This window comes from Ranitomeya imitator, chromosome 3 (assembly GCF_032444005.1).
Source record: "Ranitomeya imitator isolate aRanImi1 chromosome 3, aRanImi1.pri, whole genome shotgun sequence".
NCBI classification, from domain to species: Eukaryota; Metazoa; Chordata; class Amphibia; order Anura; family Dendrobatidae; genus Ranitomeya; species Ranitomeya imitator.
This window is the reverse complement of record NC_091284.1, coordinates 313893381-314030760: the sequence shown is the minus strand read 5'-3', so window position 1 is coordinate 314030760 and position 137380 is coordinate 313893381.

Sequence of the window (137380 nt, the reverse complement as noted above, 5' to 3'; positions counted from 1 at the left end):
CTAGGCTTAAGGCCTGGGCACAAGTGCGGGCTAGGCTTAAGGCCGGGGCACAAGTGCGGGCTAGGCTTAAGGCCGGGGCACAAGTGCGGGCTAGGCTTTAGGCCTGGGCACAAGTGCGGGCTAGGCTTAAGGCCTGGGCACAAGGGCGGGCTAGGCTAAAAGCCGGGGCACAAGTGCGGGCTAGGCTTAAGGCCTGGGCACAAGTGCGGGTTAGGCTTAAGGCATACAGCTAACTCTTTGCACTCTTTGCATAAAGGGTTAGGCACCCATAGGGGTGAAGAGCTAGCTTTCACCCCTCTACTCTGTACTTGGACATTTAGGACTAGATCCTTTGTTGTACAGTGCGGAGCCTCTCCATAACCCCATGCTCCAAGCGACCAGGCACTTCTTGTCTGTCCTCCGTAAATGGGTAATGCCTTCTTCCCCAATTACAGTCGTGCATGCGCATTCAGACGGGACAAGAGCGAAGAGCGTAAAGCTGGCCCTATGTGCATAACCAACATGAACCTGAAGACAAAAACAAACAAGCTTTCAAGGGGCTCAAAAGTGCAGGCTAGGCTTAAGGCCTGGGCACAGGTGCGGGCTAGGCTTAAGGCCTGGGCACAGGTGCGGGCTAGGCTTAAGGCCTGGGCACAGGTGCGGGCTAGGCTTAAGGCCTGGGCACAGGTGCGGGCTAGGCTTAAGGCCTGGGCACAGGTGCGGGCTAGCCTTAAGGCCTGGGCACAGGTGCGGGCTAGGCTTAAGGCCTGGGCACAGGTGCGGGCTAGGCTTAAGGCCTGGGCACAGGTGCGGGCAGGTTTAAGGCCGGGGCACAGGTGCGGGCCAGGCTTAAGGCCGGGGCACAGGTGCGGGCCAGGCTTAAGGCCGGGGCACAGGTGCGGGCCAGGCTTAAGGCCGGGGCACAGGTGCGGGCCAGGCTTAAGGCCGGGGCACAAGTGCGGGCTAGGCTTGAGGCCGGGGCACAAATGCGGTTAAGGCTTGAGGCCGGGGCACAAGTGCGGGCTAGGCTTAAGGCCTGGGCACAAGTGCGGGCTAGGCTTAAGGCCTGGGCACAAGTGCGGGCTAGGCTTAAGGCCTGGGCACAAATGCGGGCTAGGCTTAAGGCCTGGGCACAAGTGCGGGCTAGGCTGAAGGCCGGGGCACAAGTGCAGGCTAGGCTTAAGGCCGGGGCACAAGTGCGGGCTAGGCTTAAGGCCTGGGCACAAGTGCGGGCTAGGCTTAAGGCCTGGGCACAATTGCAAGCTAGGCTTAAGGCCTGGGCAAAAGTGAGGGCTAGGCTTAAGGCCGGGGCACATGTGCGGGCTAGGCTTAAGGCGGGGGCACAAGTGCGGGCTAGGCTTAAGGCCTGGGCACAAGTGCGGGCTAGGCTTAAGGCCGGGGCACAAGTGCGGGCTAGGCTTAAGGCCGGGGCACAAGTGCGGGCTAGGCTTAAGGCCTGTGCGGAGTAGGCTTAAGGCCGGGGCACATGTGCGGGCTAGGCTTAAGGCCGGGGCACAAGTGCGGGCTAGGCTTAAGGCCTGGGCACAAATGCGGGCTAGGCTTAAGGCCTGGGCACACGTGCAGACTAGGCTTAAGGCCTGGGCACAAGTCCGGGCTAGGCTTGAGGTCTGGGCACAAGTGCGGGCTAGGCTTAAGGCCTTGGCACAAGTGCGGGCTAGGCTTATGGCCTGGGCACAAGTGCGGGCTAGGCTTAAGGCCTGGGCACAAGTGCGGGCTAGGCTTAAGGCCTGGGCACAAGTGCGGGCTAGGCTTGAGGCCTGGGCACAAGTGCGGGCTAGGCTTAAGGCCTGGGCACAAGTGCGGGGTAGGCATAAGGCCTGGGCACAAGTGCGGGCTAGGCTTAAGGCCTGGGCACAAGTGCGGGCTAGTCTTAAGGCCGGGGCACAAGTGCGGGCTAGGCTTAAGGCCGGGGCACAAGTGCGGGCTAGGCTTAAGGCCGGGGCACAAGTGCGGGCTAGGCTTAAGGCCGGGGCACAAGTGCGGGCTTAGCTTAAGGCCGGGGCACAAGTGCGGGCTTAGCTTAAGGCCGGGGCACAAGTTCGGGCTAGGCTTAAGGCAGTGGCACAAGTGCGGGCTAGGCTTAAGGCCGGGGCACAAGTGCGGGCTAGGCTTAAGGCCGGGGCACAAGTGCGGGCTAGGCTTAAGGCCGGGGCACAAGTGCGGGCTAGGCTTAAGGCCAGGGCACAAGTGCGGGCTTGTCTTAAGGCCTGGGCACAAGTGCGGACTAGGCTTAAGGCCTGGGCACAAGTGCGGGCTAGGCTTAAGGCCTGGGCACAAGTGCGGGCTAGGCTTAAGGCCGGGGCACAAGTGCGGGCTAGGCTTAAGGCCGGGGCACAAGTGCGGGCTAGGCTTAAGGCCGGGGCACAAGTGCGGGCTAGGCTTAAGGCCTGGGCACAAGTGCGGGCTAGGCTTAAGGCCGGGGCACAAGTGCGGGCTAGGCTTAAGGCCTGGGCACAAGTGCGGGCTAGGCTTAAGGCCTGGGCACAAATGCGGGCTAGGCTTAAGGCCTGGGCACAAGGGCGGGCTAGGCTTGAGGCCTGGGCACAAGTGCGGGCTAGGCTTAAGGCCGGGGCACAAGTGCGGGCTAGGCTTAAGGCCGGGGCACAAGTGCGGGCTAGGCTTAAGGCCGGGCACAAGTGCGGGCTAGGCTTAAGGCCGGGGCACAAGTGCGGGCTAGGCCTAAGGCCGGGGCACAAGTGCGGGCTAGGCTTAAGGCCGGGGCACATGTGCGGGCTAGGCTTAAGGCCGGGGCACAAGTGCGGGCTAGGCTTAAGGCCTGGGCACAAGTGCGGGCTAGGCTTAAGGCCTGGGCACAAATGCGGGCTAGGCTTAAGGCCTGGGCACAAGGGCGGGCTAGGCTTAAGGCCTGGGAACAAGTGCGGGCTAGGCTTAATGCCTGGGCACAAGTGCGGGCTAGGCTTAAGACCTGGGCACAAGTGCGGGCTAGGCTTAAGGCCTGGGCACAAGTGCGGGCTAGGCTTAAGGCCGGGGCACAAGTGCGGGCTAGGCTTAAGGCCGGGGCACATGTGCGGGCTAGGCTTAAGGCCTGGGCACAAGTGCGGGCTAGGCTTAAGGCCGGGGCACAAGTGCTGGCTAGGCTTAAGGCCGGGGCACAAGTGCGGGCTAGGCTTAAGGCCTGGGCACAAGTGCGGGCTAGGCTGAAGGCCGGGGCACAAGTGCGGGCTAGGCTGAAGGCCGGGGCACAAGTGCGGGCTAGGCTGAAGGCCGGGGCACAAGTGCGGGCTAGGCTGAAGGCCGGGGCACAAGTGCGGGCTAGGCTTAAGGCCGGGGCACAAGTGCGGGCTAGGCTTAAGGCCGGGGCACAAGTGCGGGCTAGGCTTAAGGCCTGGGCACAAGTGCGGGCTAGGCTTAAGGCCTGGGCACAATTGCGAGCTAGGCTTAAGGCCTGGGCAAAAGTGAGGGCTAGGCTTAAGGCCGGGGCACATGTGCGGGCTAGGCTTAAGGCGGGGGCACAAGTGCAGGCTAGGCTTAAGGCCTGGGCACATGTGCGGGCTAGGCTTAAGGCCTGGGCACAAGTGCGGGCTAGGCTTAAGGCCGGGGCACAAGTGCTGGCTAGGCTTAAGGCCGGGGCACAAGTGCGGGCTAGGCTTAAGGCCGGGTCACAAGTGTGGGCTAGGCTTAAGGCCGGGGCACAAGTGCGGGCTAGGCTTAAGGCCAGGGCACAAGTGCGGGCTAGGCTTTAGGCCTGGGCACAAGTGCGGGCTAGGCTTTAGGCCTGGGCACAAGGGCGGGCTAGGCTTAAGGCCTGGGAACAAGTGCGGGCTAGGCTTAATGCCTGGGCACAAGTGCGGGCTAGGCTTAAGACCTGGGCACAAGTGCGGGCTAGGCTTAAGGCCTGGGCACAAGTGCGGGCTAGGCTTAAGGCCGGGGCACAAGTGCGGGCTAGGCTTAAGGCCGGGGCACATGTGCGGGCTAGGCTTAAGGCCTGGGCACAAGTGCGGGCTAGGCTTAAGGCCGGGGCACAAGTGCTGGCTAGGCTTAAGGCCGGGGCACAAGTGCGGGCTAGGCTTAAGGCCTGGGCACAAGTGCGGGCTAGGCTGAAGGCCGGGGCACAAGTGCGGGCTAGGCTGAAGGCCGGGGCACAAGTGCGGGCTAGGCTGAAGGCCGGGGCACAAGTGCGGGCTAGGCTGAAGGCCGGGGCACAAGTGCGGGCTAGGCTTAAGGCCGGGGCACAAGTGCGGGCTAGGCTTAAGGCCGGGGCACAAGTGCGGGCTAGGCTTAAGGCCTGGGCACAAGTGCGGGCTAGGCTTAAGGCCTGGGCACAATTGCGAGCTAGGCTTAAGGCCTGGGCAAAAGTGAGGGCTAGGCTTAAGGCCGGGGCACATGTGCGGGCTAGGCTTAAGGCGGGGGCACAAGTGCAGGCTAGGCTTAAGGCCTGGGCACATGTGCGGGCTAGGCTTAAGGCCTGGGCACAAGTGCGGGCTAGGCTTAAGGCCGGGGCACAAGTGCTGGCTAGGCTTAAGGCCGGGGCACAAGTGCGGGCTAGGCTTAAGGCCGGGTCACAAGTGTGGGCTAGGCTTAAGGCCGGGGCACAAGTGCGGGCTAGGCTTAAGGCCAGGGCACAAGTGCGGGCTAGGCTTTAGGCCTGGGCACAAGTGCGGGCTAGGCTTTAGGCCTGGGCACAAGTGCGGGCTCGGCTTAAGGCCTGGGCACAAGGGCGGGCTAGGCTAAAAGCCGGGGCACAAGTGCGGGCTAGGCTTAAGGCCTGGGCACAAGTGCGGGTTAGGCTTAAGGCATACAGCTAACTCTTTGCACTCTTTGCATAAAGGGTTAGGCACCCATAGGGGTGAAGAGCTAGCTTTCACCCCTCTACTCTGTACTTGGACATTTAGGACTAGATCCTTTGTTGTACAGTGCGGAGCCTCTCCATAACCCCATGCTCCAAGCGACCAGGCACTTCTTGTCTGTCCTCCGTAAATGGGTAATGCCTTCTTCCCCAATTACAGTCGTGCATGCGCATTCAGACGGGACAAGAGCGAAGAGCGTAAAGCTGGCCCTATGTGCATAACCAACATGAACCTGAAGACAAAAACAAACAAGCTTTCAAGGGGCTCAAAAGTGCAGGCTAGGCTTAAGGCCTGGGCACAGGTGCGGGCTAGGCTTAAGGCCTGGGCACAGGTGCGGGCTAGGCTTAAGGCCTGGGCACAGGTGCGGGCTAGGCTTAAGGCCTGGGCACAGGTGCGGGCTAGGCTTAAGGCCTGGGCACAGGTGCGGGCTAGCCTTAAGGCCTGGGCACAGGTGCGGGCTAGGCTTAAGGCCTGGGCACAGGTGCGGGCTAGGCTTAAGGCCTGGGCACAGGTGCGGGCAGGTTTAAGGCCGGGGCACAGGTGCGGGCCAGGCTTAAGGCCGGGGCACAGGTGCGGGCCAGGCTTAAGGCCGGGGCACAGGTGCGGGCCAGGCTTAAGGCCGGGGCACAGGTGCGGGCCAGGCTTAAGGCCGGGGCACAGGTGCGGGCTAGGCTTGAGGCCGGGGCACAAATGCGGTTAAGGCTTGAGGCCGGGGCACAAGTGCGGGCTAGGCTTAAGGCCTGGGCACAAGTGCGGGCTAGGCTTAAGGCCTGGGCACAAGTGCGGGCTAGGCTTAAGGCCTGGGCACAAATGCGGGCTAGGCTTAAGGCCTGGGCACAAGTGCGGGCTAGGCTGAAGGCCGGGGCACAAGTGCGGGCTAGGCTTAAGGCCGGGGCACAAGTGCGGGCTAGGCTTAAGGCCTGGGCACAAGTGCGGGCTAGGCTTAAGGCCTGGGCACAATTGCAAGCTAGGCTTAAGGCCTGGGCAAAAGTGAGGGCTAGGCTTAAGGCCGGGGCACATGTGCAGGCTAGGCTTAAGGCGGGGGCACAAGTGCGGGCTAGGCTTAAGGCCTGGGCACAAGTGCGGGCTAGGCTTAAGGCCGGGGCACAAGTGCGGGCTAGGCTTAAGGCCAGGGCACAAGTGCGGGCTAGGCTTAAGGCCTGTGCGGGGTAGGCTTAAGGCCGGGGCACATGTGCGGGCTAGGCTTAAGGCCGGGGCACAAGTGCGGGCTAGGCTTAAGGCCTGGGCACAAATGCGGGCTAGGCTTAAGGCCTGGGCACAAGTGCAGACTAGGCTTAAGGCCTGGGCACAAGTCCGGGCTAGGCTTGAGGTCTGGGCACAAGTGCGGGCTAGGCTTAAGGCCTTGGCACAAGTGCGGGCTAGGCTTATGGCCTGGGCACAAGTGCGGGCTAGGCTTAAGGCCTGGGCACAAGTGCGGGCTAGGCTTAAGGCCTGGGCACAAGTGCGGGCTAGGCTTGAGGCCTGGGCACAAGTGCGGGCTAGGCTTAAGGCCTGGGCACAAGTGCGGGGTAGGCATAAGGCCTGGGCACAAGTGCGGGCTAGGCTTAAGGCCTGGGCACAAGTGCGGGCTAGGCTTAAGGCCGGGGCACAAGTGCGGGCTAGGCTTAAGGCCGGGGCACAAGTGCGGGCTAGGCTTAAGGCCGGGGCACAAGTGCGGGCTAGGCTTAAGGCCGGGGCACAAGTGCGGGCTTAGCTTAAGGCCGGGGCACAAGTGCGGGCTTAGCTTAAGGCCGGGGCACAAGTGCGGGCTTAGCTTAAGGCCGGGGCACAAGTTCGGGCTAGGCTTAAGGCAGTGGCACAAGTGCGGGCTAGGCTTAAGGCCGGGGCACAAGTGCGGGCTAGGCTTAAGGCCGGGGCACAAGTGCGGGCTAGGCTTAAGGCCGGGGCACAAGTGCGGGCTAGGCTTAAGGCCTGGGCACAAGTGCGGGCTTGTCTTAAGGCCTGGGCACAAGTGCGGACTAGGCTTAAGGCCTGGGCACAAGTGCGGGCTAGGCTTAAGGCCTGGGCACAAGTGCGGGCTAGGCTTAAGGCCGGGGCACAAGTGCGGGCTAGGCTTAAGGCCGGGGCACAAGTGCGGGCTAGGCTTAAGGCCGGGGCACAAGTGCGGGCTAGGCTTAAGGCCTGGGCACAAGTGCGGGCTAGGCTTAAGGCCGGGGCACAAGTGCGGGCTAGGCTTAAGGCCTGGGCACAAGTGCGGGCTAGGCTTAAGGCCTGGGCACAAATGCGGGCTAGGCTTAAGGCCTGGGCACAAGGGCGGGCTAGGCTTGAGGCCTGGGCACAAGTGCGGGCTAGGCTTAAGGCCGGGGCACAAGTGCGGGCTAGGCTTAAGGCCGGGGCACAAGTGCGGGCTAGGCTTAAGGCCGGGCACAAGTGCGGGCTAGGCTTAAGGCCGGGGCACAAGTGCGGGCTAGGCTTAAGGCCTGGGCACAAGTGCGGGCTAGGCTTAAGGCCGGGGCACAAGTGCGGGCTAGGCTTAAGGCCTGGGCACAAGTGCGGGCTAGGCTTAAGGCCTGGGCACAAATGCGGGCTAGGCTTAAGGCCTGGGCACAAGGGCGGGCTAGGCTTGAGGCCTGGGCACAAGTGCGGGCTAGGCTTAAGGCCGGGGCACAAGTGCGGGCTAGGCTTAAGGCCGGGGCACAAGTGCGGGCTAGGCTTAAGGCCGGGCACAAGTGCGGGCTAGGCTTAAGGCCGGGGCACAAGTGCGGGCTAGGCCTAAGGCCGGGGCACAAGTGCGGGCTAGGCTTAAGGCCGGGGCACATGTGCGGGCTAGGCTTAAGGCCGGGGCACAAATGCGGGCTAGGCTTAAGGCCTGGGCACAAGTGCAGACTAGGCTTAAGGCCTGGGCACAAGTCCGGGCTAGGCTTGAGGTCTGGGCACAAGTGCGGGCTAGGCTTAAGGCCTTGGCACAAGTGCGGGCTAGGCTTAAGGCCGGGGCACAAGTGCGGGCTTAGCTTAAGGCCGGGGCACAAGTGCGGGCTTAGCTTAAGGCCGGGGCACAAGTTCGGGCTAGGCTTAAGGCAGTGGCACAAGTGCGGGCTAGGCTTAAGGCCGGGGCACAAGTGCGGGCTAGGCTTAAGGCCGGGGCACAAGTGCGGGCTAGGCTTAAGGCTGGGGCACAAGTGCGGGCTAGGCTTAAGGCCAGGGCACAAGTGCGGGCTTGTCTTAAGGCCTGGGCACAAGTGCGGACTAGGCTTAAGGCCTGGGCACAAGTGCGGGCTAGGCTTAAGGCCTGGGCACAAGTGCGGGCTAGGCTTAAGGCCGGGGCACAAGTGCGGGCTAGGCTTAAGGCCGGGGCACAAGTGCGGGCTAGGCTTAAGGCCGGGGCACAAGTGCGGGCTAGGCTTAAGGCCTGGGCACAAGTGCGGGCTAGGCTTAAGGCCGGGGCACAAGTGCGGGCTAGGCTTAAGGCCTGGGCACAAGTGCGGGCTAGGCTTAAGGCCTGGGCACAAATGCGGGCTAGGCTTAAGGCCTGGGCACAAGGGCGGGCTAGGCTTGAGGCCTGGGCACAAGTGCGGGCTAGGCTTAAGGCCGGGGCACAAGTGCGGGCTAGGCTTAAGGCCGGGGCACAAGTGCGGGCTAGGCTTAAGGCCGGGCACAAGTGCGGGCTAGGCTTAAGGCCGGGGCACAAGTGCGGGCTAGGCTTAAGGCCTGGGCACAAGTGCGGGCTAGGCTTAAGGCCGGGGCACAAGTGCGGGCTAGGCTTAAGGCCTGGGCACAAGTGCGGGCTAGGCTTAAGGCCTGGGCACAAATGCGGGCTAGGCTTAAGGCCTGGGCACAAGGGCGGGCTAGGCTTGAGGCCTGGGCACAAGTGCGGGCTAGGCTTAAGGCCGGGGCACAAGTGCGGGCTAGGCTTAAGGCCGGGGCACAAGTGCGGGCTAGGCTTAAGGCCGGGCACAAGTGCGGGCTAGGCTTAAGGCCGGGGCACAAGTGCGGGCTAGGCTTAAGGCCTGGGCACAAGTGCGGGCTAGGCTTAAGGCCGGGGCACAAGTGCGGGCTAGGCTTAAGGCCTGGGCACAAGTGCGGGCTAGGCTTAAGGCCTGGGCACAAATGCGGGCTAGGCTTAAGGCCTGGGCACAAGGGCGGGCTAGGCTTGAGGCCTGGGCACAAGTGCGGGCTAGGCTTAAGGCCGGGGCACAAGTGCGGGCTAGGCTTAAGGCCGGGGCACAAGTGCGGGCTAGGCTTAAGGCCGGGCACAAGTGCGGGCTAGGCTTAAGGCCGGGGCACAAGTGCGGGCTAGGCCTAAGGCCGGGGCACAAGTGCGGGCTAGGCTTAAGGCCGGGGCACATGTGCGGGCTAGGCTTAAGGCCGGGGCACAAGTGCGGGCTAGGCTTAAGGCCTGGGCACAAGTGCGGGCTAGGCTTAAGGCCTGGGCACAAATGCGGGCTAGGCTTAAGGCCTGGGCACAAGGGCGGGCTAGGCTTAAGGCCTGGGAACAAGTGCGGGCTAGGCTTAATGCCTGGGCACAAGTGCGGGCTAGGCTTAAGACCTGGGCACAAGTGCGGGCTAGGCTTAAGGCCTGGGCACAAGTGCGGGCTAGGCTTAAGGCCGGGGCACAAGTGCGGGCTAGGCTTAAGGCCGGGGCACAAGTGCGGGCTAGGCTGAAGGCCTGGGCACAAGTGCGGGCTAGGCTGAAGGCCGGGGCACAAGTGCGGGCTAGGCTGAAGGCCGGGGCACAAGTGCGGGCTAGGCTGAAGGCCGGGGCACAAGTGCGGGCTAGGCTTAAGGCCTGGGCACAAGTGCGGGGTAGGCATAAGGCCTGGGCACAAGTGCGGGCTAGGCTTAAGGCCTGGGCACAAGTGCGGGCTAGGCTTAAGGCCGGGGCACAAGTGCGGGCTAGGCTTAAGGCCGGGGCACAAGTGCGGGCTTAGCTTAAGGCCGGGGCACAAGTGCGGGCTTAGCTTAAGGCCGGGGCACAAGTTCGGGCTAGGCTTAAGGCAGTGGCACAAGTGCGGGCTAGGCTTAAGGCCGGGGCACAAGTGCGGGCTAGGCTTAAGGCCGGGGCACAAGTGCGGGCTAGGCTTAAGGCCGGGGCACAAGTGCGGGCTAGGCTTAAGGCCGGGGCACAAGTGCGGGCTAGGCTTAAGGCCTGGGCACAAGTGCGGGCTAGGCTTAAGGCCGGGGCACAAGTGCGGGCTAGGCTTAAGGCCTGGGCACAAGTGCGGGCTAGGCTTAAGGCCTGGGCACAAATGCGGGCTAGGCTTAAGGCCTGGGCACAAGGGCGGGCTAGGCTTGAGGCCTGGGCACAAGTGCGGGCTAGGCTTAAGGCCGGGGCACAAGTGCGGGCTAGGCTTAAGGCCGGGGCACAAGTGTGGGCTAGGCTTAAGGCCGGGCACAAGTGCGGGCTAGGCTTAAGGCCGGGGCACAAGTGCGGGCTAGGCTTAAGGCCTGGGCACAAGTGCGGGCTAGGCTTAAGGCCGGGGCACAAGTGCGGGCTAGGCTTAAGGCCTGGGCACAAGTGCGGGCTAGGCTTAAGGCCTGGGCACAAATGCGGGCTAGGCTTAAGGCCTGGGCACAAGGGCGGGCTAGGCTTGAGGCCTGGGCACAAGTGCGGGCTAGGCTTAAGGCCGGGGCACAAGTGCGGGCTAGGCTTAAGGCCGGGGCACAAGTGCGGGCTAGGCTTAAGGCCGGGCACAAGTGCGGGCTAGGCTTAAGGCCGGGGCACAAGTGCGGGCTAGGCCTAAGGCCGGGGCACAAGTGCGGGCTAGGCTTAAGGCCGGGGCACATGTGCGGGCTAGGCTTAAGGCCGGGGCACAAATGCGGGCTAGGCTTAAGGCCTGGGCACAAGTGCAGACTAGGCTTAAGGCCTGGGCACAAGTCCGGGCTAGGCTTGAGGTCTGGGCACAAGTGCGGGCTAGGCTTAAGGCCTTGGCACAAGTGCGGGCTAGGCTTATGGCCTGGGCACAAGTGCGGGCTAGGCTTAAGGCCTGGGCACAAGTGCGGGCTAGGCTTAAGGCCTGGGCACAAGTGCGGGCTAGGCTTGAGGCCTGGGCACAAGTGCGGGCTAGGCTTAAGGCCTGGGCACAAGTGCGGGGTAGGCATAAGGCCTGGGCACAAGTGCGGGCTAGGCTTAAGGCCTGGGCACAAGTGCGGGCTAGGCTTAAGGCCGGGGCACAAGTGCGGGCTAGGCTTAAGGCCGGGGCACAAGTGCGGGCTAGGCTTAAGGCCGGGGCACAAGTGCGGGCTAGGCTTAAGGCCGGGGCACAAGTGCGGGCTTAGCTTAAGGCCGGGGCACAAGTGCGGGCTTAGCTTAAGGCCGGGGCACAAGTTCGGGCTAGGCTTAAGGCAGTGGCACAAGTGCGGGCTAGGCTTAAGGCCGGGGCACAAGTGCGGGCTAGGCTTAAGGCCGGGGCACAAGTGCGGGCTAGGCTTAAGGCTGAGGCACAAGTGCGGGCTAGGCTTAAGGCCAGGGCACAAGTGCGGGCTTGTCTTAAGGCCTGGGCACAAGTGCGGACTAGGCTTAAGGCCTGGGCACAAGTGCGGGCTAGGCTTAAGGCCTGGGCACAAGTGCGGGCTAGGCTTAAGGCCGGGGCACAAGTGCGGGCTAGGCTTAAGGCCGGGGCACAAGTGCGGGCTAGGCTTAAGGCCGGGGCACAAGTGCGGGCTAGGCTTAAGGCCTGGGCACAAGTGCGGGCTAGGCTTAAGGCCGGGGCACAAGTGCGGGCTAGGCTTAAGGCCTGGGCACAAGTGCGGGCTAGGCTTAAGGCCTGGGCACAAATGCGGGCTAGGCTTAAGGCCTGGGCACAAGGGCGGGCTAGGCTTGAGGCCTGGGCACAAGTGCGGGCTAGGCTTAAGGCCGGGGCACAAGTGCGGGCTAGGCTTAAGGCCGGGGCACAAGTGCGGGCTAGGCTTAAGGCCGGGCACAAGTGCGGGCTAGGCTTAAGGCCGGGGCACAAGTGCGGGCTAGGCTTAAGGCCTGGGCACAAGTGCGGGCTAGGCTTAAGGCCGGGGCACAAGTGCGGGCTAGGCTTAAGGCCTGGGCACAAGTGCGGGCTAGGCTTAAGGCCTGGGCACAAATGCGGGCTAGGCTTAAGGCCTGGGCACAAGGGCGGGCTAGGCTTGAGGCCTGGGCACAAGTGCGGGCTAGGCTTAAGGCCGGGGCACAAGTGCGGGCTAGGCTTAAGGCCGGGGCACAAGTGCGGGCTAGGCTTAAGGCCGGGCACAAGTGCGGGCTAGGCTTAAGGCCGGGGCACAAGTGCGGGCTAGGCCTAAGGCCGGGGCACAAGTGCGGGCTAGGCTTAAGGCCGGGGCACAAGTGCGGGCTAGGCTTAAGGCCGGGGCACAAGTGCGGGCTAGGCTTAAGGCCGGGCACAAGTGCGGGCTAGGCTTAAGGCCGGGGCACAAGTGCGGGCTAGGCCTAAGGCCGGGGCACAAGTGCGGGCTAGGCTTAAGGCCGGGGCACATGTGCGGGCTAGGCTTAAGGCCGGGGCACAAATGCGGGCTAGGCTTAAGGCCTGGGCACAAGTGCAGACTAGGCTTAAGGCCTGGGCACAAGTCCGGGCTAGGCTTGAGGTCTGGGCACAAGTGCGGGCTAGGCTTAAGGCCTTGGCACAAGTGCGGGCTAGGCTTATGGCCTGGGCACAAGTGCGGGCTAGGCTTAAGGCCTGGGCACAAGTGCGGGCTAGGCTTAAGGCCTGGGCACAAGTGCGGGCTAGGCTTGAGGCCTGGGCACAAGTGCGGGCTAGGCTTAAGGCCTGGGCACAAGTGCGGGGTAGGCATAAGGCCTGGGCACAAGTGAGGGCTAGGCTTAAGGCCTGGGCACAAGTGCGGGCTAGGCTTAAGGCCGGGGCACAAGTGCGGGCTAGGCTTAAGGCCGGGGCACAAGTGCGGGCTAGGCTTAAGGCCGGGGCACAAGTGCGGGCTAGGCTTAAGGCCGGGGCACAAGTGCGGGCTTAGCTTAAGGCCGGGGCACAAGTGCGGGCTTAGCTTAAGGCCGGGGCACAAGTTCGGGCTAGGCTTAAGGCAGTGGCACAAGTGCGGGCTAGGCTTAAGGCCGGGGCACAAGTGCGGGCTAGGCTTAAGGCCGGGGCACAAGTGCGGGCTAGGCTTAAGGCTGGGGCACAAGTGCGGGCTAGGCTTAAGGCCAGGGCACAAGTGCGGGCTTGTCTTAAGGCCTGGGCACAAGTGCGGACTAGGCTTAAGGCCTGGGCACAAGTGCGGGCTAGGCTTAAGGCCTGGGCACAAGTGCGGGCTAGGCTTAAGGCCGGGGCACAAGTGCGGGCTAGGCTTAAGGCCGGGGCACAAGTGCGGGCTAGGCTTAAGGCCGGGGCACAAGTGCGGGCTAGGCTTAAGGCCGGGGCACAAGTGCGGGCTAGGCTTAAGGCCTGGGCACAAGTGCGGGCTAGGCTTAAGGCCGGGGCACAAGTGCGGGCTAGGCTTAAGGCCTGGGCACAAGTGCGGGCTAGGCTTAAGGCCTGGGCACAAATGCGGGCTAGGCTTAAGGCCTGGGCACAAGGGCGGGCTAGGCTTGAGGCCTGGGCACAAGTGCGGGCTAGGCTTAAGGCCGGGGCACAAGTGCGGGCTAGGCTTAAGGCCGGGGCACAAGTGCGGGCTAGGCTTAAGGCCGGGCACAAGTGCGGGCTAGGCTTAAGGCCGGGGCACAAGTGCGGGCTAGGCTTAAGGCCTGGGCACAAGTGCGGGCTAGGCTTAAGGCCGGGGCACAAGTGCGGGCTAGGCTTAAGGCCTGGGCACAAGTGCGGGCTAGGCTTAAGGCCTGGGCACAAATGCGGGCTAGGCTTAAGGCCTGGGCACAAGGGCGGGCTAGGCTTGAGGCCTGGGCACAAGTGCGGGCTAGGCTTAAGGCCGGGGCACAAGTGCGGGCTAGGCTTAAGGCCGGGGCACAAGTGCGGGCTAGGCTTAAGGCCGGGCACAAGTGCGGGCTAGGCTTAAGGCCGGGGCACAAGTGCGGGCTAGGCCTAAGGCCGGGGCACAAGTGCGGGCTAGGCTTAAGGCCGGGGCACATGTGCGGGCTAGGCTTAAGGCCGGGGCACAAGTGCGGGCTAGGCTTAAGGCCTGGGCACAAGTGCGGGCTAGGCTTAAGGCCTGGGCACAAATGCGGGCTAGGCTTAAGGCCTGGGCACAAGGGCGGGCTAGGCTTAAGGCCTGGGAACAAGTGCGGGCTAGGCTTAATGCCTGGGCACAAGTGCGGGCTAGGCTTAAGACCTGGGCACAAGTGCGGGCTAGGCTTAAGGCCTGGGCACAAGTGCGGGCTAGGCTTAAGGCCGGGGCACAAGTGCGGGCTAGGCTTAAGGCCGGGGCACAAGTGCGGGCTAGGCTGAAGGCCTGGGCACAAGTGCGGGCTAGGCTGAAGGCCGGGGCACAAGTGCGGGCTAGGCTGAAGGCCGGGGCACAAGTGCGGGCTAGGCTGAAGGCCGGGGCACAAGTGCGGGCTAGGCTGAAGGCCGGGGCACAAGTGCGGGCTAGGCTTAAGGCCGGGGCACAAGTGCGGGCTAGGCTTAAGGCCGGGGCACAAGTGCGGGCTAGGCTTAAGGCCTGGGCACAAGTGCGGGCTAGGCTTAAGGCCTGGGCACAATTGCGAGCTAGGCTTAAGGCCTGGGCAAAAGTGAGGGCTAGGCTTAAGGCCGGGGCACATGTGCGGGCTAGGCTTAAGGCGGGGGCACAAGTGCAGGCTAGGCTTAAGGCCTGGGCACAAGTGCGGGCTAGGCTTAAGGCCGGGGCACAAGTGCGGGCTAGGCTTAAGGCCGGGGCACAAGTGCGGGCTAGGCTTAAGGCCTGTGCGGGCTAGGCTTAAGGCCGGGGCACATGTGCGGGCTAGGCTTAAGGCCTGGGCACAAGTGCGGGCTAGGCTTAAGGCCGGGGCACAAGTGCTGGCTAGGCTTAAGGCCGGGGCACAAGTGCGGGCTAGGCTTAAGGCCGGGTCACAAGTGTGGGCTAGGCTTAAGGCCGGGGCACAAGTGCGGGCTAGGCTTAAGGCCAGGGCACAAGTGCGGGCTAGGCTTTAGGCCTGGGCACAAGTGCGGGCTAGGCTTTAGGCCTGGGCACAAGTGCGGGCTAGGCTTAAGGCCTGGGCACAAGGGCGGGCTAGGCTAAAAGCCGGGGCACAAGTGCGGGCTAGGCTTAAGGCCTGGGCACAAGTGCGGGTTAGGCTTAAGGCATACAGCTAACTCTTTGCACTCTTTGCATAAAGGGTTAGGCACCCATAGGGGTGAAGAGCTAGCTTTCACCCCTCTACTCTGTACTTGGACATTTAGGACTAGATCCTTTGTTGTACAGTGCGGAGCCTCTCCATAACCCCATGCTCCAAGCGACCAGGCACTTCTTGTCTGTCCTCCGTAAATGGGTAATGCCTTCTTCCCCAATTACAGTCGTGCATGCGCATTCAGACGGGACAAGAGCGAAGAGCGTAAAGCTGGCCCTATGTGCATAACCAACATGAACCTGAAGACAAAAACAAACAAGCTTTCAAGGGGCTCAAAAGTGCAGGCTAGGCTTAAGGCCTGGGCACAGGTGCGGGCTAGGCTTAAGGCCTGGGCACAGGTGCGGGCTAGGCTTAAGGCCTGGGCACAGGTGCGGGCTAGGCTTAAGGCCTGGGCACAGGTGCGGGCTAGGCTTAAGGCCTGGGCACAGGTGCGGGCTAGCCTTAAGGCCTGGGCACAGGTGCGGGCTAGGCTTAAGGCCTGGGCACAGGTGCGGGCTAGGCTTAAGGCCTGGGCACAGGTGCGGGCAGGTTTAAGGCCGGGGCACAGGTGCGGGCCAGGCTTAAGGCCGGGGCACAGGTGCGGGCCAGGCTTAAGGCCGGGGCACAGGTGCGGGCCAGGCTTAAGGCCGGGGCACAGGTGCGGGCCAGGCTTAAGGCCGGGGCACAAGTGCGGGCTAGGCTTGAGGCCGGGGCACAAATGCGGTTAAGGCTTGAGGCCGGGGCACAAGTGCGGGCTAGGCTTAAGGCCTGGGCACAAGTGCGGGCTAGGCTTAAGGCCTGGGCACAAGTGCGGGCTAGGCTTAAGGCCTGGGCACAAATGCGGGCTAGGCTTAAGGCCTGGGCACAAGTGCGGGCTAGGCTGAAGGCCGGGGCACAAGTGCGGGCTAGGCTTAAGGCCGGGGCACAAGTGCGGGCTAGGCTTAAGGCCTGGGCACAAGTGCGGGCTAGGCTTAAGGCCTGGGCACAATTGCAAGCTAGGCTTAAGGCCTGGGCAAAAGTGAGGGCTAGGCTTAAGGCCGGGGCACATGTGCGGGCTAGGCTTAAGGCGGGGGCACAAGTGCGGGCTAGGCTTAAGGCCTGGGCACAAGTGCGGGCTAGGCTTAAGGCCGGGGCACAAGTGCGGGCTAGGCTTAAGGCCGGGGCACAAGTGCGGGCTAGGCTTAAGGCCTGTGCGGGGTAGGCTTAAGGCCGGGGCACATGTGCGGGCTAGGCTTAAGGCCGGGGCACAAGTGCGGGCTAGGCTTAAGGCCTGGGCACAAATGCGGGCTAGGCTTAAGGCCTGGGCACAAGTGCAGACTAGGCTTAAGGCCTGGGCACAAGTCCGGGCTAGGCTTGAGGTCTGGGCACATGTGCGGGCTAGGCTTAAGGCCTTGGCACAAGTGCGGGCTAGGCTTATGGCCTGGGCACAAGTGCGGGCTAGGCTTAAGGCCTGGGCACAAGTGCGGGCTAGGCTTAAGGCCTGGGCACAAGTGCGGGCTAGGCTTGAGGCCTGGGCACAAGTGCGGGCTAGGCTTAAGGCCTGGGCACAAGTGCGGGGTAGGCATAAGGCCTGGGCACAAGTGCGGGCTAGGCTTAAGGCCTGGGCACAAGTGCGGGCTAGGCTTAAGGCCGGGGCACAAGTGCGGGCTAGGCTTAAGGCCGGGGCACAAGTGCGGGCTAGGCTTAAGGCCGGGGCACAAGTGCGGGCTAGGCTTAAGGCCGGGGCACAAGTGCGGGCTTAGCTTAAGGCCGGGGCACAAGTTCGGGCTAGGCTTAAGGCAGTGGCACAAGTGCGGGCTAGGCTTAAGGCCGGGGCACAAGTGCGGGCTAGGCTTAAGGCCGGGGCACAAGTGCGGGCTAGGCTTAAGGCCGGGGCACAAGTGCGGGCTAGGCTTAAGGCCAGGGCACAAGTGCGGGCTTGTCTTAAGGCCTGGGCACAAGTGCGGACTAGGCTTAAGGCCTGGGCACAAGTGCGGGCTAGGCTTAAGGCCTGGGCACAAGTGCGGGCTAGGCTTAAGGCCGGGGCACAAGTGCGGGCTAGGCTTAAGGCCGGGGCACAAGTGCGGGCTTGTCTTAAGGCCTGGGCACAAGTGCGAACTAGGCTTAAGGCCTGGGCACAAGTGCGGGCAAGGCTTAAGGCCTGGGCACAAGTGCGGGCTAGGCTTAAGGCCGGGGCACAAGTGCGGGCTAGGCTTAAGGCCGGGGCACAAGTGCGGGCTAGGCTTAAGGCATACAGCTAACTCTTTGCATAAAGGGTTAGGCACCCATAGGGGTGAAGAGCTAGCTTTCACCCCTCTACTCTGTACTTGGACATTTAGGACTAGATCCTTTGTTGTACAGTGCAGAGCCTCTCCATAACCCCATGCTCCAAGCGACCATGCACTTCTTGTCTGTCCTCCGTAAATGGGTAATGCCTTCTTCCCCAATTACAGTCGTGCATGCGCATTCAGACGGGACAAGAGCGAAGAGCGTAAAGCTGGCCCTATGTGCATAACCAACATGAGTCTGAATACAAAAACAAACAAGCTTTCAAGGGGCTCAAAAGTGCAGGCTAGGCTTAAGGCCTGGGCACAAGTGCGGGCTAGGCTTAAGGCCAGGGCACAAGTGCGGGCTAGGCTTAAGGCCGGGGCACAAGTGCGGGCTAGGCTTAAGGCCGGGGCACAAGTGCGGGCTAGGCTTAAGGCCGGGGCACAAGTGCGGGCTAGGCTTAATGCCTGGGCACAAGTGCGGGCTAGGATTAAGGCCGGGGCACAAGTGCTGGCTATGATTAAGGCCGGGGCACAAGTGCTGGCTAGGATTAAGGCCGGGGCACAAGTGCTGGCTAGGCTTAAGGCCGGGGCACAGGTGCGGGCTAGGCTTAAGGCCTGGGCACAGGTGCGGGCTAGGCTTAAAGCCGGGGCACAAGTGCGGGCTAGGCTTAAGGCCGGGGCACAAGTGCGGGCTAGGCTTAAGGCCAGGGCACAAGTGCGGGCTAGGCTTAAGGCCGGGGCACAAGTGCGGGCTAGGCTTAAAGCCTGGGCACAAGTGCGGGCTAGGCTTGAGGCCTGGGCACAAGTGCGGGCTAGGCTTAAGGCCGGGGCACAAGTGCGGGCTACGCTTATGGCCGGGGCACAAGTGCGGGCTAGGCTTAAGGCCGGGCACAAGTGCGGGCTAGGCTTAAGGCCGGGGCACAAGTGCGGGCTAGGCTTAAGGCCGGGGCACAAGTGCGGGCTAGGCTTAAGGCCGGGGCACAAGTGCGGGCTAGGCTTAAGGCCGGGGCACAAGTGCGGGCTAGGCTTAAGGCCGGGGCACAAGTGCGGGCTAGGCTTAAGGCCGGGGCACAAGTGCGGGCTAGGCTTAAGGCCTGGGCACAAGTGCGGGCTAGGCTTAAGGCCGGGGCACAAGTGCGGGCTAGGCTTAAGGCCTGGGCACAAGTGCGGGCTAGGCTTAAGGCCTGGGCACAAATGCGGGCTAGGCTTAAGGCCTGGGCACAAGGGCGGGCTAGGCTTGAGGCCTGGGCACAAGTGCGGGCTAGGCTTAAGGCCGGGGCACAAGTGCGGGCTAGGCTTAAGGCCGGGGCACAAGTGCGGGCTAGGCTTAAGGCCGGGCACAAGTGCGGGCTAGGCTTAAGGCCGGGGCACAAGTGCGGGCTAGGCCTAAGGCCGGGGCACAAGTGCGGGCTAGGCTTAAGGCCGGGGCACAAGTGCGGGCTAGGCTTAAGGCCGGGGCACAAGTGCGGGCTAGGCTTAAGGCCTGGGCACAAGTGCGGGCTAGGCTTAAGGCCTGGGCACAAATGCGGGCTAGGCTTAAGGCCTGGGCACAAGGGCGGGCTAGGCTTAAGGCCTGGGAACAAGTGCGGGATAGGCTTAATGCCTGGGCACAAGTGCGGGCTAGGCTTAAGACCTGGGCACAAGTGCGGGCTAGGCTTAAGGCCTGGGCACAAGTGCGGGCTAGGCTTAAGGCCGGGGCACAAGTGCGGGCTAGGCTTAAGGCCGGGGCACAAGTGCGGGCTAGGCTGAAGGCCTGGGCACAAGTGCGGGCTAGGCTGAAGGCCGGGGCACAAGTGCGGGCTAGGCTGAAGGCCGGGGCACAAGTGCGGGCTAGGCTGAAGGCCGGGGCACAAGTGCGGGCTAGGCTGAAGGCCGGGGCACAAGTGCGGGCTAGGCTTAAGGCCGGGGCACAAGTGCGGGCTAGGCTTAAGGCCGGGGCACAAGTGCGGGCTAGGCTTAAGGCCTGGGCACAAGTGCGGGCTAGGCTTAAGGCCTGGGCACAATTGCGAGCTAGGCATAAGGCCTGGGCAAAAGTGAGGGCTAGGCTTAAGGCCGGGGCACATGTGCGGGCTAGGCTTAAGGCGGGGGCACAAGTGCAGGCTAGGCTTAAGGCCTGGGCACAAGTGCGGGCTAGGCTTAAGGCCGGGGCACAAGTGCGGGCTAGGCTTAAGGCCGGGGCACAAGTGCGGGCTAGGCTTAAGGCCTGTGCGGGCTAGGCTTAAGGCCGAGGCACATGTGCGGGCTAGGCTTAAGGCCTGGGCACAAGTGCGGGCTAGGCTTAAGGCCGGGGCACAAGTGCTGGCTAGGCTTAAGGCCGGGGCACAAGTGCGGGCTAGGCTTAAGGCCGGGTCACAAGTGTGGGCTAGGCTTAAGGCCGGGGCACAAGTGCGGGCTAGGCTTAAGGCCAGGGCACAAGTGCGGGCTAGGCTTTAGGCCTGGGCACAAGTGCGGGCTAGGCTTTAGGCCTGGGCACAAGTGCGGGCTAGGCTTAAGGCCTGGGCACAAGGGCGGGCTAGGCTAAAAGCCGGGGCACAAGTGCGGGCTAGGCTTAAGGCCTGGGCACAAGTGCGGGTTAGGCTTAAGGCATACAGCTAACTCTTTGCACTCTTTGCATAAAGGGTTAGGCACCCATAGGGGTGAAGAGCTAGCTTTCACCCCTCTACTCTGTACTTGGACATTTAGGACTAGATCCTTTGTTGTACAGTGCGGAGCCTCTCCATAACCCCATGCTCCAAGCGACCAGGCACTTCTTGTCTGTCCTCCGTAAATGGGTAATGCCTTCTTCCCCAATTACAGTCGTGCATGCGCATTCAGACGGGACAAGAGCGAAGAGCGTAAAGCTGGCCCTATGTGCATAACCAACATGAACCTGAAGACAAAAACAAACAAGCTTTCAAGGGGCTCAAAAGTGCAGGCTAGGCTTAAGGCCTGGGCACAGGTGCGGGCTAGGCTTAAGGCCTGGGCACAGGTGCGGGCTAGGCTTAAGGCCTGGGCACAGGTGCGGGCTAGGCTTAAGGCCTGGGCACAGGTGCGGGCTAGGCTTAAGGCCTGGGCACAGGTGCGGGCTAGCCTTAAGGCCTGGGCACAGGTGCGGGCTAGGCTTAAGGCCTGGGCACAGGTGCGGGCTAGGCTTAAGGCCTGGGCACAGGTGCGGGCAGGTTTAAGGCCGGGGCACAGGTGCGGGCCAGGCTTAAGGCCGGGGCACAGGTGCGGGCCAGGCTTAAGGCCGGGGCACAGGTGCGGGCCAGGCTTAAGGCCGGGGCACAGGTGCGGGCCAGGCTTAAGGCCGGGGCACAGGTGCGGGCCAGGCTTAAGGCCGGGGCACAAGTGCGGGCTAGGCTTGAGGCCGGGGCACAAATGCGGTTAAGGCTTGAGGCCGGGGCACAAGTGCGGGCTAGGCTTAAGGCCTGGGCACAAGTGCGGGCTAGGCTTAAGGCCTGGGCACAAGTGCGGGCTAGGCTTAAGGCCTGGGCACAAATGCGGGCTAGGCTTAAGGCCTGGGCACAAGTGCGGGCTAGGCTGAAGGCCGGGGCACAAGTGCGGGCTAGGCTTAAGGCCGGGGCACAAGTGCGGGCTAGGCTTAAGGCCTGGGCACAAGTGCGGGCTAGGCTTAAGGCCTGGGCACAATTGCAAGCTAGGCTTAAGGCCTGGGCAAAAGTGAGGGCTAGGCTTAAGGCCGGGGCACATGTGCGGGCTAGGCTTAAGGCGGGGGCACAAGTGCGGGCTAGGCTTAAGGCCTGGGCACAAGTGCGGGCTAGGCTTAAGGCCGGGGCACAAGTGCGGGCTAGGCTTAAGGCCGGGGCACAAGTGCGGGCTAGGCTTAAGGCCTGTGCGGGGTAGGCTTAAGGCCGGGGCACATGTGCGGGCTAGGCTTAAGGCCGGGGCACAAGTGCGGGCTAGGCTTAAGGCCTGGGCACAAATGCGGGCTAGGCTTAAGGCCTGGGCACAAGTGCAGACTAGGCTTAAGGCCTGGGCACAAGTCCGGGCTAGGCTTGAGGTCTGGGCACATGTGCGGGCTAGGCTTAAGGCCTTGGCACAAGTGCGGGCTAGGCTTATGGCCTGGGCACAAGTGCGGGCTAGGCTTAAGGCCTGGGCACAAGTGCGGGCTAGGCTTAAGGCCTGGGCACAAGTGCGGGCTAGGCTTGAGGCCTGGGCACAAGTGCGGGCTAGGCTTAAGGCCTGGGCACAAGTGCGGGGTAGGCATAAGGCCTGGGCACAAGTGCGGGCTAGGCTTAAGGCCTGGGCACAAGTGCGGGCTAGGCTTAAGGCCGGGGCACAAGTGCGGGCTAGGCTTAAGGCCGGGGCACAAGTGCGGGCTAGGCTTAAGGCCGGGGCACAAGTGCGGGCTAGGCTTAAGGCCGGGGCACAAGTGCGGGCTTAGCTTAAGGCCGGGGCACAAGTTCGGGCTAGGCTTAAGGCAGTGGCACAAGTGCGGGCTAGGCTTAAGGCCGGGGCACAAGTGCGGGCTAGGCTTAAGGCCGGGGCACAAGTGCGGGCTAGGCTTAAGGCCAGGGCACAAGTGCGGGCTTGTCTTAAGGCCTGGGCACAAGTGCGGACTAGGCTTAAGGCCTGGGCACAAGTGCGGGCTAGGCTTAAGGCCTGGGCACAAGTGCGGGCTAGGCTTAAGGCCGGGGCACAAGTGCGGGCTAGGCTTAAGGCCGGGGCACAAGTGCGGGCTTGTCTTAAGGCCTGGGCACAAGTGCGAACTAGGCTTAAGGCCTGGGCACAAGTGCGGGCAAGGCTTAAGGCCTGGGCACAAGTGCGGGCTAGGCTTAAGGCCGGGGCACAAGTGCGGGCTAGGCTTAAGGCCGGGGCACAAGTGCGGGCTAGGCTTAAGGCATACAGCTAACTCTTTGCATAAAGGGTTAGGCACCCATAGGGGTGAAGAGCTAGCTTTCACCCCTCTACTCTGTACTTGGACATTTAGGACTAGATCCTTTGTTGTACAGTGCAGAGCCTCTCCATAACCCCATGCTCCAAGCGACCATGCACTTCTTGTCTGTCCTCCGTAAATGGGTAATGCCTTCTTCCCCAATTACAGTCGTGCATGCGCATTCAGACGGGACAAGAGCGAAGAGCGTAAAGCTGGCCCTATGTGCATAACCAACATGAGTCTGAATACAAAAACAAACAAGCTTTCAAGGGGCTCAAAAGTGCAGGCTAGGCTTAAGGCCTGGGCACAAGTGCGGGCTAGGCTTAAGGCCAGGGCACAAGTGCGGGCTAGGCTTAAGGCCGGGGCACAAGTGCGGGCTAGGCTTAAGGCCGGGGCACAAGTGCGGGCTAGGCTTAAGGCCGGGGCACAAGTGCGGGCTAGGCTTAATGCCTGGGCACAAGTGCGGGCTAGGATTAAGGCCGGGGCACAAGTGCTGGCTATGATTAAGGCCGGGGCACAAGTGCTGGCTAGGATTAAGGCCGGGGCACAAGTGCTGGCTAGGCTTAAGGCCGGGGCACAGGTGCGGGCTAGGCTTAAGGCCTGGGCACAGGTGCGGGCTAGGCTTAAAGCCGGGGCACAAGTGCGGGCTAGGCTTAAGGCCGGGGCACAAGTGCGGGCTAGGCTTAAGGCCAGGGCACAAGTGCGGGCTAGGCTTAAGGCCGGGGCACAAGTGCGGGCTAGGCTTAAAGCCTGGGCACAAGTGCGGGCTAGGCTTGAGGCCTGGGCACAAGTGCGGGCTAGGCTTAAGGCCGGGGCACAAGTGCGGGCTACGCTTATGGCCGGGGCACAAGTGCGGGCTAGGCTTAAGGCCGGGCACAAGTGCGGGCTAGGCTTAAGGCCGGGGCACAAGTGCGGGCTAGGCTTAAGGCCGGGGCACAAGTGCGGGCTAGGCTTAAGGCCGGGGCACAAGTGCGGGCTAGGCTTAAGGCCGGGGCACAAGTGCGGGCTAGGCTTAAGGCCGGGGCACAAGTGCGGGCTAGGCTTAAGGCCGGGGCACAAGTGCGGGCTAGGCTTAAGGCCTGGGCACAAGTGCGGGCTAGGCTTAAGGCCGGGGCACAAGTGCGGGCTAGGCTTAAGGCCTGGGCACAAGTGCGGGCTAGGCTTAAGGCCTGGGCACAAATGCGGGCTAGGCTTAAGGCCTGGGCACAAGGGCGGGCTAGGCTTGAGGCCTGGGCACAAGTGCGGGCTAGGCTTAAGGCCGGGGCACAAGTGCGGGCTAGGCTTAAGGCCGGGGCACAAGTGCGGGCTAGGCTTAAGGCCGGGCACAAGTGCGGGCTAGGCTTAAGGCCGGGGCACAAGTGCGGGCTAGGCCTAAGGCCGGGGCACAAGTGCGGGCTAGGCTTAAGGCCGGGGCACAAGTGCGGGCTAGGCTTAAGGCCGGGGCACAAGTGCGGGCTAGGCTTAAGGCCTGGGCACAAGTGCGGGCTAGGCTTAAGGCCTGGGCACAAATGCGGGCTAGGCTTAAGGCCTGGGCACAAGGGCGGGCTAGGCTTAAGGCCTGGGAACAAGTGCGGGATAGGCTTAATGCCTGGGCACAAGTGCGGGCTAGGCTTAAGACCTGGGCACAAGTGCGGGCTAGGCTTAAGGCCTGGGCACAAGTGCGGGCTAGGCTTAAGGCCGGGGCACAAGTGCGGGCTAGGCTTAAGGCCGGGGCACAAGTGCGGGCTAGGCTGAAGGCCTGGGCACAAGTGCGGGCTAGGCTGAAGGCCGGGGCACAATTGCGGGCTAGGCTGAAGGCCGGGGCACAAGTGCGGGCTAGGCTGAAGGCCGGGGCACAAGTGCGGGCTAGGCTGAAGGCCGGGGCACAAGTGCGGGCTAGGCTTAAGGCCGGGGCACAAGTGCGGGCTAGGCTTAAGGCCGGGGCACAAGTGCGGGCTAGGCTTAAGGCCTGGGCACAAGTGCGGGCTAGGCTTAAGGCCTGGGCACAATTGCGAGCTAGGCATAAGGCCTGGGCAAAAGTGAGGGCTAGGCTTAAGGCCGGGGCACATGTGCGGGCTAGGCTTAAGGCGGGGGCACAAGTGCAGGCTAGGCTTAAGGCCTGGGCACAAGTGCGGGCTAGGCTTAAGGCCGGGGCACAAGTGCGGGCTAGGCTTAAGGCCGGGGCACAAGTGCGGGCTAGGCTTAAGGCCTGTGCGGGCTAGGCTTAAGGCCGAGGCACATGTGCGGGCTAGGCTTAAGGCCTGGGCACAAGTGCGGGCTAGGCTTAAGGCCGGGGCACAAGTGCTGGCTAGGCTTAAGGCCGGGGCACAAGTGCGGGCTAGGCTTAAGGCCGGGTCACAAGTGTGGGCTAGGCTTAAGGCCGGGGCACAAGTGCGGGCTAGGCTTAAGGCCAGGGCACAAGTGCGGGCTAGGCTTTAGGCCTGGGCACAAGTGCGGGCTAGGCTTTAGGCCTGGGCACAAGTGCGGGCTAGGCTTAAGGCCTGGGCACAAGGGCGGGCTAGGCTAAAAGCCGGGGCACAAGTGCGGGCTAGGCTTAAGGCCTGGGCACAAGTGCGGGTTAGGCTTAAGGCATACAGCTAACTCTTTGCACTCTTTGCATAAAGGGTTAGGCACCCATAGGGGTGAAGAGCTAGCTTTCACCCCTCTACTCTGTACTTGGACATTTAGGACTAGATCCTTTGTTGTACAGTGCGGAGCCTCTCCATAACCCCATGCTCCAAGCGACCAGGCACTTCTTGTCTGTCCTCCGTAAATGGGTAATGCCTTCTTCCCCAATTACAGTCGTGCATGCGCATTCAGACGGGACAAGAGCGAAGAGCGTAAAGCTGGCCCTATGTGCATAACCAACATGAACCTGAAGACAAAAACAAACAAGCTTTCAAGGGGCTCAAAAGTGCAGGCTAGGCTTAAGGCCTGGGCACAGGTGCGGGCTAGGCTTAAGGCCTGGGCACAGGTGCGGGCTAGGCTTAAGGCCTGGGCACAGGTGCGGGCTAGGCTTAAGGCCTGGGCACAGGTGCGGGCTAGGCTTAAGGCCTGGGCACAGGTGCGGGCTAGCCTTAAGGCCTGGGCACAGGTGCGGGCTAGGCTTAAGGCCTGGGCACAGGTGCGGGCTAGGCTTAAGGCCTGGGCACAGGTGCGGGCAGGTTTAAGGCCGGGGCACAGGTGCGGGCCAGGCTTAAGGCCGGGGCACAGGTGCGGGCCAGGCTTAAGGCCGGGGCACAGGTGCGGGCCAGGCTTAAGGCCGGGGCACAGGTGCGGGCCAGGCTTAAGGCCGGGGCACAAGTGCGGGCTAGGCTTGAGGCCGGGGCACAAATGCGGTTAAGGCTTGAGGCCGGGGCACAAGTGCGGGCTAGGCTTAAGGCCTGGGCACAAGTGCGGGCTAGGCATAAGGCCTGGGCACAAGTGCGGGCTAGGCTTAAGGCCTGGGCACAAATGCGGGCTAGGCTTAAGGCCTGGGCACAAGTGCGGGCTAGGCTGAAGGCCGGGGCACAAGTGCGGGCTAGGCTTAAGGCCGGGGCACAAGTGCGGGCTAGGCTTAAGGCCTGGGCACAAGTGCGGGCTAGGCTTAAGGCCTGGGCACAATTGCAAGCTAGGCTTAAGGCCTGGGCAAAAGTGAGGGCTAGGCTTAAGGCCGGGGCACATGTGCGGGCTAGGCTTAAGGCGGGGGCACAAGTGCGGGCTAGGCTTAAGGCCTGGGCACAAGTGCGGGCTAGGCTTAAGGCCGGGGCACAAGTGCGGGCTAGGCTTAAGGCCGGGGCACAAGTGCGGGCTAGGCTTAAGGCCTGTGCGGGGTAGGCTTAAGGCCGGGGCACATGTGCGGGCTAGGCTTAAGGCCGGGGCACAAGTGCGGGCTAGGCTTAAGGCCTGGGCACAAATGCGGGCTAGGCTTAAGGCCTGGGCACAAGTGCAGACTAGGCTTAAGGCCTGGGCACAAGTCCGGGCTAGGCTTGAGGTCTGGGCACATGTGCGGGCTAGGCTTAAGGCCTTGGCACAAGTGCGGGCTAGGCTTATGGCCTGGGCACAAGTGCGGGCTAGGCTTAAGGCCTGGGCACAAGTGCGGGCTAGGCTTAAGGCCTGGGCACAAGTGCGGGCTAGGCTTGAGGCCTGGGCACAAGTGCGGGCTAGGCTTAAGGCCTGGGCACAAGTGCGGGGTAGGCATAAGGCCTGGGCACAAGTGCGGGCTAGGCTTAAGGCCTGGGCACAAGTGCGGGCTAGGCTTAAGGCCGGGGCACAAGTGCGGGCTAGGCTTAAGGCCGGGGCACAAGTGCGGGCTAGGCTTAAGGCCGGGGCACAAGTGCGGGCTAGGCTTAAGGCCGGGGCACAAGTGCGGGCTTAGCTTAAGGCCGGGGCACAAGTGCGGGCTTAGCTTAAGGCCGGGGCACAAGTTCGGGCTAGGCTTAAGGCAGTGGCACAAGTGCGGGCTAGGCTTAAGGCCGGGGCACAAGTGCCGTCTAGGCTTAAGACCGGGGCACAAGTGCGGGCTAGGCTTAAGGCCGGGGCACAAGTGCGGGCTAGGCTTAAGGCCAGGGCACAAGTGCGGGCTTGTCTTAAGGCCTGGGCACAAGTGCGGACTAGGCTTAAGGCCTGGGCACAAGTGCGGGCTAGGCTTAAGGCCTGGGCACAAGTGCGGGCTAGGCTTAAGGCCGGGGCACAAGTGCGGGCTAGGCTTAAGGCCGGGGCACAAGTGCGGGCTTGTCTTAAGGCCTGGGCACAAGTGCGAACTAGGCTTAAGGCCTGGGCACAAGTGCGGGCTAGGCTTAAGGCCTGGGCACAAGTGCGGGCTAGGCTTAAGGCCGGGGCACAAGTGCGGGCTAGGCTTAAGGCCGGGGCACAAGTGCGGGCTAGGCTTAAGGCATACAGCTAACTCTTTGCATAAAGGGTTAGGCACCCATAGGGGTGAAGAGCTAGCTTTCACCCCTCTACTCTGTACTTGGACATTTAGGACTAGATCCTTTGTTGTACAGTGCAGAGCCTCTCCATAACCCCATGCTCCAAGCGACCATGCATTTCTTGTCTGTCCTCCGTAAATGGGTAATGCCTTCTTCCCCAATTACAGTCGTGCATGCGCATTCAGACGGGACAAGAGCGAAGAGCGTAAAGCTGGCCCTATGTGCATAACCAACATGAGTCTGAATACAAAAACAAACAAGCTTTCAAGGGGCTCAAAAGTGCAGGCTAGGCTTAAGGCCTGGGCACAAGTGCGGGCTAGGCTTAAGGCCAGGGCACAAGTGCGGGCTAGGCTTAAGGCCGGGGCACAAGTGCGGGCTAGGCTTAAGGCCGGGGCACAAGTGCGGGCTAGGCTTAAGGCCGGGGCACAAGTGCGGGCTAGGCTTAATGCCTGGGCACAAGTGCGGGCTAGGATTAAGGCCGGGGCACAAGTGCTGGCTAGGATTAAGGCCGGGGCACAAGTGCTGGCTAGGATTAAGGCCGGGGCACAAGTGCTGGCTAGGCTTAAGGCCGGGGCACAGGTGCGGGCTAGGCTTAAGGCCTGGGCACAGGTGCGGGCTAGGCTTAAGGCCGGGGCACAAGTGCGGGCTAGGCTTAAGGCCGGGGCACAAGTGCGGGCTAGGCTTAAGGCCAGGGCACAAGTGCGGGCTAGGCTTAAGGCCGGGGCACAAGTGCGGGCTAGGCTTAAAGCCTGGGCACAAGTGCGGGCTAGGCTTGAGGCCTGGGCACAAGTGCGGGCTAGGCTTAAGGCCGGGGCACAAGTGCTGGCTAGGCTTAAGGCCGGGGCACAGGTGCGGGCTAGGCTTAAGGCCTGGGCACAGGTGCGGGCTAGGCTTAAAGCCGGGGCACAAGTGCGGGCTAGGCTTAAGGCCGGGGCACAAGTGCGGGCTAGGCTTAAGGCCAGGGCACAAGTGCGGGCTAGGCTTAAGGCCGGGGCACAAGTGCGGGCTAGGCTTAAAGCCTGGGCACAAGTGCGGGCTAGGCTTGAGGCCTGGGCACAAGTGCGGGCTAGGCTTAAGGCCGGGGCACAAGTGCGGGCTACGCTTATGGCCGGGGCACAAGTGCGGGCTAGGCTTAAGGCCGGGCACAAGTGCGGGCTAGGCTTAAGGCCGGGGCACAAGTGCGGGCTAGGCTTAAGGCCGGGGCACAAGTGCGGGCTAGGCTTAAGGCCGGGGCACAAGTGCGGGCTAGGCTTAAGGCCGGGGCACAAGTGCGGGCTAGGCTTAAGGCCGGGGCACAAGTGCGGGCTAGGCTTAAGGCCGGGGCACAAGTGCGGGCTAGGCTTAAGGCCTGGGCACAAGTGCGGGCTAGGCTTAAGGCCGGGGCACAAGTGCGGGCTAGGCTTAAGGCCTGGGCACAAGTGCGGGCTAGGCTTAAGGCCTGGGCACAAATGCGGGCTAGGCTTAAGGCCTGGGCACAAGGGCGGGCTAGGCTTGAGGCCTGGGCACAAGTGCGGGCTAGGCTTAAGGCCGGGGCACAAGTGCGGGCTAGGCTTAAGGCCGGGGCACAAGTGCGGGCTAGGCTTAAGGCCGGGCACAAGTGCGGGCTAGGCTTAAGGCCGGGGCACAAGTGCGGGCTAGGCCTAAGGCCGGGGCACAAGTGCGGGCTAGGCTTAAGGCCGGGGCACAAGTGCGGGCTAGGCTTAAGGCCGGGGCACAAGTGCGGGCTAGGCTTAAGGCCTGGGCACAAGTGCGGGCTAGGCTTAAGGCCTGGGCACAAATGCGGGCTAGGCTTAAGGCCTGGGCACAAGGGCGGGCTAGGCTTAAGGCCTGGGAACAAGTGCGGGATAGGCTTAATGCCTGGGCACAAGTGCGGGCTAGGCTTAAGACCTGGGCACAAGTGCGGGCTAGGCTTAAGGCCTGGGCACAAGTGCGGGCTAGGCTTAAGGCCGGGGCACAAGTGCGGGCTAGGCTTAAGGCCGGGGCACAAGTGCGGGCTAGGCTGAAGGCCTGGGCACAAGTGCGGGCTAGGCTGAAGGCCGGGGCACAAGTGCGGGCTAGGCTGAAGGCCGGGGCACAAGTGCGGGCTAGGCTGAAGGCCGGGGCACAAGTGCGGGCTAGGCTGAAGGCCGGGGCACAAGTGCGGGCTAGGCTTAAGGCCGGGGCACAAGTGCGGGCTAGGCTTAAGGCCGGGGCACAAGTGCGGGCTAGGCTTAAGGCCTGGGCAAAGGTGCGGGCTAGGCTTAAGGCCTGGGCACAATTGCGAGCTAGGCATAAGGCCTGGGCAAAAGTGAGGGCTAGGCTTAAGGCCGGGGCACATGTGCGGGCTAGGCTTAAGGCGGGGGCACAAGTGCAGGCTAGGCTTAAGGCCTGGGCACAAGTGCGGGCTAGGCTTAAGGCCGGGGCACAAGTGCGGGCTAGGCTTAAGGCCGGGGCACAAGTGCGGGCTAGGCTTAAGGCCTGTGCGGGCTAGGCTTAAGGCCGAGGCACATGTGCGGGCTAGGCTTAAGGCCTGGGCACAAGTGCGGGCTAGGCTTAAGGCCGGGGCACAAGTGCTGGCTAGGCTTAAGGCCGGGGCACAAGTGCGGGCTAGGCTTAAGGCCGGGTCACAAGTGTGGGCTAGGCTTAAGGCCGGGGCACAAGTGCGGGCTAGGCTTAAGGCCAGGGCACAAGTGCGGGCTAGGCTTTAGGCCTGGGCACAAGTGCGGGCTAGGCTTTAGGCCTGGGCACAAGTGCGGGCTAGGCTTAAGGCCTGGGCACAAGGGCGGGCTAGGCTAAAAGCCGGGGCACAAGTGCGGGCTAGGCTTAAGGCCTGGGCACAAGTGCGGGTTAGGCTTAAGGCATACAGCTAACTCTTTGCACTCTTTGCATAAAGGGTTAGGCACCCATAGGGGTGAAGAGCTAGCTTTCACCCCTCTACTCTGTACTTGGACATTTAGGACTAGATCCTTTGTTGTACAGTGCGGAGCCTCTCCATAACCCCATGCTCCAAGCGACCAGGCACTTCTTGTCTGTCCTCCGTAAATGGGTAATGCCTTCTTCCCCAATTACAGTCGTGCATGCGCATTCAGACGGGACAAGAGCGAAGAGCGTAAAGCTGGCCCTATGTGCATAACCAACATGAACCTGAAGACAAAAACAAACAAGCTTTCAAGGGGCTCAAAAGTGCAGGCTAGGCTTAAGGCCTGGGCACAGGTGCGGGCTAGGCTTAAGGCCTGGGCACAGGTGCGGGCTAGGCTTAAGGCCTGGGCACAGGTGCGGGCTAGCCTTAAGGCCTGGGCACAGGTGCGGGCTAGGCTTAAGGCCTGGGCACAGGTGCGGGCTAGGCTTAAGGCCTGGGCACAGGTGCGGGCAGGTTTAAGGCCGGGGCACAGGTGCGGGCCAGGCTTAAGGCCGGGGCACAGGTGCGGGCCAGGCTTAAGGCCGGGGCACAGGTGCGGGCCAGGCTTAAGGCTGGGGCACAGGTGCGGGCCAGGCTTAAGGCCGGGGCACAAGTGCGGGCTAGGCTTGAGGCCGGGGCACAAATGCGGTTAAGGCTTGAGGCCGGGGCACAAGTGCGGGCTAGGCTTAAGGCCTGGGCACAAGTGCGGGCTAGGCTTAAGGCCTGGGCACAAGTGCGGGCTAGGCTTAAGGCCTGGGCACAAATGCGGGCTAGGCTTAAGGCCTGGGCACAAGTGCGGGCTAGGCTGAAGGCCGGGGCACAAGTGCGGGCTAGGCTTAAGGCCGGGGCACAAGTGCGGGCTAGGCTTAAGGCCTGGGCACAAGTGCGGGCTAGGCTTAAGGCCTGGGCACAATTGCAAGCTAGGCTTAAGGCCTGGGCAAAAGTGAGGGCTAGGCTTAAGGCCGGGGCACATGTGCGGGCTAGGCTTAAGGCGGGGGCACAAGTGCGGGCTAGGCTTAAGGCCTGGGCACAAGTGCGGGCTAGGCTTAAGGCCGGGGCACAAGTGCGGGCTAGGCTTAAGGCCGGGGCACAAGTGTGGGCTAGGCTTAAGGCCTGTGCGGGGTAGGCTTAAGGCCGGGGCACATGTGCGGGCTAGGCTTAAGGCCTGGGCACAAGTGCAGGCTAGGCTTAAGGCCGGGGCACAAGTGCTGGCTAGGCTTAAGGCCGGGGCACAAGTGCGGGCTAGGCTTAAGGCCGGGTCACAAGTGTGGGCTAGGCTTAAGGCCGGGGCACAAGTGCGGGCTAGGCTTAAGGCCAGGGCACAAGTGCGGTCTAGGCTTTAGGCCTGGGCACAAGTGCGGGCTAGGCTTTAGGCCTGGGCACAAGTGCGGGCTAGGCTTAAGGCCTGGGCACAAGGGCGGGCTAGGCTAAAAGCCGGGGCACAAGTGCGGGCTAGGCTTAAGGCCTGGGCACAAGTGCGGGTTAGGCTTAAGGCATACAGCTAACTCTTTGCACTCTTTGCATAAAGGGTTAGGCACCCATAGGGGTGAAGAGCTAGCTTTCACCCCTCTACTCTGTACTTGGACATTTAGGACTAGATCCTTTGTTGTACAGTGCGGAGCCTCTCCATAACCCCATGCTCCAAGCGACCAGGCACTTCTTGTCTGTCCTCCGTAAATGGGTAATGCCTTCTTCCCCAATTACAGTCGTGCATGCGCATTCAGACGGGACAAGAGCGAAGAGCGTAAAGCTGGCCCTATGTGCATAACCAACATGAACCTGAAGACAAAAACAAACAAGCTTTCAAGGGGCTCAAAAGTGCAGGCTAGGCTTAAGGCCTGGGCACAGGTGCGGGCTAGGCTTAAGGCCTGGGCACAGGTGCGGGCTAGGCTTAAGGCCTGGGCACAGGTGCGGGCTAGGCTTAAGGCCTGGGCACAGGTGCGGGCTAGGCTTAAGGCCTGGGCACAGGTGCGGGCTAGCCTTAAGGCCTGGGCACAGGTGCGGGCTAGGCTTAAGGCCTGGGCACAGGTGCGGGCTAGGCTTAAGGCCTGGGCACAGGTGCGGGCAGGTTTAAGGCCGGGGCACAGGTGCGGGCCAGGCTTAAGGCCGGGGCACAGGTGCGGGCCAGGCTTAAGGCCGGGGCACAGGTGCGGGCCAGGCTTAAGGCCGGGGCACAGGTGCGGGCCAGGCTTAAGGCCGGGGCACAAGTGCGGGCTAGGCTTGAGGCCGGGGCACAAATGCGGTTAAGGCTTGAGGCCGGGGCACAAGTGCGGGCTAGGCTTAAGGCCTGGGCACAAGTGCGGGCTAGGCTTAAGGCCTGGGCACAAGTGCGGGCTAGGCTTAAGGCCTGGGCACAAATGCGGGCTAGGCTTAAGGCCTGGGCACAAGTGCGGGCTAGGCTGAAGGCCGGGGCACAAGTGCGGGCTAGGCTTAAGGCCGGGGCACAAGTGCGGGCTTGGCTTAAGGCCTGGGCACAAGTGCGGGCTAGGCTTAAGGCCTGGGCACAATTGCAAGCTAGGCTTAAGGCCTGGGCAAAAGTGAGGGCTAGGCTTAAGGCCGGGGCACATGTGCGGGCTAGGCTTAAGGCGGGGGCACAAGTGCGGGCTAGGCTTAAGGCCTGGGCACAAGTGCGGGCTAGGCTTAAGGCCGGGGCACAAGTGCGGGCTAGGCTTAAGGCCGGGGCACAAGTGCGGGCTAGGCTTAAGGCCGGGGCACAAGTGCGGGCTAGGCTTAAGGCCGGGGCACGAGTGCGGGCTAGGCTTAAGGCCAGGGCACAAGTGCGGGCTTGTCTTAAGGCCTGGGCACAAGTGCGGACTAGGCTTAAGGCCTGGGCACAAGTGCGGGCTAGGCTTAAGGCCTGGGCACAAGTGCGGGCTAGGCTTAAGGCCGGGGCACAAGTGCGGGCTAGGCTTAAGGCCGGGGCACAAGTGCGGGCTTGTCTTAAGGCCTGGGCACAAGTGCGAACTAGGCTTAAGGCCTGGGCACAAGTGCGGGCTAGGCTTAAGGACTGGGCACAAGTGCGGGCTAGGCTTAAGGCCGGGGCACAAGTGCGGGCTAGGCTTAAGGCCGGGGCACAAGTGCGGGCTAGGCTTAAGGCATACAGCTAACTCTTTGCATAAAGGGTTAGGCACCCATAGGGGTGAAGAGCTAGCTTTCACCCCTCTACTCTGTACTTGGACATTTAGGACTAGATCCTTTGTTGTACAGTGCAGAGCCTCTCCATAACCCCATGCTCCAAGCGACCATGCACTTCTTGTCTGTCCTCCGTAAATGGGTAATGCCTTCTTCCCCAATTACAGTCGTGCATGCGCATTCAGACGGGACAAGAGCGAAGAGCGTAAAGCTGGCCCTATGTGCATAACCAACATGAGTCTGAATACAAAAACAAACAAGCTTTCAAGGGGCTCAAAAGTGCAGGCTAGGCTTAAGGCCTGGGCACAAGTGCGGGCTAGGCTTAAGGCCAGGGCACAAGTGCGGGCTAGGCTTAAGGCCGGGGCACAAGTGCGGGCTAGGCTTAAGGCCGGGGCACAAGTGCGGGCTAGGCTTAAGGCCGGGGCACAAGTGCGGGCTAGGCTTAAGGCCGGGGCACAAGTGCGGGCTAGGCTTAATGCCTGGGCACAAGTGCGGGCTAGGATTAAGGCCGGGGCACAAGTGCTGGCTAGGATTAAGGCCGGGGCACAAGTGCTGGCTAGGATTAAGGCCGGGGCACAAGTGCTGGCTAGGCTTAAGGCCGGGGCACAGGTGCGGGCTAGGCTTAAGGCCTGGGCACAGGTGCGGGCTAGGCTTAAAGCCGGGGCACAAGTGCGGGCTAGGCTTAAGGCCGGAGCACAAGTGCGGGCTAGGCTTAAGGCCAGGGCACAAGTGCGGGCTAGGCTTAAGGCCGGGGCACAAGTGCGGGCTAGGCTTAAAGCCTGGGCACAAGTGCGGGCTAGGCTTGAGGCCTGGGCACAAGTGCGGGCTAGGCTTAAGGCCGGGGCACAAGTGCGGGCTACGCTTATGGCCGGGGCACAAGTGCGGGCTAGGCTTAAGGCCGGGCACAAGTGCGGGCTAGGCTTAAGGCCGGGGCACAAGTGCGGGCTAGGCTTAAGGCCGGGGCACAAGTGCGGGCTAGGCTTAAGGCCGGGGCACAAGTGCGGGCTAGGCTTAAGGCCGGGGCACAAGTGCGGGCTAGGCTTAAGGCCGGGGCACAAGTGCGGGCTAGGCTTAAGGCCGGGGCACAAGTGCGGGCTAGGCTTAAGGCCTGTGCGGGCAAGGCTTAAGGCCGAGGCACATGTGCGGGCTAGGCTTAAGGCCTGGGCACAAGTGCAGGCTAGGCTGAAGGCCGGGGCACAAGTGCGGGCTAGGCTTAAGGCCGGGGCACAAGTGCGGGCTTGGCTTAAGGCCGGGGCACAAGTGCGGGCTAGGCTTAAGGCCTGGGCACAAGTGCGGGCTAGGCTTAAGGCCTGGGCACAATTGCGAGCTAGGCATAAGGCCTGGGCAAAAGTGAGGGCTAGGCTTAAGGCCGGGGCACATGTGCGGGCTAGGCTTAAGGCGGGGGCACAAGTGCAGGCTAGGCTTAAGGCCTGGGCACAAGTGCGGGCTAGGCTTAAGGCCGGGGCACAAGTGCGGGCTAGGCTTAAGGCCGGGGCACAAGTGCGGGCTAGGCTTAAGGCCTGTGCGGGCAAGGCTTAAGGCCGAGGCACATGTGCGGGCTAGGCTTAAGGCCTGGGCACAAGTGCAGGCTAGGCTGAAGGCCGGGGCACAAGTGCGGGCTAGGCTTAAGGCCGGGGCACAAGTGCGGGCTAGGCTTAAGGCCGGGGCACAAGTGCGGGCTAGGCTTAAGGCCTGGGCACAAGTGCGGGCTAGGCTTAAGGCCTGGGCACAATTGCGAGCTAGGCATAAGGCCTGGGCAAAAGTGAGGGCTAGGCTTAAGGCCGGGGCACATGTGCGGGCTAGGCTTAAGGCGGGGGCACAAGTGCAGGCTAGGCTTAAGGCCTGGGCACAAGTGCGGGCTAGGCTTAAGGCCGGGGCACAAGTGCGGGCTAGGCTTAAGGCCGGGGCACAAGTGCGGGCTAGGCTTAAGGCCTGTGCGGGCTAGGCTTAAGGCCGAGGCACATGTGCGGGCTAGGCTTAAGGCCTGGGCACAAGTGCGGGCTAGGCTTAAGGCCGGGGCACAAGTGCGGGCTAGGCTTAAGGCCTGGGCACAAGTGCGGGCTAGGCTTAAGGCCTGGGCACAAATGCGGGCTAGGCTTAAGGCCTGGGCACAAGGGCGGGCTAGGCTTGAGGCCTGGGCACAAGTGCGGGCTAGGCTTAAGGCCGGGGCACAAGTGCGGGCTAGGCTTAAGGCCGGGGCACAAGTGCGGGCTAGGCTTAAGGCCGGGCACAAGTGCGGGCTAGGCTTAAGGCCGGGGCACAAGTGCGGGCTAGGCCTAAGGCCGGGGCACAAGTGCGGGCTAGGCTTAAGGCCGGGGCACAAGTGCGGGCTAGGCTTAAGGCCGGGGCACAAGTGCGGGCTAGGCTTAAGGCCTGGGCACAAGTGCGGGCTAGGCTTAAGGCCTGGGCACAAATGCGGGCTAGGCTTAAGGCCTGGGCACAAGGGCGGGCTAGGCTTAAGGCCTGGGAACAAGTGCGGGATAGGCTTAATGCCTGGGCACAAGTGCGGGCTAGGCTTAAGACCTGGGCACAAGTGCGGGCTAGGCTTAAGGCCTGGGCACAAGTGCGGGCTAGGCTTAAGGCCGGGGCACAAGTGCGGGCTAGGCTGAAGGCCTGGGCACAAGTGCGGGCTAGGCTGAAGGCCTGGGCACAAGTGCGGGCTAGGCTGAAGGCCGGGGCACAAGTGCGGGCTAGGCTGAAGGCCGGGGCACAAGTGCGGGCTAGGCTGAAGGCCGGGGCACAAGTGCGGGCTAGGCTGAAGGCCGGGGCACAAGTGCGGGCTAGGCTTAAGGCCGGGGCACAAGTGCGGGCTAGGCTTAAGGCCGGGGCACAAGTGCGGGCTAGGCTTAAGGCCTGGGCACAAGTGCGGGCTAGGCTTAAGGCCTGGGCACAATTGCGAGCTAGGCATAAGGCCTGGGCAAAAGTGAGGGCTAGGCTTAAGGCCGGGGCACATGTGCGGGCTAGGCTTAAGGCGGGGGCACAAGTGCAGGCTAGGCTTAAGGCCTGGGCACAAGTGCGGGCTAGGCTTAAGGCCGGGGCACAAGTGCGGGCTAGGCTTAAGGCCGGGGCACAAGTGCGGGCTAGGCTTAAGGCCTGTGCGGGCTAGGCTTAAGGCCGAGGCACATGTGCGGGCTAGGCTTAAGGCCTGGGCACAAGTGCGGGCTAGGCTTAAGGCCGGGGCACAAGTGCTGGCTAGGCTTAAGGCCGGGGCACAAGTGCGGGCTAGGCTTAAGGCCGGGTCACAAGTGTGGGCTAGGCTTAAGGCCGGGGCACAAGTGCGGGCTAGGCTTAAGGCCAGGGCACAAGTGCGGGCTAGGCTTTAGGCCTGGGCACAAGTGCGGGCTAGGCTTTAGGCCTGGGCACAAGTGCGGGCTAGGCTTAAGGCCTGGGCACAAGGGCGGGCTAGGCTAAAAGCCGGGGCACAAGTGCGGGCTAGGCTTAAGGCCTGGGCACAAGTGCGGGTTAGGCTTAAGGCATACAGCTAACTCTTTGCACTCTTTGCATAAAGGGTTAGGCACCCATAGGGGTGAAGAGCTAGCTTTCACCCCTCTACTCTGTACTTGGACATTTAGGACTAGATCCTTTGTTGTACAGTGCGGAGCCTCTCCATAACCCCATGCTCCAAGCGACCAGGCACTTCTTGTCTGTCCTCCGTAAATGGGTAATGCCTTCTTCCCCAATTACAGTCGTGCATGCGCATTCAGACGGGACAAGAGCGAAGAGCGTAAAGCTGGCCCTATGTGCATAACCAACATGAACCTGAAGACAAAAACAAACAAGCTTTCAAGGGGCTCAAAAGTGCAGGCTAGGCTTAAGGCCTGGGCACAGGTGCGGGCTAGGCTTAAGGCCTGGGCACAGGTGCGGGCTAGGCTTAAGGCCTGGGCACAGGTGCGGGCTAGGCTTAAGGCCTGGGCACAGGTGCGGGCTAGGCTTAAGGCCTGGGCACAGGTGCGGGCTAGCCTTAAGGCCTGGGCACAGGTGCGGGCTAGGCTTAAGGCCTGGGCACAGGTGCGGGCTAGGCTTAAGGCCTGGGCACAGGTGCGGGCAGGTTTAAGGCCGGGGCACAGGTGCGGGCCAGGCTTAAGGCCGGGGCACAGGTGCGGGCCAGGCTTAAGGCCGGGGCACAGGTGCGGGCCAGGCTTAAGGCCGGGGCACAGGTGCGGGCCAGGCTTAAGGCCGGGGCACAAGTGCGGGCTAGGCTTGAGGCCGGGGCACAAATGCGGTTAAGGCTTGAGGCCGGGGCACAAGTGCGGGCTAGGCTTAAGGCCTGGGCACAAGTGCGGGCTAGGCTTAAGGCCTGGGCACAAGTGCGGGCTAGGCTTAAGGCCTGGGCACAAGTGCGGGCTAGGCTTAAGGCCTGGGCACAAATGCGGGCTAGGCTTAAGGCCTGGGCACAAGTGCGGGCTAGGCTGAAGGCCGGGGCACAAGTGCGGGCTAGGCTTAAGGCCGGGGCACAAGTGCGGGCTAGGCTTAAGGCCTGGGCACAAGTGCGGGCTAGGCTTAAGGCCAGGGCACAAGTGCGGGCTAGGCTTTAGGCCTGGGCACAAGTGCGGGCTAGGCTTTAGGCCTGGGCACAAGTGCGGGCTAGGCTTAAGGCCTGGGCACAAGGGCGGGCTAGGCTAAAAGCCGGGGCACAAGTGCGGGCTAGGCTTAAGGCCTGGGCACAAGTGCGGGTTAGGCTTAAGGCATACAGCTAACTCTTTGCACTCTTTGCATAAAGGGTTAGGCACCCATAGGGGTGAAGAGCTAGCTTTCACCCCTCTACTCTGTACTTGGACATTTAGGACTAGATCCTTTGTTGTACAGTGCGGAGCCTCTCCATAACCCCATGCTCCAAGCGACCAGGCACTTCTTGTCTGTCCTCCGTAAATGGGTAATGCCTTCTTCCCCAATTACAGTCGTGCATGCGCATTCAGACGGGACAAGAGCGAAGAGCGTAAAGCTGGCCCTATGTGCATAACCAACATGAACCTGAAGACAAAAACAAACAAGCTTTCAAGGGGCTCAAAAGTGCAGGCTAGGCTTAAGGCCTGGGCACAGGTGCGGGCTAGGCTTAAGGCCTGGGCACAGGTGCGGGCTAGGCTTAAGGCCTGGGCACAGGTGCGGGCTAGGCTTAAGGCCTGGGCACAGGTGCGGGCTAGGCTTAAGGCCTGGGCACAGGTGCGGGCTAGCCTTAAGGCCTGGGCACAGGTGCGGGCTAGGCTTAAGGCCTGGGCACAGGTGCGGGCTAGGCTTAAGGCCTGGGCACAGGTGCGGGCAGGTTTAAGGCCAGGGCACAGGTGCGGGCCAGGCTTAAGGCCGGGGCACAGGTGCGGGCCAGGCTTAAGGCCGGGGCACAGGTGCGGGCCAGGCTTAAGGCCGGGGCACAGGTGCGGGCCAGGCTTAAGGCCGGGGCACAAGTGCGGGCTAGGCTTGAGGCCGGGGCACAAATGCGGTTAAGGCTTGAGGCCGGGGCACAAGTGCGGGCTAGGCTTAAGGCCTGGGCACAAGTGCGGGCTAGGCTTAAGGCCTGGGCACAAGTGCGGGCTAGGCTTAAGGCCTGGGCACAAATGCGGGCTAGGCTTAAGGCCTGGGCACAAGTGCGGGCTAGGCTGAAGGCCGGGGCACAAGTGCGGGCTAGGCTTAAGGCCGGGGCACAAGTGCGGGCTAGGCTTAAGGCCTGGGCACAAGTGCGGGCTAGGCTTAAGGCCTGGGCACAATTGCAAGCTAGGCTTAAGGCCTGGGCAAAAGTGAGGGCTAGGCTTAAGGCCGGGGCACATGTGCGGGCTAGGCTTAAGGCGGGGGCACAAGTGCGGGCTAGGCTTAAGGCCTGGGCACAAGTGCGGGCTAGGCTTAAGGCCGGGGCACAAGTGCGGGCTAGGCTTAAGGCCGGGGCACAAGTGCGGGCTAGGCTTAAGGCCTGTGCGGGGTAGGCTTAAGGCCGGGGCACATGTGCGGGCTAGGCTTAAGGCCGGGGCACAAGTGCGGGCTAGGCTTAAGGCCTGGGCACAAATGCGGGCTAGGCTTAAGCCCTGGGCACAAGTGCAGACTAGGCTTAAGGCCTGGGCACAAGTCCGGGCTAGGCTTGAGGTCTGGGCACATGTGCGGGCTAGGCTTAAGGCCTTGGCACAAGTGCGGGCTAGGCTTATGGCCTGGGCACAAGTGCGGGCTAGGCTTAAGGCCTGGGCACAAGTGCGGGCTAGGCTTAAGGCCTGGGCACAAGTGCGGGCTAGGCTTGAGGCCTGGGCACAAGTGCGGGCTAGGCTTAAGGCCTGGGCACAAGTGCGGGGTAGGCATAAGGCCTGGGCACAAGTGCGGGCTAGGCTTAAGGCCTGGGCACAAGTGCGGGCTAGGCTTAAGGCCGGGGCACAAGTGCGGGCTAGGCTTAAGGCCGGGGCACAAGTGCGGGCTAGGCTTAAGGCCGGGGCACAAGTGCGGGCTAGGCTTAAGGCCGGGGCACAAGTGCGGGCTTAGCTTAAGGCCGGGGCACAAGTGCGGGCTTAGCTTAAGGCCGGGGCACAAGTTCGGGCTAGGCTTAAGGCAGTGGCACAAGTGCGGGCTAGGCTTAAGGCCGGGGCACAAGTGCCGTCTAGGCTTAAGGCCGGGGCACAAGTGCGGGCTAGGCTTAAGGCCGGGGCACAAGTGCGGGCTAGGCTTAAGGCCAGGGCACAAGTGCGGGCTTGTCTTAAGGCCTGGGCACAAGTGCGGACTAGGCTTAAGGCCTGGGCACAAGTGCGGGCTAGGCTTAAGGCCTGGGCACAAGTGCGGGCTAGGCTTAAGGCCGGGGCACAAGTGCGGGCTAGGCTTAAGGCCGGGGCACAAGTGCGGGCTTGTCTTAAGGCCTGGGCACAAGTGCGAACTAGGCTTAAGGCCTGGGCACAAGTGCGGGCTAGGCTTAAGGCCTGGGCACAAGTGCGGGCTAGGCTTAAGGCCGGGGCACAAGTGCGGGCTAGGCTTAAGGCCGGGGCACAAGTGCGGGCTAGGCTTAAGGCATACAGCTAACTCTTTGCATAAAGGGTTAGGCACTAGTGTTGAGCGATACCTTCCGATATCGGAAAGTATCGGTATCGGTTTGGATCGGCCGATATTCAAAAAATATCGGATATCGCCGATACCGATACCCGATCCCAATGCAAGTCAATGGGACCAAAATATCGGAATTAAAATAAACCCTTTCTTTCCTTGTAGGTTCATTCTACATGAAGGAAAACAACTAAGAATAATGCCGGATGTATTTGGGGAGGTGGCGGAGACATTAAAGTCATAGAGGTTTATCCCAATCAAATAGAATAGCATGTTTTTTGTTTTTTTTTAAGACGTTCGGAGTGACAAAGATATTGACTATGTAAATTTTTTTTTTATTTTGTCAGATATTGATGTTTCACTATTCCACGCCCTTCCCCTTCTTTTTTTTCTTTTTTTTTTTCTTTTCCCACACTTTCATCTTCATCATCATCAGCATCTTTGACATCAACTTCTTCACCTTATTCATCTTCTTCTTCATCTTCTACCTATTTTTTTTTTTTTATTACATTCTTCATATTCATTTTATTCAACTATTATTATTCTTCTTATTCTACATATTCTTTTTATTCCACTGTTATTATTCTTCCTATTCTACTTCTTCATCATATTCTCATTTGTGACAGGCATTCCCGTAGTTGTTATCTATAAAAGTTTGAAGATTACACCTTCCGTTCTGCCAGTCACAAAAGTTACATTTGTCCGCGTTCAGTTTGGCCTGCAGCATCAGGCTTTATCCAGGGGCACCACGAGGAGGAACGGACTCACCCCCATACACTGCTTAGTCTTCTTCTGCATATAATTTAGATAATATCTTTTGCTCTGATATTAAGTCTTATGCTTAATGTTCTTCTGCTCTTTGTTCTGCAGCCTCTTGTTCTTCTGCTTCTCGGTCTTCCATGTTGTCGTCTCCAGGGTCGTCGTCTCCAGTGTCGTCATCTCCGCCGTCGTCGTCTCCGCCGTCGTCGTCGTCGTCATCGGGGTGGTCTTCCGTGTCGTCGTCATCGTGGTGGTCTTCCGGGTCGTCGACGTTAGGGTCTTCAACTTGGAAATGTAGCAGAAGGTACAAGAAGGCTGAGAAAATGCCAAGAACCAGCTGATGGAACTGGAACTCGGATGGCTACCCGAAGGTTCAAGAGCCTATGGAACTACCGAGGACCAGCTGACGTTACTGGAACCCGGTTACTAAGCAGGAGGTACCCGTGCTAAAAAGCACTACCAAGGACCGCCTGACGTTGACGGAACTCGGATACCCAGAAGGAGGCACCTAAGCCAAAGGCTCTGCCCGGAACCAGCTGACGTTACTGGAACCAGGATGGGGAGCAGAAGGTACAAGAGCAAAAGACACTGCCGAGAACCAGCTGACGGTACTGGAACCCGGATGGGTAGCCGAAGGTCCAAGAGCCAATGGAACTACCGAGGACCAGCTGACGTTACTGGAACCCGGTTACTAAGCAGGAGGTACCCGTGCCTGAAAGCACTACCAAGGACCACCTGACGTTGGTGGAACTTGGATACCCAGAAGGAGGCACCTAAGCCAAAGGCTCTGCCCGGAACCAGCTGACGGTACTGGAACCAGGATGGGGAGCAGAAGGTACAAGAGCAAAAGACACTGCCGAGAACCAGCTGACGGTGCTGGAACCAGGTGGTGGACCCGAAGGTCCACAGGAGAGGAGAGAACAGCTAGGCCGCGAGGCAGCCGCAGTTACCGAACCCCAACAGTCCTACAGGGGGAGCTGGGCCTACTGGCACTACAGAACCAGCCTTGACTACCAGTTCACGCAGCCCACATAGGAAGCTCCTAAACTGGAGGCACCCTGGAGTTGGCTAACCCGACCGCACCACGACGAGGCAAGCATAGGTGTCTCAGTGAGCTTGACACAACCCGGAAACAGCTGACGGTGCTGAAACCAGGCTTGGCACGAGGGAGTACCTGTGACAAAAACACTGCCGAGAACCAGCTGGCGGTGCTGGAACCCGGATGCGTTGCCCCAGTGTGCAAGAGCCAATGGCACGACCGAGGACCAGCTGACGGTGCTGGAACCCGGTTACTAAGCTGTAGGTGCCCGCGCTTAAAAGCACTACCAAGGACCGCCTGGCGTTGGCGGAACTCGGATACCCAGGAGGAGGCACCTAAGCCAAAGGCTCGGCCCGGAACCAGCTGACGGTGCTGGAACCAGGTGGTGGACCCGAAGGTCCACAGGAGAGGAGAGAACAGCTAGGCCGCGAGGCAGCCGCAGTTACCGAACCCCAACAGTCCTACAGGGGGAGCTGGGCCTACTGGCACTACAGAACCAGCCTTGACTACCAGTTCACGCAGCCCACATAGGAAGCTCCTAAACTGGAGGCACCCTGGAGTTGGCTAACCCGACCGCACCACGACGAGGCAAGCATAGGTGTCTCAGTGAGCTTGACACAACCCGGAAACAGCTGACGGTGCTGAAACCAGGCTTGGCACGAGGGAGTACCTGTGACAAAAACACTGCCGAGAACCAGCTGGCGGTGCTGGAACCCGGATGCGTTGCCCCAGTGTGCAAGAGCCAATGGCACGACCGAGGACCAGCTGACGGTGCTGGAACCCGGTTACTAAGCTGTAGGTGCCCGCGCTTAAAAGCACTACCAAGGACCGCCTGGCGTTGGCGGAACTCGGATACCCAGGAGGAGGCACCTAAGCCAAAGGCTCGGCCCGGAACCAGCTGACGGTGCTGGAACCAGGTGGTGGACCCGAAGGTCCACAGGAGAGGAGAGAACAGCTAGGCCGCGAGGCAGCCGCAGTTACCGAACCCCAACAGTCCTACAGGGGGAGCTGGGCCTACTGGCACTACAGAACCAGCCTTGACTACCAGTTCACGCAGCCCACATAGGAAGCTCCTAAACTGGAGGCACCCTGGAGTTGGCTAACCCGACCGCACCACGACGAGGCAAGCATAGGTGTCTCAGTGAGCTTGACACAACCCGGAAACAGCTGACGGTGCTGAAACCAGGCTTGGCACGAGGGAGTACCTGTGACAAAAACACTGCCGAGAACCAGCTGGCGGTGCTGGAACCCGGATGCGTTGCCCCAGTGTGCAAGAGCCAATGGCACGACCGAGGACCAGCTGACGGTGCTGGAACCCGGTTACTAAGCTGTAGGTGCCCGCGCTTAAAAGCACTACCAAGGACCGCCTGGCGTTGGCGGAACTCGGATACCCAGGAGGAGGCACCTAAGCCAAAGGCTCGGCCCGGAACCAGCTGACGGTGCTGGAACCAGGTGGTGGACCCGAAGGTCCACAGGAGAGGAGAGAACAGCTAGGCCGCGAGGCAGCCGCAGTTACCGAACCCCAACAGTCCTACAGGGGGAGCTGGGCCTACTGGCACTACAGAACCAGCCTTGACTACCAGTTCACGCAGCCCACATAGGAAGCTCCTAAACTGGAGGCACCCTGGAGTTGGCTAACCCGACCGCACCACGACGAGGCAAGCATAGGTGTCTCAGTGAGCTTGACACAACCCGGAAACAGCTGACGGTGCTGAAACCAGGCTTGGCACGAGGGAGTACCTGTGACAAAAACACTGCCGAGAACCAGCTGGCGGTGCTGGAACCCGGATGCGTTGCCCCAGTGTGCAAGAGCCAATGGCACGACCGAGGACCAGCTGACGGTGCTGGAACCCGGTTACTAAGCTGTAGGTGCCCGCGCTTAAAAGCACTACCAAGGACCGCCTGGCGTTGGCGGAACTCGGATACCCAGGAGGAGGCACCTAAGCCAAAGGCTCGGCCCGGAACCAGCTGACGGTGCTGGAACCAGGTGGTGGACCCGAAGGTCCACAGGAGAGGAGAGAACAGCTAGGCCGCGAGGCAGCCGCAGTTACCGAACCCCAACAGTCCTACAGGGGGAGCTGGGCCTACTGGCACTACAGAACCAGCCTTGACTACCAGTTCACGCAGCCCACATAGGAAGCTCCTAAACTGGAGGCACCCTGGAGTTGGCTAACCCGACCGCACCACGACGAGGCAAGCATAGGTGTCTCAGTGAGCTTGACACAACCCGGAAACAGCTGACGGTGCTGAAACCAGGCTTGGCACGAGGGAGTACCTGTGACAAAAACACTGCCGAGAACCAGCTGGCGGTGCTGGAACCCGGATGCGTTGCCCCAGTGTGCAAGAGCCAATGGCACGACCGAGGACCAGCTGACGGTGCTGGAACCCGGTTACTAAGCTGTAGGTGCCCGCGCTTAAAAGCACTACCAAGGACCGCCTGGCGTTGGCGGAACTCGGATACCCAGGAGGAGGCACCTAAGCCAAAGGCTCGGCCCGGAACCAGCTGACGGTGCTGGAACCAGGTGGTGGACCCGAAGGTCCACAGGAGAGGAGAGAACAGCTAGGCCGCGAGGCAGCCGCAGTTACCGAACCCCAACAGTCCTACAGGGGGAGCTGGGCCTACTGGCACTACAGAACCAGCCTTGACTACCAGTTCACGCAGCCCACATAGGAAGCTCCTAAACTGGAGGCACCCTGGAGTTGGCTAACCCGACCGCACCACGACGAGGCAAGCATAGGTGTCTCAGTGAGCTTGACACAACCCGGAAACAGCTGACGGTGCTGAAACCAGGCTTGGCACGAGGGAGTACCTGTGACAAAAACACTGCCGAGAACCAGCTGGCGGTGCTGGAACCCGGATGCGTTGCCCCAGTGTGCAAGAGCCAATGGCACGACCGAGGACCAGCTGACGGTGCTGGAACCCGGTTACTAAGCTGTAGGTGCCCGCGCTTAAAAGCACTACCAAGGACCGCCTGGCGTTGGCGGAACTCGGATACCCAGGAGGAGGCACCTAAGCCAAAGGCTCGGCCCGGAACCAGCTGACGGTGCTGGAACCAGGTGGTGGACCCGAAGGTCCACAGGAGAGGAGAGAACAGCTAGGCCGCGAGGCAGCCGCAGTTACCGAACCCCAACAGTCCTACAGGGGGAGCTGGGCCTACTGGCACTACAGAACCAGCCTTGACTACCAGTTCACGCAGCCCACATAGGAAGCTCCTAAACTGGAGGCACCCTGGAGTTGGCTAACCCGACCGCACCACGACGAGGCAAGCATAGGTGTCTCAGTGAGCTTGACACAACCCGGAAACAGCTGACGGTGCTGAAACCAGGCTTGGCACGAGGGAGTACCTGTGACAAAAACACTGCCGAGAACCAGCTGGCGGTGCTGGAACCCGGATGCGTTGCCCCAGTGTGCAAGAGCCAATGGCACGACCGAGGACCAGCTGACGGTGCTGGAACCCGGTTACTAAGCTGTAGGTGCCCGCGCTTAAAAGCACTACCAAGGACCGCCTGGCGTTGGCGGAACTCGGATACCCAGGAGGAGGCACCTAAGCCAAAGGCTCGGCCCGGAACCAGCTGACGGTGCTGGAACCAGGTGGTGGACCCGAAGGTCCACAGGAGAGGAGAGAACAGCTAGGCCGCGAGGCAGCCGCAGTTACCGAACCCCAACAGTCCTACAGGGGGAGCTGGGCCTACTGGCACTACAGAACCAGCCTTGACTACCAGTTCACGCAGCCCACATAGGAAGCTCCTAAACTGGAGGCACCCTGGAGTTGGCTAACCCGACCGCACCACGACGAGGCAAGCATAGGTGTCTCAGTGAGCTTGACACAACCCGGAAACAGCTGACGGTGCTGAAACCAGGCTTGGCACGAGGGAGTACCTGTGACAAAAACACTGCCGAGAACCAGCTGGCGGTGCTGGAACCCGGATGCGTTGCCCCAGTGTGCAAGAGCCAATGGCACGACCGAGGACCAGCTGACGGTGCTGGAACCCGGTTACTAAGCTGTAGGTGCCCGCGCTTAAAAGCACTACCAAGGACCGCCTGGCGTTGGCGGAACTCGGATACCCAGGAGGAGGCACCTAAGCCAAAGGCTCGGCCCGGAACCAGCTGACGGTGCTGGAACCAGGTGGTGGACCCGAAGGTCCACAGGAGAGGAGAGAACAGCTAGGCCGCGAGGCAGCCGCAGTTACCGAACCCCAACAGTCCTACAGGGGGAGCTGGGCCTACTGGCACTACAGAACCAGCCTTGACTACCAGTTCACGCAGCCCACATAGGAAGCTCCTAAACTGGAGGCACCCTGGAGTTGGCTAACCCGACCGCACCACGACGAGGCAAGCATAGGTGTCTCAGTGAGCTTGACACAACCCGGAAACAGCTGACGGTGCTGAAACCAGGCTTGGCACGAGGGAGTACCTGTGACAAAAACACTGCCGAGAACCAGCTGGCGGTGCTGGAACCCGGATGCGTTGCCCCAGTGTGCAAGAGCCAATGGCACGACCGAGGACCAGCTGACGGTGCTGGAACCCGGTTACTAAGCTGTAGGTGCCCGCGCTTAAAAGCACTACCAAGGACCGCCTGGCGTTGGCGGAACTCGGATACCCAGGAGGAGGCACCTAAGCCAAAGGCTCGGCCCGGAACCAGCTGACGGTGCTGGAACCAGGTGGTGGACCCGAAGGTCCACAGGAGAGGAGAGAACAGCTAGGCCGCGAGGCAGCCGCAGTTACCGAACCCCAACAGTCCTACAGGGGGAGCTGGGCCTACTGGCACTACAGAACCAGCCTTGACTACCAGTTCACGCAGCCCACATAGGAAGCTCCTAAACTGGAGGCACCCTGGAGTTGGCTAACCCGACCGCACCACGACGAGGCAAGCATAGGTGTCTCAGTGAGCTTGACACAACCCGGAAACAGCTGACGGTGCTGAAACCAGGCTTGGCACGAGGGAGTACCTGTGACAAAAACACTGCCGAGAACCAGCTGGCGGTGCTGGAACCCGGATGCGTTGCCCCAGTGTGCAAGAGCCAATGGCACGACCGAGGACCAGCTGACGGTGCTGGAACCCGGTTACTAAGCTGTAGGTGCCCGCGCTTAAAAGCACTACCAAGGACCGCCTGGCGTTGGCGGAACTCGGATACCCAGGAGGAGGCACCTAAGCCAAAGGCTCGGCCCGGAACCAGCTGACGGTGCTGGAACCAGGTGGTGGACCCGAAGGTCCACAGGAGAGGAGAGAACAGCTAGGCCGCGAGGCAGCCGCAGTTACCGAACCCCAACAGTCCTACAGGGGGAGCTGGGCCTACTGGCACTACAGAACCAGCCTTGACTACCAGTTCACGCAGCCCACATAGGAAGCTCCTAAACTGGAGGCACCCTGGAGTTGGCTAACCCGACCGCACCACGACGAGGCAAGCATAGGTGTCTCAGTGAGCTTGACACAACCCGGAAACAGCTGACGGTGCTGAAACCAGGCTTGGCACGAGGGAGTACCTGTGACAAAAACACTGCCGAGAACCAGCTGGCGGTGCTGGAACCCGGATGCGTTGCCCCAGTGTGCAAGAGCCAATGGCACGACCGAGGACCAGCTGACGGTGCTGGAACCCGGTTACTAAGCTGTAGGTGCCCGCGCTTAAAAGCACTACCAAGGACCGCCTGGCGTTGGCGGAACTCGGATACCCAGGAGGAGGCACCTAAGCCAAAGGCTCGGCCCGGAACCAGCTGACGGTGCTGGAACCAGGTGGTGGACCCGAAGGTCCACAGGAGAGGAGAGAACAGCTAGGCCGCGAGGCAGCCGCAGTTACCGAACCCCAACAGTCCTACAGGGGGAGCTGGGCCTACTGGCACTACAGAACCAGCCTTGACTACCAGTTCACGCAGCCCACATAGGAAGCTCCTAAACTGGAGGCACCCTGGAGTTGGCTAACCCGACCGCACCACGACGAGGCAAGCATAGGTGTCTCAGTGAGCTTGACACAACCCGGAAACAGCTGACGGTGCTGAAACCAGGCTTGGCACGAGGGAGTACCTGTGACAAAAACACTGCCGAGAACCAGCTGGCGGTGCTGGAACCCGGATGCGTTGCCCCAGTGTGCAAGAGCCAATGGCACGACCGAGGACCAGCTGACGGTGCTGGAACCCGGTTACTAAGCTGTAGGTGCCCGCGCTTAAAAGCACTACCAAGGACCGCCTGGCGTTGGCGGAACTCGGATACCCAGGAGGAGGCACCTAAGCCAAAGGCTCGGCCCGGAACCAGCTGACGGTGCTGGAACCAGGTGGTGGACCCGAAGGTCCACAGGAGAGGAGAGAACAGCTAGGCCGCGAGGCAGCCGCAGTTACCGAACCCCAACAGTCCTACAGGGGGAGCTGGGCCTACTGGCACTACAGAACCAGCCTTGACTACCAGTTCACGCAGCCCACATAGGAAGCTCCTAAACTGGAGGCACCCTGGAGTTGGCTAACCCGACCGCACCACGACGAGGCAAGCATAGGTGTCTCAGTGAGCTTGACACAACCCGGAAACAGCTGACGGTGCTGAAACCAGGCTTGGCACGAGGGAGTACCTGTGACAAAAACACTGCCGAGAACCAGCTGGCGGTGCTGGAACCCGGATGCGTTGCCCCAGTGTGCAAGAGCCAATGGCACGACCGAGGACCAGCTGACGGTGCTGGAACCCGGTTACTAAGCTGTAGGTGCCCGCGCTTAAAAGCACTACCAAGGACCGCCTGGCGTTGGCGGAACTCGGATACCCAGGAGGAGGCACCTAAGCCAAAGGCTCGGCCCGGAACCAGCTGACGGTGCTGGAACCAGGTGGTGGACCCGAAGGTCCACAGGAGAGGAGAGAACAGCTAGGCCGCGAGGCAGCCGCAGTTACCGAACCCCAACAGTCCTACAGGGGGAGCTGGGCCTACTGGCACTACAGAACCAGCCTTGACTACCAGTTCACGCAGCCCACATAGGAAGCTCCTAAACTGGAGGCACCCTGGAGTTGGCTAACCCGACCGCACCACGACGAGGCAAGCATAGGTGTCTCAGTGAGCTTGACACAACCCGGAAACAGCTGACGGTGCTGAAACCAGGCTTGGCACGAGGGAGTACCTGTGACAAAAACACTGCCGAGAACCAGCTGGCGGTGCTGGAACCCGGATGCGTTGCCCCAGTGTGCAAGAGCCAATGGCACGACCGAGGACCAGCTGACGGTGCTGGAACCCGGTTACTAAGCTGTAGGTGCCCGCGCTTAAAAGCACTACCAAGGACCGCCTGGCGTTGGCGGAACTCGGATACCCAGGAGGAGGCACCTAAGCCAAAGGCTCGGCCCGGAACCAGCTGACGGTGCTGGAACCAGGTGGTGGACCCGAAGGTCCACAGGAGAGGAGAGAACAGCTAGGCCGCGAGGCAGCCGCAGTTACCGAACCCCAACAGTCCTACAGGGGGAGCTGGGCCTACTGGCACTACAGAACCAGCCTTGACTACCAGTTCACGCAGCCCACATAGGAAGCTCCTAAACTGGAGGCACCCTGGAGTTGGCTAACCCGACCGCACCACGACGAGGCAAGCATAGGTGTCTCAGTGAGCTTGACACAACCCGGAAACAGCTGACGGTGCTGAAACCAGGCTTGGCACGAGGGAGTACCTGTGACAAAAACACTGCCGAGAACCAGCTGGCGGTGCTGGAACCCGGATGCGTTGCCCCAGTGTGCAAGAGCCAATGGCACGACCGAGGACCAGCTGACGGTGCTGGAACCCGGTTACTAAGCTGTAGGTGCCCGCGCTTAAAAGCACTACCAAGGACCGCCTGGCGTTGGCGGAACTCGGATACCCAGGAGGAGGCACCTAAGCCAAAGGCTCGGCCCGGAACCAGCTGACGGTGCTGGAACCAGGTGGTGGACCCGAAGGTCCACAGGAGAGGAGAGAACAGCTAGGCCGCGAGGCAGCCGCAGTTACCGAACCCCAACAGTCCTACAGGGGGAGCTGGGCCTACTGGCACTACAGAACCAGCCTTGACTACCAGTTCACGCAGCCCACATAGGAAGCTCCTAAACTGGAGGCACCCTGGAGTTGGCTAACCCGACCGCACCACGACGAGGCAAGCATAGGTGTCTCAGTGAGCTTGACACAACCCGGAAACAGCTGACGGTGCTGAAACCAGGCTTGGCACGAGGGAGTACCTGTGACAAAAACACTGCCGAGAACCAGCTGGCGGTGCTGGAACCCGGATGCGTTGCCCCAGTGTGCAAGAGCCAATGGCACGACCGAGGACCAGCTGACGGTGCTGGAACCCGGTTACTAAGCTGTAGGTGCCCGCGCTTAAAAGCACTACCAAGGACCGCCTGGCGTTGGCGGAACTCGGATACCCAGGAGGAGGCACCTAAGCCAAAGGCTCGGCCCGGAACCAGCTGACGGTGCTGGAACCAGGTGGTGGACCCGAAGGTCCACAGGAGAGGAGAGAACAGCTAGGCCGCGAGGCAGCCGCAGTTACCGAACCCCAACAGTCCTACAGGGGGAGCTGGGCCTACTGGCACTACAGAACCAGCCTTGACTACCAGTTCACGCAGCCCACATAGGAAGCTCCTAAACTGGAGGCACCCTGGAGTTGGCTAACCCGACCGCACCACGACGAGGCAAGCATAGGTGTCTCAGTGAGCTTGACACAACCCGGAAACAGCTGACGGTGCTGAAACCAGGCTTGGCACGAGGGAGTACCTGTGACAAAAACACTGCCGAGAACCAGCTGGCGGTGCTGGAACCCGGATGCGTTGCCCCAGTGTGCAAGAGCCAATGGCACGACCGAGGACCAGCTGACGGTGCTGGAACCCGGTTACTAAGCTGTAGGTGCCCGCGCTTAAAAGCACTACCAAGGACCGCCTGGCGTTGGCGGAACTCGGATACCCAGGAGGAGGCACCTAAGCCAAAGGCTCGGCCCGGAACCAGCTGACGGTGCTGGAACCAGGTGGTGGACCCGAAGGTCCACAGGAGAGGAGAGAACAGCTAGGCCGCGAGGCAGCCGCAGTTACCGAACCCCAACAGTCCTACAGGGGGAGCTGGGCCTACTGGCACTACAGAACCAGCCTTGACTACCAGTTCACGCAGCCCACATAGGAAGCTCCTAAACTGGAGGCACCCTGGAGTTGGCTAACCCGACCGCACCACGACGAGGCAAGCATAGGTGTCTCAGTGAGCTTGACACAACCCGGAAACAGCTGACGGTGCTGAAACCAGGCTTGGCACGAGGGAGTACCTGTGACAAAAACACTGCCGAGAACCAGCTGGCGGTGCTGGAACCCGGATGCGTTGCCCCAGTGTGCAAGAGCCAATGGCACGACCGAGGACCAGCTGACGGTGCTGGAACCCGGTTACTAAGCTGTAGGTGCCCGCGCTTAAAAGCACTACCAAGGACCGCCTGGCGTTGGCGGAACTCGGATACCCAGGAGGAGGCACCTAAGCCAAAGGCTCGGCCCGGAACCAGCTGACGGTGCTGGAACCAGGTGGTGGACCCCAAGGCCCACAGGAGAGGAGAGAACAGCTAGGCCGCGAGGCAGCCGCAGTTACCGAACCCCAACAGTCCTACAGGGGGAGCTGGGCCTACTGGCACTACAGAACCAGCCTTGACTACCAGTTCACGCAGCCCACATAGGAAGCTCCTAAACTGGAGGCACCCTGGAGTTGGCTAACCCGACCGCACCACGACGAGGCAAGCATAGGTGTCTCAGTGAGCTTGACACAACCCGGAAACAGCTGACTGTGCTGAAACCAGGCTTGGCACGAGGGAGTACCTGTGACAAAAACACTGCCGAGAACCAGCTGGCGGTGCTGGAACCCGGATGCGTTGCCCCAGTGTGCAAGAGCCAATGGCACGACCGAGGACCAGCTGACGGTGCTGGAACCCGGTTACTAAGCTGTAGGTGCCCGCGCTTAAAAGCACTACCAAGGACCGCCTGGCGTTGGCGGAACTCGGATACCCAGGAGGAGGCACCTAAGCCAAAGGCTCGGCCCGGAACCAGCTGACGGTGCTGGAACCAGGTGGTGGACCCGAAGGTCCACAGGAGAGGAGAGAACAGCTAGGCCGCGAGGCAGCCGCAGTTACCGAACCCCAACAGTCCTACAGGGGGAGCTGGGCCTACTGGCACTACAGAACCAGCCTTGACTACCAGTTCACGCAGCCCACATAGGAAGCTCCTAAACTGGAGGCACCCTGGAGTTGGCTAACCCGACCGCACCACGACGAGGCAAGCATAGGTGTCTCAGTGAGCTTGACACAACCCGGAAACAGCTGACGGTGCTGAAACCAGGCTTGGCACGAGGGAGTACCTGTGACAAAAACACTGCCGAGAACCAGCTGGCGGTGCTGGAACCCGGATGCGTTGCCCCAGTGTGCAAGAGCCAATGGCACGACCGAGGACCAGCTGACGGTGCTGGAACCCGGTTACTAAGCTGTAGGTGCCCGCGCTTAAAAGCACTACCAAGGACCGCCTGGCGTTGGCGGAACTCGGATACCCAGGAGGAGGCACCTAAGCCAAAGGCTCGGCCCGGAACCAGCTGACGGTGCTGGAACCAGGTGGTGGACCCCAAGGCCCACAGGAGAGGAGAGAACAGCTAGGCCGCGAGGCAGCCGCAGTTACCGAACCCCAACAGTCCTACAGGGGGAGCTGGGCCTACTGGCACTACAGAACCAGCCTTGACTACCAGTTCACGCAGCCCACATAGGAAGCTCCTAAACTGGAGGCACCCTGGAGTTGGCTAACCCGACCGCACCACGACGAGGCAAGCATAGGTGTCTCAGTGAGCTTGACACAACCCGGAAACAGCTGACGGTGCTGAAACCAGGCTTGGCACGAGGGAGTACCTGTGACAAGAACACTGCCGAGAACCAGCTGGCGGTGCTGGAACCCGGATGCGTTGCCTTGCCTATTAAAGATTGTCTTCCTAGAGCCCCAACTAGCGGTGTTGGAGCAAAGGGTAAGCAGGGGGAGATGAGTGTAGGCCGAAGCCTGCACTGGAGGCAGCTTTGTGTCTGCGTTGCGTTTGCAGGACACTTTGCCGGCTACACACTGGGGGAACAGCTGGCGTTGCTGAACCCCACTAACACAATGGCGTGTGTTTTTCTCTGTGCAGCTAGCACTTGCGGGCAAAAACTAGCGATGTTAGAGCCCGTGTTGAAGCAGGAGGAGGAGGAGAGGAGCAGAGTGTAGGCCGAAGCTTAGTTGAACCAATTTCAAAGGAAACCTTTAACCCCCCCCTCAGGTGTTACAAAGTACAAGAGACACACCTTGTGCAGTATTAATGCTGCACAAGTGAAAGGTTGCTCTATTAATTTGTCTACTTGCACACGCTGAATGAAAGACATACACAATTTACCCCATTCTACAGTCAAACTGTAGTGGATGCGTGACTTGGTTTTTTGATGAGACGCAGCACAGGTGTCCAAAATAACGCCTTGGTGCTTGGAGCAGCTTCCTGAGCGTTGTTATTTGCTGTACAGGAGTCTGCGCTCTTGTGTTATCCCTTGGCAATGCCCTGTTAGCGCTGCCCATCTTATGACATCATTTCATGTTGGCCGGTGCGGTTAACGATGGCCATAAATCCCAGACCCACAGTGTCTTTTCATAAAGCCACACTGCGGTGCTGGGATTCGTGGCCTTGAGCAGTAAATATTTTGGCCGCTCACACACGTCCTTACACCTGCTTCAGACTGGGCGGCCTCTGCTGATCCCTTCTCGCATGCCGCGGCCATGAGGCTGCACAGTCTGAAGAAGGCTGAAGGAGATGAGTTAAGACAGGCGAAGATATGCACTGCTCGTGCCCATCAATCACACCCTCGCAGTCAAAATAATTAAGACAACGAGGAGCATTTTATTCAGGCAGGGCGGACGAACAGGCGCAAGTAGCCAACCAATGATGTCAGAAGACGGGAAGCGCTACCAAGGGGGGTGCTGCGTATCATTAGAAAGGAAAGTCACACCTCAGGGACAGTGGAATGGTCTCAAAGAGACACATTTTGTACGTGTTGAGTTCCACGTGGGCAAGGAGAAAACATCAGCCACCTTGTACAAATGCAGCAGTACTGCTGTACAAGGTGGCTGTTATACATAGAAACACCTGGGGGTGGGGGCCAGGCTCCCTTCAATTTCAGTTCATGTGCCTGCGTGGCGTTTGCAGGTCACGTTGCAAGCTGCACAGCAGGGGAACAGCTGGCGGTGCTGAACCCCACTAACACATTGGCTGGTGTTTTTCTCTGTGCAGCTAGCATTTCCGGGCAAAAACTAGCGGTGTTTGAGCCCAGGGTCAGCAGGAGGAGGAGGAGAGGAGCAAAGTGTAGGCCGAAGCCTGCACTGGTGGCAGCTTTTGGTCGGTTGTGCCAGCGTGGCTTGTGCTGGACACGTTGCCGACTACACAGCAGGGGAACAGCTGGCGGTGCTGAACCCCACTAACACATTGGCTGGTGTTTTTCTCTGTGCAGCTAGCATTTCCGGGCAAAAACTAGCGTTGTTAGAGCCCAGGGTCAGCAGGAGGAGGAGAGGAGCAGAGTGTAGGCCGAAGCCTAGTTGAACCAATTTCAAAGGTTACCTTTAACCCCCCCTCAGGTGTTACAAAGAACAAGAGCCACTCCTTCTGCAGCATTAATGCTGCACAAGTAAAAGGTTGCTCTATTAATTTGTCTACTTGCACAAGCTGAATGCAACACGTAGACTATTTAGCCCATTATACTGTTTAACAGTAGTGGAGGCGTGACTTGTCTTTTTAAAGAAAAGCAGCACAGGTGTCGAAAACAACACCTTTTTGCATGGGCGCAGCTTCCTGAGCGTTGTTAGTTGCTGTACAGGAGTCTGCGCTCTTGTGATCCTTTGGCCATGCGCTGTGAGCGCTTCCTGTCTTATGACCTCATTTCATGTTGGCCGTTGCGGTTAGCGATGGACATGAATCCCAGACCCACAGTGTGTTTTTAAAAAATCACACTGCGGTGCTGGGATTCGTGCCCTGGTGCAGTAAATATGTTTGCCGCTCACACATGTCCTTACACCTGCTTCAGACTGGAAGGCCTCATCTGATCCCTTATCGCCTGCCGAGGCCATGAGGACACCCAGTCTGAAGAAGGCGGAAGGAGATGAGTGAACACAGGCAAACATATGCACTGCACATGCCCATCAATCACACCCTCGCTGTCCAAAAAAATAAGACACCGAGGGCCGTTGTTTCGAGCAGGGGAGATGCACAGGCGCAGCCAGCTAACCAATGATGTCAAAAGACGGGCAGCGCTAACAAGGGTGGTGCTGCGTGTCATTACAAAGGAAAGTCACACCTCAGGGACATTGTAATGGTCTCTAATGAGACACATTTTGTACGTGTTGAGTTCCACGTGGGCAAGGAGAAAAAGTCAGCCACCTCGTACAAATGCAGCAGTACTGCTGTACAAGGTGGCTATTATACATAGAAACACCTGTGGGTGGGGGGCAGGCTCCCTTCAATTTCAGTTCATGTGCCTGCGTGGCGTTTGCAGGTCACGTTGCAAGCTACACAGCAGGGGAACAGCTGGCGTTGCTGAACCCCACTGACACATTGACTGGTGTTTTTCTCTGTGCAGATTGCATGTCCGGGCAAAAACTAGCGGTGTTAGAGCCCAGGGTCAGCAGGAGGAGGAGGAGAGGAGCAAAGTGTAGGCCGAAGCCTGCACTGGTGGCAGCTTTTGGTCGGTTGTGCCAGCGTGGCTTGTGCTGGACACGATGCCGGCTACACAGCGGGGGAACAGCTGGCGGTGCTGAACCCCACTAACACATTGGCTGGTGTTTTTCTCTGTGCAGCTAGCATTTCCGGGCAAAAACTAGCGGTGTTTGAGCCCAGGGTCAGCAGGAGGAGTAGAGGAGCAGAGTGTAGGCCGAAGCCTAGTTGAACCAATTTCAAAGGTTACCTTTAACCCCCCCCCTCAGGTGTTGCAAGGTACAAGAGCCACACCTTGAACAGCATTAATGATGCACAAGTCAAAGGTTGCTCTATTTAATTTTGCTCCTTGCACACGCTGAATTAAACACGTACACTATTTAGCCCATTATACTGTCAAACAGTTGTGGAGGCGTGACTTGTCTTTTTAACGAGACGCAGCACAGGTGTCAAAATTTGCACCTAGGTACTGGGCGCAGATTCCTGAGCGTTGTTATTTGCTGTACAGGAGTCTGCGCTATTGTGTTATCCCTTGGCAATACCCTGTTAGTGCAGGCCGTCTCATGACCTCATTTCATGTTGGCCGGTGCGGTTAACGATGGCCATAAATCCCAGACCCATAGTGGCTTTTCCTAAAGTCACACTGCGGTGCTGGGATTCGTGGCCTTGTGCAGTAAATATGTTCGCCGCTCACACATGTCCTTACACCTGCTTCAGACTGGGCGGCCTCAGCTGATCCCTTATCGCATGCCGCGGCCATGAGGCCGCACAGTCAGAAGAAGGCGGAAGGAGGGGAGTGAAAACAGGGGAACATATGCACTGCTCGTGCCCATCAATCACACCCTCGCAGTCAAAATATATGAGACAACGGGGGGCGTTGTGTCGGGCAGGGGGGACGCACAGGCACAGCCAGCCAACCAATGATGTCAGGAGACGGGCAGCGCTAACAATGGGGGTGCTGCGTGTCATTAAAAAGGAAAGTCACACCTCAGGGACATTGTAATGGTCTGTAATGAGACACATTTTGTACTTGTTGAGTTCCACGTGTGCAAGGAGAAAAAGTCAGCCACCTTGTACAAATGCAGCAGTACTGCTGTACAAGGTGGCTGTTATACATAGAAACACCTGTGGGTGGGGGGCAGGCTCCCTTCAATTTCAGTTCATGTGCCTGCGTGGCGTTTGCAGGTCACGTTGCAAGCTACACAGCAGGGGAACAGCTGGCGTTGCTGAACCCCACTGACACATTGACTGGTGTTTTTCTCTGTGCAGATTGCATGTCCGGGCAAAAACTAGCGGTGTTAGAGCCCAGGGTCAGCAGGAGGAGGAGGAGAGGAGCAAAGTGTAGGCCGCAGCCTGCACTGGTGGCAGCTTTTGTTCTGTTGTGCCAGCGTGGCTTGTGCTGGACACGTTGCCGACTACACAGCAGGGGAACAGCTGGCGGTGCTGAACCCCACTAACACATTGGCTGGTGTTTTTCTCTGTGCAGCTAGCATTTCCGGGCAGAAACTGGCGTTGTTTGAGCCCAGGGTCAGCAGGAGGAGTAGAGGAGCAGAGTGTAGGCCGAAGCCTAGTTGAACCAATTTCAAAGGTTACCTTTAACCCCCCCCTCAGGTGTTGCAAGGTACAAGAGCCACACCTTGAACAGCATTAATGATGCACAAGTCAAAGGTTGCTCTATTTAATTTTGCTCCTTGCACACGCTGAATTAAACACGTACACTATTTAGCCCATTATACTGTCAAACAGTTGTGGAGGCGTGACTTGTCTTTTTAACGAGACGCAGCACAGGTGTCAAAATTTGCACCTAGGTACTGGGCGCAGATTCCTGAGCGTTGTTATTTGCTGTACAGGAGTCTGCGCTCTTGTGTTATCCCTTGGCAATACCCTGTTAGTGCAGGCCGTCTCATGACCTCATTTCATGTTGGCCGGTGCGGTTAACGATGGCCATAAATCCCAGACCCACAGTGGCTTTTCCTAAAGTCACACTGCGGTGCTGGGATTCGTGGCCTTGTGCAGTAAATATGATCGCCGCTCACACATGTCCTTACACCTGCTTCAGACTGGGCGGCCTCAGCTGATCCCTTATCGCATGCCGCGGCCATGAGGCCGCACAGTCAGAAGAAGGCGGAAGGAGGGGAGTGAAAACAGGGGAACATATGCACTGCTCGTGCCCATCAATCACACCCTCGCAGTCAAAATATATGAGACAACGGGGGGCGTTGTGTCGGGCAGGGGGGACGCACAGGCACAGCCAGCCAACCAATGATGTCAGGAGACGGGCAGCGCTAACAATGGGGGTGCTGCGTGTCATTACAAAGGAAAGTCACACCTCAGGGACATTGTAATGGTCTCTAATGAGACACATTTTGTACGTGTTGAGTTCCACGTGGGCAAGGAGAAAAAGTCAGCCACCTCGTACAAATGCAGCAGTACTGCTGTACAAGGTGGCTGATATACATAGAAACACCTGTGGGTGGGGGGCAGGCTCCCTTCAATTTCAGTTCATGTGCCTGCGTGGCGTTTGCAGGTCACGTTGCAAGCTACACAGCAGGGGAACAGCTGGCGTTGCTGAACCCCACTAACACATTGGCTGGTGTTTTTCTCTGTGCAGCTAGCATGTCCGGGCAGAAACTGGCGTTGTTTGAGCCCAGGGTCAGCAGGAGGAGGAGAGGAGCAAAGTGTAGGCCGAAGCCTGCACTGGTGGCAGCTTTTGGTCGGTTGTGCCAGCGTGGCTTGTGCTGGACACGTTGCCGACTACACAGCAGGGGAACAGCTGGCGGTGCTGAACCCCACTAACACATTGGCTGGTGTTTTTCTCTGTGCAGCTAGCATTTCCGGGCAAAAACTAGCGGTGTTTGAGCCCAGGGTCAGCAGGAGGAGTAGAGGAGCAGAGTGTAGGCCGAAGCCTAGTTGAACCAATTTCAAAGGTTACCTTTAACCCCCCCCTCAGGTGTTGCAAGGTACAAGAGCCACACCTTGTGCAGCATTAATGCTGCACAAGTAAAAGGTTGCTCTATTTGTTTTGCTCCTTGCACACGCTGACTAAAACACGTACACTATTTAGCCCATTATACTGTCAAACAGTTGTGGAGGCGTGACTTGTCTTTTTAACGAGACGCAGCACAGGTGTCAAAATTTGCACCTAGGTACTGGGCGCAGATTCCTGAGCGTTCTTATTTGCTGTACAGGAGTCTGCGCTATTGTGATCCCTTGGCCATGCGCTGTGAGCGCTTCCTGTCTTCTGACCTCATTTCATGTCGGCCGTTGCGGTTAGCGATGGACATGAATCCCAGACCCACAGTGTGTTTTTAAAAAATCACACTGCGGTGCTGGGATTTGTGCCCTGGTGCACTAAATATGTTTGCCGCTCACACATGTCCTTACACCTGCTTCAGACTGGGCGGCCTCATCTGATCCCTTATCGCCTGCCGCGGCCATGAGGACACCCAGTCTGAAGAAGGCGGAAGGAGATGAGTGAACACAGGCAAACATATGCACTGCACATGCCCATCAATCACACCCTCGCTGTCCAAAAAAATAAGACACCGAGGGCCGTTGTTTCGAGCAGGGGAGATGCACAGGCGCAGCCAGCTAACCAATGATGTCAAAAGACGGGCAGCGCTAACAAGGGTGGTGCTGCGTGTCATTACAAAGGAAAGTCACACCTCAGGGACATTGTAATGGTCTCTAATGAGACACATTTTGTACGTGTTGAGTTCCACGTGGGCAAGGAGAAACAGTCAGCCACCTCGTACAAATGCAGCAGTACTGCTGTACAAGGTGGCTGATATACATAGAAACACCTGTGGGTGGGGGGCAGGCTCCCTTCAATTTCAGTTCATGTGCCTGCGTGGCGTTTGCAGGTCACGTTGCAAGCTACACAGCAGGGGAACAGCTGGCGTTGCTGAACCCCACTGACACATTGACTGGTGTTTTTCTCTGTGCAGATTGCATGTCCGGGCAAAAACTAGCGGTGTTAGAGCCCAGGGTCAGCAGGAGGAGGAGGAGAGGAGCAAAGTGTAGGCCGAAGCCTGCACTGGTGGCAGCTTTTGGTCGGTTGTGCCAGCGTGGCTTGTGCTGGACACGATGCCGGCTACACAGCAGGGGAACAGCTGGCGGTGCTGAACCCCACTAACACATTGGCTGGTGTTTTTCTCTGTGCAGCTAGCATTTCCGGGCAAAAACTAGCGGTGTTTGAGCCCAGGGTCAGCAGGAGGAGTAGAGGAGCAGAGTGTAGGCCGAAGCCTAGTTGAACCAATTTCAAAGGTTACCTTTAACCCCCCCCTCAGGTGTTGCAAGGTACAAGAGCCACACCTTGTGCAGCATTAATGCTGCACAAGTAAAAGGTTGCTCTATTTGTTTTGCTCCTTGCACACGCTGACTAAAACACGTACACTATTTAGCCCATTATACTGTCAAACAGTTGTGGAGGCGTGACTTGTCTTTTTAACGAGACGCAGCACAGGTGTCAAAATTTGCACCTAGGTACTGGGCGCAGATTCCTGAGCGTTCTTATTTGCTGTACAGGAGTCTGCGCTATTGTGATCCCTTGGCCATGCGCTGTGAGCGCTTCCTGTCTTCTGACCTCATTTCATGTCGGCCGTTGCGGTTAGCGATGGACATGAATCCCAGACCCACAGTGTGTTTTTAAAAAATCACACTGCGGTGCTGGGATTCGTGCCCTGGTGCACTAAATATGTTTGCCGCTCACACATGTCCTTACAAATGCTCCAGACTGGGCGGCCTCAGCTGATCCCTTATCGCCTACCACGGCCAGGAGGCCGCACAGTCTGAAGAAGGCGGAAGGAGATGAGTTAAGACAGGCGAACATATGCACTGCTCGTGCCCATAAACCACACCCTCGCTGACAAAATAAATATGACAACGAGGGGCGTTGTTTCTAGCAGGGCGGATGCACAGGCGCAGCCAGCTAACCATGATGACAAAAGACGGGAAACGCTACCAAGGGGGGTGCTGCGTATCATTACAAAGGAAAGTCACACCTCAGGGACAGTGGAATGGTCTCAATGAGACACATTTTGTACGTGTTGAGTTCCACGTGGGCAAGGAGAAAAAGTCAGCCACATTGTACAAATGCAGCAGTACTGCTGTACTAGGTGGCTGTTATACATAGAAACACCTGGGGGGGTGGGGCCAGGTTCCCTTTTAATTTCAGTTCCTGTGCCTGCATGGCGTTTGCAGGTCACGTTGCCGGCTACACAGCAGGGGAACAGCTGGCGTTGCTGAACCCCACTAACACATTGGCTGGTGTTTTTCTCTGTGCAGCTAGCACTTCCGGGCAAAAACTAGCGGTGTTTGAGCCCAGGGTCAGCAGGAGGAGGAGAGGAGCAGAGTGTAGGCCGAAGCCTGCACTGGTGGCAGCTTTTGTTCTGTTGTGCCAGCGTGGCTTGTGCTGGACACGTTGCCGACTACACAGCAGGGGAACAGCTGGCGGTGCTGAACCCCACTGACACATCACCTAGTGTTTTTTTCTGTGTAGACAACACTTCCAGGTGGCAACTGACAGTGTTGAAACCCAGGGAATCAAAGAGGAGCAGAGTGTAGGCCGAAGCCTGCAGTGGAGCAAGTTGAAAGGGAACCTTTAACCCCCCCCCCCCAGGCATTTGTTGCTGAAAGAGCCATCTTGTACAGCAGTAATACTGCACATGGAAAATGGTGGCTCCGAAAATTATGCTCCTTGCAAACGCTGAAGTACACACTCATATAATGTGTCCCCTCACACCGTCAAACCATCCCGGAAGTGGGACTTTCCTTTGTAATGTGACACAGCACAGCCGTCATTCCAACCCCCTTGGTGCCGGGCACCACCTCCTCAACGTTGTTTGGTTCTGTCACGGAGCCCGCACTGTAATGTTATCCCTTGGCCATGCACAGTTAGCGGTGCCCGTCTTCTGACATCATGTAGGTGTCAGGCTGGCAGTGCCTGTGCGTCCAAGCTGCCCGAGATCCAACCTTGCAGTGTCATCTAATGTAGTCCCACTGCGGGCCAGGGATCCATGGGCATGCGCAGTGCATATCATCGCCTCTCACTCACCTCCTTCCTGCTTCTTCAGACTGTGCGGCGTCACGGCCGTGGCATGCTATTAGGGATCAGCTGACGCCGCCTAGTCTGAAGAAGCGTGAAGAAGGGGAGTGAGAGGCTAGTATATGCACTGCGCATGGCCATGGATACCAGGCCCACTGTGGGATCACATTAGACGACACTGCGAGGTGTGATTTCGGGCAGCGTGGACGCACAGGCGCAGCCAGGACGACAACAAATGATGTCAGAGGACGGGCAGCGCAAACTGTGCATGGCCAAGGGATAACATAACAGCGCAGGGTCCATGACGGAATCAAACAACGCTAAGGAGGCAGCGCACGGTGCCAAGGGGGTAGCAATGACGGCTGTGCTGTGTCACATTACAAAGGAAAGTCCCACCTCCGGGACGGTTGGACGGTGTGAGGGGACACATTACATGAGTGTGTAGTTCAGCGTTTGCAAGGAGCATAATTTCAAGAGCGACCTTTCCCTTGTGCAGTATTAGTGCTGCACATGGTGGCTCTTTCAGTAACAAACGCCTAGGGGGGGGGGGGGACAGGTCCCCTTACATTTTAGTTGTGCCAGCGTGGCGGTCGCATGACACGTTGCCGGATACACAGCTGGGGATCAGCTGACGTTACTGAACCCCAATAACAGAGGAGCGACTGTTGACTGTGCACACAGCACTTCCAGGCACCAACTGGCGGTGTTAGAGCCCAGGGACAGCAGGAGGAGCAGATTGGAGGTATTGCCGCACACACAGCTGGGGATCAGCTGACGTTACTGAACCCCAATAACAGAGGAGCGACTGTTGACTGTGCACACAGCACTTCCAGGCACCAACTGGCGGTGTTAGAGCCCAGGGACAGCAGGAGGAGCAGAGGAACAGAGTGTAGGCCGAAGCCTGATTGGAGCAAGTTGAAAGGAAACCTTTAACCCCCCCCCCCAAGACGTTTGTAGCTGAAAGAGCCATGTTGTGCAGCACTAAGGATGCAAAAGGAAAAGGTTGCTCTTTTAATTATGCTCCTTGCAAACACCGAAGTAAACACTAAAAATGTGTCCCTTTATACCGTTAAACCGTTCCGGAGGTGCGAATTTCCTTCGTAATGGGACACAGCACAGCTGTCATTCCTATCCCCTTGATGCCGTGCGCTGCCTCCTCAGCGTTGTTTTAAGCTGCCACGGAGCCTGCGCTGTTCTGTTAGCCCTTGGCCATGCCCAATTAGCGCTGCCTGTCTTCTGACATAATTTGGTGTCAGGCTGTCAGTGCCTGTGCGTCCACGCTGCTCCAGATCCCACCTCGCAGTCTCATCTAACGTAATCCCACTGCGGGCCTTGGAACCATGGGCATGCACAGTGCATAACCTCGACTCTCACTCCCCTCCTTCCCTCTTCTTCAGACTGTGCGGTGTCACGGCCGTGGCATGCTAGGGATCAGCTGACGGCGCACAGTCTAAAGAAGGCGGAGGGAAATGAGCGAGAGCCCGAGGGGAAGATATGCACTGCGCATGCCCATGGATCCCAGGCCCGCAGTGTGACTCAATCAGAAGACACTGCGAGGCGGGATCTCGGGCAGCGCGGCCGCACAGGCGCAGCCAGCCTGACACCAAATTATGTCAGAAGACAGGCAGCGCAAATAGGGCATGCCCAAGGGATAACAGAACAGCGCAGGCTCCGTGACAGCTTAAAACAACGCTGAGGAGGCAGCGCATGGCACCAAGGGGGTAGGAATGACGGCTGTGCTGCGTCACATTACGAAGGAAAGTCCCAGCTCCGGGACGGTATAACGGTATCAGTGAACACATTTTATAAGTGTTAAGTTCTGCGTGTGCAAAGAGCTAAAAAAAAAGAGCTACCTTTTCCTTGTGCAGCATTACTGCTGCACAAGATGGCTCTTTCAGTAACAAACGACGGGGGGGGGGGGGACAGGTTCCCTTACATTTAGGTTGTTGTGCCAGCGTGGCGGTCGCAGGACACATTGCCGGCTACACAGCTGGGGATCAGCTGACGTTACTGAAACCCAATAACACTGGGTCGTATGTTTTTACTGTGCAGCCTGCACTTCTGAGCCGCAACTGGCGGTGTTGGAGCCCAGGAATAGCAGTTCAGGTGGTAGAAAGATGAACACAGCAGGAGACCTGGATGACACCCAATTACTTAATCAGGCAGAGGAGTGGCAAATTCCTGCGAGATCCAGGCCTGGTTCATTTTCAGGAAAGTAAGCCGGTCAACGTTATCGGAGGATAGTCGCATGCGACGGTCTGTTAGTACACCACCTGCGGCACTAAAGACACGTTCCGATAAGACACTAGCCGCAGGGCAAGCCAGCACCTCCAATGCATACTGGCTTAGCTCTGGCCATGTATCCAGCTTAGAGACCCAAAACTTGAACGGGGAAGAGCCGTCTGGGAGTACAGTAAGAGGGCAAGCCATGTAGTCTGTCACCATCTGACGGAACCGTTGCCTCCTGCTGACTGGAGCCGCCGGTGATGGTGTAGACATTTGGGGCGGGCACACAAAAGTGTGCCAGAGTTGTGCCATACTGGGCTTGCCTTGGGCAGAGGCACTGCTTCTGCTCCCTCTTTGGGCAGAGCCTCCCCCACTGCCTCGACGCACTGAGCTGCTTTGTAAAGCACTAGCAGCACTCCTCTCAGTTGGACAGGAGAAGATGATGGAATTCACCAGTGTGTCGTGGTACTCCCGCAATTTACGCTCCCGGGTCAACGCAGGGATGAGGTTTTGGACGTTGTCCCGGTAGCGAGGATCGAGGAGGGTGAACACCCAATAATCAGGCATGTTGAGAATGTGGTCGATGCGGCGGTCGTTTCTCAGGCACTGCAGCATGAAATCCACCATGTGCTGCAGAGTGCCAACCGGCCCAGAAACGCTGTCCCCTGCTTGAGACATGATCTCTGCCCGCTCGTCATCACCCCACCCTCGCTGTACACACTGACCACTGGACAATTGTGTCGCTCCCTCCTCTGGACGGAGCTCTTCCTCCTCCATTGACTCCTCCTCATCCTCCTCACAAATTGGCCCCTGCGTACCCCTTTGTGAGGAACCACGTGGCGCTGACTCTCCAGAAGCTGATGGAAAAGGTGACTCCTCATCCTCCACCTCTTCCACCACATCATCCCTTAACCCTTGCAAAGTTTGCTGAAGCAGGCAGATAAGGGGGACAGTCATGCTGACTAGTGCATCATCTGCACTTGCCATCCGCGTGGAATAATCAAAAGGACGCAAAACCTGGCAGACGTCCTTCATAGTGGCCCACTCTGTGGTTGTGAAGTCTGATCGGCGCTGACTGCGACTTCTTTGCGCCTGATGCAGCTGGTACTCCATAACTGCTTGCTGCTGCTCACACAACCGCTCCAACATATGTAACGTGGAATTCCACCGGGTAGGTAGGTCACATATGATGCGGTGTTCCGGAAGGCGGAATCGGCGCTGCAGAGCAGCAATGCGGGATCTGGCCAAGCTGGAACGCCGCAAGTGAGCACACTCTAGGCGGACCTTGTGCAGCAGGGCATCAAGATCCGGATAGTCCCTCAGAAAACTCTGCACAACCAAATTGAGCACATGTGCCAGACATGGGATGTGAGTGAGGTTGCCAAGGGCCAAAGCTGCCACCAGATTTCGGCCATTGTCACACACTACCATGCCTGGCTGGAGATTCGCTGGCAGTAACCACACATCGCTCTCCTGCTTTATGGCATTCCAGAGCTCCTGCGCTGTGTGGCTTCGATGCCCCAATGAAACTAGTTTCAAGACGGCCTGCTGACGTTTGGCCACGGCTGTGCTCATGTCGGTCATAGGTAAACGTTCACGGGTCCATGTGGGGGTGGACTGTGACGGATCCTGCAGAGAGGAATCAGAGGAACTGGTGTAAGAGGAGGAGTCGATGCGTACAGACTGGATTCCTGCAATCCTTGGAGTGGGCAGGACACGTCCTGCGCCACTCGCACGATCTGTACCTGGCTCAACAACATTAACCCAATGGGCAGTGAGGGAAACATATCGCCCCTGTCCATGCTGACTGGTCCACGCATCGGTGGTGAGGTGGACCTTGCTACTGACGGCGTTCAGTAGCGCATGTTTTATGTTTGCCTCAACATGCCTGTGCAGGGCAGGGACAGCCTGCCTGCTGAAGTAAAAGCGGCTGGGCACCTTGTACTGTGGGACTGCCAATGCCATCAAGTCACGGAAGCTGTCAGTCTCCACCAGCCTGAACGAGAGCATTTCCAGGGACAACAGTTTGGCAATGCCTGCATTCAGAGCCTGTGCTCGGGGGTGGTTGGCCGAGAATGCCCGCCTTTTCTCCCATGCCTGTACTACCGATGGCTGTAGAGTAGACTGGGAGTGTGAGGATGACTGGGAAGGTGGTGCTGTGGGTGGAATTACACAAGGTCTCTGGGAGGAAGCCAAACCAGCTGTGCGTGAGCTGGAGGAAGAGGCAACACGAGCTGAAGAGGTGGTAGCTGCCGCTGTTGGTTGGCCTACATCTTCAGTGTGTTTCTGTAACTCCACCGCGTGCCTGGTCCGCACATGTTTCCACATATTTGTGGTATTGAGGTTGCTGACATTTTTCCCTCTTTTTACTTTATGATGACACAGCTTGCATTTGACAAAACAAATGTCATCTGCAACTGTGTCAAAAAAGGACCAGGCACTGCAAGTCTTGGGAGCGCCCTTTTTGGCTTTGGAAAGAGACAGGCTCCTAACGGGTGCCAAAGTGGAGGCTACAGGCTCCGCAGTCTTCCCCCTCCCTCTCCCTCTTTGGCCCGTAAGAGGAAGCTCTTCCTCTGAGCTGCTCCCACCACCTTCCTGTTCCTCACGCCACGATGGGTCAAGGACCTCATCATCTCCACTACCCTCTGCCACCAACTGCTCCTCCTGGGTAGTCTCAGCAGCACAGTACGCACGAGAAAGCGGCACCTGAGTTTCATCATCAGATGCGTACTGCGCTGTGGTCACCGGAGGCACTGGCCCACCTGCCTCTTCAGAGTCAGAGAGATAAAGCTTTTGGGCATCACTGCACACTGCCTCTTCTTCCATTTCTCCAATGCTGCTTGGCTGGCCCCCTGTTTCCAAGCCAAGAGATTCAGAGAACAGAAGTAGAGACGGCTCCTGTCCTGGGCTCTCTGACTGCCTGGCCAATTTGGCAGGTGGTGAAGAGACAGATGGCTGCTCTCCAGTGCTCTGTGCCTGAGAGGATGTGGCACTAACTGAAGTCGATGCCGAGGCGTTAGCTGCCATCCACCCGACAACGGCTTCAATTTGGTCTTCACGCAGCAGCGGTGCACGGCGCTCTCCGACAAAGCTGCGCATGAAGGACTGTTCCCTGCTGAAACTGAGTGACGACGAGTCACCGGCGCCCGCAGCAGGCACAGAATCACCACGTCCTCTCCCTGCTCCTCTCCCTGCTCCGCGCCCACGCCCACGTGCCTTACTCCCTGCCCTCTTCATCTTGGTTGACAGATAAAGATAAGCAGAAAAGTACTAAGGCCTTAGTGTGCTTATTCCTGTAATGCTCCTCCTAACAGGTGTAAGAAACACTAATGTTGTAAATTGTGGACTAAACTTTATTATTTTTCAAATGTGGCCTACACAAGTGTAAGTTGTGTTTGGTGAACTTAACCTTTTTTTTGGTGCAGATCGGGCTACAGAGCTAGTTTAAATCACACGGAGACCGTGCAGACAGCCGTAAACGGCGCTGCAAGGCCAAGAAACCCTCCTCTAGGTTATCCTATATAGTGTTTTTCCACTATTTAGCTGGATACAAGTGGAAAGACACTAATAGGAATTTTTTTTTTCAAATTTTAAACTGGCTGCACTATTTGAAAAAAAGGAAATTGTTTTTCAAGGTATGAGGCAGTAACGCACCCTGAGCTGAATCCAACCGGCTATGGCTGCACACAGACTACAGGGCGAGCTGGGCTCACACGGAGACCGTGCAGACAGCCGTAAACGGCGCTGCAAGGCCAAAAAACCCTCCTCTAGGTTATCCTATATAGTGTTTTTCCACTATTTAGCTGGATACGAGTGGAAAGACACTAATAGGAATTTTTTTTTTCAAATTTTAAACAGGCTGCACTATTTGAAAAAAAGGAAAATTTTTCTCAAGGTATGAGCCAGTAACGAACCCTGAGCTGAATCCAACCGGCTATGGCTGCACACAGACTACAGGGCGAGCTGGGCTCACACGGAGACCGTGCAGACAGCCGTAAACGGCGCTGCAAGGCCAAAAAACCCTCCTCTAGGTTATCCTATATAGTGTTTTTCCACTATTTAGCTGGATACGAGTGGAAAGACACTAATAGGAATTTTTTTTTTCAAATTTTAAACAGGCTGCACTATTTGAAAAAAAGGAAAATGTTTCTCAAGGTATGAGCCAGTAACGAACCCTGAGCTGAATCCAACCGGCTATGGCTGCACACAGACTACAGGGCGAGCTGGGCTCACACGGAGACCGTGCAGACAGCCGTAAACGGCGCTGCAAGGCCAAAAAACCCTCCTCTAGGTTATCCTATATAGTGTTTTTCCACTATTTAGCTGGATACGAGTGGAAAGACACTAATAGGAATTTTTTTTTTCAAATTTTAAACAGGCTGCACTATTTGAAAAAAAGGAAAATTTTTCTCAAGGTATGAGCCAGTAACGAACCCTGAGCTGAATCCAACCGGCTATGGCTGCACACAGACTACAGGGCGAGCTGGGCTCACACGGAGACCGTGCAGACAGCCGTAAACGGCGCTGCAAGGCCAAAAAACCCTCCTCTAGGTTATCCTATATAGTGTTTTTCCACTATTTAGCTGGATACGAGTGGAAAGACACTAATAGGAATTTTTTTTTTCAAATTTTAAACAGGCTGCACTATTTGAAAAAAAGGAAAATGTTTCTCAAGGTATGAGCCAGTAACGAACCCTGAGCTGAATCCAACCGGCTATGGCTGCACACAGACTACAGGGCGAGCTGGGCTCACACGGAGACCGTGCAGACAGCCGTAAACGGCGCTGCAAGGCCAAAAAACCCTCCTCTAGGTTATCCTATATAGTGTTTTTCCACTATTTAGCTGGATACGAGTGGAAAGACACTAATAGGAATTTTTTTTTTCAAATTTTAAACAGGCTGCACTATTTGAAAAAAAGGAAAATTTTTCTCAAGGTATGAGCCAGTAACGAACCCTGAGCTGAATCCAACCGGCTATGGCTGCACACAGACTACAGGGCGAGCTGGGCTCACACGGAGACCGTGCAGACAGCCGTAAACGGCGCTGCAAGGCCCAAAAACCCCCCTCTAGGTTATCCTATGTAGTGTTTTTCCACAATAGAGCTGGAGACTGGTGGAAAAACACTAATAGGAAATTTGAGAAAAAATGTGCAGCAGGCTGCACTAAGAGCAAAAAAGAACAACTGTGTGAGGCAGTGTGAACCCCCCCTGAGCTGAATACAACCGGGTATATGGCTGCACACAGACTACAGAGTGAGCTGCACACACACACACACAGAGACCTTGCAGAACGCTGTTAAAACAGCGCTGCAAGGCAAGAGCAAGGTGAACAGTGAAGAACACACAGCGTTTTGCTAAATTAGCCTTTGGAAAGGAAAATAAAGCAATTAGCTAGCTCAACTGGCCCTCAGTTAGAACACAGCGTCCTGTCCCTAACTGAAATCACAGCAGAGTGAGCGCAAAATGGCGGCAGCGCTTTTTTATAGTGCAGAGTGACATCATTTCAGCAGCCAATCCAAGCCTTGCCAGTACTTACATGCCCACCATGCTAAACAGGATGTGCCCACACTTTCATTCATTCCTCATTGGCTGCTGCGTTCAATTTGAATTCTGGGAACTTCCGATTCCGGTATCCGATACGCGGGAAGTATCGGAATTCGGTATCGGAATTCCGATACCGCAAATATCGGCCGATACCCGATACTTGCGGTATCGGAATGCTCAACACTATTAGGCACCCATAGGGGTGAAGAGCTAGCTTTCACCCCTCTACTCTGTACTTGGACATTTAGGACTAGATCCTTTGTTGTACAGTGCAGAGCCTCTCCATAACCCCATGCTCCAAGCGACCATGCATTTCTTGTCTGTCCTCCGTAAATGGGTAATGCCTTCTTCCCCAATTACAGTCGTGCATGCGCATTCAGACGGGACAAGAGCGAAGAGCGTAAAGCTGGCCCTATGTGCATAACCAACATGAGTCTGAATACAAAAACAAACAAGCTTTCAAGGGGCTCAAAAGTGCAGGCTAGGCTTAAGGCCTGGGCACAAGTGCGGGCTAGGCTTAAGGCCAGGGCACAAGTGCGGGCTAGGCTTAAGGCCGGGGCACAAGTGCGGGCTAGGCTTAAGGCCGGGGCACAAGTGCGGGCTAGGCTTAAGGCCGGGGCACAAGTGCGGGCTAGGCTTAATGCCTGGGCACAAGTGCGGGCTAGGATTAAGGCCGGGGCACAAGTGCTGGCTAGGATTAAGGCCGGGGCACAAGTGCTGGCTAGGATTAAGGCCGGGGCACAAGTGCTGGCTAGGCTTAAGGCCGGGGCACAGGTGCGGGCTAGGCTTAAGGCCTGGGCACAGGTGCGGGCTAGGCTTAAAGCCGGGGCACAAGTGCGGGCTAGGCTTAAGGCCGGGGCACAAGTGCGGGCTAGGCTTAAGGCCAGGGCACAAGTGCGGGCTAGGCTTAAGGCCGGGGCACAAGTGCGGGCTAGGCTTAAAGCCTGGGCACAAGTGCGGGCTAGGCTTGAGGCCTGGGCACAAGTGCGGGCTAGGCTTAAGGCCGGGGCACAAGTGCGGGCTACGCTTATGGCCGGGGCACAAGTGCGGGCTAGGCTTAAGGCCGGGCACAAGTGCGGGCTAGGCTTAAGGCCGGGGCACAAGTGCGGGCTAGGCTTAAGGCCTGGGCACAAGTGCGGGCTAGGCTTAAGGCCGGGGCACAAGTGCGGGCTAGGCTTAAGGCCTGGGCACAAGTGCGGGCTAGGCTTAAGGCCTGGGCACAAATGCGGGCTAGGCTTAAGGCCTGGGCACAAGGGCGGGCTAGGCTTGAGGCCTGGGCACAAGTGCGGGCTAGGCTTAAGGCCGGGGCACAAGTGCGGGCTAGGCTTAAGGCCGGGGCACAAGTGCGGGCTAGGCTTAAGGCCGGGCACAAGTGCGGGCTAGGCTTAAGGCCGGGGCACAAGTGCGGGCTAGGCCTAAGGCCGGGGCACAAGTGCGGGCTAGGCTTAAGGCCGGGGCACAAGTGCGGGCTAGGCTTAAGGCCGGGGCACAAGTGCGGGCTAGGCTTAAGGCCTGGGCACAAGTGCGGGCTAGGCTTAAGGCCTGGGCACAAATGCGGGCTAGGCTTAAGGCCTGGGCACAAGGGCGGGCTAGGCTTAATGCCTGGGAACAAGTGCGGGATAGGCTTAATGCCTGGGCACAAGTGCGGGCTAGGCTTAAGACCTGGGCACAAGTGCGGGCTAGGCTTAAGGCCTGGGCACAAGTGCGGGCTAGGCTTAAGGCCGGGGCACAAGTGCGGGCTAGGCTTAAGGCCGGGGCACAAGTGCGGGCTAGGCTGAAGGCCTGGGCACAAGTGCGGGCTAGGCTGAAGGCCGGGGCACAAGTGCGGGCTAGGCTGAAGGCCGGGGCACAAGTGCGGGCTAGGCTGAAGGCCGGGGCACAAGTGCGGGCTAGGCTGAAGGCCGGGGCACAAGTGCGGGCTAGGCTTAAGGCCGGGGCACAAGTGCGGGCTAGGCTTAAGGCCGGGGCACAAGTGCGGGCTAGGCTTAAGGCCTGGGCAAAGGTGCGGGCTAGGCTTAAGGCCTGGGCACAATTGCGAGCTAGGCATAAGGCCTGGGCAAAAGTGAGGGCTAGGCTTAAGGCCGGGGCACATGTGCGGGCTAGGCTTAAGGCGGGGGCACAAGTGCAGGCTAGGCTTAAGGCCTGGGCACAAGTGCGGGCTAGGCTTAAGGCCGGGGCACAAGTGCGGGCTAGGCTTAAGGCCGGGGCACAAGTGCGGGCTAGGCTTAAGGCCTGTGCGGGCTAGGCTTAAGGCCGAGGCACATGTGCGGGCTAGGCTTAAGGCCTGGGCACAAGTGCGGGCTAGGCTTAAGGCCGGGGCACAAGTGCTGGCTAGGCTTAAGGCCGGGGCACAAGTGCGGGCTAGGCTTAAGGCCGGGTCACAAGTGTGGGCTAGGCTTAAGGCCGGGGCACAAGTGCGGGCTAGGCTTAAGGCCAGGGCACAAGTGCGGGCTAGGCTTTAGGCCTGGGCACAAGTGCGGGCTAGGCTTTAGGCCTGGGCACAAGTGCGGGCTAGGCTTAAGGCCTGGGCACAAGGGCGGGCTAGGCTAAAAGCCGGGGCACAAGTGCGGGCTAGGCTTAAGGCCTGGGCACAAGTGCGGGTTAGGCTTAAGGCATACAGCTAACTCTTTGCACTCTTTGCATAAAGGGTTAGGCACCCATAGGGGTGAAGAGCTAGCTTTCACCCCTCTACTCTGTACTTGGACATTTAGGACTAGATCCTTTGTTGTACAGTGCGGAGCCTCTCCATAACCCCATGCTCCAAGCGACCAGGCACTTCTTGTCTGTCCTCCGTAAATGGGTAATGCCTTCTTCCCCAATTACAGTCGTGCATGCGCATTCAGACGGGACAAGAGCGAAGAGCGTAAAGCTGGCCCTATGTGCATAACCAACATGAACCTGAAGACAAAAACAAACAAGCTTTCAAGGGGCTCAAAAGTGCAGGCTAGGCTTAAGGCCTGGGCACAGGTGCGGGCTAGGCTTAAGGCCTGGGCACAGGTGCGGGCTAGGCTTAAGGCCTGGGCACAGGTGCGGGCTAGCCTTAAGGCCTGGGCACAGGTGCGGGCTAGGCTTAAGGCCTGGGCACAGGTGCGGGCTAGGCTTAAGGCCTGGGCACAGGTGCGGGCAGGTTTAAGGCCGGGGCACAGGTGCGGGCCAGGCTTAAGGCCGGGGCACAGGTGCGGGCCAGGCTTAAGGCCGGGGCACAGGTGCGGGCCAGGCTTAAGGCCGGGGCACAGGTGCGGGCCAGGCTTAAGGCCGGGGCACAAGTGCGGGCTAGGCTTGAGGCCGGGGCACAAATGCGGTTAAGGCTTGAGGCCGGGGCACAAGTGCGGGCTAGGCTTAAGGCCTGGGCACAAGTGCGGGCTAGGCTTAAGGCCTGGGCACAAGTGCGGGCTAGGCTTAAGGCCTGGGCACAAATGCGGGCTAGGCTTAAGGCCTGGGCACAAGTGCGGGCTAGGCTGAAGGCCGGGGCACAAGTGCGGGCTAGGCTTAAGGCCGGGGCACAAGTGCGGGCTAGGCTTAAGGCCTGGGCACAAGTGCGGGCTAGGCTTAAGGCCTGGGCACAATTGCAAGCTAGGCTTAAGGCCTGGGCAAAAGTGAGGGCTAGGCTTAAGGCCGGGGCACATGTGCGGGCTAGGCTTAAGGCGGGGGCACAAGTGCGGGCTAGGCTTAAGGCCTGGGCACAAGTGCGGGCTAGGCTTAAGGCCGGGGCACAAGTGCGGGCTAGGCTTAAGGCCGGGGCACAAGTGTGGGCTAGGCTTAAGGCCTGTGCGGGGTAGGCTTAAGGCCGGGGCACATGTGCGGGCTAGGCTTAAGGCCTGGGCACAAGTGCAGGCTAGGCTTAAGGCCGGGGCACAAGTGCTGGCTAGGCTTAAGGCCGGGGCACAAGTGCGGGCTAGGCTTAAGGCCGGGTCATAAGTGTGGGCTAGGCTTAAGGCCGGGGCACAAGTGCGGGCTAGGCTTAAGGCCAGGGCACAAGTGCGGGCTAGGCTTTAGGCCTGGGCACAAGTGCGGGCTAGGCTTTAGGCCTGGGCACAAGTGCGGGCTAGGCTTAAGGCCTGGGCACAAGGGCGGGCTAGGCTAAAAGCCGGGGCACAAGTGCGGGCTAGGCTTAAGGCCTGGGCACAAGTGCGGGTTAGGCTTAAGGCATACAGCTAACTCTTTGCACTCTTTGCATAAAGGGTTAGGCACCCATAGGGGTGAAGAGCTAGCTTTCACCCCTCTACTCTGTACTTGGACATTTAGGACTAGATCCTTTGTTGTACAGTGCGGAGCCTCTCCATAACCCCATGCTCCAAGCGACCAGGCACTTCTTGTCTGTCCTCCGTAAATGGGTAATGCCTTCTTCCCCAATTACAGTCGTGCATGCGCATTCAGACGGGACAAGAGCGAAGAGCGTAAAGCTGGCCCTATGTGCATAACCAACATGAACCTGAAGACAAAAACAAACAAGCTTTCAAGGGGCTCAAAAGTGCAGGCTAGGCTTAAGGCCTGGGCACAGGTGCGGGCTAGGCTTAAGGCCTGGGCACAGGTGCGGGCTAGGCTTAAGGCCTGGGCACAGGTGCGGGCTAGGCTTAAGGCCTGGGCACAGGTGCGGGCTAGGCTTAAGGCCTGGGCACAGGTGCGGGCTAGCCTTAAGGCCTGGGCACAGGTGCGGGCTAGGCTTAAGGCCTGGGCACAGGTGCGGGCTAGGCTTAAGGCCTGGGCACAGGTGCGGGCAGGTTTAAGGCCGGGGCACAGGTGCGGGCCAGGCTTAAGGCCGGGGCACAGGTGCGGGCCAGGCTTAAGGCCGGGGCACAGGTGCGGGCCAGGCTTAAGGCCGGGGCACAGGTGCGGGCCAGGCTTAAGGCCGGGGCACAAGTGCGGGCTAGGCTTGAGGCCGGGGCACAAATGCGGTTAAGGCTTGAGGCCGGGGCACAAGTGCGGGCTAGGCTTAAGGCCTGGGCACAAGTGCGGGCTAGGCTTAAGGCCTGGGCACAAGTGCGGGCTAGGCTTAAGGCCTGGGCACAAATGCGGGCTAGGCTTAAGGCCGGGGCACATGTGCGGGCTAGGCTTAAGGCGGGGGCACAAGTGCGGGCTAGGCTTAAGGCCTGGGCACAAGTGCGGGCTAGGCTTAAGGCCGGGGCACAAGTGCGGGCTAGGCTTAAGGCCGGGGCACAAGTGCGGGCTAGGCTTAAGGCCGGGGCACAAGTGCGGGCTAGGCTTAAGGCCGGGGCACGAGTGCGGGCTAGGCTTAAGGCCAGGGCACAAGTGCGGGCTTGTCTTAAGGCCTGGGCACAAGTGCGGACTAGGCTTAAGGCCTGGGCACAAGTGCGGGCTAGGCTTAAGGCCTGGGCACAAGTGCGGGCTAGGCTTAAGGCCGGGGCACAAGTGCGGGCTAGGCTTAAGGCCGGGGCACAAGTGCGGGCTTGTCTTAAGGCCTGGGCACAAGTGCGAACTAGGCTTAAGGCCTGGGCACAAGTGCGGGCTAGGCTTAAGGACTGGGCACAAGTGCGGGCTAGGCTTAAGGCCGGGGCACAAGTGCGGGCTAGGCTTAAGGCCGGGGCACAAGTGCGGGCTAGGCTTAAGGCATACAGCTAACTCTTTGCATAAAGGGTTAGGCACCCATAGGGGTGAAGAGCTAGCTTTCACCCCTCTACTCTGTACTTGGACATTTAGGACTAGATCCTTTGTTGTACAGTGCAGAGCCTCTCCATAACCCCATGCTCCAAGCGACCATGCACTTCTTGTCTGTCCTCCGTAAATGGGTAATGCCTTCTTCCCCAATTACAGTCGTGCATGCGCATTCAGACGGGACAAGAGCGAAGAGCGTAAAGCTGGCCCTATGTGCATAACCAACATGAGTCTGAATACAAAAACAAACAAGCTTTCAAGGGGCTCAAAAGTGCAGGCTAGGCTTAAGGCCTGGGCACAAGTGCGGGCTAGGCTTAAGGCCAGGGCACAAGTGCGGGCTAGGCTTAAGGCCGGGGCACAAGTGCGGGCTAGGCTTAAGGCCGGGGCACAAGTGCGGGCTAGGCTTAAGGCCGGGGCACAAGTGCGGGCTAGGCTTAAGGCCGGGGCACAAGTGCGGGCTAGGCTTAAGGCCGGGGCACAAGTGCGGGCTAGGCTTAATGCCTGGGCACAAGTGCGGGCTAGGATTAAGGCCGGGGCACAAGTGCTGGCTAGGATTAAGGCCGGGGCACAAGTGCTGGCTAGGATTAAGGCCGGGGCACAAGTGCTGGCTAGGCTTAAGGCCGGGGCACAGGTGCGGGCTAGGCTTAAGGCCTGGGCACAGGTGCGGGCTAGGCTTAAAGCCGGGGCACAAGTGCGGGCTAGGCTTAAGGCCGGAGCACAAGTGCGGGCTAGGCTTAAGGCCAGGGCACAAGTGCGGGCTAGGCTTAAGGCCGGGGCACAAGTGCGGGCTAGGCTTAAAGCCTGGGCACAAGTGCGGGCTAGGCTTGAGGCCTGGGCACAAGTGCGGGCTAGGCTTAAGGCCGGGGCACAAGTGCGGGCTACGCTTATGGCCGGGGCACAAGTGCGGGCTAGGCTTAAGGCCGGGCACAAGTGCGGGCTAGGCTTAAGGCCGGGGCACAAGTGCGGGCTAGGCTTAAGGCCGGGGCACAAGTGCGGGCTAGGCTTAAGGCCGGGGCACAAGTGCGGGCTAGGCTTAAGGCCGGGGCACAAGTGCGGGCTAGGCTTAAGGCCGGGGCACAAGTGCGGGCTAGGCTTAAGGCCGGGGCACAAGTGCGGGCTAGGCTTAAGGCCTGTGCGGGCAAGGCTTAAGGCCGAGGCACATGTGCGGGCTAGGCTTAAGGCCTGGGCACAAGTGCAGGCTAGGCTGAAGGCCGGGGCACAAGTGCGGGCTAGGCTTAAGGCCGGGGCACAAGTGCGGGCTAGGCTTAAGGCCGGGGCACAAGTGCGGGCTAGGCTTAAGGCCTGGGCACAAGTGCGGGCTAGGCTTAAGGCCTGGGCACAATTGCGAGCTAGGCATAAGGCCTGGGCAAAAGTGAGGGCTAGGCTTAAGGCCGGGGCACATGTGCGGGCTAGGCTTAAGGCGGGGGCACAAGTGCAGGCTAGGCTTAAGGCCTGGGCACAAGTGCGGGCTAGGCTTAAGGCCGGGGCACAAGTGCGGGCTAGGCTTAAGGCCGGGGCACAAGTGCGGGCTAGGCTTAAGGCCTGTGCGGGCTAGGCTTAAGGCCGAGGCACATGTGCGGGCTAGGCTTAAGGCCTGGGCACAAGTGCGGGCTAGGCTTAAGGCCGGGGCACAAGTGCTGGCTAGGCTTAAGGCCGGGGCACAAGTGCGGGCTAGGCTTAAGGCCGGGTCACAAGTGTGGGCTAGGCTTAAGGCCGGGGCACAAGTGCGGGCTAGGCTTAAGGCCAGGGCACAAGTGCGGGCTAGGCTTTAGGCCTGGGCACAAGTGCGGGCTAGGCTTTAGGCCTGGGCACAAGTGCGGGCTAGGCTTAAGGCCTGGGCACAAGGGCGGGCTAGGCTAAAAGCCGGGGCACAAGTGCGGGCTAGGCTTAAGGCCTGGGCACAAGTGCGGGTTAGGCTTAAGGCATACAGCTAACTCTTTGCACTCTTTGCATAAAGGGTTAGGCACCCATAGGGGTGAAGAGCTAGCTTTCACCCCTCTACTCTGTACTTGGACATTTAGGACTAGATCCTTTGTTGTACAGTGCGGAGCCTCTCCATAACCCCATGCTCCAAGCGACCAGGCACTTCTTGTCTGTCCTCCGTAAATGGGTAATGCCTTCTTCCCCAATTACAGTCGTGCATGCGCATTCAGACGGGACAAGAGCGAAGAGCGTAAAGCTGGCCCTATGTGCATAACCAACATGAACCTGAAGACAAAAACAAACAAGCTTTCAAGGGGCTCAAAAGTGCAGGCTAGGCTTAAGGCCTGGGCACAGGTGCGGGCTAGGCTTAAGGCCTGGGCACAGGTGCGGGCTAGGCTTAAGGCCTGGGCACAGGTGCGGGCTAGCCTTAAGGCCTGGGCACAGGTGCGGGCTAGGCTTAAGGCCTGGGCACAGGTGCGGGCTAGGCTTAAGGCCTGGGCACAGGTGCGGGCAGGTTTAAGGCCGGGGCACAGGTGCGGGCCAGGCTTAAGGCCGGGGCACAGGTGCGGGCCAGGCTTAAGGCCGGGGCACAGGTGCGGGCCAGGCTTAAGGCCGGGGCACAGGTGCGGGCCAGGCTTAAGGCCGGGGCACAAGTGCGGGCTAGGCTTGAGGCCGGGGCACAAATGCGGTTAAGGCTTGAGGCCGGGGCACAAGTGCAGGCTAGGCTTAAGGCCTGGGCACAAGTGCGGGCTAGGCTTAAGGCCTGGGCACAAGTGCGGGCTAGGCTTAAGGCCTGGGCACAAATGCGGGCTAGGCTTAAGGCCTGGGCACAAGTGCGGGCTAGGCTGAAGGCCGGGGCACAAGTGCGGGCTAGGCTTAAGGCCGGGGCACAAGTGCGGGCTAGGCTTAAGGCCTGGGCACAAGTGCGGGCTAGGCTTAAGGCCTGGGCACAATTGCAAGCTAGGCTTAAGGCCTGGGCAAAAGTGAGGGCTAGGCTTAAGGCCGGGGCACATGTGCGGGCTAGGCTTAAGGCGGGGGCACAAGTGCGGGCTAGGCTTAAGGCCTGGGCACAAGTGCGGGCTAGGCTTAAGGCCGGGGCACAAGTGCGGGCTAGGCTTAAGGCCGGGGCACAAGTGTGGGCTAGGCTTAAGGCCTGTGCGGGGTAGGCTTAAGGCCGGGGCACATGTGCGGGCTAGGCTTAAGGCCTGGGCACAAGTGCAGGCTAGGCTTAAGGCCGGGGCACAAGTGCTGGCTAGGCTTAAGGCCGGGGCACAAGTGCGGGCTAGGCTTAAGGCCGGGTCACAAGTGTGGGCTAGGCTTAAGGCCGGGGCACAAGTGCGGGCTAGGCTTAAGGCCAGGGCACAAGTGCGGGCTAGGCTTTAGGCCTGGGCACAAGTGCGGGCTAGGCTTTAGGCCTGGGCACAAGTGCGGGCTAGGCTTAAGGCCTGGGCACAAGGGCGGGCTAGGCTAAAAGCCGGGGCACAAGTGCGGGCTAGGCTTAAGGCCTGGGCACAAGTGCGGGTTAGGCTTATGGCATACAGCTAACTCTTTGCACTCTTTGCATAAAGGGTTAGGCACCCATAGGGGTGAAGAGCTAGCTTTCACCCCTCTACTCTGTACTTGGACATTTAGGACTAGATCCTTTGTTGTACAGTGCGGAGCCTCTCCATAACCCCATGCTCCAAGCGACCAGGCACTTCTTGTCTGTCCTCCGTAAATGGGTAATGCCTTCTTCCCCAATTACAGTCGTGCATGCGCATTCAGACGGGACAAGAGCGAAGAGCGTAAAGCTGGCCCTATGTGCATAACCAACATGAACCTGAAGACAAAAACAAACAAGCTTTCAAGGGGCTCAAAAGTGCAGGCTAGGCTTAAGGCCTGGGCACAGGTGCGGGCTAGGCTTAAGGCCTGGGCACAGGTGCGGGCTAGGCTTAAGGCCTGGGCACAGGTGCGGGCTAGGCTTAAGGCCTGGGCACAGGTGCGGGCTAGGCTTAAGGCCTGGGCACAGGTGCGGGCTAGCCTTAAGGCCTGGGCACAGGTGCGGGCTAGGCTTAAGGCCTGGGCACAGGTGCGGGCTAGGCTTAAGGCCTGGGCACAGGTGCGGGCAGGTTTAAGGCCGGGGCACAGGTGCGGGCCAGGCTTAAGGCCGGGGCACAGGTGCGGGCCAGGCTTAAGGCCGGGGCACAGGTGCGGGCCAGGCTTAAGGCCGGGGCACAGGTGCGGGCCAGGCTTAAGGCCGGGGCACAAGTGCGGGCTAGGCTTGAGGCCGGGGCACAAATGCGGTTAAGGCTTGAGGCCGGGGCACAAGTGCGGGCTAGGCTTAAGGCCTGGGCACAAGTGCGGGCTAGGCTTAAGGCCTGGGCACAAGTGCGGGCTAGGCTTAAGGCCTGGGCACAAATGCGGGCTAGGCTTAAGGCCTGGGCACAAGTGCGGGCTAGGCTGAAGGCCGGGGCACAAGTGCGGGCTAGGCTTAAGGCCGGGGCACAAGTGCGGGCTAGGCTTAAGGCCTGGGCACAAGTGCGGGCTAGGCTTAAGGCCTGGGCACAATTGCAAGCTAGGCTTAAGGCCTGGGCAAAAGTGAGGGCTAGGCTTAAGGCCGGGGCACATGTGCGGGCTAGGCTTAAGGCGGGGGCACAAGTGCGGGCTAGGCTTAAGGCCTGGGCACAAGTGCGGGCTAGGCTTAAGGCCGGGGCACAAGTGCGGGCTAGGCTTAAGGCCGGGGCACAAGTGCGGGCTAGGCTTAAGGCCGGGGCACAAGTGCGGGCTAGGCTTAAGGCCAGGGCACAAGTGCGGGCTTGTCTTAAGGCCTGGGCACAAGTGCGGACTAGGCTTAAGGCCTGGGCACAAGTGCGGGCTAGGCTTAAGGCCTGGGCACAAGTGCGGGCTAGGCTTAAGGCCGGGGCACAAGTGCGGGCTAGGCTTAAGGCCGGGGCACAAGTGCGGGCTTGTCTTAAGGCCTGGGCACAAGTGCGAACTAGGCTTAAGGCCTGGGCACAAGTGCGGGCTAGGCTTAAGGACTGGGCACAAGTGCGGGCTAGGCTTAAGGCCGGGGCACAAGTGCGGGCTAGGCTTAAGGCCGGGGCACAAGTGCGGGCTAGGCTTAAGGCATACAGCTAACTCTTTGCATAAAGGGTTAGGCACCCATAGGGGTGAAGAGCTAGCTTTCACCCCTCTACTCTGTACTTGGACATTTAGGACTAGATCCTTTGTTGTACAGTGCAGAGCCTCTCCATAACCCCATGCTGCAAGCGACCATGCACTTCTTGTCTGTCCTCCGTAAATGGGTAATGCCTTCTTCCCCAATTACAGTCGTGCATGCGCATTCAGACGGGACAAGAGCGAAGAGCGTAAAGCTGGCCCTATGTGCATAACCAACATGAGTCTGAATACAAAAACAAACAAGCTTTCAAGGGGCTCAAAAGTGCAGGCTAGGCTTAAGGCCTGGGCACAAGTGCGGGCTAGGCTTAAGGCCAGGGCACAAGTGCGGGCTAGGCTTAAGGTCGGGGCACAAGTGCGGGCTAGGCTTAAGGCCGGGGCACAAGTGCGGGCTAGGCTTAAGGCCGGGGCACAAGTGCGGGCTAGGCTTAAGGCCGGGGCACAAGTGCGGGCTAGGCTTAATGCCTGGGCACAAGTGCGGGCTAGGATTAAGGCCGGGGCACAAGTGCTGGCTAGGATTAAGGCCGGGGCACAAGTGCTGGCTAGGATTAAGGCCGGGGCACAAGTGCTGGCTAGGCTTAAGGCCGGGGCACAGGTGCGGGCTAGGCTTAAGGCCTGGGCACAGGTGCGGGCTAGGCTTAAAGCCGGGGCACAAGTGCGGGCTAGGCTTAAGGCCGGAGCACAAGTGCGGGCTAGGCTTAAGGCCAGGGCACAAGTGCGGGCTAGGCTTAAGGCCGGGGCACAAGTGCGGGCTAGGCTTAAAGCCTGGGCACAAGTGCGGGCTAGGCTTGAGGCCTGGGCACAAGTGCGGGCTAGGCTTAAGGCCGGGGCACAAGTGCGGGCTACGCTTATGGCCGGGGCACAAGTGCGGGCTAGGCTTAAGGCCGGGCACAAGTGCGGGCTAGGCTTAAGGCCGGGGCACAAGTGCGGGCTAGGCTTAAGGCCGGGGCACAAGTGCGGGCTAGGCTTAAGGCCGGGGCACAAGTGCGGGCTAGGCTTAAGGCCGGGGCACAAGTGCGGGCTAGGCTTAAGGCCGGGGCACAAGTGCGGGCTAGGCTTAAGGCCGGGGCACAAGTGCGGGCTAGGCTTAAGGCCTGTGCGGGCAAGGCTTAAGGCCGAGGCACATGTGCGGGCTAGGCTTAAGGCCTGGGCACAAGTGCGGGCTAGGCTGAAGGCCGGGGCACAAGTGCGGGCTAGGCTTAAGGCCGGGGCACAAGTGCGGGCTAGGCTTAAGGCCGGGGCACAAGTGCGGGCTAGGCTTAAGGCCTGGGCACAAGTGCGGGCTAGGCTTAAGGCCTGGGCACAATTGCGAGCTAGGCATAAGGCCTGGGCAAAAGTGAGGGCTAGGCTTAAGGCCGGGGCACATGTGCGGGCTAGGCTTAAGGCGGGGGCACAAGTGCAGGCTAGGCTTAAGGCCTGGGCACAAGTGCGGGCTAGGCTTAAGGCCGGGGCACAAGTGCGGGCTAGGCTTAAGGCCGGGGCACAAGTGCGGGCTAGGCTTAAGGCCTGTGCGGGCTAGGCTTAAGGCCGAGGCACATGTGCGGGCTAGGCTTAAGGCCTGGGCACAAGTGCGGGCTAGGCTGAAGGCCGGGGCACAAGTGCGGGCTAGGCTGAAGGCCGGGGCACAAGTGCGGGCTAGGCTGAAGGCCGGGGCACAAGTGCGGGCTAGGCTGAAGGCCGGGGCACATGTGCGGGCTAGGCTTAAGGCGGGGGCACAAGTGCAGGCTAGGCTTAAGGCCTGGGCACAAGTGCGGGCTAGGCTTAAGGCCGGGGCACAAGTGCGGGCTAGGCTTAAGGCCGGGGCACAAGTGCGGGCTAGGCTTAAGGCCTGTGCGGGCTAGGCTTAAGGCCGAGGCACATGTGCGGGCTAGGCTTAAGGCCTGGGCACAAGTGCGGGCTAGGCTTAAGGCCGGGGCACAAGTGCTGGCTAGGCTTAAGGCCGGGGCACAAGTGCGGGCTAGGCTTAAGGCCGGGTCACAAGTGTGGGCTAGGCTTAAGGCCGGGGCACAAGTGCGGGCTAGGCTTAAGGCCAGGGCACAAGTGCGGGCTAGGCTTTAGGCCTGGGCACAAGTGCGGGCTAGGCTTTAGGCCTGGGCACAAGTGCGGGCTAGGCTTAAGGCCTGGGCACAAGGGCGGGCTAGGCTAAAAGCCGGGGCACAAGTGCGGGCTAGGCTTAAGGCCTGGGCACAAGTGCGGGTTAGGCTTAAGGCATACAGCTAACTCTTTGCACTCTTTGCATAAAGGGTTAGGCACCCATAGGGGTGAAGAGCTAGCTTTCACCCCTCTACTCTGTACTTGGACATTTAGGACTAGATCCTTTGTTGTACAGTGCGGAGCCTCTCCATAACCCCATGCTCCAAGCGACCAGGCACTTCTTGTCTGTCCTCCGTAAATGGGTAATGCCTTCTTCCCCAATTACAGTCGTGCATGCGCATTCAGACGGGACAAGAGCGAAGAGCGTAAAGCTGGCCCTATGTGCATAACCAACATGAACCTGAAGACAAAAACAAACAAGCTTTCAAGGGGCTCAAAAGTGCAGGCTAGGCTTAAGGCCTGGGCACAGGTGCGGGCTAGGCTTAAGGCCTGGGCACAGGTGCGGGCTAGGCTTAAGGCCTGGGCACAGGTGCGGGCTAGCCTTAAGGCCTGGGCACAGGTGCGGGCTAGGCTTAAGGCCTGGGCACAGGTGCGGGCTAGGCTTAAGGCCTGGGCACAGGTGCGGGCAGGTTTAAGGCCGGGGCACAGGTGCGGGCCAGGCTTAAGGCCGGGGCACAGGTGCGGGCCAGGCTTAAGGCCGGGGCACAGGTGCGGGCCAGGCTTAAGGCCGGGGCACAGGTGCGGGCCAGGCTTAAGGCCGGGGCACAAGTGCGGGCTAGGCTTGAGGCCGGGGCACAAATGCGGTTAAGGCTTGAGGCCGGGGCACAAGTGCGGGCTAGGCTTAAGGCCTGGGCACAAGTGCGGGCTAGGCTTAAGGCCTGGGCACAAGTGCGGGCTAGGCTTAAGGCCTGGGCACAAATGCGGGCTAGGCTTAAGGCCTGGGCACAAGTGCGGGCTAGGCTGAAGGCCGGGGCACAAGTGCGGGCTAGGCTTAAGGCCGGGGCACAAGTGCGGGCTAGGCTTAAGGCCTGGGCACAAGTGCGGGCTAGGCTTAAGGCCTGGGCACAATTGCAAGCTAGGCTTAAGGCCTGGGCAAAAGTGAGGGCTAGGCTTAAGGCCGGGGCACATGTGCGGGCTAGGCTTAAGGCGGGGGCACAAGTGCGGGCTAGGCTTAAGGCCTGGGCACAAGTGCGGGCTAGGCTTAAGGCCGGGGCACAAGTGCGGGCTAGGCTTAAGGCCGGGGCACAAGTGTGGGCTAGGCTTAAGGCCTGTGCGGGGTAGGCTTAAGGCCGGGGCACATGTGCGGGCTAGGCTTAAGGCCTGGGCACAAGTGCAGGCTAGGCTTAAGGCCGGGGCACAAGTGCTGGCTAGGCTTAAGGCCGGGGCACAAGTGCGGGCTAGGCTTAAGGCCGGGTCACAAGTGTGGGCTAGGCTTAAGGCCGGGGCACAAGTGCGGGCTAGGCTTAAGGCCAGGGCACAAGTGCGGGCTAGGCTTTAGCCCTGGGCACAAGTGCGGGCTAGGCTTTAGGCCTGGGCACAAGTGCGGGCTAGGCTTAAGGCCTGGGCACAAGGGCGGGCTAGGCTAAAAGCCGGGGCACAAGTGCGGGCTAGGCTTAAGGCCTGGGCACAAGTGCGGGTTAGGCTTAAGGCATACAGCTAACTCTTTGCACTCTTTGCATAAAGGGTTAGGCACCCATAGGGGTGAAGAGCTAGCTTTCACCCCTCTACTCTGTACTTGGACATTTAGGACTAGATCCTTTGTTGTACAGTGCGGAGCCTCTCCATAACCCCATGCTCCAAGCGACCAGGCACTTCTTGTCTGTCCTCCGTAAATGGGTAATGCCTTCTTCCCCAATTACAGTCGTGCATGCGCATTCAGACGGGACAAGAGCGAAGAGCGTAAAGCTGGCCCTATGTGCATAACCAACATGAACCTGAAGACAAAAACAAACAAGCTTTCAAGGGGCTCAAAAGTGCAGGCTAGGCTTAAGGCCTGGGCACAGGTGCGGGCTAGGCTTAAGGCCTGGGCACAGGTGCGGGCTAGGCTTAAGGCCTGGGCACAGGTGCGGGCTAGGCTTAAGGCCTGGGCACAGGTGCGGGCTAGGCTTAAGGCCTGGGCACAGGTGCGGGCTAGCCTTAAGGCCTGGGCACAGGTGCGGGCTAGGCTTAAGGCCTGGGCACAGGTGCGGGCTAGGCTTAAGGCCTGGGCACAGGTGCGGGCAGGTTTAAGGCCGGGGCACAGGTGCGGGCCAGGCTTAAGGCCGGGGCACAGGTGCGGGCCAGGCTTAAGGCCGGGGCACAGGTGCGGGCCAGGCTTAAGGCCGGGGCACAGGTGCGGGCCAGGCTTAAGGCCGGGGCACAAGTGCGGGCTAGGCTTGAGGCCGGGGCACAAATGCGGTTAAGGCTTGAGGCCGGGGCACAAGTGCGGGCTAGGCTTAAGGCCTGGGCACAAGTGCGGGCTAGGCTTAAGGCCTGGGCACAAGTGCGGGCTAGGCTTAAGGCCTGGGCACAAATGCGGGCTAGGCTTAAGGCCTGGGCACAAGTGCGGGCTAGGCTGAAGGCCGGGGCACAAGTGCGGGCTAGGCTTAAGGCCGGGGCACAAGTGCGGGCTAGGCTTAAGGCCTGGGCACAAGTGCGGGCTAGGCTTAAGGCCTGGGCACAATTGCAAGCTAGGCTTAAGGCCTGGGCAAAAGTGAGGGCTAGGCTTAAGGCCGGGGCACATGTGCGGGCTAGGCTTAAGGCGGGGGCACAAGTGCGGGCTAGGCTTAAGGCCTGGGCACAAGTGCGGGCTAGGCTTAAGGCCGGGGCACAAGTGCGGGCTAGGCTTAAGGCCGGGGCACAAGTGCGGGCTAGGCTTAAGGCCGGGGCACAAGTGCGGGCTAGGCTTAAGGCCAGGGCACAAGTGCGGGCTTGTCTTAAGGCCTGGGCACAAGTGCGGACTAGGCTTAAGGCCTGGGCACAAGTGCGGGCTAGGCTTAAGGCCTGGGCACAAGTGCGGGCTAGGCTTAAGGCCGGGGCACAAGTGCGGGCTAGGCTTAAGGCCGGGGCACAAGTGCGGGCTTGTCTTAAGGCCTGGGCACAAGTGCGAACTAGGCTTAAGGCCTGGGCACAAGTGCGGGCTAGGCTTAAGGACTGGGCACAAGTGCGGGCTAGGCTTAAGGCCGGGGCACAAGTGCGGGCTAGGCTTAAGGCCGGGGCACAAGTGCGGGCTAGGCTTAAGGCATACAGCTAACTCTTTGCATAAAGGGTTAGGCACCCATAGGGGTGAAGAGCTAGCTTTCACCCCTCTACTCTGTACTTGGACATTTAGGACTAGATCCTTTGTTGTACAGTGCAGAGCCTCTCCATAACCCCATGCTGCAAGCGACCATGCACTTCTTGTCTGTCCTCCGTAAATGGGTAATGCCTTCTTCCCCAATTACAGTCGTGCATGCGCATTCAGACGGGACAAGAGCGAAGAGCGTAAAGCTGGCCCTATGTGCATAACCAACATGAGTCTGAATACAAAAACAAACAAGCTTTCAAGGGGCTCAAAAGTGCAGGCTAGGCTTAAGGCCTGGGCACAAGTGCGGGCTAGGCTTAAGGCCAGGGCACAAGTGCGGGCTAGGCTTAAGGTCGGGGCACAAGTGCGGGCTAGGCTTAAGGCCGGGGCACAAGTGCGGGCTAGGCTTAAGGCCGGGGCACAAGTGCGGGCTAGGCTTAAGGCCGGGGCACAAGTGCGGGCTAGGCTTAATGCCTGGGCACAAGTGCGGGCTAGGATTAAGGCCGGGGCACAAGTGCTGGCTAGGATTAAGGCCGGGGCACAAGTGCTGGCTAGGATTAAGGCCGGGGCACAAGTGCTGGCTAGGCTTAAGGCCGGGGCACAGGTGCGGGCTAGGCTTAAGGCCTGGGCACAGGTGCGGGCTAGGCTTAAAGCCGGGGCACAAGTGCGGGCTAGGCTTAAGGCCGGAGCACAAGTGCGGGCTAGGCTTAAGGCCAGGGCACAAGTGCGGGCTAGGCTTAAGGCCGGGGCACAAGTGCGGGCTAGGCTTAAAGCCTGGGCACAAGTGCGGGCTAGGCTTGAGGCCTGGGCACAAGTGCGGGCTAGGCTTAAGGCCGGGGCACAAGTGCGGGCTACGCTTATGGCCGGGGCACAAGTGCGGGCTACGCTTATGGCCGGGGCACAAGTGCGGGCTAGGCTTAAGGCCGGGCACAAGTGCGGGCTAGGCTTAAGGCCGGGGCACAAGTGCGGGCTAGGCTTAAGGCCGGGGCACAAGTGCGGGCTAGGCTTAAGGCCGGGGCACAAGTGCGGGCTAGGCTTAAGGCCGGGGCACAAGTGCGGGCTAGGCTTAAGGCCGGGGCACAAGTGCGGGCTAGGCTTAAGGCCGGGGCACAAGTGCGGGCTAGGCTTAAGGCCTGTGCGGGCAAGGCTTAAGGCCGAGGCACATGTGCGGGCTAGGCTTAAGGCCTGGGCACAAGTGCGGGCTAGGCTGAAGGCCGGGGCACAAGTGCGGGCTAGGCTTAAGGCCGGGGCACAAGTGCGGGCTAGGCTTAAGGCCGGGGCACAAGTGCGGGCTAGGCTTAAGGCCTGGGCACAAGTGCGGGCTAGGCTTAAGGCCTGGGCACAATTGCGAGCTAGGCATAAGGCCTGGGCAAAAGTGAGGGCTAGGCTTAAGGCCGGGGCACATGTGCGGGCTAGGCTTAAGGCGGGGGCACAAGTGCAGGCTAGGCTTAAGGCCTGGGCACAAGTGCGGGCTAGGCTTAAGGCCGGGGCACAAGTGCGGGCTAGGCTTAAGGCCGGGGCACAAGTGCGGGCTAGGCTTAAGGCCTGTGCGGGCTAGGCTTAAGGCCGAGGCACATGTGTGGGCTAGGCTTAAGGCCTGGGCACAAGTGCGGGCTAGGCTGAAGGCCGGGGCACAAGTGCGGGCTAGGCTGAAGGCCGGGGCACAAGTGCGGGCTAGGCTGAAGGCCGGGGCACAAGTGCGGGCTAGGCTGAAGGCCGGGGCACATGTGCGGGCTAGGCTTAAGGCGGGGGCACAAGTGCAGGCTAGGCTTAAGGCCTGGGCACAAGTGCGGGCTAGGCTTAAGGCCGGGGCACAAGTGCGGGCTAGGCTTAAGGCCGGGGCACAAGTGCGGGCTAGGCTTAAGGCCGGGGCACAAGTGCGGGCTAGGCTTAAGGCCGGGGCACAAGTGCGGGCTAGGCTTAAGGCCTGTGCGGGCAAGGCTTAAGGCCGAGGCACATGTGCGGGCTAGGCTTAAGGCCTGGGCACAAGTGCGGGCTAGGCTGAAGGCCGGGGCACAAGTGCGGGCTAGGCTTAAGGCCGGGGCACAAGTGCGGGCTAGGCTTAAGGCCGGGGCACAAGTGCGGGCTAGGCTTAAGGCCTGGGCACAAGTGCGGGCTAGGCTTAAGGCCTGGGCACAATTGCGAGCTAGGCATAAGGCCTGGGCAAAAGTGAGGGCTAGGCTTAAGGCCGGGGCACATGTGCGGGCTAGGCTTAAGGCGGGGGCACAAGTGCAGGCTAGGCTTAAGGCCTGGGCACAAGTGCGGGCTAGGCTTAAGGCCGGGGCACAAGTGCGGGCTAGGCTTAAGGCCGGGGCACAAGTGCGGGCTAGGCTTAAGGCCTGTGCGGGCTAGGCTTAAGGCCGAGGCACATGTGTGGGCTAGGCTTAAGGCCTGGGCACAAGTGCGGGCTAGGCTGAAGGCCGGGGCACAAGTGCGGGCTAGGCTGAAGGCCGGGGCACAAGTGCGGGCTAGGCTGAAGGCCGGGGCACAAGTGCGGGCTAGGCTGAAGGCCGGGGCACATGTGCGGGCTAGGCTTAAGGCGGGGGCACAAGTGCAGGCTAGGCTTAAGGCCTGGGCACAAGTGCGGGCTAGGCTTAAGGCCGGGGCACAAGTGCGGGCTAGGCTTAAGGCCGGGGCACAAGTGCGGGCTAGGCTTAAGGCCTGTGCGGGCTAGGCTTAAGGCCGAGGCACATGTGCGGGCTAGGCTTAAGGCCTGGGCACAAGTGCGGGCTAGGCTTAAGGCCGGGGCACAAGTGCTGGCTAGGCTTAAGGCCGGGGCACAAGTGCGGGCTAGGCTTAAGGCCGGGTCACAAGTGTGGGCTAGGCTTAAGGCCGGGGCACAAGTGCGGGCTAGGCTTAAGGCCAGGGCACAAGTGCGGGCTAGGCTTTAGGCCTGGGCACAAGTGCGGGCTAGGCTTTAGGCCTGGGCACAAGTGCGGGCTAGGCTTAAGGCCTGGGCACAAGGGCGGGCTAGGCTAAAAGCCGGGGCACAAGTGCGGGCTAGGCTTAAGGCCTGGGCACAAGTGCGGGTTAGGCTTAAGGCATACAGCTAACTCTTTGCACTCTTTGCATAAAGGGTTAGGCACCCATAGGGGTGAAGAGCTAGCTTTCACCCCTCTACTCTGTACTTGGACATTTAGGACTAGATCCTTTGTTGTACAGTGCGGAGCCTCTCCATAACCCCATGCTCCAAGCGACCAGGCACTTCTTGTCTGTCCTCCGTAAATGGGTAATGCCTTCTTCCCCAATTACAGTCGTGCATGCGCATTCAGACGGGACAAGAGCGAAGAGCGTAAAGCTGGCCCTATGTGCATAACCAACATGAACCTGAAGACAAAAACAAACAAGCTTTCAAGGGGCTCAAAAGTGCAGGCTAGGCTTAAGGCCTGGGCACAGGTGCGGGCTAGGCTTAAGGCCTGGGCACAGGTGCGGGCTAGGCTTAAGGCCTGGGCACAGGTGCGGGCTAGCCTTAAGGCCTGGGCACAGGTGCGGGCTAGGCTTAAGGCCTGGGCACAGGTGCGGGCTAGGCTTAAGGCCTGGGCACAGGTGCGGGCAGGTTTAAGGCCGGGGCACAGGTGCGGGCCAGGCTTAAGGCCGGGGCACAGGTGCGGGCCAGGCTTAAGGCCGGGGCACAGGTGCGGGCCAGGCTTAAGGCCGGGGCACAGGTGCGGGCCAGGCTTAAGGCCGGGGCACAAGTGCGGGCTAGGCTTGAGGCCGGGGCACAAATGCGGTTAAGGCTTGAGGCCGGGGCACAAGTGCGGGCTAGGCTTAAGGCTTGGGCACAAGTGCGGGCTAGGCTTAAGGCCTGGGCACAAGTGCGGGCTAGGCTTAAGGCCTGGGCACAAATGCGGGCTAGGCTTAAGGCCTGGGCACAAGTGCGGGCTAGGCTGAAGGCCGGGGCACAAGTGCGGGCTAGGCTTAAGGCCGGGGCACAAGTGCGGGCTAGGCTTAAGGCCTGGGCACAAGTGCGGGCTAGGCTTAAGGCCTGGGCACAATTGCAAGCTAGGCTTAAGGCCTGGGCAAAAGTGAGGGCTAGGCTTAAGGCCGGGGCACATGTGCGGGCTAGGCTTAAGGCGGGGGCACAAGTGCGGGCTAGGCTTAAGGCCTGGGCACAAGTGCGGGCTAGGCTTAAGGCCGGGGCACAAGTGCGGGCTAGGCTTAAGGCCGGGGCACAAGTGTGGGCTAGGCTTAAGGCCTGTGCGGGGTAGGCTTAAGGCCGGGGCACATGTGCGGGCTAGGCTTAAGGCCTGGGCACAAGTGCAGGCTAGGCTTAAGGCCGGGGCACAAGTGCTGGCTAGGCTTAAGGCCGGGGCACAAGTGCGGGCTAGGCTTAAGGCCGGGTCACAAGTGTGGGCTAGGCTTAAGGCCGGGGCACAAGTGCGGGCTAGGCTTAAGGCCAGGGCACAAGTGCGGGCTAGGCTTTAGCCCTGGGCACAAGTGCGGGCTAGGCTTTAGGCCTGGGCACAAGTGCGGGCTAGGCTTAAGGCCTGGGCACAAGGGCGGGCTAGGCTAAAAGCCGGGGCACAAGTGCGGGCTAGGCTTAAGGCCTGGGCACAAGTGCGGGTTAGGCTTAAGGCATACAGCTAACTCTTTGCACTCTTTGCATAAAGGGTTAGGCACCCATAGGGGTGAAGAGCTAGCTTTCACCCCTCTACTCTGTACTTGGACATTTAGGACTAGATCCTTTGTTGTACAGTGCGGAGCCTCTCCATAACCCCATGCTCCAAGCGACCAGGCACTTCTTGTCTGTCCTCCGTAAATGGGTAATGCCTTCTTCCCCAATTACAGTCGTGCATGCGCATTCAGACGGGACAAGAGCGAAGAGCGTAAAGCTGGCCCTATGTGCATAACCAACATGAACCTGAAGACAAAAACAAACAAGCTTTCAAGGGGCTCAAAAGTGCAGGCTAGGCTTAAGGCCTGGGCACAGGTGCGGGCTAGGCTTAAGGCCTGGGCACAGGTGCGGGCTAGGCTTAAGGCCTGGGCACAGGTGCGGGCTAGGCTTAAGGCCTGGGCACAGGTGCGGGCTAGGCTTAAGGCCTGGGCACAGGTGCGGGCTAGCCTTAAGGCCTGGGCACAGGTGCGGGCTAGGCTTAAGGCCTGGGCACAGGTGCGGGCTAGGCTTAAGGCCTGGGCACAGGTGCGGGCAGGTTTAAGGCCGGGGCACAGGTGCGGGCCAGGCTTAAGGCCGGGGCACAGGTGCGGGCCAGGCTTAAGGCCGGGGCACAGGTGCGGGCCAGGCTTAAGGCCGGGGCACAGGTGCGGGCCAGGCTTAAGGCCGGGGCACAAGTGCGGGCTAGGCTTGAGGCCGGGGCACAAATGCGGTTAAGGCTTGAGGCCGGGGCACAAGTGCGGGCTAGGCTTAAGGCCTGGGCACAAGTGCGGGCTAGGCTTAAGGCCTGGGCACAAGTGCGGGCTAGGCTTAAGGCCTGGGCACAAATGCGGGCTAGGCTTAAGGCCTGGGCACAAGTGCGGGCTAGGCTGAAGGCCGGGGCACAAGTGCGGGCTAGGCTTAAGGCCGGGGCACAAGTGCGGGCTAGGCTTAAGGCCTGGGCACAAGTGCGGGCTAGGCTTAAGGCCTGGGCACAATTGCAAGCTAGGCTTAAGGCCTGGGCAAAAGTGAGGGCTAGGCTTAAGGCCGGGGCACATGTGCGGGCTAGGCTTAAGGCGGGGGCACAAGTGCGGGCTAGGCTTAAGGCCTGGGCACAAGTGCGGGCTAGGCTTAAGGCCGGGGCACAAGTGCGGGCTAGGCTTAAGGCCGGGGCACAAGTGCGGGCTAGGCTTAAGGCCGGGGCACAAGTGCGGGCTAGGCTTAAGGCCGGGGCACAAGTGCGGGCTAGGCTTAAGGCCAGGGCACAAGTGCGGGCTTGTCTTAAGGCCTGGGCACAAGTGCGGACTAGGCTTAAGGCCTGGGCACAAGTGCGGGCTAGGCTTAAGGCCTGGGCACAAGTGCGGGCTAGGCTTAAGGCCGGGGCACAAGTGCGGGCTAGGCTTAAGGCCGGGGCACAAGTGCGGGCTTGTCTTAAGGCCTGGGCACAAGTGCGAACTAGGCTTAAGGCCTGGGCACAAGTGCGGGCTAGGCTTAAGGACTGGGCACAAGTGCGGGCTAGGCTTAAGGCCGGGGCACAAGTGCGGGCTAGGCTTAAGGCCGGGGCACAAGTGCGGGCTAGGCTTAAGGCATACAGCTAACTCTTTGCATAAAGGGTTAGGCACCCATAGGGGTGAAGAGCTAGCTTTCACCCCTCTACTCTGTACTTGGACATTTAGGACTAGATCCTTTGTTGTACAGTGCAGAGCCTCTCCATAACCCCATGCTCCAAGCGACCATGCACTTCTTGTCTGTCCTCCGTAAATGGGTAATGCCTTCTTCCCCAATTACAGTCGTGCATGCGCATTCAGACGGGACAAGAGCGAAGAGCGTAAAGCTGGCCCTATGTGCATAACCAACATGAGTCTGAATACAAAAACAAACAAGCTTTCAAGGGGCTCAAAAGTGCAGGCTAGGCTTAAGGCCTGGGCACAAGTGCGGGCTAGGCTTAAGGCCAGGGCACAAGTGCGGGCTAGGCTTAAGGCCGGGGCACAAGTGCGGGCTAGGCTTAAGGCCGGGGCACAAGTGCGGGCTAGGCTTAAGGCCGGGGCACAAGTGCGGGCTAGGCTTAAGGCCGGGGCACAAGTGCGGGCTAGGCTTAATGCCTGGGCACAAGTGCGGGCTAGGATTAAGGCCGGGGCACAAGTGCTGGCTAGGATTAAGGCCGGGGCACAAGTGCTGGCTAGGATTAAGGCCGGGGCACAAGTGCTGGCTAGGCTTAAGGCCGGGGCACAGGTGCGGGCTAGGCTTAAGGCCTGGGCACAGGTGCGGGCTAGGCTTAAAGCCGGGGCACAAGTGCGGGCTAGGCTTAAGGCCGGAGCACAAGTGCGGGCTAGGCTTAAGGCCAGGGCACAAGTGCGGGCTAGGCTTAAGGCCGGGGCACAAGTGCGGGCTAGGCTTAAAGCCTGGGCACAAGTGCGGGCTAGGCTTGAGGCCTGGGCACAAGTGCGGGCTAGGCTTAAGGCCGGGGCACAAGTGCGGGCTACGCTTATGGCCGGGGCACAAGTGCGGGCTAGGCTTAAGGCCGGGCACAAGTGCGGGCTAGGCTTAAGGCCGGGGCACAAGTGCGGGCTAGGCTTAAGGCCGGGGCACAAGTGCGGGCTAGGCTTAAGGCCGGGGCACAAGTGCGGGCTAGGCTTAAGGCCGGGGCACAAGTGCGGGCTAGGCTTAAGGCCGGGGCACAAGTGCGGGCTAGGCTTAAGGCCGGGGCACAAGTGCGGGCTAGGCTTAAGGCCTGTGCGGGCTAGGCTTAAGGCCGAGGCACATGTGCGGGCTAGGCTTAAGGCCTGGGCACAAGTGCGGGCTAGGCTGAAGGCCGGGGCACAAGTGCGGGCTAGGCTTAAGGCCGGGGCACAAGTGCGGGCTAGGCTTAAGGCCGGGGCACAAGTGCGGGCTAGGCTTAAGGCCTGGGCACAAGTGCGGGCTAGGCTTAAGGCCTGGGCACAATTGCGAGCTAGGCATAAGGCCTGGGCAAAAGTGAGGGCTAGGCTTAAGGCCGGGGCACATGTGCGGGCTAGGCTTAAGGCGGGGGCACAAGTGCAGGCTAGGCTTAAGGCCTGGGCACAAGTGCGGGCTAGGCTTAAGGCCGGGGCACAAGTGCGGGCTAGGCTTAAGGCCGGGGCACAAGTGCGGGCTAGGCTTAAGGCCTGTGCTGGCTAGGCTTAAGGCCGAGGCACATGTGCGGGCTAGGCTTAAGGCCTGGGCACAAGTGCGGGCTAGGCTTAAGGCCGGGGCACAAGTGCTGGCTAGGCTTAAGGCCGGGGCACAAGTGCGGGCTAGGCTTAAGGCCGGGTCACAAGTGTGGGCTAGGCTTAAGGCCGGGGCACAAGTGCGGGCTAGGCTTAAGGCCAGGGCACAAGTGCGGGCTAGGCTTTAGGCCTGGGCACAAGTGCGGGCTAGGCTTTAGGCCTGGGCACAAGTGCGGGCTAGGCTTAAGGCCTGGGCACAAGGGCGGGCTAGGCTAAAAGCCGGGGCACAAGTGCGGGCTAGGCTTAAGGCCTGGGCACAAGTGCGGGTTAGGCTTAAGGCATACAGCTAACTCTTTGCACTCTTTGCATAAAGGGTTAGGCACCCATAGGGGTGAAGAGCTAGCTTTCACCCCTCTACTCTGTACTTGGACATTTAGGACTAGATCCTTTGTTGTACAGTGCGGAGCCTCTCCATAACCCCATGCTCCAAGCGACCAGGCACTTCTTGTCTGTCCTCCGTAAATGGTAATGCCTTCTTCCCCAATTACAGTCGTGCATGCGCATTCAGACGGGACAAGAGCGAAGAGCGTAAAGCTGGCCCTATGTGCATAACCAACATGAACCTGAAGACAAAAACAAACAAGCTTTCAAGGGGCTCAAAAGTGCAGGCTAGGCTTAAGGCCTGGGCACAGGTGCGGGCTAGGCTTAAGGCCTGGGCACAGGTGCGGGCTAGGCTTAAGGCCTGGGCACAGGTGCGGGCTAGGCTTAAGGCCTGGGCACAGGTGCGGGCTAGCCTTAAGGCCTGGGCACAGGTGCGGGCTAGGCTTAAGGCCTGGGCACAGGTGCGGGCTAGGCTTAAGGCCTGGGCACAGGTGCGGGCAGGTTTAAGGCCGGGGCACAGGTGCGGGCCAGGCTTAAGGCCGGGGCACAGGTGCGGGCCAGGCTTAAGGCCGGGGCACAGGTGCGGGCCAGGCTTAAGGCCGGGGCACAGGTGCGGGCCAGGCTTAAGGCCGGGGCACAAGTGCGGGCTAGGCTTGAGGCCGGGGCACAAATGCGGTTAAGGCTTGAGGCCGGGGCACAAGTGCGGGCTAGGCTTAAGGCCTGGGCACAAGTGCGGGCTAGGCTTAAGGCCTGGGCACAAGTGCGGGCTAGGCTTAAGGCCTGGGCACAAATGCGGGCTAGGCTTAAGGCCTGGGCACAAGTGCGGGCTAGGCTGAAGGCCGGGGCACAAGTGCGGGCTAGGCTTAAGGCCGGGGCACAAGTGCGGGCTAGGCTTAAGGCCTGGGCACAAGTGCGGGCTAGGCTTAAGGCCTGGGCACAATTGCAAGCTAGGCTTAAGGCCTGGGCAAAAGTGAGGGCTAGGCTTAAGGCCGGGGCACATGTGCGGGCTAGGCTTAAGGCGGGGGCACAAGTGCGGGCTAGGCTTAAGGCCTGGGCACAAGTGCGGGCTAGGCTTAAGGCCGGGGCACAAGTGCGGGCTAGGCTTAAGGCCGGGGCACAAGTGTGGGCTAGGCTTAAGGCCTGTGCGGGGTAGGCTTAAGGCCGGGGCACATGTGCGGGCTAGGCTTAAGGCCTGGGCACAAGTGCAGGCTAGGCTTAAGGCCGGGGCACAAGTGCTGGCTAGGCTTAAGGCCGGGGCACAAGTGCGGGCTAGGCTTAAGGCCGGGTCACAAGTGTGGGCTAGGCTTAAGGCCGGGGCACAAGTGCGGGCTAGGCTTAAGGCCAGGGCACAAGTGCGGGCTAGGCTTTAGGCCTGGGCACAAGTGCGGGCTAGGCTTTAGGCCTGGGCACAAGTGCGGGCTAGGCTTAAGGCCTGGGCACAAGGGCGGGCTAGGCTAAAAGCCGGGGCACAAGTGCGGGCTAGGCTTAAGGCCTGGGCACAAGTGCGGGTTAGGCTTAAGGCATACAGCTAACTCTTTGCACTCTTTGCATAAAGGGTTAGGCACCCATAGGGGTGAAGAGCTAGCTTTCACCCCTCTACTCTGTACTTGGACATTTAGGACTAGATCCTTTGTTGTACAGTGCGGAGCCTCTCCATAACCCCATGCTCCAAGCGACCAGGCACTTCTTGTCTGTCCTCCGTAAATGGGTAATGCCTTCTTCCCCAATTACAGTCGTGCATGCGCATTCAGACGGGACAAGAGCGAAGAGCGTAAAGCTGGCCCTATGTGCATAACCAACATGAACCTGAAGACAAAAACAAACAAGCTTTCAAGGGGCTCAAAAGTGCAGGCTAGGCTTAAGGCCTGGGCACAGGTGCGGGCTAGGCTTAAGGCCTGGGCACAGGTGCGGGCTAGGCTTAAGGCCTGGGCACAGGTGCGGGCTAGGCTTAAGGCCTGGGCACAGGTGCGGGCTAGGCTTAAGGCCTGGGCACAGGTGCGGGCTAGCCTTAAGGCCTGGGCACAGGTGCGGGCTAGGCTTAAGGCCTGGGCACAGGTGCGGGCTAGGCTTAAGGCCTGGGCACAGGTGCGGGCAGGTTTAAGGCCGGGGCACAGGTGCGGGCCAGGCTTAAGGCCGGGGCACAGGTGCGGGCCAGGCTTAAGGCCGGGGCACAGGTGCCGGCCAGGCTTAAGGCCGGGGCACAGGTGCGGGCCAGGCTTAAGGCCGGGGCACAGGTGCGGGCCAGGCTTAAGGCCGGGGCACAAGTGCGGGCTAGGCTTGAGGCCGGGGCACAAATGCGGTTAAGGCTTGAGGCCGGGGCACAAGTGCGGGCTAGGCTTAAGGCCTGGGCACAAGTGCGGGCTAGGCTTAAGGCCTGGGCACAAGTGCGGGCTAGGCTTAAGGCCTGGGCACAAATGCGGGCTAGGCTTAAGGCCTGGGCACAAGTGCGGGCTAGGCTGAAGGCCGGGGCACAAGTGCGGGCTAGGCTTAAGGCCGGGGCACAAGTGCGGGCTAGGCTTAAGGCCTGGGCACAAGTGCGGGCTAGGCTTAAGGCCTGGGCACAATTGCAAGCTAGGCTTAAGGCCTGGGCAAAAGTGAGGGCTAGGCTTAAGGCCGGGGCACATGTGCGGGCTAGGCTTAAGGCGGGGGCACAAGTGCGGGCTAGGCTTAAGGCCTGGGCACAAGTGCGGGCTAGGCTTAAGGCCGGGGCACAAGTGCGGGCTAGGCTTAAGGCCGGGGCACAAGTGCGGGCTAGGCTTAAGGCCTGTGCGGGGTAGGCTTAAGGCCGGGGCACATGTGCGGGCTAGGCTTAAGGCCGGGGCACAAGTGCGGGCTAGGCTTAAGGCCTGGGCACAAATGCGGGCTAGGCTTAAGGCCTGGGCACAAGTGCAGACTAGGCTTAAGGCCTGGGCACAAGTCCGGGCTAGGCTTGAGGTCTGGGCACATGTGCGGGCTAGGCTTAAGGCCTTGGCACAAGTGCGGGCTAGGCTTATGGCCTGGGCACAAGTGCGGGCTAGGCTTAAGGCCTGGGCACAAGTGCGGGCTAGGCTTAAGGCCTGGGCACAAGTGCGGGCTAGGCTTGAGGCCTGGGCACAAGTGCGGGCTAGGCTTAAGGCCTGGGCACAAGTGCGGGGTAGGCATAAGGCCTGGGCACAAGTGCGGGCTAGGCTTAAGGCCTGGGCACAAGTGCGGGCTAGGCTTAAGGCCGGGGCACAAGTGCGGGCTAGGCTTAAGGCCGGGGCACAAGTGCGGGCTAGGCTTAAGGCCGGGGCACAAGTGCGGGCTAGGCTTAAGGCCGGGGCACAAGTGCGGGCTTAGCTTAAGGCCGGGGCACAAGTGCGGGCTTAGCTTAAGGCCGGGGCACAAGTCCGGGCTAGGCTTAAGGCAGTGGCACAAGTGCGGGCTAGGCTTAAGGCCGGGGCACAAGTGCGGGCTAGGCTTAAGGCCGGGGCACAAGTGCGGGCTAGGCTTAAGGCCGGGGCACAAGTGCGGGCTAGGCTTAAGGCCAGGGCACAAGTGCGGGCTTGTCTTAAGGCCTGGGCACAAGTGCGGACTAGGCTTAAGGCCTGGGCACAAGTGCGGGCTAGGCTTAAGGCCTGGGCACAAGTGCGGGCTAGGCTTAAGGCCGGGGCACAAGTGCGGGCTAGGCTTAAGGCCGGGGCACAAGTGCGGGCTTGTCTTAAGGCCTGGGCACAAGTGCGAACTAGGCTTAAGGCCTGGGCACAAGTGCGGGCTAGGCTTAAGGACTGGGCACAAGTGCGGGCTAGGCTTAAGGCCGGGGCACAAGTGCGGGCTAGGCTTAAGGCCGGGGCACAAGTGCGGGCTAGGCTTAAGGCATACAGCTAACTCTTTGCATAAAGGGTTAGGCACCCATAGGGGTGAAGAGCTAGCTTTCACCCCTCTACTCTGTACTTGGACATTTAGGACTAGATCCTTTGTTGTACAGTGCAGAGCCTCTCCATAACCCCATGCTCCAAGCGACCATGCACTTCTTGTCTGTCCTCCGTAAATGGGTAATGCCTTCTTCCCCAATTACAGTCGTGCATGCGCATTCAGACGGGACAAGAGCGAAGAGCGTAAAGCTGACCCTATGTGCATAACCAACATGAGTCTGAATACAAAAACAAACAAGCTTTCAAGGGGCTCAAAAGTGCAGGCTAGGCTTAAGGCCTGGGCACAAGTGCGGGCTAGGCTTAAGGCCAGGGCACAAGTGCGGGCTAGGCTTAAGGCCGGGGCACAAGTGCGGGCTAGGCTTAAGGCCGGGGCACAAGTGCGGGCTAGGCTTAAGGCCGGGGCACAAGTGCGGGCTAGGCTTAATGCCTGGGCACAAGTGCGGGCTAGGATTAAGGCCGGGGCACAAGTGCTGGCTAGGATTAAGGCCGGGGCACAAGTGCTGGCTAGGATTAAGGCCGGGGCACAAGTGCTGGCTAGGCTTAAGGCCGGGGCACAGGTGCGGGCTAGGCTTAAGGCCTGGGCACAGGTGCGGGCTAGGCTTAAAGCCGGGGCACAAGTGCGGGCTAGGCTTAAGGCCGGGGCACAAGTGCGGGCTAGGCTTAAGGCCAGGGCACAAGTGCGGGCTAGGCTTAAGGCCGGGGCACAAGTGCGGGCTAGGCTTAAAGCCTGGGCACAAGTGCGGGCTAGGCTTGAGGCCTGGGCACAAGTGCGGGCTAGGCTTAAGGCCGGGGCACAAGTGCGGGCTACGCTTATGGCCGGGGCACAAGTGCGGGCTAGGCTTAAGGCCGGGCACAAGTGCGGGCTAGGCTTAAGGCCGGGGCACAAGTGCGGGCTAGGCTTAAGGCCGGGGCACAAGTGCGGGCTAGGCTTAAGGCCGGGGCACAAGTGCGGGCTAGGCTTAAGGCCGGGGCACAAGTGCGGGCTAGGCTTAAGGCCGGGGCACAAGTGCGGGCTAGGCTTAAGGCCGGGGCACAAGTGCGGGCTAGGCTTAAGGCCGGGGCACAAGTGCGGGCTAGGCTTAAGGCCGGGGCACAAGTGCGGGCTAGGCTTAAGGCCTGTGCGGGCTAGGCTTAAGGCCGAGGCACATGTGCGGGCTAGGCTTAAGGCCTGGGCACAAGTGCGGGCTAGGCTTAAGGCCGGGGCACAAGTGCTGGCTAGGCTTAAGGCCGGGGCACAAGTGCGGGCTAGGCTTAAGGCCGGGTCACAAGTGTGGGCTAGGCTTAAGGCCGGGGCACAAGTGTGGGCTAGGCTTAAGGCCAGGGCACAAGTGCGGGCTAGGCTTTAGGCCTGGGCACAAGTGCGGGCTAGGCTTAAGGCCTGGGCACAAGGGCGGGCTAGGCTAAAAGCCGGGGCACAAGTGCGGGCTAGGCTTAAGGCCTGGGCACAAGTGCGGGTTAGGCTTAAGGCATACAGCTAACTCTTTGCACTCTTTGCATAAAGGGTTAGGCACCCATAGGGGTGAAGAGCTAGCTTTCACCCCTCTACTCTGTACTTGGACATTTAGGACTAGATCCTTTGTTGTACAGTGCGGAGCCTCTCCATAACCCCATGCTCCAAGCGACCAGGCACTTCTTGTCTGTCCTCCGTAAATGGGTAATGCCTTCTTCCCCAATTACAGTCGTGCATGCGCATTCAGACGGGACAAGAGCGAAGAGCGTAAAGCTGGCCCTATGTGCATAACCAACATGAACCTGAAGACAAAAACAAACAAGCTTTCAAGGGGCTCAAAAGTGCAGGCTAGGCTTAAGGCCTGGGCACAGGTGCGGGCTAGGCTTAAGGCCTGGGCACAGGTGCGGGCTAGGCTTAAGGCCTGGGCACAGGTGCGGGCTAGGCTTAAGGCCTGGGCACAGGTGCGGGCTAGCCTTAAGGCCTGGGCACAGGTGCGGGCTAGGCTTAAGGCCTGGGCACAGGTGCGGGCTAGGCTTAAGGCCTGGGCACAGGTGCGGGCAGGTTTAAGGCCGGGGCACAGGTGCGGGCCAGGCTTAAGGCCGGGGCACAGGTGCGGGCCAGGCTTAAGGCCGGGGCACAGGTGCGGGCCAGGCTTAAGGCCGGGGCACAGGTGCGGGCCAGGCTTAAGGCCGGGGCACAAGTGCGGGCTAGGCTTGAGGCCGGGGCACAAATGCGGTTAAGGCTTGAGGCCGGGGCACAAGTGCGGGCTAGGCTTAAGGCCTGGGCACAAGTGCGGGCTAGGCTTAAGGCCTGGGCACAAGTGCGGGCTAGGCTTAAGGCCTGGGCACAAATGCGGGCTAGGCTTAAGGCCTGGGCACAAGTGCGGGCTAGGCTGAAGGCCGGGGCACAAGTGCGGGCTAGGCTTAAGGCCTGGGCACAAGTGCGGGCTAGGCTTAAGGCCTGGGCACAATTGCAAGCTAGGCTTAAGGCCTGGGCAAAAGTGAGGGCTAGGCTTAAGGCCGGGGCACATGTGCGGGCTAGGCTTAAGGCGGGGGCACAAGTGCGGGCTAGGCTTAAGGCCTGGGCACAAGTGCGGGCTAGGCTTAAGGCCGGGGCACAAGTGCGGGCTAGGCTTAAGGCCGGGGCACAAGTGTGGGCTAGGCTTAAGGCCTGTGCGGGGTAGGCTTAAGGCCGGGGCACATGTGCGGGCTAGGCTTAAGGCCTGGGCACAAGTGCAGGATAGGCTTAAGGCCGGGGCACAAGTGCTGGCTAGGCTTAAGGCCGGGGCACAAGTGCGGGCTAGGCTTAAGGCCGGGTCACAAGTGTGGGCTAGGCTTAAGGCCGGGGCACAAGTGCGGGCTAGGCTTAAGGCCAGGGCACAAGTGCGGGCTAGGCTTTAGGCCTGGGCACAAGTGCGGGCTAGGCTTTAGGCCTGGGCACAAGTGCGGGCTAGGCTTAAGGCCTGGGCACAAGGGCGGGCTAGGCTAAAAGCCGGGGCACAAGTGCGGGCTAGGCTTAAGGCCGGGGCACAAGTGCGGGCTAGGCTTAAGGCCTGGGCACAAGTGCGGGCTAGGCTTAAGGCCTGGGCACAAATGCGGGCTAGGCTTAAGGCCTGGGCACAAGGGCGGGCTAGGCTTGAGGCCTGGGCACAAGTGCGGGCTAGGCTTAAGGCCGGGGCACAAGTGCGGGCTAGGCTTAAGGCCGGGGCACAAGTGCGGGCTAGGCTTAAGGCCGGGCACAAGTGCGGGCTAGGCTTAAGGCCGGGGCACAAGTGCGGGCTAGGCCTAAGGCCGGGGCACAAGTGCGGGCTAGGCTTAAAGCCGGGGCACAAGTGCGGGCTAGGCTTAAGGCCGGGGCACAAGTGCGGGCTAGGCTTAAGGCCTGGGCACAAGTGCGGGCTAGGCTTAAGGCCTGGGCACAAATGCGGGCTAGGCTTAAGGCCTGGGCACAAGGGCGGGCTAGGCTTAAGGCCTGGGAACAAGTGCGGGCTAGGCTTAATGCCTGGGCACAAGTGCGGGCTAGGCTTAAGACCTGGGCACAAGTGCGGGCTAGGCTTAAGGCCTGGGCACAAGTGCGGGCTAGGCTTAAGGCCGGGGCACAAGTGCGGGCTAGGCTTAAGGCCGGGGCACAAGTGCGGGCTAGGCTGAAGGCCTGGGCACAAGTGCGGGTCAGGCTGAAGGCCGGGGCACAAGTGCGGGCTAGGCTGAAGGCCGGGGCACAAGTGCGGGCTAGGCTGAAGGCCGGGGCACAAGTGCGGGCTAGGCTGAAGGCCGGGGCACAAGTGCGGGCTAGGCTTAAGGCAGTGGCACAAGTGCGGGCTAGGCTTAAGGCCGGGGCACAAGTGCGGGCTAGGCTTAAGGCCGGGGCACAAGTGCGGGCTAGGCTTAAGGCCGGGGCACAAGTGCGGGCTAGGCTTAAGGCCAGGGCACAAGTGCGGGCTTGTCTTAAGGCCTGGGCACAAGTGCGGACTAGGCTTAAGGCCTGGGCACAAGTGCGGGCTAGGCTTAAGGCCTGGGCACAAGTGCGGGCTAGGCTTAAGGCCGGGGCACAAGTGCGGGCTAGGCTTAAGGCCGGGGCACAAGTGCGGGCTTGTCTTAAGGCCTGGGCACAAGTGCGAACTAGGCTTAAGGCCTGGGCACAAGTGCGGGCTAGGCTTAAGGACTGGGCACAAGTGCGGGCTAGGCTTAAGGCCGGGGCACAAGTGCGGGCTAGGCTTAAGGCCGGGGCACAAGTGCGGGCTAGGCTTAAGGCATACAGCTAACTCTTTGCATAAAGGGTTAGGCACCCATAGGGGTGAAGAGCTAGCTTTCACCCCTCTACTCTGTACTTGGACATTTAGGACTAGATCCTTTGTTGTACAGTGCAGAGCCTCTCCATAACCCCATGCTCCAAGCGACCATGCACTTCTTGTCTGTCCTCCGTAAATGGGTAATGCCTTCTTCCCCAATTACAGTCGTGCATGCGCATTCAGACGGGACAAGAGCGAAGAGCGTAAAGCTGGCCCTATGTGCATAACCAACATGAGTCTGAATACAAAAACAAACAAGCTTTCAAGGGGCTCAAAAGTGCAGGCTAGGCTTAAGGCCTGGGCACAAGTGCGGGCTAGGCTTAAGGCCAGGGCACAAGTGCGGGCTAGGCTTAAGGCCGGGGCACAAGTGCGGGCTAGGCTTAAGGCCGGGGCACAAGTGCGGGCTAGGCTTAAGGCCGGGGCACAAGTGCGGGCTAGGCTTAATGCCTGGGCACAAGTGCGGGCTAGGATTAAGGCCGGGGCACAAGTGCTGGCTAGGATTAAGGCCGGGGCACAAGTGCTGGCTAGGATTAAGGCCGGGGCACAAGTGCTGGCTAGGCTTAAGGCCGGGGCACAGGTGCGGGCTAGGCTTAAGGCCTGGGCACAGGTGCGGGCTAGGCTTAAAGCCGGGGCACAAGTGCGGGCTAGGCTTAAGGCCGGGGCACAAGTGCGGGCTAGGCTTAAGGCCAGGGCACAAGTGCGGGCTAGGCTTAAGGCCGGGGCACAAGTGCGGGCTAGGCTTAAAGCCTGGGCACAAGTGCGGGCTAGGCTTGAGGCCTGGGCACAAGTGCGGGCTAGGCTTAAGGCCGGGGCACAAGTGCGGGCTACGCTTATGGCCGGGGCACAAGTGCGGGCTAGGCTTAAGGCCGGGCACAAGTGCGGGCTAGGCTTAAGGCCGGGGCACAAGTGCGGGCTAGGCTTAAGGCCGGGGCACAAGTGCGGGCTAGGCTTAAGGCCGGGGCACAAGTGCGGGCTAGGCTTAAGGCCGGGGCACAAGTGCGGGCTAGGCTTAAGTCCGGGGCACAAGTGCGGGCTAGGCTTAAGGCCGGGGCACAAGTGCGGGCTAGGCTTAAGGCCGGGGCACAAGTGCGGGCTAGGCTTAAGGCCTGTGCGGGCTAGGCTTAAGGCCGAGGCACATGTGCGGGCTAGGCTTAAGGCCTGGGCACAAGTGCGGGCTAGGCTTAAGGCCGGGGCACAAGTGCTGGCTAGGCTTAAGGCCGGGGCACAAGTGCGGGCTAGGCTTAAGGCCGGGTCACAAGTGTGGGCTAGGCTTAAGGCCGGGGCACAAGTGTGGGCTAGGCTTAAGGCCAGGGCACAAGTGCGGGCTAGGCTTTAGGCCTGGGCACAAGTGCGGGCTAGGCTTAAGGCCTGGGCACAAGGGCGGGCTAGGCTAAAAGCCGGGGCACAAGTGCGGGCTAGGCTTAAGGCCTGGGCACAAGTGCGGGTTAGGCTTAAGGCATACAGCTAACTCTTTGCACTCTTTGCATAAAGGGTTAGGCACCCATAGGGGTGAAGAGCTAGCTTTCACCCCTCTACTCTGTACTTGGACATTTAGGACTAGATCCTTTGTTGTACAGTGCGGAGCCTCTCCATAACCCCATGCTCCAAGCGACCAGGCACTTCTTGTCTGTCCTCCGTAAATGGGTAATGCCTTCTTCCCCAATTACAGTCGTGCATGCGCATTCAGACGGGACAAGAGCGAAGAGCGTAAAGCTGGCCCTATGTGCATAACCAACATGAACCTGAAGACAAAAACAAACAAGCTTTCAAGGGGCTCAAAAGTGCAGGCTAGGCTTAAGGCCTGGGCACAGGTGCGGGCTAGGCTTAAGGCCTGGGCACAGGTGCGGGCTAGGCTTAAGGCCTGGGCACAGGTGCGGGCTAGGCTTAAGGCCTGGGCACAGGTGCGGGCTAGCCTTAAGGCCTGGGCACAGGTGCGGGCTAGGCTTAAGGCCTGGGCACAGGTGCGGGCTAGGCTTAAGGCCTGGGCACAGGTGCGGGCAGGTTTAAGGCCGGGGCACAGGTGCGGGCCAGGCTTAAGGCCGGGGCACAGGTGCGGGCCAGGCTTAAGGCCGGGGCACAGGTGCGGGCCAGGCTTAAGGCCGGGGCACAGGTGCGGGCCAGGCTTAAGGCCGGGGCACAAGTGCGGGCTAGGCTTGAGGCCGGGGCACAAATGCGGTTAAGGCTTGAGGCCGGGGCACAAGTGCGGGCTAGGCTTAAGGCCTGGGCACAAGTGCGGGCTAGGCTTAAGGCCTGGGCACAAGTGCGGGCTAGGCTTAAGGCCTGGGCACAAATGCGGGCTAGGCTTAAGGCCTGGGCACAAGTGCGGGCTAGGCTGAAGGCCGGGGCACAAGTGCGGGCTAGGCTTAAGGCCGGGGCACAAGTGCGGGCTAGGCTTAAGGCCTGGGCACAAGTGCGGGCTAGGCTTAAGGCCTGGGCACAATTGCAAGCTAGGCTTAAGGCCTGGGCAAAAGTGAGGGCTAGGCTTAAGGCCGGGGCACATGTGCGGGCTAGGCTTAAGGCGGGGGCACAAGTGCGGGCTAGGCTTAAGGCCTGGGCACAAGTGCGGGCTAGGCTTAAGGCCGGGGCACAAGTGCGGGCTAGGCTTAAGGCCGGGGCACAAGTGTGGGCTAGGCTTAAGGCCTGTGCGGGGTAGGCTTAAGGCCGGGGCACATGTGCGGGCTAGGCTTAAGGCCTGGGCACAAGTGCAGGCTAGGCTTAAGGCCGGGGCACAAGTGCTGGCTAGGCTTAAGGCCGGGGCACAAGTGCGGGCTAGGCTTAAGGCCGGGTCACAAGTGTGGGCTAGGCTTAAGGCCGGGGCACAAGTGCGGGCTAGGCTTAAGGCCAGGGCACAAGTGCGGGCTAGGCTTTAGGCCTGGGCACAAGTGCGGGCTAGGCTTTAGGCCTGGGCACAAGTGCGGGCTAGGCTTAAGGCCTGGGCACAAGGGCGGGCTAGGCTAAAAGCCGGGGCACAAGTGCGGGCTAGGCTTAAGGCCTGGGCACAAGTGCGGGTTAGGCTTAAGGCATACAGCTAACTCTTTGCACTCTTTGCATAAAGGGTTAGGCACCCATAGGGGTGAAGAGCTAGCTTTCACCCCTCTACTCTGTACTTGGACATTTAGGACTAGATCCTTTGTTGTACAGTGCGGAGCCTCTCCATAACCCCATGCTCCAAGCGACCAGGCACTTCTTGTCTGTCCTCCGTAAATGGGTAATGCCTTCTTCCCCAATTACAGTCGTGCATGCGCATTCAGACGGGACAAGAGCGAAGAGCGTAAAGCTGGCCCTATGTGCATAACCAACATGAACCTGAAGACAAAAACAAACAAGCTTTCAAGGGGCTCAAAAGTGCAGGCTAGGCTTAAGGCCTGGGCACAGGTGCGGGCTAGGCTTAAGGCCGGGGCACAAGTGCGGGCTTGTCTTAAGGCCTGGGCACAAGTGCGAACTAGGCTTAAGGCCTGGGCACAAGTGCGGGCTAGGCTTAAGGACTGGGCACAAGTGCGGGCTAGGCTTAAGGCCGGGGCACAAGTGCGGGCTAGGCTTAAGGCCGGGGCACAAGTGCGGGCTAGGCTTAAGGCATACAGCTAACTCTTTGCATAAAGGGTTAGGCACCCATAGGGGTGAAGAGCTAGCTTTCACCCCTCTACTCTGTACTTGGACATTTAGGACTAGATCCTTTGTTGTACAGTGCAGAGCCTCTCCATAACCCCATGCTCCAAGCGACCATGCACTTCTTGTCTGTCCTCCGTAAATGGGTAATGCCTTCTTCCCCAATTACAGTCGTGCATGCGCATTCAGACGGGACAAGAGCGAAGAGCGTAAAGCTGGCCCTATGTGCATAACCAACATGAGTCTGAATACAAAAACAAACAAGCTTTCAAAGGGGCTCAAAAGTGCAGGCTAGGCTTAAGGCCTGGGCACAAGTGCGGGCTAGGCTTAAGGCCAGGGCACAAGTGCGGGCTAGGCTTAAGGCCGGGGCACAAGTGCGGGCTAGGCTTAAGGCCGGGGCACAAGTGCGGGCTAGGCTTAAGGCCGGGGCACAAGTGCGGGCTAGGCTTAATGCCTGGGCACAAGTGCGGGCTAGGATTAAGGCCGGGGCACAAGTGCTGGCTAGGATTAAGGCCGGGGCACAAGTGCTGGCTAGGATTAAGGCCGGGGCACAAGTGCTGGCTAGGCTTAAGGCCGGGGCACAGGTGCGGGCTAGGCTTAAGGCCTGGGCACAGGTGCGGGCTAGGCTTAAAGCCGGGGCACAAGTGCGGGCTAGGCTTAAGGCCGGGGCACAAGTGCGGGCTAGGCTTAAGGCCAGGGCACAAGTGCGGGCTAGGCTTAAGGCCGGGGCACAAGTGCGGGCTAGGCTTAAAGCCTGGGCACAAGTGCGGGCTAGGCTTGAGGCCTGGGCACAAGTGCGGGCTAGGCTTAAGGCCGGGGCACAAGTGCGGGCTACGCTTATGGCCGGGGCACAAGTGCGGGCTAGGCTTCAGGCCGGGCACAAGTGCGGGCTAGGCTTAAGGCCGGGGCACAAGTGCGGGCTAGGCTTAAGGCCGGGGCACAAGTGCGGGCTAGGCTTAAGGCCGGGGCACAAGTGCGGGCTAGGCTTAAGGCCGGGGCACAAGTGCGGGCTAGGCTTAAGGCCGGGGCACAAGTGCGGGCTAGGCTTAAGGCCGGGGCACAAGTGCGGGCTAGGCTTAAGGCCGGGGCACAAGTGCGGGCTAGGCTTAAGGCCTGTGCGGGCTAGGCTTAAGGCCGAGGCACATGTGCGGGCTAGGCTTAAGGCCTGGGCACAAGTGCGGGCTAGGCTTAAGGCCGGGGCACAAGTGCTGGCTAGGCTTAAGGCCGGGGCACAAGTGCGGGCTAGGCTTAAGGCCGGGTCACAAGTGTGGGCTAGGCTTAAGGCCGGGGCACAAGTGTGGGCTAGGCTTAAGGCCAGGGCACAAGTGCGGGCTAGGCTTTAGGCCTGGGCACAAGTGCGGGCTAGGCTTAAGGCCTGGGCACAAGGGCGGGCTAGGCTAAAAGCCGGGGCACAAGTGCGGGCTAGGCTTAAGGCCTGGGCACAAGTGCGGGTTAGGCTTAAGGCATACAGCTAACTCTTTGCACTCTTTGCATAAAGGGTTAGGCACCCATAGGGGTGAAGAGCTAGCTTTCACCCCTCTACTCTGTACTTGGACATTTAGGACTAGATCCTTTGTTGTACAGTGCGGAGCCTCTCCATAACCCCATGCTCCAAGCGACCAGGCACTTCTTGTCTGTCCTCCGTAAATGGGTAATGCCTTCTTCCCCAATTACAGTCGTGCATGCGCATTCAGACGGGACAAGAGCGAAGAGCGTAAAGCTGGCCCTATGTGCATAACCAACATGAACCTGAAGACAAAAACAAACAAGCTTTCAAGGGGCTCAAAAGTGCAGGCTAGGCTTAAGGCCTGGGCACAGGTGCGGGCTAGGCTTAAGGCCTGGGCACAGGTGCAGGCTAGGCTTAAGGCCTGGGCACAGGTGCGGGCTAGCCTTAAGGCCTGGGCACAGGTGCGGGCTAGGCTTAAGGCCTGGGCACAGGTGCGGGCTAGGCTTAAGGCCTGGGCACAGGTGCGGGCAGGTTTAAGGCCGGGGCACAGGTGCGGGCCAGGCTTAAGGCCGGGGCACAGGTGCGGGCCAGGCTTAAGGCCGGGGTACAGGTGCGGGCCAGGCTTAAGGCCGGGGCACAGGTGCGGGCCAGGCTTAAGGCCGGGGCACAGGTGCGGGCCAGGCTTAAGGCCGGGGCACAAGTGCGGGCTAGGCTTGAGGCCGGGGCACAAGTGCGGGCTAGGCTTAAGGCCTGGGCACAAGTGCGGGCTAGGCTTAAGGCCTGGGCACAAGTGCGGGCTAGGCTTAAGGCCGGGGCACAAGTGCGGGCTAGGCTTAAGGCCGGGGCACAAGTGCGGGCTAGGCTTAAGGCCAGGGCACAAGTGCGGGCTAGGCTTAAGGCCGGGGCACAAGTGCGGGCTAGGCTTAAGGCCGGGGCACAAGTGCGGGCTTGTCTTAAGGCCTGGGCACAAGTGCGGACTAGGCTTAAGGCCTGGGCACAAGTGCGGGCTAGGCTTAAGGCCTGGGCACAAGTGCGGGCTAGGCTTAAGGCCGGGGCACAAGTGCGGGCTAGGCTTAAGGCCGGGGCACAAGTGCGGGCTTGTCTTAAGGCCTGGGCACAAGTGCGAACTAGGCTTAAGGCCTGGGCACAAGTGCGGGCTAGGCTTAAGGACTGGGCACAAGTGCGGGCTAGGCTTAAGGCCGGGGCACAAGTGCGGGCTAGGCTTAAGGCCGGGGCACAAGTGCGGGCTAGGCTTAAGGCATACAGCTAACTCTTTGCATAAAGGGTTAGGCACCCATAGGGGTGAAGAGCTAGCTTTCACCCCTCTACTCTGTACTTGGACATTTAGGACTAGATCCGTTGTTGTACAGTGCAGAGCCTCTCCATAACCCCATGCTCCAAGCGACCATGCACTTCTTGTCTGTCCTCCGTAAATGGGTAATGCCTTCTTCCCCAATTACAGTCGTGCATGCGCATTCAGACGGGACAAGAGCGAAGAGCGTAAAGCTGGCCCTATGTGCATAACCAACATGAGTCTGAATACAAAAACAAACAAGCTTTCAAGGGGCTCAAAAGTGCAGGCTAGGCTTAAGGCCTGGGCACAAGTGCGGGCTAGGCTTAAGGCCAGGGCACAAGTGCGGGCTAGGCTTAAGGCCGGGGCACAAGTGCGGGCTAGGCTTAAGGCCGGGGCACAAGTGCGGGCTAGGCTTAAGGCCGGGGCACAAGTGCGGGCTAGGCTTAATGCCTGGGCACAAGTGCGGGCTAGGATTAAGGCCGGGGCACAAGTGCTGGCTAGGATTAAGGCCGGGGCACAAGTGCTGGCTAGGATTAAGGCCGGGGCACAAGTGCTGGCTAGGCTTAAGGCCGGGGCACAGGTGCGGGCTAGGCTTAAGGCCTGGGCACAGGTGCGGGCTAGGCTTAAAGCCGGGGCACAAGTGCGGGCTAGGCTTAAGGCCGGGGCACAAGTGCGGGCTAGGCTTAAGGCCAGGGCACAAGTGCGGGCTAGGCTTAAGGCCGGGGCACAAGTGCGGGCTAGGCTTAAAGCCTGGGCACAAGTGCGGGCTAGGCTTGAGGCCTGGGCACAAGTGCGGGCTAGGCTTAAGGCCGGGGCACAAGTGCGGGCTACGCTTATGGCCGGGGCACAAGTGCGGGCTAGGCTTAAGGCCGGGCACAAGTGCGGGCTAGGCTTAAGGCCGGGGCACAAGTGCGGGCTAGGCTTAAGGCCGGGGCACAAGTGCGGGCTAGGCTTAAGGCCGGGGCACAAGTGCGGGCTAGGCTTAAGGCCGGGGCACAAGTGCGGGCTAGGCTTAAGGCCGGGGCACAAGTGCGGGCTAGGCTTAAGGCCGGGGCACAAGTGCGGGCTAGGCTTAAGGCCGGGGCACAAGTGCGGGCTAGGCTTAAGGCCTGTGCGGGCTAGGCTTAAGGCCGAGGCACATGTGCGGGCTAGGCTTAAGGCCTGGGCACAAGTGCGGGCTAGGCTTAAGGCCGGGGCACAAGTGCTGGCTAGGCTTAAGGCCGGGGCACAAGTGCGGGCTAGGCTTAAGGCCGGGTCACAAGTGTGGGCTAGGCTTAAGGCCGGGGCACAAGTGCGGGCTAGGCTTAAGGCCAGGGCACAAGTGCGGGCTAGGCTTTAGGCCTGGGCACAAGTGCGGGCTAGGCTTTAGGCCTGGGCACAAGTGCGGGCTAGGCTTAAGGCCTGGGCACAAGGGCGGGCTAGGCTAAAAGCCGGGGCACAAGTGCGGGCTAGGCTTAAGGCCTGGGCACAAGTGCGGGTTAGGCTTAAGGCATACAGCTAACTCTTTGCACTCTTTGCATAAAGGGTTAGGCACCCATAGGGGTGAAGAGCTAGCTTTCACCCCTCTACTCTGTACTTGGACATTTAGGACTAGATCCTTTGTTGTACAGTGCGGAGCCTCTCCATAACCCCATGCTCCAAGCGACCAGGCACTTCTTGTCTGTCCTCCGTAAATGGGTAATGCCTTCTTCCCCAATTACAGTCGTGCATGCGCATTCAGACGGGACAAGAGCGAAGAGCGTAAAGCTGGCCCTATGTGCATAACCAACATGAACCTGAAGACAAAAACAAACAAGCTTTCAAGGGGCTCAAAAGTGCAGGCTAGGCTTAAGGCCTGGGCACAGGTGCGGGCTAGGCTTAAGGCCTGGGCACAGGTGCGGGCTAGGCTTAAGGCCTGGGCACAGGTGCGGGCTAGGCTTAAGGCCTGGGCACAGGTGCGGGCTAGCCTTAAGGCCTGGGCACAGGTGCGGGCTAGGCTTAAGGCCTGGGCACAGGTGCGGGCTAGGCTTAAGGCCTGGGCACAGGTGCGGGCAGGTTTAAGGCCGGGGCACAGGTGCGGGCCAGGCTTAAGGCCGGGGCACAGGTGCGGGCCAGGCTTAAGGCCGGGGCACAGGTGCGGGCCAGGCTTAAGGCCGGGGCACAGGTGCGGGCCAGGCTTAAGGCCGGGGCACAAGTGCGGGCTAGGCTTGAGGCCGGGGCACAAATGCGGTTAAGGCTTGAGGCCGGGGCACAAGTGCGGGCTAGGCTTAAGGCCTGGGCACAAGTGCGGGCTAGGCTTAAGGCCTGGGCACAAGTGCGGGCTAGGCTTAAGGCCTGGGCACAAATGCGGGCTAGGCTTAAGGCCTGGGCACAAGTGCGGGCTAGGCTGAAGGCCGGGGCACAAGTGCGGGCTAGGCTTAAGGCCGGGGCACAAGTGCGGGCTAGGCTTAAGGCCTGGGCACAAGTGCGGGCTAGGCTTAAGGCCTGGGCACAATTGCAAGCTAGGCTTAAGGCCTGGGCAAAAGTGAGGGCTAGGCTTAAGGCCGGGGCACATGTGCGGGCTAGGCTTAAGGCGGGGGCACAAGTGCGGGCTAGGCTTAAGGCCTGGGCACAAGTGCGGGCTAGGCTTAAGGCCGGGGCACAAGTGCGGGCTAGGCTTAAGGCCGGGGCACAAGTGTGGGCTAGGCTTAAGGCCTGTGCGGGGTAGGCTTAAGGCCGGGGCACATGTGCGGGCTAGGCTTAAGGCCTGGGCACAAGTGCAGGCTAGGCTTAAGGCCGGGGCACAAGTGCTGGCTAGGCTTAAGGCCGGGGCACAAGTGCGGGCTAGGCTTAAGGCCGGGTCACAAGTGTGGGCTAGGCTTAAGGCCGGGGCACAAGTGCGGGCTAGGCTTAAGGCCAGGGCACAAGTGCGGGCTAGGCTTTAGGCCTGGGCACAAGTGCGGGCTAGGCTTTAGGCCTGGGCACAAGTGCGGGCTAGGCTTAAGGCCTGGGCACAAGGGCGGGCTAGGCTAAAAGCCGGGGCACAAGTGCGGGCTAGGCTTAAGGCCTGGGCACAAGTGCGGGTTAGGCTTAAGGCATACAGCTAACTCTTTGCACTCTTTGCATAAAGGGTTAGGCACCCATAGGGGTGAAGAGCTAGCTTTCACCCCTCTACTCTGTACTTGGACATTTAGGACTAGATCCTTTGTTGTACAGTGCGGAGCCTCTCCATAACCCCATGCTCCAAGCGACCAGGCACTTCTTGTCTGTCCTCCGTAAATGGGTAATGCCTTCTTCCCCAATTACAGTCGTGCATGCGCATTCAGACGGGACAAGAGCGAAGAGCGTAAAGCTGGCCCTATGTGCATAACCAACATGAACCTGAAGACAAAAACAAACAAGCTTTCAAGGGGCTCAAAAGTGCAGGCTAGGCTTAAGGCCTGGGCACAGGTGCGGGCTAGGCTTAAGGCCGGGGCACAAGTGCGGGCTTGTCTTAAGGCCTGGGCACAAGTGCGAACTAGGCTTAAGGCCTGGGCACAAGTGCGGGCTAGGCTTAAGGACTGGGCACAAGTGCGGGCTAGGCTTAAGGCCGGGGCACAAGTGCGGGCTAGGCTTAAGGCCGGGGCACAAGTGCGGGCTAGGCTTAAGGCATACAGCTAACTCTTTGCATAAAGGGTTAGGCACCCATAGGGGTGAAGAGCTAGCTTTCACCCCTCTACTCTGTACTTGGACATTTAGGACTAGATCCTTTGTTGTACAGTGCAGAGCCTCTCCATAACCCCATGCTCCAAGCGACCATGCACTTCTTGTCTGTCCTCCGTAAATGGGTAATGCCTTCTTCCCCAATTACAGTCGTGCATGCGCATTCAGACGGGACAAGAGCGAAGAGCGTAAAGCTGGCCCTATGTGCATAACCAACATGAGTCTGAATACAAAAACAAACAAGCTTTCAAGGGGCTCAAAAGTGCAGGCTAGGCTTAAGGCCTGGGCACAAGTGCGGGCTAGGCTTAAGGCCAGGGCACAAGTGCGGGCTAGGCTTAAGGCCGGGGCACAAGTGCGGGCTAGGCTTAAGGCCGGGGCACAAGTGCGGGCTAGGCTTAAGGCCGGGGCACAAGTGCGGGCTAGGCTTAATGCCTGGGCACAAGTGCGGGCTAGGATTAAGGCCGGGGCACAAGTGCTGGCTAGGATTAAGGCCGGGGCACAAGTGCTGGCTAGGATTAAGGCCGGGGCACAAGTGCTGGCTAGGCTTAAGGCCGGGGCACAGGTGCGGGCTAGGCTTAAGGCCTGGGCACAGGTGCGGGCTAGGCTTAAAGCCGGGGCACAAGTGCGGGCTAGGCTTAAGGCCGGGGCACAAGTGCGGGCTAGGCTTAAGGCCAGGGCACAAGTGCGGGCTAGGCTTAAGGCCAGGGCACAAGTGCGGGCTAGGCTTAAGGCCGGGGCACAAGTGCGGGCTAGGCTTAAAGCCTGGGCACAAGTGCGGGCTAGGCTTGAGGCCTGGGCACAAGTGCGGGCTAGGCTTAAGGCCGGGGCACAAGTGCGGGCTACGCTTATGGCCGGGGCACAAGTGCGGGCTAGGCTTAAGGCCGGGCACAAGTGCGGGCTAGGCTTAAGGCCGGGGCACAAGTGCGGGCTAGGCTTAAGGCCGGGGCACAAGTGCGGGCTAGGCTTAAGGCCGGGGCACAAGTGCGGGCTAGGCTTAAGGCCGGGGCACAAGTGCGGGCTAGGCTTAAGGCCGGGGCACAAGTGCGGGCTAGGCTTAAGGCCGGGGCACAAGTGCGGGCTAGGCTTAAGGCCGGGGCACAAGTGCGGGCTAGGCTTAAGGCCTGTGCGGGCTAGGCTTAAGGCCGAGGCACATGTGCGGGCTAGGCTTAAGGCCTGGGCACAAGTGCGGGCTAGGCTTAAGGCCGGGGCACAAGTGCTGGCTAGGCTTAAGGCCGGGGCACAAGTGCGGGCTAGGCTTAAGGCCGGGTCACAAGTGTGGGCTAGGCTTAAGGCCGGGGCACAAGTGTGGGCTAGGCTTAAGGCCAGGGCACAAGTGCGGGCTAGGCTTTAGGCCTGGGCACAAGTGCGGGCTAGGCTTAAGGCCTGGGCACAAGGGCGGGCTAGGCTAAAAGCCGGGGCACAAGTGCGGGCTAGGCTTAAGGCCTGGGCACAAGTGCGGGTTAGGCTTAAGGCATACAGCTAACTCTTTGCACTCTTTGCATAAAGGGTTAGGCACCCATAGGGGTGAAGAGCTAGCTTTCACCCCTCTACTCTGTACTTGGACATTTAGGACTAGATCCTTTGTTGTACAGTGCGGAGCCTCTCCATAACCCCATGCTCCAAGCGACCAGGCACTTCTTGTCTGTCCTCCGTAAATGGGTAATGCCTTCTTCCCCAATTACAGTCGTGCATGCGCATTCAGACGGGACAAGAGCGAAGAGCGTAAAGCTGGCCCTATGTGCATAACCAACATGAACCTGAAGACAAAAACAAACAAGCTTTCAAGGGGCTCAAAAGTGCAGGCTAGGCTTAAGGCCTGGGCACAGGTGCGGGCTAGGCTTAAGGCCTGGGCACAGGTGCGGGCTAGGCTTAAGGCCTGGGCAGAGGTGCGGGCTAGGCTTAAGGCCTGGGCACAGGTGCGGGCTAGCCTTAAGGCCTGGGCACAGGTGCGGGCTAGGCTTAAGGCCTGGGCACAGGTGCGGGCTAGGCTTAAGGCCTGGGCACAGGTGCGGGCAGGTTTAAGGCCGGGGCACAGGTGCGGGCCAGGCTTAAGGCCGGGGCACAGGTGCGGGCCAGGCTTAAGGCCGGGGCACAGGTGCGGGCCAGGCTTAAGGCCGGGGCACAGGTGCGGGCCAGGCTTAAGGCCGGGGCACAAGTGCGGGCTAGGCTTGAGGCCGGGGCACAAATGCGGTTAAGGCTTGAGGCCGGGGCACAAGTGCGGGCTAGGCTTAAGGCCTGGGCACAAGTGCGGGCTAGGCTTAAGGCCTGGGCACAAGTGCGGGCTAGGCTTAAGGCCTGGGCACAAATGCGGGCTAGGCTTAAGGCCTGGGCACAAGTGCGGGCTAGGCTGAAGGCCGGGGCACAAGTGCGGGCTAGGCTTAAGGCCGGGGCACAAGTGCGGGCTAGGCTTAAGGCCTGGGCACAAGTGCGGGCTAGGCTTAAGGCCGGGGCACAAGTGCGGGCTAGGCTTAAGGCCGGGGCACAAGTGTGGGCTAGGCTTAAGGCCTGTGCGGGGTAGGCTTAAGGCCGGGGCACATGTGCGGGCTAGGCTTAAGGCCTGGGCACAAGTGCAGGATAGGCTTAAGGCCGGGGCACAAGTGCTGGCTAGGCTTAAGGCCGGGGCACAAGTGCGGGCTAGGCTTAAGGCCGGGTCACAAGTGTGGGCTAGGCTTAAGGCCGGGGCACAAGTGCGGGCTAGGCTTAAGGCCAGGGCACAAGTGCGGGCTAGGCTTTAGGCCTGGGCACAAGTGCGGGCTAGGCTTTAGGCCTGGGCACAAGTGCGGGCTAGGCTTAAGGCCTGGGCACAAGGGCGGGCTAGGCTAAAAGCCGGGGCACAAGTGCGGGCTAGGCTTAAGGCCGGGGCACAAGTGCGGGCTAGGCTTAAGGCCTGGGCACAAGTGCGGGCTAGGCTTAAGGCCTGGGCACAAATGCGGGCTAGGCTTAAGGCCTGGGCACAAGGGCGGGCTAGGCTTGAGGCCTGGGCACAAGTGCGGGCTAGGCTTAAGGCCGGGGCACAAGTGCGGGCTAGGCTTAAGGCCGGGGCACAAGTGCGGGCTAGGCTTAAGGCCGGGCACAAGTGCGGGCTAGGCTTAAGGCCGGGGCACAAGTGCGGGCTAGGCCTAAGGCCGGGGCACAAGTGCGGGCTAGGCTTAAAGCCGGGGCACAAGTGCGGGCTAGGCTTAAGGCCGGGGCACAAGTGCGGGCTAGGCTTAAGGCCTGGGCACAAGTGCGGGCTAGGCTTAAGGCCTGGGCACAAATGCGGGCTAGGCTTAAGGCCTGGGCACAAGGGCGGGCTAGGCTTAAGGCCTGGGAACAAGTGCGGGCTAGGCTTAATGCCTGGGCACAAGTGCGGGCTAGGCTTAAGACCTGGGCACAAGTGCGGGCTAGGCTTAAGGCCTGGGCACAAGTGCGGGCTAGGCTTAAGGCCGGGGCACAAGTGCGGGCTAGGCTTAAGGCCGGGGCACAAGTGCGGGCTAGGCTGAAGGCCTGGGCACAAGTGCGGGCTAGGCTGAAGGCCGGGGCACAAGTGCGGGCTAGGCTGAAGGCCGGGGCACAAGTGCGGGCTAGGCTGAAGGCCGGGGCACAAGTGCGGGCTAGGCTGAAGGCCGGGGCACAAGTGCGGGCTAGGCTTAAGGCAGTGGCACAAGTGCGGGCTAGGCTTAAGGCCGGGGCACAAGTGCGGGCTAGGCTTAAGGCCGGGGCACAAGTGCGGGCTAGGCTTAAGGCCGGGGCACAAGTGCGGGCTAGGCTTAAGGCCAGGGCACAAGTGCGGGCTTGTCTTAAGGCCTGGGCACAAGTGCGGACTAGGCTTAAGGCCTGGGCACAAGTGCGGGCTAGGCTTAAGGCCTGGGCACAAGTGCGGGCTAGGCTTAAGGCCGGGGCACAAGTGCGGGCTAGGCTTAAGGCCGGGGCACAAGTGCGGGCTTGTCTTAAGGCCTGGGCACAAGTGCGAACTAGGCTTAAGGCCTGGGCACAAGTGCGGGCTAGGCTTAAGGACTGGGCACAAGTGCGGGCTAGGCTTAAGGCCGGGGCACAAGTGCGGGCTAGGCTTAAGGCCGGGGCACAAGTGCGGGCTAGGCTTAAGGCATACAGCTAACTCTTTGCATAAAGGGTTAGGCACCCATAGGGGTGAAGAGCTAGCTTTCACCCCTCTACTCTGTACTTGGACATTTAGGACTAGATCCTTTGTTGTACAGTGCAGAGCCTCTCCATAACCCCATGCTCCAAGCGACCATGCACTTCTTGTCTGTCCTCCGTAAATGGGTAATGCCTTCTTCCCCAATTACAGTCGTGCATGCGCATTCAGACGGGACAAGAGCGAAGAGCGTAAAGCTGGCCCTATGTGCATAACCAACATGAGTCTGAATACAAAAACAAACAAGCTTTCAAGGGGCTCAAAAGTGCAGGCTAGGCTTAAGGCCTGGGCACAAGTGCGGGCTAGGCTTAAGGCCAGGGCACAAGTGCGGGCTAGGCTTAAGGCCGGGGCACAAGTGCGGGCTAGGCTTAAGGCCGGGGCACAAGTGCGGGCTAGGCTTAAGGCCGGGGCACAAGTGCGGGCTAGGCTTAATGCCTGGGCACAAGTGCGGGCTAGGATTAAGGCCGGGGCACAAGTGCTGGCTAGGATTAAGGCCGGGGCACAAGTGCTGGCTAGGATTAAGGCCGGGGCACAAGTGCTGGCTAGGCTTAAGGCCGGGGCACAGGTGCGGGCTAGGCTTAAGGCCTGGGCACAGGTGCGGGCTAGGCTTAAAGCCGGGGCACAAGTGCGGGCTAGGCTTAAGGCCGGGGCACAAGTGCGGGCTAGGCTTAAGGCCAGGGCACAAGTGCGGGCTAGGCTTAAGGCCGGGGCACAAGTGCGGGCTAGGCTTAAAGCCTGGGCACAAGTGCGGGCTAGGCTTGAGGCCTGGGCACAAGTGCGGGCTAGGCTTAAGGCCGGGGCACAAGTGCGGGCTACGCTTATGGCCGGGGCACAAGTGCGGGCTAGGCTTAAGGCCGGGCACAAGTGCGGGCTAGGCTTAAGGCCGGGGCACAAGTGCGGGCTAGGCTTAAGGCCGGGGCACAAGTGCGGGCTAGGCTTAAGGCCGGGGCACAAGTGCGGGCTAGGCTTAAGGCCGGGGCACAAGTGCGGGCTAGGCTTAAGGCCGGGGCACAAGTGCGGGCTAGGCTTAAGGCCGGGGCACAAGTGCGGGCTAGGCTTAAGGCCGGGGCACAAGTGCGGGCTAGGCTTAAGGCCTGTGCGGGCTAGGCTTAAGGCCGAGGCACATGTGCGGGCTAGGCTTAAGGCCTGGGCACAAGTGCGGGCTAGGCTTAAGGCCGGGGCACAAGTGCTGGCTAGGCTTAAGGCCGGGGCACAAGTGCGGGCTAGGCTTAAGGCCGGGTCACAAGTGTGGGCTAGGCTTAAGGCCGGGGCACAAGTGTGGGCTAGGCTTAAGGCCAGGGCACAAGTGCGGGCTAGGCTTTAGGCCTGGGCACAAGTGCGGGCTAGGCTTAAGGCCTGGGCACAAGGGCGGGCTAGGCTAAGAGCCGGGGCACAAGTGCGGGCTAGGCTTAAGGCCTGGGCACAAGTGCGGGTTAGGCTTAAGGCATACAGCTAACTCTTTGCACTCTTTGCATAAAGGGTTAGGCACCCATAGGGGTGAAGAGCTAGCTTTCACCCCTCTACTCTGTACTTGGACATTTAGGACTAGATCCTTTGTTGTACAGTGCGGAGCCTCTCCATAACCCCATGCTCCAAGCGACCAGGCACTTCTTGTCTGTCCTCCGTAAATGGGTAATGCCTTCTTCCCCAATTACAGTCGTGCATGCGCATTCAGACGGGACAAGAGCGAAGAGCGAAGAGCGTAAAGCTGGCCCTATGTGCATAACCAACATGAACCTGAAGACAAAAACAAACAAGCTTTCAAGGGGCTCAAAAGTGCAGGCTAGGCTTAAGGCCTGGGCACAGGTGCGGGCTAGGCTTAAGGCCTGGGCACAGGTGCGGGCTAGGCTTAAGGCCTGGGCACAGGTGCGGGCTAGGCTTAAGGCCTGGGCACAGGTGCGGGCTAGCCTTAAGGCCTGGGCACAGGTGCGGGCTAGGCTTAAGGCCTGGGCACAGGTGCGGGCTAGGCTTAAGGCCTGGGCACAGGTGCGGGCAGGTTTAAGGCCGGGGCACAGGTGCGGGCCAGGCTTAAGGCCGGGGCACAGGTGCGGGCCAGGCTTAAGGCCGGGGCACAGGTGCGGGCCAGGCTTAAGGCCGGGGCACAGGTGCGGGCCAGGCTTAAGGCCGGGGCACAAGTGCGGGCTAGGCTTGAGGCCGGGGCACAAATGCGGTTAAGGCTTGAGGCCGGGGCACAAGTGCGGGCTAGGCTTAAGGCCTGGGCACAAGTGCGGGCTAGGCTTAAGGCCTGGGCACAAGTGCGGGCTAGGCTTAAGGCCTGGGCACAAATGCGGGCTAGGCTTAAGGCCTGGGCACAAGTGCGGGCTAGGCTGAAGGCCGGGGCACAAGTGCGGGCTAGGCTTAAGGCCGGGGCACAAGTGCGGGCTAGGCTTAAGGCCTGGGCACAAGTGCGGGCTAGGCTTAAGGCCTGGGCACAATTGCAAGCTAGGCTTAAGGCCTGGGCAAAAGTGAGGGCTAGGCTTAAGGCCGGGGCACATGTGCGGGCTAGGCTTAAGGCGGGGGCACAAGTGCGGGCTAGGCTTAAGGCCTGGGCACAAGTGCGGGCTAGGCTTAAGGCCGGGGCACAAGTGCGGGCTAGGCTTAAGGCCGGGGCACAAGTGTGGGCTAGGCTTAAGGCCTGTGCGGGGTAGGCTTAAGGCCGGGGCACATGTGCGGGCTAGGCTTAAGGCCTGGGCACAAGTGCAGGCTAGGCTTAAGGCCGGGGCACAAGTGCTGGCTAGGCTTAAGGCCGGGGCACAAGTGCGGGCTAGGCTTAAGGCCGGGTCACAAGTGTGGGCTAGGCTTAAGGCCGGGGCACAAGTGCGGGCTAGGCTTAAGGCCAGGGCACAAGTGCGGGCTAGGCTTTAGGCCTGGGCACAAGTGCGGGCTAGGCTTTAGGCCTGGGCACAAGTGCGGGCTAGGCTTAAGGCCTGGGCACAAGGGCGGGCTAGGCTAAAAGCCGGGGCACAAGTGCGGGCTAGGCTTAAGGCCTGGGCACAAGTGCGGGTTAGGCTTAAGGCATACAGCTAACTCTTTGCACTCTTTGCATAAAGGGTTAGGCACCCATAGGGGTGAAGAGCTAGCTTTCACCCCTCTACTCTGTACTTGGACATTTAGGACTAGATCCTTTGTTGTACAGTGCGGAGCCTCTCCATAACCCCATGCTCCAAGCGACCAGGCACTTCTTGTCTGTCCTCCGTAAATGGGTAATGCCTTCTTCCCCAATTACAGTCGTGCATGCGCATTCAGACGGGACAAGAGCGAAGAGCGTAAAGCTGGCCCTATGTGCATAACCAACATGAACCTGAAGACAAAAACAAACAAGCTTTCAAGGGGCTCAAAAGTGCAGGCTAGGCTTAAGGCCTGGGCACAGGTGCGGGCTAGGCTTAAGGCCGGGGCACAAGTGCGGGCTTGTCTTAAGGCCTGGGCACAAGTGCGAACTAGGCTTAAGGCCTGGGCACAAGTGCGGGCTAGGCTTAAGGACTGGGCACAAGTGCGGGCTAGGCTTAAGGCCGGGGCACAAGTGCGGGCTAGGCTTAAGGCCGGGGCACAAGTGCGGGCTAGGCTTAAGGCATACAGCTAACTCTTTGCATAAAGGGTTAGGCACCCATAGGGGTGAAGAGCTAGCTTTCACCCCTCTACTCTGTACTTGGACATTTAGGACTAGATCCTTTGTTGTACAGTGCAGAGCCTCTCCATAACCCCATGCTCCAAGCGACCATGCACTTCTTGTCTGTCCTCCGTAAATGGGTAATGCCTTCTTCCCCAATTACAGTCGTGCATGCGCATTCAGACGGGACAAGAGCGAAGAGCGTAAAGCTGGCCCTATGTGCATAACCAACATGAGTCTGAATACAAAAACAAACAAGCTTTCAAGGGGCTCAAAAGTGCAGGCTAGGCTTAAGGCCTGGGCACAAGTGCGGGCTAGGCTTAAGGCCAGGGCACAAGTGCGGGCTAGGCTTAAGGCCGGGGCACAAGTGCGGGCTAGGCTTAAGGCCGGGGCACAAGTGCGGGCTAGGCTTAAGGCCGGGGCACAAGTGCGGGCTAGGCTTAATGCCTGGGCACAAGTGCGGGCTAGGATTAAGGCCGGGGCACAAGTGCTGGCTAGGATTAAGGCCGGGGCACAAGTGCTGGCTAGGATTAAGGCCGGGGCACAAGTGCTGGCTAGGCTTAAGGCCGGGGCACAGGTGCGGGCTAGGCTTAAGGCCTGGGCACAGGTGCGGGCTAGGCTTAAAGCCGGGGCACAAGTGCGGGCTAGGCTTAAGGCCGGGGCACAAGTGCGGGCTAGGCTTAAGGCCAGGGCACAAGTGCGGGCTAGGCTTAAGGCCAGGGCACAAGTGCGGGCTAGGCTTAAGGCCGGGGCACAAGTGCGGGCTAGGCTTAAAGCCTGGGCACAAGTGCGGGCTAGGCTTGAGGCCTGGGCACAAGTGCGGGCTAGGCTTAAGGCCGGGGCACAAGTGCGGGCTACGCTTATGGCCGGGGCACAAGTGCGGGCTAGGCTTAAGGCCGGGCACAAGTGCGGGCTAGGCTTAAGGCCGGGGCACAAGTGCGGGCTAGGCTTAAGGCCGGGGCACAAGTGCGGGCTAGGCTTAAGGCCGGGGCACAAGTGCGGGCTAGGCTTAAGGCCGGGGCACAAGTGCGGGCTAGGCTTAAGGCCGGGGCACAAGTGCGGGCTAGGCTTAAGGCCGGGGCACAAGTGCGGGCTAGGCTTAAGGCCGGGGCACAAGTGCGGGCTAGGCTTAAGGCCTGTGCGGGCTAGGCTTAAGGCCGAGGCACATGTGCGGGCTAGGCTTAAGGCCTGGGCACAAGTGCGGGCTAGGCTTAAGGCCGGGGCACAAGTGCTGGCTAGGCTTAAGGCCGGGGCACAAGTGCGGGCTAGGCTTAAGGCCGGGTCACAAGTGTGGGCTAGGCTTAAGGCCGGGGCACAAGTGTGGGCTAGGCTTAAGGCCAGGGCACAAGTGCGGGCTAGGCTTTAGGCCTGGGCACAAGTGCGGGCTAGGCTTAAGGCCTGGGCACAAGGGCGGGCTAGGCTAAAAGCCGGGGCACAAGTGCGGGCTAGGCTTAAGGCCTGGGCACAAGTGCGGGTTAGGCTTAAGGCATACAGCTAACTCTTTGCACTCTTTGCATAAAGGGTTAGGCACCCATAGGGGTGAAGAGCTAGCTTTCACCCCTCTACTCTGTACTTGGACATTTAGGACTAGATCCTTTGTTGTACAGTGCGGAGCCTCTCCATAACCCCATGCTCCAAGCGACCAGGCACTTCTTGTCTGTCCTCCGTAAATGGGTAATGCCTTCTTCCCCAATTACAGTCGTGCATGCGCATTCAGACGGGACAAGAGCGAAGAGCGTAAAGCTGGCCCTATGTGCATAACCAACATGAACCTGAAGACAAAAACAAACAAGCTTTCAAGGGGCTCAAAAGTGCAGGCTAGGCTTAAGGCCTGGGCACAGGTGCGGGCTAGGCTTAAGGCCTGGGCACAGGTGCGGGCTAGGCTTAAGGCCTGGGCACAGGTGCGGGCTAGGCTTAAGGCCTGGGCACAGGTGCGGGCTAGCCTTAAGGCCTGGGCACAGGTGCGGGCTAGGCTTAAGGCCTGGGCACAGGTGCGGGCTAGGCTTAAGGCCTGGGCACAGGTGCGGGCAGGTTTAAGGCCGGGGCACAGGTGCGGGCCAGGCTTAAGGCCGGGGCACAGGTGCGGGCCAGGCTTAAGGCCGGGGCACAGGTGCGGGCCAGGCTTAAGGCCGGGGCACAGGTGCGGGCCAGGCTTAAGGCCGGGGCACAAGTGCGGGCTAGGCTTGAGGCCGGGGCACAAATGCGGTTAAGGCTTGAGGCCGGGGCACAAGTGCGGGCTAGGCTTAAGGCCTGGGCACAAGTGCGGGCTAGGCTTAAGGCCTGGGCACAAGTGCGGGCTAGGCTTAAGGCCTGGGCACAAATGCGGGCTAGGCTTAAGGCCTGGGCACAAGTGCGGGCTAGGCTGAAGGCCGGGGCACAAGTGCGGGCTAGGCTTAAGGCCGGGGCACAAGTGCGGGCTAGGCTTAAGGCCTGGGCACAAGTGCGGGCTAGGCTTAAGGCCGGGGCACAAGTGCGGGCTAGGCTTAAGGCCGGGGCACAAGTGTGGGCTAGGCTTAAGGCCTGTGCGGGGTAGGCTTAAGGCCGGGGCACATGTGCGGGCTAGGCTTAAGGCCTGGGCACAAGTGCAGGATAGGCTTAAGGCCGGGGCACAAGTGCTGGCTAGGCTTAAGGCCGGGGCACAAGTGCGGGCTAGGCTTAAGGCCGGGTCACAAGTGTGGGCTAGGCTTAAGGCCGGGGCACAAGTGCGGGCTAGGCTTAAGGCCAGGGCACAAGTGCGGGCTAGGCTTTAGGCCTGGGCACAAGTGCGGGCTAGGCTTTAGGCCTGGGCACAAGTGCGGGCTAGGCTTAAGGCCTGGGCACAAGGGCGGGCTAGGCTAAAAGCCGGGGCACAAGTGCGGGCTAGGCTTAAGGCCGGGGCACAAGTGCGGGCTAGGCTTAAGGCCTGGGCACAAGTGCGGGCTAGGCTTAAGGCCTGGGCACAAATGCGGGCTAGGCTTAAGGCCTGGGCACAAGGGCGGGCTAGGCTTGAGGCCTGGGCACAAGTGCGGGCTAGGCTTAAGGCCGGGGCACAAGTGCGGGCTAGGCTTAAGGCCGGGGCACAAGTGCGGGCTAGGCTTAAGGCCGGGCACAAGTGCGGGCTAGGCTTAAGGCCGGGGCACAAGTGCGGGCTAGGCCTAAGGCCGGGGCACAAGTGCGGGCTAGGCTTAAAGCCGGGGCACAAGTGCGGGCTAGGCTTAAGGCCGGGGCACAAGTGCGGGCTAGGCTTAAGGCCTGGGCACAAGTGCGGGCTAGGCTTAAGGCCTGGGCACAAATGCGGGCTAGGCTTAAGGCCTGGGCACAAGGGCGGGCTAGGCTTAAGGCCTGGGAACAAGTGCGGGCTAGGCTTAATGCCTGGGCACAAGTGCGGGCTAGGCTTAAGACCTGGGCACAAGTGCGGGCTAGGCTTAAGGCCTGGGCACAAGTGCGGGCTAGGCTTAAGGCCGGGGCACAAGTGCGGGCTAGGCTTAAGGCCGGGGCACAAGTGCGGGCTAGGCTGAAGGCCTGGGCACAAGTGCGGGCTAGGCTGAAGGCCGGGGCACAAGTGCGGGCTAGGCTGAAGGCCGGGGCACAAGTGCGGGCTAGGCTGAAGGCCGGGGCACAAGTGCGGGCTAGGCTGAAGGCCGGGGCACAAGTGCGGGCTAGGCTTAAGGCAGTGGCACAAGTGCGGGCTAGGCTTAAGGCCGGGGCACAAGTGCGGGCTAGGCTTAAGGCCGGGGCACAAGTGCGGGCTAGGCTTAAGGCCGGGGCACAAGTGCGGGCTAGGCTTAAGGCCAGGGCACAAGTGCGGGCTTGTCTTAAGGCCTGGGCACAAGTGCGGACTAGGCTTAAGGCCTGGGCACAAGTGCGGGCTAGGCTTAAGGCCTGGGCACAAGTGCGGGCTAGGCTTAAGGCCGGGGCACAAGTGCGGGCTAGGCTTAAGGCCGGGGCACAAGTGCGGGCTTGTCTTAAGGCCTGGGCACAAGTGCGAACTAGGCTTAAGGCCTGGGCACAAGTGCGGGCTAGGCTTAAGGACTGGGCACAAGTGCGGGCTAGGCTTAAGGCCGGGGCACAAGTGCGGGCTAGGCTTAAGGCCGGGGCACAAGTGCGGGCTAGGCTTAAGGCATACAGCTAACTCTTTGCATAAAGGGTTAGGCACCCATAGGGGTGAAGAGCTAGCTTTCACCCCTCTACTCTGTACTTGGACATTTAGGACTAGATCCTTTGTTGTACAGTGCAGAGCCTCTCCATAACCCCATGCTCCAAGCGACCATGCACTTCTTGTCTGTCCTCCGTAAATGGGTAATGCCTTCTTCCCCAATTACAGTCGTGCATGCGCATTCAGACGGGACAAGAGCGAAGAGCGTAAAGCTGGCCCTATGTGCATAACCAACATGAGTCTGAATACAAAAACAAACAAGCTTTCAAGGGGCTCAAAAGTGCAGGCTAGGCTTAAGGCCTGGGCACAAGTGCGGGCTAGGCTTAAGGCCAGGGCACAAGTGCGGGCTAGGCTTAAGGCCGGGGCACAAGTGCGGGCTAGGCTTAAGGCCGGGGCACAAGTGCGGGCTAGGCTTAAGGCCGGGGCACAAGTGCGGGCTAGGCTTAATGCCTGGGCACAAGTGCGGGCTAGGATTAAGGCCGGGGCACAAGTGCTGGCTAGGATTAAGGCCGGGGCACAAGTGCTGGCTAGGATTAAGGCCGGGGCACAAGTGCTGGCTAGGCTTAAGGCCGGGGCACAGGTGCGGGCTAGGCTTAAGGCCTGGGCACAGGTGCGGGCTAGGCTTAAAGCCGGGGCACAAGTGCGGGCTAGGCTTAAGGCCGGGGCACAAGTGCGGGCTAGGCTTAAGGCCAGGGCACAAGTGCGGGCTAGGCTTAAGGCCGGGGCACAAGTGCGGGCTAGGCTTAAAGCCTGGGCACAAGTGCGGGCTAGGCTTGAGGCCTGGGCACAAGTGCGGGCTAGGCTTAAGGCCGGGGCACAAGTGCGGGCTACGCTTATGGCCGGGGCACAAGTGCGGGCTAGGCTTAAGGCCGCGCACAAGTGCGGGCTAGGCTTAAGGCCGGGGCACAAGTGCGGGCTAGGCTTAAGGCCGGGGCACAAGTGCGGGCTAGGCTTAAGGCCGGGGCACAAGTGCGGGCTAGGCTTAAGGCCGGGGCACAAGTGCGGGCTAGGCTTAAGGCCTGTGCGGGCAAGGCTTAAGGCCGAGGCACATGTGCGGGCTAGGCTTAAGGCCTGTGCGGGCTAGGCTTAAGGCCGAGGCACATGTGCGGGCTAGGCTTAAGGCCTGGGCACAAGTGCGGGCTAGGCTTAAGGCCGGGGCACAAGTGCTGGCTAGGCTTAAGGCCGGGGCACAAGTGCGGGCTAGGCTTAAGGCCGGGTCACAAGTGTGGGCTAGGCTTAAGGCCGGGGCACAAGTGTGGGCTAGGCTTAAGGCCAGGGCACAAGTGCGGGCTAGGCTTTAGGCCTGGGCACAAGTGCGGGCTAGGCTTAAGGCCTGGGCACAAGGGCGGGCTAGGCTAAGAGCCGGGGCACAAGTGCGGGCTAGGCTTAAGGCCTGGGCACAAGTGCGGGTTAGGCTTAAGGCATACAGCTAACTCTTTGCACTCTTTGCATAAAGGGTTAGGCACCCATAGGGGTGAAGAGCTAGCTTTCACCCCTCTACTCTGTACTTGGACATTTAGGACTAGATCCTTTGTTGTACAGTGCGGAGCCTCTCCATAACCCCATGCTCCAAGCGACCAGGCACTTCTTGTCTGTCCTCCGTAAATGGGTAATGCCTTCTTCCCCAATTACAGTCGTGCATGCGCATTCAGACGGGACAAGAGCGAAGAGCGAAGAGCGTAAAGCTGGCCCTATGTGCATAACCAACATGAACCTGAAGACAAAAACAAACAAGCTTTCAAGGGGCTCAAAAGTGCAGGCTAGGCTTAAGGCCTGGGCACAGGTGCGGGCTAGGCTTAAGGCCTGGGCACAGGTGCGGGCTAGGCTTAAGGCCTGGGCACAGGTGCGGGCTAGGCTTAAGGCCTGGGCACAGGTGCGGGCTAGCCTTAAGGCCTGGGCACAGGTGCGGGCTAGGCTTAAGGCCTGGGCACAGGTGCGGGCTAGGCTTAAGGCCTGGGCACAGGTGCGGGCAGGTTTAAGGCCGGGGCACAGGTGCGGGCCAGGCTTAAGGCCGGGGCACAGGTGCGGGCCAGGCTTAAGGCCGGGGCACAGGTGCGGGCCAGGCTTAAGGCCGGGGCACAGGTGCGGGCCAGGCTTAAGGCCGGGGCACAAGTGCGGGCTAGGCTTGAGGCCGGGGCACAAATGCGGTTAAGGCTTGAGGCCGGGGCACAAGTGCGGGCTAGGCTTAAGGCCTGGGCACAAGTGCGGGCTAGGCTTAAGGCCTGGGCACAAGTGCGGGCTAGGCTTAAGGCCTGGGCACAAATGCGGGCTAGGCTTAAGGCCTGGGCACAAGTGCGGGCTAGGCTGAAGGCCGGGGCACAAGTGCGGGCTAGGCTTAAGGCCGGGGCACAAGTGCGGGCTAGGCTTAAGGCCTGGGCACAAGTGCGGGCTAGGCTTAAGGCCTGGGCACAATTGCAAGCTAGGCTTAAGGCCTGGGCAAAAGTGAGGGCTAGGCTTAAGGCCGGGGCACATGTGCGGGCTAGGCTTAAGGCGGGGGCACAAGTGCGGGCTAGGCTTAAGGCCTGGGCACAAGTGCGGGCTAGGCTTAAGGCCGGGGCACAAGTGCGGGCTAGGCTTAAGGCCGGGGCACAAGTGTGGGCTAGGCTTAAGGCCTGTGCGGGGTAGGCTTAAGGCCGGGGCACATGTGCGGGCTAGGCTTAAGGCCTGGGCACAAGTGCAGGATAGGCTTAAGGCCGGGGCACAAGTGCTGGCTAGGCTTAAGGCCGGGGCACAAGTGCGGGCTAGGCTTAAGGCCGGGTCACAAGTGTGGGCTAGGCTTAAGGCCGGGGCACAAGTGCGGGCTAGGCTTAAGGCCAGGGCACAAGTGCGGGCTAGGCTTTAGGCCTGGGCACAAGTGCGGGCTAGGCTTTAGGCCTGGGCACAAGTGCGGGCTAGGCTTAAGGCCTGGGCACAAGGGCGGGCTAGGCTAAAAGCCGGGGCACAAGTGCGGGCTAGGCTTAAGGCCGGGGCACAAGTGCGGGCTAGGCTTAAGGCCTGGGCACAAGTGCGGGCTAGGCTTAAGGCCTGGGCACAAATGCGGGCTAGGCTTAAGGCCTGGGCACAAGGGCGGGCTAGGCTTGAGGCCTGGGCACAAGTGCGGGCTAGGCTTAAGGCCGGGGCACAAGTGCGGGCTAGGCTTAAGGCCGGGGCACAAGTGCGGGCTAGGCTTAAGGCCGGGCACAAGTGCGGGCTAGGCTTAAGGCCGGGGCACAAGTGCGGGCTAGGCCTAAGGCCGGGGCACAAGTGCGGGCTAGGCTTAAGGCCGGGGCACAAGTGCGGGCTAGGCTTAAGGCCGGGGCACAAGTGCGGGCTAGGCTTAAGGCCTGGGCACAAGTGCGGGCTAGGCTTAAGGCCTGGGCACAAATGCGGGCTAGGCTTAAGGCCTGGGCACAAGGGCGGGCTAGGCTTAAGGCCTGGGAACAAGTGCGGGCTATGCTTAATGCCTGGGCACAAGTGCGGGCTAGGCTTAAGACCTGGGCACAAGTGCGGGCTAGGCTTAAGGCCTGGGCACAAGTGCGGGCTAGGCTTAAGGCCGGGGCACAAGTGCGGGCTAGGCTTAAGGCCGGGGCACAAGTGCGGGCTAGGCTGAAGGCCTGGGCACAAGTGCGGGCTAGGCTGAAGGCCGGGGCACAAGTGCGGGCTAGGCTGAAGGCCGGGGCACAAGTGCGGGCTAGGCTGAAGGCCGGGGCACAAGTGCGGGCTAGGCTGAAGGCCGGGGCACAAGTGCGGGCTAGGCTTAAGGCCGGGGCACAAGTGCGGGCTAGGCTTAAGGCCGGGGCACAAGTGCGGGCTAGGCTTAAGGCCTGGGCACAAGTGCGGGCTAGGCTTAAGGCCTGGGCACAATTGCGAGCTAGGCATAAGGCCTGGGCAAAAGTGAGGGCTAGGCTTAAGGCCGGGGCACATGTGCGGGCTAGGCTTAAGGCGGGGGCACAAGTGCAGGCTAGGCTTAAGGCCTGGGCACAAGTGCGGGCTAGGCTTAAGGCCGGGGCACAAGTGCGGGCTAGGCTTAAGGCCGGGGCACAAGTGCGGGCTAGGCTTAAGGCCTGTGCGGGCTAGGCTTAAGGCCGAGGCACATGTGCGGGCTAGGCTTAAGGCCTGGGCACAAGTGCGGGCTAGGCTTAAGGCCGGGGCACAAGTGCTGGCTAGGCTTAAGGCCGGGGCACAAGTGCGGGCTAGGCTTAAGGCCGGGGCACAAGTGCGGGCTAGGCTTAAGGCCAGGGCACAAGTGCGGGCTAGGCTTAAGGCCGGGGCACAAGTGCGGGCTAGGCTTAAAGCCTGGGCACAAGTGCGGGCTAGGCTTGAGGCCTGGGCACAAGTGCGGGCTAGGCTTAAGGCCGGGGCACAAGTGCGGGCTACGCTTATGGCCGGGGCACAAGTGCGGGCTAGGCTTAAGGCCGGGCACAAGTGCGGGCTAGGCTTAAGGCCGGGGCACAAGTGCGGGCTAGGCTTAAGGCCGGGGCACAAGTGCGGGCTAGGCTTAAGGCCGGGGCACAAGTGCGGGCTAGGCTTAAGGCCGGGGCACAAGTGCGGGCTAGGCTTAAGGCCGGGGCACAAGTGCGGGCTAGGCTTAAGGCCGGGGCACAAGTGCGGGCTAGGCTTAAGGCCGGGGCACAAGTGCGGGCTAGGCTTAAGGCCTGTGCGGGCTAGGCTTAAGGCCGAGGCACATGTGCGGGCTAGGCTTAAGGCCTGGGCACAAGTGCGGGCTAGGCTTAAGGCCGGGGCACAAGTGCTGGCTAGGCTTAAGGCCGGGGCACAAGTGCGGGCTAGGCTTAAGGCCGGGTCACAAGTGTGGGCTAGGCTTAAGGCCGGGGCACAAGTGTGGGCTAGGCTTAAGGCCAGGGCACAAGTGCGGGCTAGGCTTTAGGCCTGGGCACAAGTGCGGGCTAGGCTTAAGGCCTGGGCACAAGGGCGGGCTAGGCTAAGAGCCGGGGCACAAGTGCGGGCTAGGCTTAAGGCCTGGGCACAAGTGCGGGTTAGGCTTAAGGCATACAGCTAACTCTTTGCACTCTTTGCATAAAGGGTTAGGCACCCATAGGGGTGAAGAGCTAGCTTTCACCCCTCTACTCTGTACTTGGACATTTAGGACTAGATCCTTTGTTGTACAGTGCGGAGCCTCTCCATAACCCCATGCTCCAAGCGACCAGGCACTTCTTGTCTGTCCTCCGTAAATGGGTAATGCCTTCTTCCCCAATTACAGTCGTGCATGCGCATTCAGACGGGACAAGAGCGAAGAGCGTAAAGCTGGCCCTATGTGCATAACCAACATGAACCTGAAGACAAAAACAAACAAGCTTTCAAGGGGCTCAAAAGTGCAGGCTAGGCTTAAGGCCTGGGCACAGGTGCGGGCTAGGCTTAAGGCCTGGGCACAGGTGCGGGCTAGGCTTAAGGCCTGGGCACAGGTGCGGGCTAGGCTTAAGGCCTGGGCACAGGTGCGGGCTAGCCTTAAGGCCTGGGCACAGGTGCGGGCTAGGCTTAAGGCCTGGGCACAGGTGCGGGCTAGGCTTAAGGCCTGGGCACAGGTGCGGGCAGGTTTAAGGCCGGGGCACAGGTGCGGGCCAGGCTTAAGGCCGGGGCACAGGTGCGGGCCAGGCTTAAGGCCGGGGCACAGGTGCGGGCCAGGCTTAAGGCCGGGGCACAGGTGCGGGCCAGGCTTAAGGCCGGGGCACAAGTGCGGGCTAGGCTTGAGGCCGGGGCACAAATGCGGTTAAGGCTTGAGGCCGGGGCACAAGTGCGGGCTAGGCTTAAGGCCTGGGCACAAGTGCGGGCTAGGCTTAAGGCCTGGGCACAAGTGCGGGCTAGGCTTAAGGCCTGGGCACAAATGCGGGCTAGGCTTAAGGCCTGGGCACAAGTGCGGGCTAGGCTGAAGGCCGGGGCACAAGTGCGGGCTAGGCTTAAGGCCGGGGCACAAGTGCGGGCTAGGCTTATGGCCTGGGCACAAGTGCGGGCTAGGCTTAAGGCCTGGGCACAATTGCAAGCTAGGCTTAAGGCCTGGGCAGAAGTGAGGGCTAGGCTTAAGGCCGGGGCACATGTGCGGGCTAGGCTTAAGGCGGGGGCACAAGTGCGGGCTAGGCTTAAGGCCTGGGCACAAGTGCGGGCTAGGCTTAAGGCCGGGGCACAAGTGCGGGCTAGGCTTAAGGCCGGGGCACAAGTGTGGGCTAGGCTTAAGGCCTGTGCGGGGTAGGCTTAAGGCCGGGGCACATGTGCGGGCTAGGCTTAAGGCCTGGGCACAAGTGCAGGATAGGCTTAAGGCCGGGGCACAAGTGCTGGCTAGGCTTAAGGCCGGGGCACAAGTGCGGGCTAGGCTTAAGGCCGGGTCACAAGTGTGGGCTAGGCTTAAGGCCGGGGCACAAGTGCGGGCTAGGCTTAAGGCCAGGGCACAAGTGCGGGCTAGGCTTTAGGCCTGGGCACAAGTGCGGGCTAGGCTTTAGGCCTGGGCACAAGTGCGGGCTAGGCTTAAGGCCTGGGCACAAGGGCGGGCTAGGCTAAAAGCCGGGGCACAAGTGCGGGCTAGGCTTAAGGCCGGGGCACAAGTGCGGGCTAGGCTTAAGGCCTGGGCACAAGTGCGGGCTAGGCTTAAGGCCTGGGCACAAATGCGGGCTAGGCTTAAGGCCTGGGCACAAGGGCGGGCTAGGCTTGAGGCCTGGGCACAAGTGCGGGCTAGGCTTAAGGCCGGGGCACAAGTGCGGGCTAGGCTTAAGGCCGGGGCACAAGTGCGGGCTAGGCTTAAGGCCGGGCACAAGTGCGGGCTAGGCTTAAGGCCGGGGCACAAGTGCGGGCTAGGCCTAAGGCCGGGGCACAAGTGCGGGCTAGGCTTAAGGCCGGGGCACAAGTGCGGGCTAGGCTTAAGGCCGGGGCACAAGTGCGGGCTAGGCTTAAGGCCTGGGCACAAGTGCGGGCTAGGCTTAAGGCCTGGGCACAAATGCGGGCTAGGCTTAAGGCCTGGGCACAAGGGCGGGCTAGGCTTAAGGCCTGGGAACAAGTGCGGGCTAGGCTTAATGCCTGGGCACAAGTGCGGGCTAGGCTTAAGACCTGGGCACAAGTGCGGGCTAGGCTTAAGGCCTGGGCACAAGTGCGGGCTAGGCTTAAGGCCGGGGCACAAGTGCGGGCTAGGCTTAAGGCCGGGGCACAAGTGCGGGCTAGGCTGAAGGCCTGGGCACAAGTGCGGGCTAGGCTGAAGGCCGGGGCACAAGTGCGGGCTAGGCTGAAGGCCGGGGCACAAGTGCGGGCTAGGCTGAAGGCCGGGGCACAAGTGCGGGCTAGGCTGAAGGCCGGGGCACAAGTGCGGGCTAGGCTTAAGGCCGGGGCACAAGTGCGGGCTAGGCTTAAGGCCGGGGCACAAGTGCGGGCTAGGCTTAAGGCCTGGGCACAAGTGCGGGCTAGGCTTAAGGCCTGGGCACAATTGCGAGCTAGGCATAAGGCCTGGGCAAAAGTGAGGGCTAGGCTTAAGGCCGGGGCACATGTGCGGGCTAGGCTTAAGGCGGGGGCACAAGTGCAGGCTAGGCTTAAGGCCTGGGCACAAGTGCGGGCTAGGCTTAAGGCCGGGGCACAAGTGCGGGCTAGGCTTAAGGCCGGGGCACAAGTGCGGGCTAGGCTTAAGGCCTGTGCGGGCTAGGCTTAAGGCCGAGGCACATGTGCGGGCTAGGCTTAAGGCCTGGGCACAAGTGCGGGCTAGGCTTAAGGCCGGGGCACAAGTGCTGGCTAGGCTTAAGGCCGGGGCACAAGTGCGGGCTAGGCTTAAGGCCGGGTCACAAGTGTGGGCTAGGCTTAAGGCCGGGGCACAAGTGCGGGCTAGGCTTAAGGCCAGGGCACAAGTGCGGGCTAGGCTTTAGGCCTGGGCACAAGTGCGGGCTAGGCTTTAGGCCTGGGCACAAGTGCGTGCTAGGCTTAAGGCCTGGGCACAAGGGCGGGCTAGGCTAAAAGCCGGGGCACAAGTGCGGGCTAGGCTTAAGGCCTGGGCACAAGTGCGGGTTAGGCTTAAGGCATACAGCTAACTCTTTGCACTCTTTGCATAAAGGGTTAGGCACCCATAGGGGTGAAGAGCTAGCTTTCACCCCTCTACTCTGTACTTGGACATTTAGGACTAGATCCTTTGTTGTACAGTGCGGAGCCTCTCCATAACCCCATGCTCCAAGCGACCAGGCACTTCTTGTCTGTCCTCCGTAAATGGGTAATGCCTTCTTCCCCAATTACAGTCGTGCATGCGCATTCAGACGGGACAAGAGCGAAGAGCGTAAAGCTGGCCCTATGTGCATAACCAACATGAACCTGAAGACAAAAACAAACAAGCTTTCAAGGGGCTCAAAAGTGCAGGCTAGGCTTAAGGCCTGGGCACAGGTGCGGGCTAGGCTTAAGGCCTGGGCACAGGTGCGGGCTAGGCTTAAGGCCTGGGCACAGGTGCGGGCTAGGCTTAAGGCCTGGGCACAGGTGCGGGCTAGCCTTAAGGCCTGGGCACAGGTGCGGGCTAGGCTTAAGGCCTGGGCACAGGTGCGGGCTAGGCTTAAGGCCTGGGCACAGGTGCGGGCAGGTTTAAGGCCGGGGCACAGGTGCGGGCCAGGCTTAAGGCCGGGGCACAGGTGCGGGCCAGGCTTAAGGCCGGGGCACAGGTGCGGGCCAGGCTTAAGGCCGGGGCACAGGTGCGGGCCAGGCTTAAGGCCGGGGCACAAGTGCGGGCTAGGCTTGAGGCCGGGGCACAAATGCGGTTAAGGCTTGAGGCCGGGGCACAAGTGCGGGCTAGGCTTAAGGCCTGGGCACAAGTGCGGGCTAGGCTTAAGGCCTGGGCACAAGTGCGGGCTAGGCTTAAGGCCTGGGCACAAATGCGGGCTAGGCTTAAGGCCTGGGCACAAGTGCGGGCTAGGCTGAAGGCCGGGGCACAAGTGCGGGCTAGGCTTAAGGCCGGGGCACAAGTGCGGGCTAGGCTTAAGGCCTGGGCACAAGTGCGGGCTAGGCTTAAGGCCTGGGCACAATTGCAAGCTAGGCTTAAGGCCTGGGCAGAAGTGAGGGCTAGGCTTAAGGCCGGGGCACATGTGCGGGCTAGGCTTAAGGCGGGGGCACAAGTGCGGGCTAGGCTTAAGGCCTGGGCACAAGTGCGGGCTAGGCTTAAGGCCGGGGCACAAGTGCGGGCTAGGCTTAAGGCCGGGGCACAAGTGTGGGCTAGGCTTAAGGCCTGTGCGGGGTAGGCTTAAGGCCGGGGCACATGTGCGGGCTAGGCTTAAGGCCTGGGCACAAGTGCAGGATAGGCTTAAGGCCGGGGCACAAGTGCTGGCTAGGCTTAAGGCCGGGGCACAAGTGCGGGCTAGGCTTAAGGCCGGGTCACAAGTGTGGGCTAGGCTTAAGGCCGGGGCACAAGTGCGGGCTAGGCTTAAGGCCAGGGCACAAGTGCGGGCTAGGCTTTAGGCCTGGGCACAAGTGCGGGCTAGGCTTTAGGCCTGGGCACAAGTGCGGGCTAGGCTTAAGGCCTGGGCACAAGGGCGGGCTAGGCTAAAAGCCGGGGCACAAGTGCGGGCTAGGCTTAAGGCCGGGGCACAAGTGCGGGCTAGGCTTAAGGCCTGGGCACAAGTGCGGGCTAGGCTTAAGGCCTGGGCACAAATGCGGGCTAGGCTTAAGGCCTGGGCACAAGGGCGGGCTAGGCTTGAGGCCTGGGCACAAGTGCGGGCTAGGCTTAAGGCCGGGGCACAAGTGCGGGCTAGGCTTAAGGCCGGGGCACAAGTGCGGGCTAGGCTTAAGGCCGGGCACAAGTGCGGGCTAGGCTTAAGGCCGGGGCACAAGTGCGGGCTAGGCCTAAGGCCGGGGCACAAGTGCGGGCTAGGCCTAAGGCCGGGGCACAAGTGCGGGCTAGGCTTAAGGCCGGGGCACAAGTGCGGGCTAGGCTTAAGGCCTGGGCACAAGTGCGGGCTAGGCTTAAGGCCTGGGCACAAATGCGGGCTAGGCTTAAGGCCTGGGCACAAGGGCGGGCTAGGCTTAAGGCCTGGGAACAAGTGCGGGCTAGGCTTAATGCCTGGGCACAAGTGCGGGCTAGGCTTAAGACCTGGGCACAAGTGCGGGCTAGGCTTAAGGCCTGGGCACAAGTGCGGGCTAGGCTTAAGGCCGGGGCACAAGTGCGGGCTAGGCTTAAGGCCGGGGCACAAGTGCGGGCTAGGCTGAAGGCCTGGGCACAAGTGCGGGCTAGGCTGAAGGCCGGGGCACAAGTGCGGGCTAGGCTGAAGGCCGGGGCACAAGTGCGGGCTAGGCTGAAGGCCGGGGCACAAGTGCGGGCTAGGCTGAAGGCCGGGGCACAAGTGCGGGCTAGGCTTAAGGCCGGGGCACAAGTGCGGGCTAGGCTTAAGGCCGGGGCACAAGTGCGGGCTAGGCTTAAGGCCTGGGCACAAGTGCGGGCTAGGCTTAAGGCCTGGGCACAATTGCGAGCTAGGCATAAGGCCTGGGCAAAAGTGAGGGCTAGGCTTAAGGCCGGGGCACATGTGCGGGCTAGGCTTAAGGCGGGGGCACAAGTGCAGGCTAGGCTTAAGGCCTGGGCACAAGTGCGGGCTAGGCTTAAGGCCGGGGCACAAGTGCGGGCTAGGCTTAAGGCCGGGGCACAAGTGCGGGCTAGGCTTAAGGCCTGTGCGGGCTAGGCTTAAGGCCGAGGCACATGTGCGGGCTAGGCTTAAGGCCTGGGCACAAGTGCGGGCTAGGCTTAAGGCCGGGGCACAAGTGCTGGCTAGGCTTAAGGCCGGGGCACAAGTGCGGGCTAGGCTTAAGGCCGGGTCACAAGTGTGGGCTAGGCTTAAGGCCGGGGCACAAGTGCGGGCTAGGCTTAAGGCCAGGGCACAAGTGCGGGCTAGGCTTTAGGCCTGGGCACAAGTGCGGGCTAGGCTTTAGGCCTGGGCACAAGTGCGTGCTAGGCTTAAGGCCTGGGCACAAGGGCGGGCTAGGCTAAAAGCCGGGGCACAAGTGCGGGCTAGGCTTAAGGCCTGGGCACAAGTGCGGGTTAGGCTTAAGGCATACAGCTAACTCTTTGCACTCTTTGCATAAAGGGTTAGGCACCCATAGGGGTGAAGAGCTAGCTTTCACCCCTCTACTCTGTACTTGGACATTTAGGACTAGATCCTTTGTTGTACAGTGCGGAGCCTCTCCATAACCCCATGCTCCAAGCGACCAGGCACTTCTTGTCTGTCCTCCGTAAATGGGTAATGCCTTCTTCCCCAATTACAGTCGTGCATGCGCATTCAGACGGGACAAGAGCGAAGAGCGTAAAGCTGGCCCTATGTGCATAACCAACATGAACCTGAAGACAAAAACAAACAAGCTTTCAAGGGGCTCAAAAGTGCAGGCTAGGCTTAAGGCCTGGGCACAGGTGCGGGCTAGGCTTAAGGCCTGGGCACAGGTGCGGGCTAGGCTTAAGGCCTGGGCACAGGTGCGGGCTAGGCTTAAGGCCTGGGCACAGGTGCGGGCTAGCCTTAAGGCCTGGGCACAGGTGCGGGCTAGGCTTAAGGCCTGGGCACAGGTGCGGGCTAGGCTTAAGGCCTGGGCACAGGTGCGGGCAGGTTTAAGGCCGGGGCACAGGTGCGGGCCAGGCTTAAGGCCGGGGCACAGGTGCGGGCCAGGCTTAAGGCCGGGGCACAGGTGCGGGCCAGGCTTAAGGCCGGGGCACAGGTGCGGGCCAGGCTTAAGGCCGGGGCACAAGTGCGGGCTAGGCTTGAGGCCGGGGCACAAATGCGGTTAAGGCTTGAGGCCGGGGCACAAGTGCGGGCTAGGCTTAAGGCCTGGGCACAAGTGCGGGCTAGGCTTAAGGCCTGGGCACAAGTGCGGGCTAGGCTTAAGGCCTGGGCACAAATGCGGGCTAGGCTTAAGGCCTGGGCACAAGTGCGGGCTAGGCTGAAGGCCGGGGCACAAGTGCGGGCTAGGCTTAAGGCCGGGGCACAAGTGCGGGCTAGGCTTAAGGCCTGGGCACAAGTGCGGGCTAGGCTTAAGGCCTGGGCACAATTGCAAGCTAGGCTTAAGGCCTGGGCAAAAGTGAGGGCTAGGCTTAAGGCCGGGGCACATGTGCGGGCTAGGCTTAAGGCGGGGGCACAAGTGCGGGCTAGGCTTAAGGCCTGGGCACAAGTGCGGGCTAGGCTTAAGGCCGGGGCACAAGTGCGGGCTAGGCTTAAGGCCGGGGCACAAGTGTGGGCTAGGCTTAAGGCCTGTGCGGGGTAGGCTTAAGGCCGGGGCACATGTGCGGGCTAGGCTTAAGGCCTGGGCACAAGTGCAGGCTAGGCTTAAGGCCGGGGCACAAGTGCTGGCTAGGCTTAAGGCCGGGGCACAAGTGCGGGCTAGGCTTAAGGCCGGGTCACAAGTGTGGGCTAGGCTTAAGGCCGGGGCACAAGTGCGGGCTAGGCTTAAGGCCAGGGCACAAGTGCGGGCTAGGCTTTAGGCCTGGGCACAAGTGCGGGCTAGGCTTTAGGCCTGGGCACAAGTGCGGGCTAGGCTTAAGGCCTGGGCACAAGGGCGGGCTAGGCTAAAAGCCGGGGCACAAGTGCGGGCTAGGCTTAAGGCCTGGGCACAAGTGCGGGTTAGGCTTAAGGCATACAGCTAACTCTTTGCACTCTTTGCATAAAGGGTTAGGCACCCATAGGGGTGAAGAGCTAGCTTTCACCCCTCTACTCTGTACTTGGACATTTAGGACTAGATCCTTTGTTGTACAGTGCGGAGCCTCTCCATAACCCCATGCTCCAAGCGACCAGGCACTTCTTGTCTGTCCTCCGTAAATGGGTAATGCCTTCTTCCCCAATTACAGTCGTGCATGCGCATTCAGACGGGACAAGAGCGAAGAGCGTAAAGCTGGCCCTATGTGCATAACCAACATGAACCTGAAGACAAAAACAAACAAGCTTTCAAGGGGCTCAAAAGTGCAGGCTAGGCTTAAGGCCTGGGCACAGGTGCGGGCTAGGCTTAAGGCCTGGGCACAGGTGCGGGCTAGGCTTAAGGCCTGGGCACAGGTGCGGGCTAGGCTTAAGGCCTGGGCACAGGTGCGGGCTAGGCTTAAGGCCTGGGCACAGGTGCGGGCTAGCCTTAAGGCCTGGGCACAGGTGCGGGCTAGGCTTAAGGCCTGGGCACAGGTGCGGGCTAGGCTTAAGGCCTGGGCACAGGTGCGGGCAGGTTTAAGGCCGGGGCACAGGTGCGGGCCAGGCTTAAGGCCGGGGCACAGGTGCGGGCCAGGCTTAAGGCCGGGGCACAGGTGCGGGCCAGGCTTAAGGCCGGGGCACAGGTGCGGGCCAGGCTTAAGGCCGGGGCACAAGTGCGGGCTAGGCTTGAGGCCGGGGCACAAATGCGGTTAAGGCTTGAGGCCGGGGCACAAGTGCGGGCTAGGCTTAAGGCCTGGGCACAAGTGCGGGCTAGGCTTAAGGCCTGGGCACAAGTGCGGGCTAGGCTTAAGGCCTGGGCACAAATGCGGGCTAGGCTTAAGTCCTGGGCACAAGTGCGGGCTAGGCTGAAGGCCGGGGCACAAGTGCGGGCTAGGCTTAAGGCCGGGGCACAAGTGCGGGCTAGGCTTAAGGCCTGGGCACAAGTGCGGGCTAGGCTTAAGGCCTGGGCACAATTGCAAGCTAGGCTTAAGGCCTGGGCAAAAGTGAGGGCTAGGCTTAAGGCCGGGGCACATGTGCGGGCTAGGCTTAAGGCGGGGGCACAAGTGCGGGCTAGGCTTAAGGCCTGGGCACAAGTGCGGGCTAGGCTTAAGGCCGGGGCACAAGTGCGGGCTGGGCTTAAGGCCAGGGCACAAGTGCGGGCTAGGCTTAAGGCCTGTGCGGGGTAGGCTTAAGGCCGGGGCACATGTGCGGGCTAGGCTTAAGGCCGGGGCACAAGTGCGGGCTAGGCTTAAGGCCTGGGCACAAATGCGGGCTAGGCTTAAGTCCTGGGCACAAGTGCAGACTAGGCTTAAGGCCTGGGCACAAGTCCGGGCTA